This window comes from Bufo gargarizans, chromosome 6, assembly GCF_014858855.1.
Source record: "Bufo gargarizans isolate SCDJY-AF-19 chromosome 6, ASM1485885v1, whole genome shotgun sequence".
NCBI classification, from domain to species: Eukaryota; Metazoa; Chordata; class Amphibia; order Anura; family Bufonidae; genus Bufo; species Bufo gargarizans.
In genome coordinates this window covers 266,503,604-266,623,247 of record NC_058085.1, presented here as the reverse complement: position 1 = coordinate 266,623,247, position 119,644 = coordinate 266,503,604, and the positions used below count along the sequence as shown (strand labels likewise).

Genomic DNA, 119,644 nt, shown 5'->3' with positions numbered 1-119,644 from the left:
CCAAATGTTCTCTATAGGTGAAAGATCTGGACTGCAGACTGGCCATTTCAGTACCCGGATCCTTCTCCTATGCAGCCATGATGTTGTGATTGATTCAGAATGTGGTCTGGCATTATCTTGTTGAAAAATGCAGGGTCTTCCCTGAAAGAGATGATGTCTGGATAGGAGCATATGTTGTTCTAGAACCTGAATATATTTTTCTGCATTGATGGTGCCTTTCCAGACTTGCAAGCTGCCCATGCCACACGCATTCATGCAACCCCATACCATCAGAGATGCAGGCTTCTGAACTGAGCGTTGATAACAGCTTGGGTTGTCCTTGTCCTCTTTGGTCCGGATGACATGGCGTCCAGGATTTCCAAAAAAAACTTTGAATCGTGACTCGTCTGACTACAGAACAGTCTTCCATTTTGCCACACTCCATTTTAAATGATCCCTGGCCCAGTGGATCTTGCTTAGAAATGGCTTCTTCTTTGCACAGTAGCGTTTCAGCTGGCAACGGCAGATGGTACGGTGGATTGTGTTTACTGACAATGGTTTCTGGAAGTATTCCTGAGCCCATTCTGTGATTTCCTTTACAGTAGCATTTCTGTTTGTGGTGCAGTGTCGTTTAAGGGCCCGGAGATCACGGGCATCCAGTATGGTTTTACGGCCTTGACCCTTACGCACAGAGATTGTTCCAGATTCTCTGAATCTTCGGATGATGTTATGCACAGTTGATGATGATAGATGCAAAGTCTTTGCAATATTTCGCTGGGTAACACCTTTCTGATATTGCTCCACTATCTGTCTGCGCAACATTGTGGGAATTGGTGATCCTCTACCCATCTTGGCTTCTGAGAGACACTGCCACTCTGAGAAGCTCTTTTTATACCCAATCATGTTGCCAATTGACCTAACTAGTGTTAATTGATCTTCCAGCTCTTCGTTATGCTCCAATTTACTTTTTCCAGCCTCTTATTGCTACTTGTCCCAACTTTTTGGGGATTTGTTGACACCGTGAAAATTTGAATCAACGTATTTTTCCTTTAAAATGATACATTTACTCGGATTAAACGTTTGATCTGTCATCTACGTTCTATTACAAATAAAATATTGACATTTACCATCTCCACATCATTGCATTCAGTTTTTATTCACAATTTGTTTAGTGTCCCAACTTTTTGGGAATCCGGTTTGTAGATCTCTATATGCCTAAGACCCATATGATAAAGAGAGAGCCAAAGAACTTTTGGGGAAAATCAGTCTGCCTAAGTTATCAGCAGAGTCAGTATACTGCATCAATAAAGAGATAACGGACGAGGAATTAAGCTCCACAATTAAAAGTCTCTCGGACGGGAAAGCATCGTGGCCTGATGGGTTCCCGGTAGAATTTTACAAGGGACTGCTAGAAGAAATTACACCAACACTGACCTCATTATTCAATTCCATACTGAAAGGTAATGGGCCACCAGCCTCAGGTAAAATGGCTTAGATTAAGATTCTTCCTAAGCAAGGAAAAGATTTAACTCAACCAGCCAATATCCCTTATAAATCAAGATGTAAAAATATTGTCAAAGATATTGGCTAATTGACTAGCGGAGGTATTGCCAAACCTGATTGGGTCTCACCAAGTTGGTTTTATGAAAGGCTGCTCAGCGGTCACGCTGAGGTTCTGTCAACTCCGGCAGCTGCCTCTTGAGACCCACTGGCCAGCGAATGCTAATGAAGCGCTTCCATTTTGGAAAAGCTTATTAGTACCGGCGGACGAGGAAGCGGTGAACACTCTGTACTTACTGTTTCCTGGTCCTCGGCTGTTGGCTGTGTTGGGCTGCACACAGCGTGAGGCGCTTTGTGACATCACGCTGTGTGCGCCAGTTCAGAGCGCACAGCCGAGAGCCGTCATCGGGAGGAAGAAAATCGCGGGCGGCGAGAAGCAGCGGCATCCAAGAGCAGAGAGGTATGTTTTTTTTTATTTTTATAAAAAGTGAGACTGCTGGGGGCATGATGGGGGCTAATGAGGCATATGGGAGCTAATGAGAGGCATAATGTGGGCTAATGAAGCATATGGGGCTAATGAAGCACATGGGGGCTAATAAGAGGCATAATGGGGGCTAATGAAGCACATGGGGGCTAATGAGGCATAATGGGGGCTAATGAGGCATAATGGGGGCTAATGAGGCATATGGGGGCTAATGAAGCATATGGGGGCTAATGAGGAATATGGGGCTAATGAGGCATAATGGGAGGCATAATGGAGGCTAATGGCATAAAGACGCTATATATATATATATATATATATATATACACACGCACGCGGTCTGTGTGTTTGTGCTTTAGGGTGCACACCCTAATGCAATAGGCTGTGCACGCCTATGCGAATATTACACGTGTGTTAGCAGCTCAAGACGGGCAGAAGAGCAGGAATCAAAAGGACAATCCAGCACTTCTAGCAATAGACGCCGAAAAGGCCTTCAACAATGTTAGTTGGGCCTGGCTTGATGATGTCATCGATATTATGGGTTTTAGAGGCGACTTTCGCAATTACTTGATGGCTGTATATGAAAAACTCCAAGCAAAAGTATAAACTCCAGGTTTCTTATTGGACAAAATAGATCTTAAGAAGGGGACTAGAAAAGGGTGCCCATTGTCCCCTATGTTGTTTAACATGGCCCTAGAGCCTCTAGCCCAACTCTTTGTACAGACTGATGTATACGACAGGATTAAGGTGGGCAGTAGTGAAATCAAATTGGCCTGTTTTGTGGATGATCTATTGATTTATATACAGTCACCAGACAAACACTTAAAACAGATTTAAGACACTCTCCTTTACTATGGCAAGGTAACAGGTTACAAGATAAATGTGTCAAAGTCAGATTGTATTCTTTCACCCTATAAAGGCAGGAATTAGACAACAATACGAGGTAGAAGTGAGACATGACTACATCACCTACCTGGGGGTAAAGATAGGGAGGTCCTCAAATTCCCTTTATTCACTCAATTACCCCCGCTAATTCAGAAGATTGAAAGGGAGTTGGAGAAATGGAGAGATCTGCCTCTATCTTTGAATGGTAAAGCTCATCTTTTAAAAATAAGCTTTTCGAGGTTACTGTACCCCTTACAAACAATACCATTGCTATTAAAGCACTCTGACATTAGGAAAATACAATCGGCATTCACAACTTTCCTCTTCAGGTATATCAGAAGTCTCAGTACCAGAAAAAGTGCCAAACTGCGGATAGAACCCATATGCCCCCCAAAATGACGATTTATAAGTGGACTCCTGCCTACAGTTATTTATGGCAAACTGGGCCAAAGACAAAAATGAAGACCACCCCTCATGATTCTCTGAGACAAAATATCTCAAATAAGTTTCCAGATTCTGGTTAGTGCATTCGGTCTGTCTGTTCGACTGAGGATGAAAGGCCGAGGAGAAGGACAATTGTACCCCCAGGCGAGTACAGAACGCTTTCCAGAATCTGGAAACAAACTGAGTCCCCCTATCAGACACCACATCAGAGGGAATACGATGTAGCTTCAAGATGTGCGAGAGTTTTAGTATTAGGTAGACCTGATAAGGCTATAAAGTGCAACATCTTGCTGAAGCGATCAACAACCACCAGAATCGCTGTTTTTCCTGAGGAATTCTGCAAATCTGTGATAAAGTCCATGGATAAATGAGTCCAAGGTCGGGATGGGATGGACAACGGAAGTAGAGATCCTGAAGGCAGAGTATGTGTCACCTTAGCACGTGTACAAGTACCACAAGCTGACACATAGCCCTCAACACATTTACGCAACCCCGGCCACCAGAATCTATTAGAAATGAGATCGACAGTGGATCTGCTCCCAGGGTGTCCTGTAAGAACTGTACAGTGATGTTCCTCAAACACTTTGTGTCGTAACTCGGAACAAACAACTTCCCAGAGGACAGGACTCCAGTGCATCTCCCTTGGCCTCCCACACCTCTGCTTTAAGGTCGGGATAAAGGGTGAATATTACCACCCCTTCAGCCAGTATCGGACCAGGATCTCCCGAATCTCCCCCCCCCCCCCCCCTAGGAAAGCTACACGACAAAGCATCCGCCTTGACATTCTTAACCCCAGGGAGATAGTTGACAATGAAATTAAATCTGGTAATAAAACAACGACCATCTGTCCTGCCTTGGATTCAGATGTTTAGGCGACTCCAGGTAAGCCAGATATTTGTGATCGGTAATTACCGTAATAGGATGAATTGCTCCTTCCAACCAACGACGCCATTCCTCAAAAGCTAACTTAATAGCCAGCAACTCTCTATTACTACGTCATAATTTTTTTCAGCAGTTGCGAGCTTCTTACAGAAGAAAGCACATGGGCGTCTTTTACTAGGTGAATGAGGTGAATGGCCCTGCGACAAGAAGCAAAACATTCCAGACTGAGACATCCACACCCTTCCTAGTCATGTCCGTTAAAGGTTTAACCACAGTCGAGTAGTTTTATAATGAATTTGCGGTACTAGCTGCTGAACCCCAAAAACTGCATAAGCGGGTCGATCCCAGTCCAACACAGCATGGACTTTCCCTTGATCCATGCGAAAACCTGAAGATGAGAATAAGTAACCCAGGAATTGCACTTCCTGAACTGCAAATACACACTTTTCCAACTTAGCAAGCTATTTATTCTCTCTCAGGAACTGTAACACTTGTCTTACGTGATCCTGTTGTGTCTCCATGTCAGGAGAATAAATTAGAATATCATCCAGATACACCACCACAAATCTGCCCACCAGATGATGAAAGATGTCTTTGATGAAATGTTGAAAAACCACAGGGGCATTGGTTAACCCAAAAGGCATTATCATATTCTCAAAATGACCATCAGGGGTATTAAAGGCCGTTTTCCATTCGTCCTCCTCCTTGATCCTTCCCAGATTATATGCCCCCCTCAAATCCAAGTTAGAGAACACCTTGGCACCGACAATATGATTGAATAAATCCGGGATCAAAGGAACGGGATAAGGATCACGGACAGTAATGCGATTAAGCTCATGGAAGTCCAAACATGGCCTAAGAGTTCCGTCCTTTTTCATAACAAAGAAGAACCCTGCATCCACTGGGGATTTGTATGGTCTAATATGACCTTTTATCCAAACTCTCGGTGATATATTCTCGCATGGCTGCTTTTTCGGGTTCAGAAAGATTATACAACCTAGACTTTGGCAACCTAGCTCCGGGAACAAAGTTGAGGGGGCAATCATACTCCCGATGTGGAGGTAACTCCTGGTCTCCACTTTCAGAGAATACATCAGAAAAATCTGAAATAAACCAAGGTACAAATTTAGTGGTTACAATAGAAAGCAATGTGCTAAGACAGTTGTCTATGCAATAATCGCTCCAATCAAGAATCTGTCTAGCTTGCCAATCGATGGTAGGATTATGTTTGCTTAACCATGGTAAACCTAGCACCAAGGGAGCAGGCAGACCGTCCAGCACAAAACACAAAATGTATTCTTGATGAAAATCACCCACTTCTTTTAAACGAATGTCCTGCACCATTTGTGACAAACATTTCTGTGTGAGTGGAGTGGAATCAATTGCAAACACCGAAATATTTTTGTCTAATGAACTTGTTGTCATCCCATGCATATGGACAAACTGACCATCAGGTTAACACCTGCCCCACTGTCAATAAACACTTCAATTCTCACAGTTTTGGAATCTAGCGCCACCTCGGCAGACGAGATATCCGGTACTACCGGCAAATGACAAAAGTAAATTCTCAGAGTGAGATGAGGATTAAACATTTTTTTTTCTTTTTCACTTTGACGCTGATCATACATTAACAAAATGTCCCCTTTTTCCACAGAAAAAGCAGAGTCTCTTCTTAAAGGGTTCTGTACTTTGTTTGAACTGATGATCTATCCTCTGGATAGATCATCAGCATCTGATCGGCGGGGGTCCGACACCCGGGACCCCTGCCGATCAGCTGTTTGAGAAGGCAGCTGCGCTCCAGCAGCGCCGAGGCCTTCTCACTGTTTACTTCTGGCCCAGTGACGGCATGACTAGCATCAACTGGCCTGGGCGGGGCTAAGCTTTGTTCACTTGACTGGAGCTTAGCCCCGCCCAGGCCAGTTGATACTAGTTGTGACGTCACTGGGCCAGCGGTAAACAGTGAGAAGGCCTCATCGCCGCTGGAGCGCCGCTGCCTTCTCAAACAGCTGATCGGCGGGGGTCCCGGGTGTCGGACCCCCGCCAATCAGATGCTGATGATCTATCCAGAGGATAGATCATCAGTTTAAACAAACTGCAGAACCCTTTTAAGCCTAAAGTTCTTATCACCAGGTCCAAGAGTAGCTCCTCCCAGCTGCATTGGTTCATCACTAGACATGAACTCAAGTGTCTCTCTACCCAAAGTGTCGGAGGAGGCCACCATCTTATTGTCATGGAACCATGAACCAGACGTACAACAAGAGATGAGTGGAAATAAGAAGGCTTTATTGAAAATAAAGCTGTAAGGCAAAAGTCCAAACGGATGGCTAAACCGAAGCAGGGTCTTGCGAAACCAGGGATCAGGAACCAGAAGGGTAGTCAGACGAAGCCAGGATCAGGAATCAGCAGGGTAGTCAGACGAAGCCAGGATCAGGAATCAGCAGGGTAGTCAGACGAAGCCAGGATCAGGAATCAGCAGGGTAGTCAGACGAAGCCAGGATCAGGAACCAGAAGCAGCAGCAGTCTTAGAAGCATGTGAGCACAGGAGGACCAAGCAAGGAACTGAAGCCACAGACCTCCTATATATATGAGCTAGGCATCCAGCTCCTCCCAGTGGGAAGGAGGAGCCGCAGGGTGGGAGGCTACAAGAAACCCAGAAACCAAGATGGCCGCCAGCACATGTCAAACGAAGGAGGACAGCAAGGAGGTAAGACCATGACACTTATATGATAGTACGTCCTGAGAGTGAGGAACCTCAGATCTCTCCATCAGGCATCTATCAATGTGTACAGCAAGGCTCATGGCCGCTTCCAATGACTTCAATGCCAACGCATCCTTTAGGCTCTCTGATAACTCTTGACAGAATTGACTACAGAGAGCTGATCATTCCACTCCGTATCCGTAGCCCATATCCTAAATTCAGAGCAATAGGTCCTTGCAGAACCCTCTCACTGCCGTAAGCCACACAACTTAGTCTCGGCCAGGGAGATCCGATCTGGGTCATCGTAGATAACAACTAGAGCTCTGAAAAATTCATCTACTGACTGAAGGGACTGTGATCCGGTCGGCAACGAAAAAGCCCAAGAATGAGCGTCACCTTTAAGTAACAAAATGATTATACCCATTCTTTGACTCTCGTCCCCAGAAGAATAAGGACGTAGTCTAAAATATCATTTACACGACTCCCTGAATGAATAAAGTTGTCACTTCACCTGGAAAATCTGTCCGGGAGAACGACCTTAGGTTCAGGACAGGCCTGGTTCCCGCTGCCGGAACCAGCTGCCTGTGGTCTCTGGATCTGTGAGATAGTCATGCGGAGGTCAGCTACCTCCAAAGACAGCCCCTGCAGTTGTCCGAGCAGTGCAAAAATAGTATCCATCGCTGCACTGACACAAACAAAATGGCGGTTTTTCGGCAGTTGATAATGTCACATTGTAGGGGGAGCGAAGGAACACCAGAATGACAAAAGAAGGAAAATGACCAGGAACTAGGCGTCAAGGCTAGGGAAAGGGAAATGGTGACCACCTAAAGAAACCATAAACCTAGCCCTAACTCCTGTGAGTATGAATGGACCCTGAAGGTGGGAATATTCATACACCGGAAACCTAGGCCCTAGTAACCCTGAAAATCCCTAGGATATTGACAGGGTCTGAGACTACTAGTTCCTTCCCAGATGAACAAACCAGCATCTCCTTGAGGCCTAGTAAACAACGAGCAAATGGGAGCAACTAAATACCAAGAGAAGTACACTTATCTTCAATAGAAAATGGATGAGCAGGAACTCGGATGAGGACCACCAGCTCTTCCAACTCCAGGCAGAAAATATCAACCACATGGTATGAAGTGTGAGTCCAGACTAAATAGAGGAGCAGTAATGACCACAAGCTACACCTGAGACAAGATGTGTGGTCATTACCAACAACAACACTGCAAGAAGTGAAATCAGATAGGCTGTCAGGTGACCTAACGTGCAGATCTTCTAACTGGGGTTAAGCGAACCCGAACTGTAAAGTTCGGGTTCGTACCGAACTTTAGGATTTTGGACCCCCGAACCCGAACATTTCAGTAAAAGTTCAGTGTTCGGCGATTTCTTAGCGCTTTTTGAAAGTCTGCAGAGCAGCCAATCAACAAGCATTTAACTGTGTGACCTTAGAAGCCATCACAGCCATGCCTAGTAATGGCATGGCTGTGATTGGCCAGTGCAGCATGTGACCTAGTCTCTATATAAGTTGGAGTCACATAGCACTGCACGTTACTCTGCTGTGCTTAGTGTAGGGAGAGGATGATGCTGCTGCTGTGAGGGAGAGAATAGGACAGAATCTGTTATCAGAACTCCAATTGAACTCCGCAATCTACATAGATTTAGTTGTGTAGGTGCAGTGCACAATCTTTTTACCCTGCCCTGAGCCCAGTGACAGAGAAAAATAAAGTTTATCCGTCTGTTAGTTAGGTGGGCGGAGGCGGCGGCCATTTTATGCAAGCTCAGTGCACCAGCACTGCATCTGTGCTTTTGTGACATTCAAATCCAAGCTTGAAATACTGCAATAATAATCTGGCTTTGAAAAAACACCCATTTTTGGCAATATCCAACTTCTGGTGCCTTTGCAGGATTAGTCAGTGTGCAATTTAAGCTAGAAATACAGCTATAATTTTCTGGGTTTTTAAAAACACCCTTTTTGGGCAAAATACACAATTTTACAGCCCTTGCTGCAGCTGCACGTGTGAAATGCAAGGGTTATATACTGCTGTCATATTCTGTTATTAAACAAACACCCATTTTGGGCAAAAAACTTTAATTGCGGCCTAGTCTGGATCTGTACTTGTGAGATACAACCTTTACATACTGTCGTTCTATTCTGCTAATAATTAAACACCTACTTAGAGCAAGATCCTAAATTTAAGAAATATGAGGAGAGCGTCAAATAAGGGACGTGGCCCAGGTCGTGTTGCTGCTGGTGAAGCTCCTGTTGCAGGGAGAGGACCTGGTCGATCTGTGCCAGTTACACGCACAAGTGAAACCCCTTCCTCAGGTGCGAGTAGGCGATAGAACCTGCAGCGGTATTTGGTCGAGCCTAATGCGGCTCTACGAATGGTGAGGCCAGAACAAGTACAGGCGATAGTAGATTGGGTTGCTGACAGTGCCTCCAGTTTCTAAATTACTGACCTTTGAAATGCTGTCATTCCGTCTTATGGAGACGGAGAGTTTTAAAGGCCTTATGGCGGTGGCTGTCCCACAGTACGTCGTGCCAAGCCACCACTACTTTTTTAGGCGAGCCATCCCTTCCCTGCACAACCAAGTGGGGGATAAAATCAGGTGTGCACTGCGCAATGCCATCTGTGGCAAGGTGCACCTCACTATGGATACATGGACCAGTAAGCACGGTCAGGGACGTTATATCTCCATAACGGCACACTGGGTAAATGCAGTGGCGGCTGGGCCTGAGGCGGATAGCAGTTTGGCGCATGTGATTCCACCATCGAGGATTGCAGGGCACTTCAGTTTGCCTCCTGTTGCTTCCTCCTCCTACTCTGCTTCCTCATTCTCTACCGCCTCCTCATCCGGTCAGTGTAACACCTTCACCACCAACTTCAGCACAGCCAGGTGTAAACGACAGCAGGCAGTTTTAAAACGTATCTGTTTGGGGGACAATCCCCACACCACGCTGGAGCTGTGGACGGGCCTTGAACAACAGACCGATGATTGGTTGGTGCCAGTGGGCCCCTCAAGCCCGGCGTGGTGGTGTGCGATAATGGGCGAAATCTCGTAGCAGCTCTGGGACTAGCCGGTTTGACGCATCCCTTGTCTGGCGCATGTGCTGAATTTGGTGGTGCAGACATTCCTTAAAAATTACCATGATATGTCAGAGCTGCTGACGGAAAGTGCGGGCCATCTGTGCCTGCTGCTGCTCGCTTGTCAGCGCTACAACGTAACTTCGGCCTTCCCGCTCACCGCCTCATATGTGACGTGCCCACAAGGTAGAACTCCACCTTGCACATGCTGGCCAGACTGTGCGAGCAACAGCAGGCGATAGTAAAGTTTCAGCTGCAGCACGCACGGGTGAGTAGCTCTGCGGAACAACACCACTTCACCACCAATGACTGGGGCTCCATGCGAGACCTGTGTTCCTTGTTGGGCTGTTTCGAGTACTCAATCAACATGGCCAGTGCCGATAACGCAGTTCTCAGCGTTACTATCCCACTTCTATGCATCCTTGAAAAAACGGTGCTGGCAATGATGGAAGAGGATGTGGCACAGGAGGAGGAAGAGGGATAATTTCGTAGGGTTTCCGGACAGTCATTCACAAGTGGCTCCGAGGGTGGGTTCCTGCACCCATAAATGGCAGGTACACAATTGTCCAGCCAGGGCACAGTTCTGGAGGATGACGAGGTGGAGGATGAGGAGGAGGAGCCTCGTTCACAGCAGGGTGGCACCCAGACCAGCTCATAGCTATCACTGGTGCGTGGCTTGGGGGATACAGAGGACACAGACGATACACCTCCCACAGAGGACAACTTTACGTTGCCTCTGGGCAGTCTGGCACACATAAGCGATTACATGCTGCAGTGTCTCCGCAATGACCGCCGAGTTGCCCACATTCTAACCAGTACTGATTACTGGGTGGCCACCCTGCTGGATCCCCGTTACAAGGACAACGTACCGCCCTTAATTCCGTCACTGGAGCGTGATTGTAAGATGCACGAGTACAATCGCACACTGGTAGACACGCTGCTGGTGGCATTCCCATCTGACAGCGGGGGCACAGAGAAAGCACAAGGTGAAGGCAGAGGACGAGGAACAGGTCGCCAATGCAGCTGGGGCACCGCCAGCACCTCAGAAGGCAGGGTTAGCATGGCCGAAATGTGGAAAAGCTTTGTCAGCACGCCACAACAACCAGCACCACCAGCTGATATGGAACGTCTTAGCAGGAGGCAGCATTTCACCACCATGGTGGAGCAGTATGTTTGCACACGCCTACACATACTGAATGACGGGTCTGCCCCCTTCAACTTCTGGGTCTCCAAATTGGGCACATGGCCTGAGCTTGCCCTTTACACCTTGGAGGTGCTGGCCTGCCCTGCAGCCCAGGAATCCTCAAACTGCGGCCCTCCAGCTTTTGTAAAACTACAACTCCCACGATGCCCTGATGTAGGCTGATACCTGTAGGATGTTTGGGCATGCTGGGAGTTGTAGTTTTTTGTAAAAGCTGGAGAGCCGCAGTTTGAGGATGCCTGCTGCAGTAAGTGTATTATCTCAACGTGTGTTTAGCACTGCAGGGGGCGTTATTACAGACAAGCGCAGCCGACTGTCCACAGCCAATGTGGACAAGCTCACGTTCATTAAAATGAACCAGGCATGGATCCCACAGGACTTGTCCGTACCTTGTGCAGAATAGATATATATACCGGCCTTAACCAGCCATTGTTATACTACAGCGCAATTGCTCATTCTTGTATTTTGGATATTTCACACTCTTTTGGAGTGTACCATAATTTAAAAAATAAATAAAACCAAAAACCAGTGTTGGCTACCTCATCCTCCTCCACCGCTGCTTCCACCTACACTGCCAAGTCCACCGCCTCCTCAAACTCCTATTCCATGTGGACCTCCACCTCATAAAATTGTTTTGATTTGTACGTATTTAATTTTATCTCATTTCACTACTTTGTCTGTTACATTTTCGGGTGAAATTCACAAATTTTTGGGTGTGATGTACCACTGCTATACCTAGTAGACAGGTTAAAAAAATTCAAAAATTTGTCTGTTACATTTTCGGTGAAATTCACCAATTTTTGGGTGTAATATACCCCTCCTCTACCTAGTTGACAGTTTAATAAATTTCACTAATTTTTGTTTTACATTTTCGGGTGTCATAAAAAAATTATAATTCTGTCATAGACTCCTGCTCTACCAAGTAGACAGGTTAATAAATTTCACAAATTTTTCTGTTACATTCTTGGGTTGACATTTTACAATTTTGGATGTGAATAAACCCCTGCTCTGCATAGGTGAGGGAATAAAATTTCTGAAATTCTTAATTGATGCACGCCACCTACTTTCATTCAATGCTTAAAATTTAACAAGTTGTCTTACATTTGCGCTTCAATAATTTGTCCCACATTTGCGCTTCAATAATTTTCCCCACATTTGCGCTTCAATAATTTGTCCCACATTTGCGCTTCAATAATTTGTCCCACATTTCTACTCTATCATATTTAATTTGAAACAATTAATCCTCCCTTGGATGTGGTCTCTCTTTCTCACGCTCCCTCTCCGGCGTGGAACCCTGATTCGCCGATAACCATGATCAACATGGTAGGCTCAGAAAAGAACATCGAAAGTTGATAGAGAAGATATCCAAATGGATGGTGGACGTCACAGGGACGTACGATCAGTCAGAATTTATCTAGAGTCAACAAAGCGGCAGCAGGGCTCTCTGTATAACGTTTCCAAATCCAAAATACCCCAGTGACATTTCCTATAATTTTTTATTAATCATTCCAATAACAGGGCATCTTATTTTGTACCCTGTAACCTGTATTGTTATTTATCGTCACTAACTCCCCGAGTCGGGAGTGGGTAATTGCTGCGCTCCCCCTCCTTTCCTTCAATTCTTTCGTTTTAATAGCTTCTCCCACATTTCTGCTCGATTACAATTAAAGGGCTTCTGTCACCCCACTAAAGTGATTTTTTTTTTTGGGCTGGTGAAATTAGTTATATTGCGATATATCACAATATAATTGTGTCACTTACTTTGATCCAGCAGTTTCTTCAAAAAACGAAGTTTTATCATATGTAAATTCGGTCTCTAACAGCAAGTAGGGCGGCTACTTGCTGCTAGCTGCTGCAGAAATCCGCCCTCTCGTCGTGTTGATTGACAGGGCCAGCCGGGATCTCCTCCTCCGGCCAGCCCTGTCGGCATTTCAAAAATCGCGCGCCTCTGTGGATTCGGCGCAGGCGCTCTGAGATGAGGTGGCTCGTCTCCTCAGAACTCCCTCAGTGCGCCTGCGCCGATGACATCACCGAAATAGAAGACGTCATCGGCGCAGGCGCACTGAGGGAGTGCTGAGGAGACGAGCCTCCTGATCTCAGAGCGCCTGCGCCGAATCCACAGAGGCGCGCGATTTTTGAAATGCCGACAGGGCTGGCCGGAGGAGGAGATCCCGGCTGGCCCTGTCAATCAACACGACGAGAGGGCGGATTTCTGCAGCAGCTAGCAGCAAGTAGCCGCCCTACTTGCTGTTAGAGACCGAATTTACATATGATAAAACTTCGTTTTTTGAAGAAACTGCTGGATCAAAGTAAGTGACACAATTATATTGTGATATATCGCAATATAACTAATTTCACCAGCCCAAAAAAAAAAAATCACTTTAGTGGGGTGACAGAAGCCCTTTAAGTTTCATGCATTGATCTCTCTTTCTCACGCCCCCTCTCCGGGGTGGAACCCTGATTCGCCGCTAACCGTGATCAACATGGTAGGCGCATAAAAGAACATCGAAAGTGGATAGAGCAGATATCCAGTTGGATCGTGAACATCACGGGGACGTGCAACATGGTGGGGCAGTATGTTTGCACACGCCTGCAGGAACTGACTGATGGTTCTGCACCCTGCAACTTCTGGGTCTCCGAATTGGGCACATGGCCTGAGCTTGCCCTTTATGCCTTGGAGGTGCTGGCCTGCCCTGCATCCAGTGTATTGTCTGAACGTGTGTTTAGCACGACTGGAGGGGATTATCACAGGTTATATTTCCCAATGTTTTGGGGTGTACCCGAATTTAAAAAAATGTTAAATTAATTTAAAACCAAAAAGCAGTGTAGGCTACCTCCTCCACCGCCGCATCCACCTACACCGCCACATTAACCGCCTCCTCAACCTTCTACTCCATATGGACCTCTTCCTCCTAGGTCAAGATTATTATTTGTACGCATTTTATGTTATTTAAAGTCATTTACCTATCCACATTTGTTTGCAGAGCACTTGCCATGCTCTTAACCACATTTTGCTGGCATTTGCAGCCCTCTAGCCCTTTCCATGACATTTTTACAGCCATTTTAGTGCTCAAAAGTTCAGGTCCCCATTGACTTCAATGGGGTTCGGGGTCGTTCGGGTCCCGAACTGCCACAAAATGAAGAGTGAGGTATTTTGAGTAAAGGAGCGGGGTACATTTCACCAGGACCAATTATGGGAATCTTCCATGGACAGCTCTTGCTCTGCTCTCATTGCTGTCTGAAGAATTCAAGCAGATAACGAGTCACAGGGTAGGAGTATAAATGTAAGAGGGTTTTGTTAAGAAATCCAGATTCTAAGGGGAATAGAGAAATCTACAGCTCCAGATACATCATCAACTTATAGAGAAGCCACCATCTTATTCTATTACCTGCCTTCTGCACCCTGCAGTTGATCTCCTGCATATCACTCTCTCTTGCTGCTCTCCATCTTCTACTCAGTTCCACTGGAACCAATGTCCTCTCCTCTTTACAGTTTATTTTTGCACACCACTTGACTCCTGTGGTTGCCCTCATAAATGAACCATTTTTGGTCGGACTCAGCTTCTGTTCTCTTCTAGACCTGGTGTGTCCCCCTACCCCCACTGTGCAGTCTCCATTGAGGGACCAAGTGGTATAGGGCATACAAGTAGACCAGATTACGTCCAGAACGGTTGGATAGCATCTGTTTAGGAAAGTGTTGCGTTTTTGGAGCCTGTGGGAACTTCTTAAAGGGGTTCTGTGTAGCTGTTGGGTGTGTTAGGTTTAGGACAGGGGTTGCTGGGCTGGTGGACATTGGTTCTGAGGATCAGATTGGGGATGGGGCTCAACTGTGCTAGATGTTCAAAAGATTTGGCAATGAGAGAAATGTACAGCCAAATCAGTAGATAATGGGTTAATCATCTAGAAGCCAAAGTTAATTCACCAGGAAAATCAATAGAACTCGAATCAACAGACTAAGGGTTAATCCGGAAATAAGCCAAGGTCAGTTCACCAGGAGTACTAATGCTGGAATTGAGAGTAACACAATGGACAGGAGCCTGGGCATATTTGAAATCACAGGCAATGACTCAGATTTATTACCTGATTTAAATCCCCCACTCAGCCTTCTGATTGGACGTTGAGCCAAAGCACTGATTAGCTTGGCTTACCATCTCTATTAGGCTTATCAGCCAGGGTTTGACTGGTCAGCTTGGCACCCTTCCAGGCAGTGTCGGACTGGGGTACCTAGGGCCCACCAGTAAAATTTACTTGGGGGCCCACCGTGTGGATACATTCGGATATAATAAATAATTTAACACGTTTTTTACATGAACATAGGCTGGTTGAGGTGCTGTACATTGAATATATGTATGTAGTGCAGTCAATCTAGTGTTTTATGTGCCACTTGTGCAGGGGGTGGGAGACTAGGGGCCTACCTTGCTCAGGGGCCCACCGGGGGATTCCCCTGTGGGCCAGTCCAAGCCTGCTTCCAGGAATGTCCCAGCTTGTGACACGAGTTGCTCCTGATCTCTCCCATGGCCTCTTTGTACAACTGATTTGGCGGAGAGACCCTTTTACCTCACAGCAACCATCTTTTTAGGGTGGGCTACCACTTTAGGGAGGCCTACCTTAATCTAACTCCTCTCCATTAGCTTCCCTCTAACATTATCCTGCACTCATAATGCACTTCATATCTGTGCATACACAGATACTGGCTGGTGACTGACTCATGCTTCTTTATGTTTGTGCTCCCCAATTTGCTTCAACGTTTCTGGACCATTGTACAAAAAAGACACTTTTTCTACCTTTTGCTTCACTGATATATTCCCATAGATTGTACGCTCTTGTGAGCAGAGCCCCCATTGTTTGGTTTTGTTTCTTTGTAATCCCTAAAGCACAACCCCCCCCCCAAATCGATGCTACCTTGTCCCAGCCCTGCATAGGCATTTGGCCCACAGCTATCTCACGTGTCTGTCTCATGCCTTTATGTCTTTGTATCATTGTTCTGGAACTATGATACAGGGGAACAGAATAAGGACCCCTTGATACTTAGGGCCCAGAATAAGGGAAATGCTGACACTTAGGGATTCAGAAGAAGAATATGATGACATTCAGTGGGGCAAGACAAGGACACACCCTTAGGCCCCATGCCCCTCGCCCAACATCTGCAATTGAGAGTCAGGAACCCCCCTATACACATTAGTTGGTCAGCCAAAATAAGTGGGTTCAGCCGGCAAACTGATGTGTATGACCAACTTTAAGAAGCACACAGTGATCCTTGGTGCCACAGAACAAGGGCATGTTGACACTTGGGGGACCAGGGCGCTCAGGGAGATGTTTTTAAGGACACGTGAGGTATAAGGGGGGCAGTGCAGCTGAGCCTGCAACCCCATGTACCTTCGCCCCTGCTCACAGCTGATGTCTTTTTGGCATGCCTGTGTCGTCCAGCAGAGATGATCTGGTTTTCACTGGGTTCTGTGAGAGAATGTATGTGTGAAATAGGAATGTTGCACTGTGCTGCAGAGACACCTATGCTTGAGATGGCAGTGCCAAGGAGGCATCTGCTTTGCTAGGGGAAAGTACGTGATGTTTGCAACTCTCCCTAGTGCCAGTTCCCCCACCCACCACTATTACCCCTGCATGTCTGGTGCTACCCCCACCTGGTGCACTGTGCACTCTGCTAACAAACTGTGAGTTTGGCAGCAAAGGGAAGGGGGTCAGCTCTGAAAGCTAAACCAGGAATAGAAACCAAGGCATGAAGGGGGGGGGAGGCTGGTAGGGGAAGGAAGGGGGGAAACAGCCCCAGGGAGAGATAAGAAGGGGGTGGGGAGGAGGGAGAGGAAAGATATTAGTAGAAAGGTCAGAGAGGGGAAGAGAATGGGGGAAGGTAGCTGAATTAACCCTTGAACGTCCGCCAGTCACAATCACTAACCACTGTGCCTGCACAAAGATGGGGGTGTAATGCAATTAGCTGGTCTCTGTCTATGGGGGGAGGAGGGGTAAAGGGAGTGGAGGGGATTTCAGAGGAAGGACAAAAGAACAAGGCTACAGATAATATCCAGATATAGAAAGGTGAAGTAGACGGAGACAAAGGCAGGAGATACACAGACATAGTCAAGTGCTCCTGACGCCAGGACATGGTGGCTTCCAGATGCTCCAATGTGCAATTTATTTTTCTATATATCCAGCTAATATAGTCGCCATGTCTGTGCACCTGTTTAGCAGTACAGGTCGGACCACTGTAATTGTATACATATATACTGATTTATCACAGTATGCTGGAGAGTACATGTCAGGTGGGAGACCCTACATACAGCTGTGTGTATACAGTACCCTCCACCCTCCCCATATACAACATCTATACCCTTGATAACAGTATGGCTGTACAGTAGGGATTATTACTAATAATCCCACTCTTTATATATACTGTGTCCCATATATATTCCACATGACCAGATACTTCTCCATCCCTCATATACTATTCCCCCAGTTAGGTCTCGTTCACATTTCCATTTGTCACTGACGCGTGCTGTCGGCACTTTCCACAGACGGCACATGTACCCATTGAAATCAGTATTTACTGACCTTAGGTCAGTGAAAAAATTACGGAGACATGCACTTACTTTGGTCCATGATGCGGACCGTCTATGGGTCCGCGCTAAAACACATACACAACACAGAATGCATCTGTGTTCGGTCCGTTTTTCACTGATCACTAATAGGAGATGCTCTGGAAATAAATTTTGGAATACAGATGACCCTCGGAGGGAAAAAAACGGACGCGCAGTCCAAACACAGTTTCTTTGCGGATGAAGCACGGGCAGATTTTTTTTTTTCAGGGAAGTCAAACAAACACAGAATGATTGGGAGCTGTGATTATAAGCCCCAGCCTCCTTCTTTACAACGGGCCTCTAAGTCAGATTTATTTTCTATTGTGTCACAGCATGTGGAATTGCGACACCATTGAAACCGCGTAGCTGTACACGTGCAGTAAAACTGTCTTTGTTGCCCATAGCAACCAATCCGAGCTCATTTCTCCTTTCTGAAAGGGGTGGACATTTATGGCATATCCACAGGATATGTCATAAATGGCCTCTAGGTCCACAGTTGCTATCTTCACCAGTTCCTATCTCGAGAACGGGACGCCGTCACACCCTGCTATGACTGGACAGCAGGCCACGCCAGCTCGTCTCTCTTCTTACAATGCTACATTCAAAAGAAAGGGTGCTCAGCTATTTTTGGAAGTCCTATAGTAGTGAATGGAGAGAGAGAGCACTGTCTGTCACCTGTCACTCTATATATCAGGTGAATGAACATTATTGGGGTCATTTATCAAACTGGTGTAAAGTAGAACTGGCTTAGTTGCCTATAGCAACCAATCAGATTCCTCCTTTCCTTTTCTAAAGGAGCTTTCCAAAATGAAAGGCGGAATCTGATTGGCTGCTATGGGCAACTAAGCCAGTTCTACTTTACACCAGTTTGATAAATCTCCCCCATTATGTCTAACAGCGTTTCAACCCCTATATATATATATATATATAGTACTACCCTGCGGAGACTATGACTATACTAATACCCCACCGCCGCCACGACTTGTCCTTTTTGCAGCTTCCTTCTTATGCACTCAGTCTCCCCCTAAAGGGACCTTCCCAAAGTCACACGTCTATGACTGTGACGATAAGGTGTGGGGGTGGGATGAAGGTCATTTTATCATCAAAATCCCCCTCCTGCCACAGTGAAGCCATCCTTTAAACAATGTTTCCATACCCCTAGCAAATAACTGAAACCAGATCCTAGTACTTTAACCCTTTATAAGTGCAGAGAAGCACGAGAAGACAATGTTTTTTATTTTTAATTAACTTTCTTTTTTTATTGACCTCCTTTCCTGGTAATGATGGAGTTAATAGGGAAATTGTGTTCCCCTCCATCTGGTAGAGGTAAGGCCTCCCACTTCTCCTTCCAGAAGGGGGTTAGTTTCCTCTCTCCCCCACCTCTCTCTCAAGCCATCTGTCATATAGAATATCTTCTTAATCTGCCCTCATCCTGGCACCTTCTCAGTCCCTGGCGATTAACCCTTCTGTTACAGGAGGGGTAGATCCTATATTCAGAATCTTTTATTAATGTAAATCAAGGATTGCCCCAAAATACTGCATTTGTTTTTCCTGACTGAAGCGTGTACGGAAAATGAGGTCAGTCCCTTATTCCAAGTACTAGGGCTAATTTGGATAAAACGGCCATAGGCGAACAGGTCAGTGAGCCGACGCAAGCGATACTGAGCGGCACTAACATTAATCCGTGCTTCCATGGTAATAATTTCCAATCTGTTCCATTGGCTGGAAGATTTATCAGTCATATTTAAGGATCTTCTACATCTAGATGTTGGGCGACAACTGATGATGGCAGCCGTTGCGATGCTCAGAGAGCAATGTCAGTCAATTGGCCAAATACTCTAAGGATGCTACCACACATTTAGGTTTTTTAATGCAGTTTTTGAAGCCCAAATCGGAAGTGGATCATAAAAGGAGAGAAGCTATTCAGGACAGATGCAACTTCTCTTTTTTTTTAACCCATTCCTGGTTTTGGCTTCAAAAACTGCGTAAAAAACCTAAACAGGTGGCCAAACTCTTAGTAGCATTATAACAAATTAAGGGTATATACACACGGCTGTGAGTGTTTTGCAGTCCAGAAAACACAGATCCCAGCCGATTGCATGTCACTGTTTATTTTTTTTTATTTCTGTATAACTGTCCTATCCTTGTCTGCAAAACGGACAAGTTTAGAACATGTTCTATTTTTTTTTTTTTTTTTGTGGGGCCATGGAGCGGATGCGGACAGCACACGGTATACTGTCCGCATCTTTTGCCTTCCCATTGAAATGAATGGGTTCGCATCCAATCAGAAAATGTCTGATCAGTGGGGGCCCCACTGCTGAGGAACCCATCAGTATTCCGAACAGTTTTCAAACCCCCCCATTCCTCCTCACTCCCTGACCGCAGAGAGATAGAATTTGAATGGAGCTTTGTACCTGGCTGTTTCCATTAGCCCCAGCAGGGTGGTGTCACAGTGTGGGGGGAGGGGCGGAACACCAGAAAGACAACAGAAGGAAAATGACTAGGAACTAGGCCTCAAGGCTAGGGAAAGGGAAATGGTGACCACCTAAGGAAACCCTAAACCTAGCCCTGACTCCTGTCAGTATGAATAGACCCTGAAGGTGGGAATATTCATACACCATAAACCTAGGCCCTGGTAACTCTGAAAAGCCCTAGGATTAGTGACAGGGTCTGAGACTACTTGTTCCTTCTCATATATGAACGAACCAGCGTCTCCCTGAGGCCTAGTAAACAACGAGCAAATGGGAGCAACAAAATACCAAGAGAAGTACATTTAACTTCAATATAAAATGGATGAGCAGGAACTCAGATGAGGACCACACACCAGCTCTTCCAACTCCAGGCAGAGAATATCAACCACATGGTATGAAGTGTGAGTCCAGACTAAATAGAGGAGCAGTAATGACCACAAGCTACACCTGAGACAAGAGGTGTGGTCATTACCAACAACAACACTGCAAGAAGTAAATACAGATAGGCTGTCAGATGACCTAATGTGCAGCCAGTCTCTCAGATCTTCTAACCTCTGTCACGAGAGGGACCTTAACAGGTGGTTGCTAGACCACCGCTCCATTCAAACTCCTCCACACTGCAGTCATCCAGTGAGGAGGAACTGTGGGTTTAGAGCCCCTCATTCTAGTGATCAGTGGCCAGTGATGGGTAAAAACGTTGTGAGAAAACCCTTTAAAGCCAACTGCCGAATATTGTGTAGGTTCTCCTTGTGCCGCCAAAACAGTTCTGACTAGGGATGAGCGAACTTGTGTTTCAAGTTCGGTGTACAAGGTTCGGGTTCAGGTTATCTAAGAATTCTGTTATGGATTCTGCTACCACGGACCATAAGTAACGGAATTCTTAGATAACCCGAACCCAAACCTTGTACACCAAACTTGAAACACAAGTTCGCTCATCCCTAGTTCTGACCTCTCAAGGCATGGACTCCACAAGACTTCTGAAGGTGTTCTGTGGTATCTGGCAGCAATCCTATAAAATAAAAAATCTGTGGCATCATCACTCAGCAATAGGAGGAGCCAGCACGGTGAGTGGTTAGCACTGTTCCCCTCCACCACTGGGGTCCTGGGTTTGAATCTGACCAAGGGCAACATCTGCATGGAGTTTGTATATTCTCCCTTGTGTTTATGTGGGTTTCCTCCAGGTGCTCCAGCTTTTTCCCACACTCCAAAAATACTGAAAGATTAAAGGGGTTTTCAGAGGCTTTATAACTGATGGCCTATCCTCTGGATAGGTCATCAGTATCTGACCAGTGGGAGTCTGACACCAGGGACCCCCACCAATCAGCTGTTTGAGAAGGCACCAGCTCTCCTGTGAGCACCGTGGCCTTCTCACAGCTTTTCCTAAGGCAGTGATGACACTTTCATCGGTCACGTTATCTAGAAGCAGCTCAGCCCTGTAGAATTGAATGGAGCTAAGTGCGATACCAATCACAGCCACTGTAGAATGTACGGCACTGTGCTTGGTAAGCACGGAGAAGGCCGTGGCACTCACAGGAACACCAATGTATTTTCAAACAGCTAATCTGTGAGGATTCTGGGGGTCACGGACCCCCACTGATCAGATACTGAGGACCTATTCAGAGAATAGGTCATCAGTTATAATATCTTGGAAAACCCTTTTAATTTGGAATTTAGATTGTGAGCCCAATGGGGATAGATACCAATGCGAGGGAATATGGAATATGTAAGTACTATGAATAGTTTGACACATGACTGATTGCTGTCTGCAGCAGCCACATGACCTGCGTCAAACTGGATGTTGACACAGGGAGAACTGTTTCCTAGAGGGAGCAAAGGAGATGGGGGAACAGATAAGTATAAGGGCTCTTTCACACGAGCGTATGCAGTGCGGGTAATCCGTTGCGTGAAAGGGAGCTAAGCCCTGTTCCGGACAGCAGAGACACAGAGCATTAACGTGATTGATAATGCTCCGTGCCTCTCTGTGATCTCTTTACTACGAAATCACAGTGAGATAAAGTTGTCACCGTGATTTTGTAGTAAAAAGATCACGGAGAGGCACGGAGCATTATCAATCATGTTAATGCTCTGTGTCTCTTCTGTCCAGAGCGCGGCTTGGCTCTCTTTCACGCAGTGGACTACCCGCACGGCATCCACTCGTGTGAAAGAGCCCTAATTCTCACTATGGGTCTGACCTTGCTAAGGGGTCTGCAGAAAAAATCCCCAGGAGTGAACAACCCTATTAAGGTAAGTGATACATACAGGTGAAAGTCGAAAAATTTGAATATTGTGCAAAAGTTAATTTATTTCAGTAATGCAACTTAAAATTAGAATTTTGTGAAAAGGTTCAATATTCTAGGCCTAAAGTGTCGCACTCTAGCCAGCTACTTAATCCATACCCCTGAGCAAAGGGTACCTGAGATTGTGACTTTGGGGTTTTCATAAGCTGTAAGCCATAATCATCTAAATTATAACAAATTAAAGGCTTCAAATATCTTGCTTTGTATGTAATGAGTCTATCTCATATATTAGTTTCACCTTTTAAGTTGAATTAACTGAAATAAATAAACTTTGCACGATATTCAAATTTTTCGAGTTTCACCTGTATAAAGTATCCACATGGATGCCTGGACCCAAGGTTTCCAGCAGAACATTGCTCAGAGCATCACACCAGGGGCGTAACAATCGAGTCATACGTGAATACTATACTAGTAGGGCACCGTTGGGGACTGATAGATGCCAGACTGACCGCATGTGATGCTGCTGTGATGAGCGCTCTGACGAGGCCCGGCATGAGTGACAGTGCCAGGCACCATTACCTGTGAGTGAAGACCGGGGAAAAATGACTGGGGGCACTATAGGGAGATTACTGTGGGTGCTATAGAGACATTACTGTGGGTAGTGGGGGGATATTATTATTACCAGAGACCAGGGGTGTAATTGTAATCGTGGTCGCAGAGGGTGCGGTGGAGGGGGGACCTGATCCAAAGTTTGCCCTGCCTCCCATAGAACTCTAATTACGCTACTGCATCATGCCACTGCCACCAGCTTGACCTCTTTCCACAGTGCATCCTGGTGCTGGTGCCATCTTGCAGACACGTATCCGACCAGCCACATGATGTAAAATAAATCATGATTCATCAAACCAGGCTGCATTCTTACTTTGCTTCATGGTTCAGTTCTGACGCTCATGTACACACTGTAGGCGCTTTCAGTCAGCATTAGCACTCTGACTGCTCTGCAGTTCCACAGCCCCATGCTAAGGGTACTTTCACACTAGCGTTTTTCTTTTCCGGCACTTAGTTCCGTCAAAAGGGCTCAATGCCTGGAAAATAACTGATCAGGCATATCCCCATGCATTCTGAATGGAGAGCAATCCATTCAGGATGCATCAGGATGTCTTCAGTTCAGTCCTTTTGACTAATCAGACAAAAGAGAAAACCGTAGCATGCTACGGTTTTATCTCCGGCGAAAAAAACTGAAGACTTGCTTGAATGCCGGATCCGTAATTTTTTTCCAAATTCAAAATACCAACATGCCGGATCCGTCCTTCTGCGCAGACCGAAAAAAAAGGTGAAAAAAATAAATGCCGGATCCATTTTGCCGGATTACACTGGAAAGACGGATCCGGCATTTCAATGCATTTTTTTTGACTGATCAGGCTTAGGCCTCTTTCACACTTGCGTTGTCCGGATCCGGCGTGTACTCCACTTGCCGGAATTACACGCCGGATCCGGAAAAACGGAAGTGTACTGAAAGCATTTGAAATGCTTTCAGTGTTACTATTGCAGCCAGGACGCTATTAAAGTCCTGTTTGCCATAGTGGGAGCGGGGGAGAGGTATACTTACAGTCCGTGCGGCTCCCGGGGCCATGCGAACACGTCATCCATGCGCCTGGGGCGCCCTGACGTCACTCTGGAGCGCCCCGGGAGCCGCACGGATGGTAAGTATACTGCTCCCCCGCTCCCCACTACACTTTACCATGGCTGCCAGGACTTTAGCGTCCCGGCAGCCATGGTAACCATTCAGAAAAAGCTAAACGTCGGATCCGGCAATGCGCCGAAACGGCCGGATCCGGATCAATGCCTTTCAATGGGCATTAATTCCGGATCCGGAAGTCTTCAGGATTTTTGGCCGGAGCAAAAAGCGCAGCATGCTGCAGTATTTTCTCCGGCCAAAAAACGTTCCGGTCCGGAACTGAAGACATCCTGATGCATCCTGAACGGATTTCACTCCATTCAGAATGCATGGGGATAATCCTGATCAGGATTCTTCCGGCATAGAGCTCCGACGACGGAACTCTATGCCGGAAGAAAAGAACGCAGATGTGAAAGAGCCCTTAGGCTCCTGATCAGTCTTACTAATGCCATCAGTTGGCATACGTTTTGCCTTATCCGGCAGGCAGTTCCGGCGACGGAACTGCTTGCCGGATCACTCTGCCGCAAGTGTGAAAGTAGCCTAAGCGAGCTGCGATACAATAACGCTTTCAGCAATTTCTGCTACAGAAGCTTTTCTGTGGAGTCGGACCAGATGTGCTAGCCTATGCTCCCCACACTTACCAGTGAGCTTGTTGAAGGTTCGCCGGTTGTTCCTCTTTGGACCACCTTTGGTTGGTACTAACCACTACATGCTGAAAACACTCCACAAGACCGGACATTTTGGGGACAGCTTGACCGAACGATCACAATTTGGCCCTTGTGAAAGTCGCTCGGATCCTTATGCTTTGACAATTTTATTTTCCTTCTTTTGACATATCAAAACTGTGTGTGGTTTTTGTTGCATTATTTTATTTTATTTTTTAACACAGTGCTTTTTGTTGCATGTGTTTTTTTGGGTAAACGCAAGAAACCAAGGTGTATGTCTTTTAATGAGAATTCATCAACCATAGCAAAAAAACTAAAAATAAAGCATGTTAAAAATGCACAGTTTGAACGAAGCCCTAATGTTATGTATTATACACAGGTTTCTTCATTAATTGCTGCAATGTTCTCGCATTCTATTCATAGACCAGGAAGTTCAGAATGAACAGTTCTATAGGTTCTGTACGGGTACAACTACACGGCGAGGCCATACAAGCTGCAACAGGCTTCAACTAGCTAATTATGACCACGTCGTTTAGTCGGTGTACATTGTTAATGGTCGCGCATCACCTGCAATACAGCACTGTCTTTTAGGCTACTTTCACACTAGCGTTTTTAATTCCGCCATAGGATCTCAATAGCGGATGAAAAACGCTTCAGTTTTCTCCCCATTTATTGTCAATGGGGACAAAACTGAACTGAACGAAATGGAATGCTCCAGAATGCATTCCGTTTGGTTGCGCTCCCATCGCAGACAGAATAACGCTGCAAGCAGCGGTTTTTTCTGTCCGCGATGTGGTGCCGAGCAAGACGGATCCGTCCTGACACACAATGTAAGTCAATGGGGACGGATCAGTTTTCTTTGACACAATTCTGACTTTCAATGGTGTTCATGACGGATCCGTCATGGCTATATAAGACATAATAAAACCGGATCCGTTCATGACAGATGCATGCGGTTGTATTATTGTAACGGAAGAGTTTTTGCAGATCCCTGACGGATCCGTAAAAAACGCTAGTGTGAAAGTGGGTAATTTGAGCCCGCTGTGGCTCGTATGGTCATGCAGAACTTGACCACAGCTCGGCTGCATCGCAACCGCGCTCTGTGGTGGTACCCTAACACTACCAGTGTGTTTGAAACTATGCCAGAGTGCATAGTGTTGTGGTAGGACACGGAAATATGAATAGATTTTTCTATATAAAATATGATTTATTAGAAATGTTGCATTTACAAATTGAATATGGGGATGTAAACATTCTGAGTAAATTAGGGAGAAATACATATACCCAGTAACGGCCTAAGACTATAAGGAAAACGGAACAGAATACTATTTCTGGTGGGAGAGTGCAGGCCAAAAACGGCAACCTGATTAAGACAGAGGTGACGGAGAGATAAGGAGACAGAAATGAGTGAATATGAGGGACAGGTTGATAAGCCTTGTAAAGGGTTGTGTGTCCTAATGCTGGTCATATGTGCCATATTATAGTAAATCTGTTACCAGGTCACCATTCAGTGCTCCACAATGAAATGTATGGCTGCGGGGAAAAAGCATCTGGTTATCGGGATTGCCTAGAGCAGGCCAACTGCTACCAGGTAATCCTTTGTGTTATACTAGAAATAATACATCCCCCTGCGCCTTTCCTGTAAAATAAGAGAATAGTTGGCAAAAGTCCTAAATTTGCAGGGAATGTCCCTAAGTTTCAGAGACAATCCTGGGCTGTCCGAGGCTGACAATGGGGGGAGGATTATGTAAGCCCTTCCAGAAGTGGGTGCTCCTGGGTCAGTTTGGGGTGTTTAAAGGCCTCAACTATACAAACAAGAACGTTGATAAGTATGTAAAAGGGGTTTCATGACAGGGTTTTTCCTGCTTAATACACAAGTAATGTGCCATAAATGTCTGATCTTGGGGTTCTGGATAATGGCACCCAACCCTAAACAAATTTGCTTTGACTAGCTTTTTACTGTAATGGGCAGACCTTTGCTTTAGCGATCAATTTTGGTCAGGGCCTTATTTACCGTTAGGCACCCAAGGGCATGTGCCTATGGTGCTGCCAAGACGGGGAGAGGGTTGACGCTCTGCTAATGGCTGAGAGAAGAGAGAATAAAGACACAACAGCAGTGGATACCGACCAGGACCTGCTCTGAATTTTGCTACATTGCAAGAACTGAAGGATCTTTGATGATGTCACCATCATGTGATCAGTGCAGGAGGGGCGGAGCTCAGCAGTGGTGAAGAATATATAATGATGTCATATGACATAAAGGGGGCAGGGCTTTGTATGGAGAAGAAGAAAGTGGACAGCTAGAGAAATTATGGGAAGTGTCTTGCACCACCAATGCACAGTATGCATCAGGTAGTCTGAGAAGTGGAGAAACTGCAGCTAAAAAAGATGAAAATCAGGTCAACATATACGTTTTCTGTTCATGTTTGAATTATGAATATTTTTTTAACCAGAGGGTTGCTTTCTTTTTTTAATGGTATTTACTGTGCAGGATATATACATATACATTTTTAAGTTTTTTGTTTTGTTTTTAAATATTTTCCTGTTACAATAAAAAAAAATCTTTTTTTTTACTTGGAGTTTTTTCCAGTCAGGGCCTAATAATCTTCCGTGCACGGAAGCTCCCATAGCAACCCATTGTCACCCCACAATTGCATTGCAGGGGCGCCGATGACCCAACATCTAAGGGGTTACAACTGACACCCACTGATACATCACTGCTCCATACATTGACAGTGCTCGTTCATGTGTTTGAAACTGTCCACAGTACTTTTTCATCTGGTTATGGTGGTCCAGAAGTGACTCTTGATTCCTTTGAGTAACTTGTAAATCTGCAGAAAATGAATATTAATTCTTGTTCTCTCTGTATGTAAATTAACTTGCTGAAGTCAAGGAGGCCGACAGGAAGCTTTCTCCACCTGCACCCCTCCCCCTACAGCTGGGGAACGTCCCCCCCCCCCTGTTCTTATAAGATCCTGTGCAGGCTCAGTTCCCTTTTACCTCCAGCACATGCCCAGGGAATAGTGCTGTAGAACCCCTGGCTTCAACGCTTCACTGCACATGCGCCGAAGAGAGGGATTACTCTGCTCTCCACAGCTGCTGTACAGCACTATTCACTGCGCATGCGCCGAAGAGAGGGATTACTCTCCTCTCCACAGCTGCTGTACAGCAATATTTACTGCGCATGCGCCGAAAAGAGGGATTACTCTCCTCTCCACAGCTGCTGTACAGCACTATCCACTGTGCATGCACCAGCGGTAAAAGAGAACGGAGCCACCCACATGATAAGTGCATGTCACAAATCGGCAAAGTGTTAAAATCCACTTTTTAATACCATGTCAGTTTTAGGTCCAACATTCTGTGCTGATAATTCTCAACTTAATTTTTCTGATACAGAGTTCCAAATCCTCTGCATAGACATAAAGTTTGGTGACAAAATTCTGTCTGACTGCAGCCACCAGTAGAGGAAGTTTAGTTTACTGTATTTCTGTGTTCAATGTAAAATCCAGACTGCAGCAAGCTCCATAGCTCCTCCTAGTGGTGGCTAAAGAACTAGAATGTTATTGTTTATAGGGCATATGCCATGATTCATGTAAACAATTAAAATCTAACTTATGGTACATGACGCTCAAACAAAGCTAGAACCAGCCCTGTACTTCACATGGATCCAGAGCTCTGTCCGTTCATTGCTCTGCTAGATTCACTTCAGGCTGCCAGCTCAGGGGGCTTGTCCTTTTCAGTCGGTGTGTCCCTTTTGCTGCAGCTCTCTCCCTGTAAGGCCTCTTGCACACAAACATTTATATATTTTTTCGTTTACGTTCGGTTTTTTTGCATTCCGTATACGGAACCATTAATTTCAGTGGATCCGCAAAAAAAAACACAGAAGGTACTCTGTATGCCTTCCATCTCCGTATTTCTGTTTTTCTGTTCCGTTCAAAGATAGAACATGTCCTATTATTGTCTGCATAACGGACAAGGATAGTACTGTTCTATCAGGGGCCAGCTGTTCTGTTCCGCAAAAAACTGAATGCACACGGACGTCATCCGTATTTTTTTGCGGATCCATTTTGCGGACCACGAAATACTGAAAAAGCCATACGGTCGTGTGCAAGAGGCCTAACTGTCAGCTTCTAATAGTAGATATGACTGGTGGAAGTTGAGGGAACTGAGCATGTGCGACCACCTCAGTAGGTGGCGGTGCACATTACTATACAGATTAAACAGTAAAGAGAATATTTCACAAATGGAGCATTGCAGTATTATGGGCAGATGCGTCTTATAGGGCGAACAATACGGTATATTGGCTTTCCATATAGGTGAATATGACCAAGCATGAGACTGCTACAACCTCGCCCTACAGTGTACTGTTCTAAACTTTTGCACAGCACATTGGGAATAATCTGCCAGGAGTCACTTCCCCAGGTGGCAGCGCTCCCTGACAACAGACGCCCCTGTCTGCGCTGCCAGGAGCAGGATTAGCCACAGAGGGTAAACCCACTTTCCACTACAAACCTTTGCTATTTCTAGCTGAGATGATATTTTTAACTTTGGTCTGTTCCATTTTTTTTTTCAGATGTTTTTCTCTATCTTGACCTGTCTCTTCCAGCAAAGCAGGCAACACCGGAGGACTTGTGGGCGACAAAAACCAAAAACTTCTTGGATTGGACTCAAGTTAAGACTGGCCACCACTGAGCTCCATATCCATACTCCACATGGAGAACCCATGTCTACCATTACTGAAACAAAGTATCTCAACTGGTAACAAAATATCATAGGGGTTTGGTGTTTTCGGGATCCTAAGTGGCAAAAGAAAACACTTAAAGGGAACCTGTCACCGGGATTTTCTGTATAGAGCTGAGGACATTGGTTGCTAGATGACCGCTAGCACATCCGCAATACCCAGTCCCCATAGCTCTGTGTGCTTTTATTGTGAAAAAAACCCCAGATTTAATACATATGCAAATTAACCTGAGATGAGCCCTGGCTCTGACTCATCCCACGTACAGGAGTCATCTCAGGTTAATTTGCATATGTATCAAATCGGTTTTTTTACACAATAAAAGCACACAGAGCTATGGGGACTGGGTATTGCGGATGTGCTAGCAGCCATCTAGCAACCCATGTCCTCAGCTCTATACACAAAATCCCGGTGGCAGGTTCCCTTTAAAAGGGTTCAAAAGCTACATTTATCTGTACAAAAATCTGATTTACACCGCCATCAGCAATGGAAATGGCATGACTACTGCCAGGCTGCATTCCAGGCCAGCATGTATAAGTGCCACTGAGTCATTCTACTTCAGGGATCAGTAACCTACGGCACTTTGCTGTTCTTGTAACTCCCTTACTGTAGAAGTGAAATGAGGATTCTGGGAGTTGTAGTTACAGAACAGCTTCAGTGCTGGAGGTTGATGATCCCTGGTCTAGTTGCTAGGGATACAACTTGTCCGTAGCATATGCTCAAGCGAGGGCAGAGAGGCTTAAAGGGCTTCTGTCACCAGAATCATTGTAGTGGTAGTGCAATATGTGCGCAGGTCAGCAGAAGCTATCAGCCTTGTCCAAGTCTGTGCACTTCAGTACCCGACACAGGCACAGTACAAAAGAGAGGCTCGCCGACAGTTCTCCTCTGTACTGCACCTGCGCTGGGTATTAAAGTGCATGGAATAGTCAGGGCCAGGCGTGATGACGTTTAGGGTACTTTCACACTTGCGTTTTTCTTTTCCGGCATAGAGTTCCGTCCTAGGGGCTCTATACTGGAAAATAACTGATCAGTTTTATCCCCATGCATTCTGAATGGAGAGCAATCTGTTCAGGATGTCTTCAGTTTAGTCATTTTGACTGATCAGGCAAAAGTCAAAACCGCAGCATGCTACGGTTTTATCTCCGGCCAAAAAAACGGAAGACTTTCCATAGGAATGTATTCGTGCCGGATCCGTCCTTGCAATGGAAACGGATCCGTTTGTCCGTATGACAAACGGACAGATGGATCCGTTCTTGCAATGCATTTTTAAGACGGATCAATGCATTTTTAAGACGGCGACAGAACTGCTTGCCGGATCACTGTGCCGCAAGTGTGAAAGTACCCTTACACCACCTGGCCTGGTCAATCAAAGTGCAGGGGGCGAGGCATCAGCAGGGAGAACGGAGCCTCTAAGAGTAACAGCAACGCCCCCGTTGCTCCCAGAGGCTCATTTGCATATATTAAAAGTTCAGTTTTCTCAGAAATAAAGCCACAGATGGGGATGGGACCAAGACTGCTAGGTTCTGCTGACCTGCGCTTGTATCACAGATCAGCCTGGTGACAGAAGCCCTTTAAAGAGAGGTTGTCCGGGCTTTTAATATTGATGACCTATCCTCAGGATAGGTCATCAATATCAGATCAGCGGGGGCCCAGTCCGTCTCTCTTCCTGCTCACCACTGCTGTCTATGGCAAAGCAGCAGCGAACAGGAAGAGACATGGGTGACGGTACGTGCACACTGCGCTCACCGTCTCCACGTACAGCTGATCCCCCCCCCCGATGTGATATTGATGACCTATCCTGAGGATTGGTCATCAATACTAGATATAAAGCCAGGACCTTTATATCATTTTTATGGACATTCCCTATTTCTGTAAAATAAATTTAAACAAATAATTTTTTGAAAGAACACGTTCTCTGGCACACCAATGTTCGGAGCTTTCTCGTTAAAGGGAGGGTGCTTTATAGTGTATAACTGGAGATCACTGCGTGTTGAGCTGACGGCTGTCTCTCTCAATTCCCCCTCATACAAATGCATGCTCGGCCAAGTGTGCATGTGTTGAGAATGGGAAAAATCTGCCTTTGGCAGTGTCTTATCTCCCCAAGAACAGAAAGATCGTTCATGTTGAAATCTAACATGCCCAGCCCTTCTCCTCCCCATCATCTGCTGTTGGGGGAGAGTTGCTAGGCCCCCACTACATTTGGCTTACATATCCAGATGTAGTGAAAATACTATATGATCTGACTACACAAGTTCGACCGCACCCTGCTATAGGGGGCCCTTTATTACCTCCATATGTGCTATCAAGAATGGTGGCCTTTGATGGACATTATGGGGCAGTGTGACTGGCACTTATAGGGGCAATGTTGCTTTCACTGCTATGGGGTAATTATGGTTGTCACTACTGCGGATGTTTTCCTCCAGGCATTGCTGTGGGGCCCCTGAAAAGGGAGTATTTCTCCTGCGCAGAGTAAAGGAGGAGCACCCTCAATTTACAGATGTTGGTCAGTGTATAATATACATTGGGAGAGATTTATAAAAACTGGTGTAAAGGAAAACTGGCTCAGTTGCCCACAGCAACCAATCAGAGTCCACCTTTCATTTTTCAGAGCTTCTTTGGAAAATGAAAGATAGAATCTGATTGGTTGCTATGGACAACTAAGCCAGTTTTCCTTTACAGCACTTTTGATAAATTTCCCCCATTATCTGTATCTATAGGCGGTGCTGGAGTGAATACAATAATGTCAGGGAAAAAATTGACTGATGTCTTTAGGGCTAAATAGGGATTGTCCCTCAGGTAGAGGGGAATTCCACCTGTGGAATGTTTTTTTTTTTTTTCTTTAATACACAATTCTTTCAATTGGACCACAATGTATGACACACATTTCTAGGGAACTTACAGCAGAACTGCAGTACTTATAGCATTTTCCCCTTAAATCAACAAAAATCCCCACTAAATACAGTTCTTTGTTCGTCTTGCTGTGTTAAGTTGATAAAAATTCCATTCCATGTTCACTGTTTCTGGGAAAGCTGGGTGTTAATCAATATGGCTGTCATTACAGTCTCCCGTGAGTAAAGGCTCATGCACACGACCGTTCCGTGCATTGGGGACCGCAATTTGTGGTCCCCAATTCATGGGCAACATCCCTGCGAATCCGCAGACAGATCCAGACCCATTCAACTTGAAGGGGTCCGTGGTCTGTCTGAACCGCAAAAAAGTAGTGCATGCAGTACCATTTTGCGGTGTGGAGGCACGGACAGAAACCCCACAGAAGCACTCCGTGGTGCACCGGACTGCAGACCCATTCAAGCTGTTTGCGGCCGCAATACGGGCACGGCCTGGTAACGGCCGTGTGCATGAGCCCTACGGGAAATCCACCTAGACTCACAAGAACATGGGTGGGGGGGGATCACTGCCTAATCGACTTTATTTGCCATTCAGTTGTCTGGGAAAGCAGTAATGGTGACCAGTGTGGTTGTCATCCAGCTTTCCCTGAAACAGATAAACCTTTGCTTGATGAACAGCTTGGCAGGAGGCGGTGGTTTACGGCGCAGGGTTAGCCTGTCACTTTACTGCTGCCTGATCCTCATGTCAGGGCAGATCTACATACAAACATGGACATGAGCTCCTAGAGCAAGGAGGTAGGAGTCATTAAATAAAGTTCCCCTCTGGATATGAGATTTCGGGGAATAGGGAGGATCCCTGCCATCTGGCTGCGAAGTCCAAAAGAAACCACCTTTTTAATTTTGGTAATGAGGAAGCAGGCCCCCCACACCCCCACCCCTTCTTTACCTCCTGGGGACAGAAGAGGAAACTGCTGCCAGCCTGTGGGGTGGAGGGACAAGGAAGGGGGTCAGGGGGTGGAGAGTAACCTCCCCAGCGTTAATACAGGAAGAGAGAGGGGGGTGTTATCTTTTTTTTTTTGGGGGGGGGGGGGGGCTTGTATACCAGGCACAGAAGATGGAAGGCACACAGATATATAAGACACAGATAATAAACACCATACAACACAGGGTGGTCTTTCCTCTTATTACATGCCAAACCCAAAAATAGCTGTTTATCCGAATGGCCTTGGAGATGTCGGAGGGGCTGCTCTTGGCTGATTATAATAGGAGACATAGCATTGAGAGGGAGCGGATGATACTGTACTAGCAGATGATACACACAAAGCTTCCTCTTTCATACAGGCAGTGCAGCTCCTCCATTAACCCATTCGCAGCATGAAGGCCCATACTACCCCTACGGATCTCGCGTTATACCTGTGCAATCATATTACAAAGCTAGGAAGGAATAAGGGGACTGAACATATGGCTGTATTAGGGTAAGCCTGGCCAAGGTTGCAGTGTGTTGCAACCCCCCCCCCCCCCACCCCTTTAAACCCCATCCCTTCCCCCTCCTGAGGCGTCTACAGTTACAGGGCCTATGAAGGTAGCACCTGTGGGCTTAGGGCATGTTCATTGTGTATATGGGTGAGGGTATGTAGATCATGCAGTCACCTGTATACAAATGACCTGCTAATAATTTATGAGGGGTGCGAGGGAAAAAGGGAGGAGGGACTAAAGCTGACAAAATCACTAGGACTGTGTAGAAAGATGTACTGGGCAAGGTTTGAGGTTTGTCTCCTGTAGTAATTATCCATTATGGGACTCCTAAATAAATGATTTTTGTAGCTTCACCATTCAGGCTGTTGCCTAGCAACAGCGGGCGATACTGCCAGGTGACACCGCACTTTGCTATAAAAGAGTGGATGCTCATACTCATTTTTTTTTTTTTATAGTGGAAGACTTTAGAAAGGGGGGGCATATAAGATACGTGCGCAGGGGGAGTCTGTACATGTATTTAATGGTACAGTGCAGGGCAATACGCTGGCACTATATAAAGGATGCTATTAGTATTATACACACAGGTGGGTGAAAGGTGGGTATGTGTTCATCTGAAGCCGATAATTAGCCTGGCACACCCCTCCCGTCAGCCCTCTCTCCCTCCGTGCTCTGGAAAATTACAGTCGTACAGTGGCCCTCCCACAGCCCCAGGAATCCACAGTGATCCCTCCAGACTCCAAACTACCCCCCAGCTCCCACTCTGTAACCTTTCTCCCACCCCCCACCTCCCCAACAACTCCCAGGGCTGAGTTAACCCTCTGTGTTCTGTTGACGCTGCCTGGAGCAGAGGCCAAAAATACTGTAGACACACACACAGAACCTTGTTACTTGTAAGCAAATGCACACAACGACCTAAAACAACACCCTGGGTGTTACCCAGAGCCCGGGAATCCTAGACGTGATGGAAACCGCTGGTTAAGGAATATGTGTCATGACAGAGGGGTCCCATAAACCCTATAATTTTTAGTACATTCATTTCATAAACAGCTGGCTGACACGTTTCAAACTCTTAATTGTAGCGTAACAATAGTCTTCTAGTATTGAGATCCAGATACTGACATTGCTTACAGTTTAAAGGGGTTGGCCCATCTGGAATATTGATGGCGTATCGCTAGGATACACCATCAGTGTCAGATAGGTGCGGGTCCCACCTCTTGGGATACACCATCAGTGTCAGATAGGTGCGGGCCCCACCTCTTGGGATACACCATCAGTGTCAGATAGGTGCGGGTCTCACCTCTTGGGATACACCATCAGTGTCAGATAGGTGCGGGTCTCACCTCTTGGGATATGCTATCAGTGTCAGATAGGTGCAGGTCCCACCTCTTGGGATATGCCATCAGTGTCGGATAGGTGCAGGTCCCACCTTTTGAGATATGCCATCAGTGTCAGATAGGTGTGGGTCCCACCACTTGGGATATGCCATCAGTGTCAGATAGGTGCAGGTCCCACCTCTTGAGATATGCCGTCAGATAGGTGCAGGTCCCACCTCTTGGGATACACCATCAGTGTCAGATAGGTGCGAGACCCAGCTCTTGGGATACAACATCAGTGTCAGATAGGTGCGAGACCCAGCTCTTGGAATACAACATCAGTTTCAGATAGGTGCGGGTCCCACCTCTTGAGATATACCATCAGTGTCAGATAGGTGCGGGTCCCACCTCTTGGGATATGCCATCAGTGTCAGATAGGTGTGGGTCCCACCACTTGGGATACACCATCAGTGTCAGACAGGAGTGGGTCCCAGCACTTGGAATATGCCATCAGTGTCAGGTAGGAACGGGTCCCACCTCTTGAGATACACCATCACTGTCAGATAGGTGCAGGTCCCACCTCTTGAGATATGCCATCAGATAGGTGCAGGTCCCACCTCTTGGGATACACCATCGGTGTCAGACAGGAGTGGGTCCCAGCACTTGGAATATGCCATCAGTGTCAGGTAGGAACGGGTCCCACCTCTTGAGATACACCATCACTGTCAGATAGGTGTGGGTCCCACCTCTTGGGATACGCCATCAGTGTCAGATATGTGTGGTTCCCACCTCTTGGGATATGGCATCTGTGTCAGATAAGTGCAGGTCCCATCTCAGGGACCTGTTCCTATCTAGTGAACAGAGCCCCCAAAGTGAAGGAGAACACATTGTGCATGCACGACATGCTCTCCATTTATTGCTGTGGGAGTTCCGAAAATAGGCGAGTGAGCGCACTCAGACATTTTCAGAAGTCCCATAGTATTGTTTGGAGAGTGCACTGCGCAAGCGCGACCACCTCTCCAGTCAACCATATGGGACTGACGGAAATAGCTAAGCACTAGCTGTGAACGGAGGGTGGCCATGCATGCGCAGGTGCTCTCTGTTCACTTCAAGGTCCCATTCTGGAGATAGAAGAGGGTCCTAGATGTGGGACCCTCACCTGTCTGACATTGATGGCTCAGTGGTTAGCCCTGGTGCTTTACAGCTCTTGGTTCCTAGGTATGAATCTGACCAAGGACAATATCTGTATGGAGTTTGTATGTTCTTCCCGTGTTTGCGTGGGTTTCTTTTGGGTACTCTGATTCCTTCCCACACTTCAGAAACAGAGTGATAGGGAACGTACATTGTGAGCTCCACTGGGGACAATAAGTGGTAATGTCTGTAATGCGCTGTTGAACGTGTCAGTGCTATATAAGTATGTAAAATAAATAAATCAATGTCCCAGATGGGAATACTGTACCCCTTTAAAAGGGTTATCCAAGACCTGTAATGTCCCCCCTAATGCCAGGGCCCGTCATACTAGTTATACTTACCCCGCTCCCCTGCATCCGCGTCGCTCCAGATGCATGCACGCACGGCCGCCGCTGCATCTCACTATCTCACGGATCAAAACATCCGAAGACGGAGGGGTGACAGGGGGGTGCCGTGATGGGAACGAGCCTCCCTTGCGTCACCCGCGATGCTAGGTAAGCTTGTCCCCCTTGCAGCCTGCTATTGGCTGTCCATAACCCCATTAAGGACCTTTCCCGAATTGATGACATATCAAGTAGTTCTGTTCATTGAACGGGGGGTTTGTGGAAAAAGGATTCAGGATATCTTGTATTTTATTCATTTCAATTCCTGCTCATTCTGGGCTTTCAAGTCCAGGAGGCGGTCCTATCAGTGATTGCCAGCCTTCTCCCTATGACAGATAGCTGTCAATCACTGATAGGACCGCCTCCTTGACTTCAAAGCCCAGAACGAGCAGGAATTTAAATGAATGAAATACAAGTTATACTGAATCTTTTTCCACAAACCTGTATATCCGGGGTCAGCAGCCTCCGGCACCCCAGGTGTTGTCTGCAACCATGTGGCCGTTCCACAGATTATAGAACATGTCCAATTCTTGTCTGTTTTGCAGATAATAGGTATTTCTACTGATGGGAGTGAAAAAATTGTGGACTGCACAACAGCCAATATCCATATTTTTGGGATCCGCAGTTTGCAGACTGCAAAATGGATACAGTGGTGTGCATGACCAGAAAAAAACAGTCCAACATGTCCTATCGGATTTTCCACTGAACTGTCCTGTGATCAGGGTCCTGCAAATCCTGTAAAAGGTATGACCGACAGCAGAAGGGCTCCTGGCCTAGACCCTATAGTATGGCAGACGGGTTTATAGGCCCATTCAGGCACCAGATGCAGCTGCACAATTGAGATGCTGCCAGATTGAGGGGATGAGCTAGCATGTATTTGGGGTACCCCATGGGCCCTATGTTTTTATGGCCACTCACTATAAATGGCAGTTTGTTTTAGGATAGCCCCAAAACATGGGGTTGTTACATTTCAGTGCTGTCCGATTAGCAGAATTGCCCACCATGTCTGTGGGGTGTAGGGATTGATGGATGGGCCCATTCCCAGTCTCTTTGCAAATCTGCCACGTTTACAGTACGTTCGGAAAGTCTTCAGACCATATTACTTTTTTCACACTTTGTTAGGTTGGAGCCTTGTGCTAAAATAAAAAAATAAAAAAAATATAAAATCTAATTTTGCCCCATCATTCTGCCATTATTGCTCATTATGCGATTACATGCATACAACAATTAACTATTAGAGAGATACGATTATACAGTGAGCGGGGCCCGTGTAGTAGAATAGTCACTGCATGGGCCCCGCTGTCGTTATTAAAGCAGATGCGACCCCCACCCCCTGTATTGAGGGTCATTCACTACAGGGACACTTATGGAGGGGATCTGTGGATGACACATAGCATAAGATGCTATATATGTGTCATCCACAGATCCCCCCCATAACTGTCATACACAGATCCTCATCCTCATAACAGTGTCACCCACAGATCCCCCATAAGTGTCACCCACAGATCCCCCATAAGTGTCACCCACAGATCCCCCATAACAGTGCGTCACCCACAGATCCCCCATAACAGTGCGTCACCCACAGACCACAATTAGTTCCTCCTCAAAAACCTAGGTGCGTCTTATGGGCCGGTGCGTCTTATACGAAGCATTTGCATGGACATCAGTATTCAGACACTTTATTATGGCACTTAATCAGCATTGAGATGTTTCTTCACCTTGATTGGAGTCCACTTGTGATAAATTCAGTTGGTTGGACATGATTTGGAAAGATACACTCCTGTCTATATAAGTTCTCACAGCCGACAATTCATATCAGAGCAAAAACCAAACCAAGCCACGAGGAGGAAAGAACTGCCTGTAGAGCTCAGAGACACGATTGTATGGAGGTACAGATTTGGAGAAGGGTACAAAAAAAAATCTGCACTGAAAGTTCCCAAGAGCACAGTGGCCTCCAAAATTCTTAAATGGGAAAAGTTCAACCAGGACTCTTCCTAGAGCTGGCCTTGGTAAAAGAGTAGGCCAAGAACCCAATGGTCACTCTGGATGAGTTCCAGAGATCCTGTATGCAGATGGAAGAGATGTCCAGAAGGTTACATCACTGCAGCACGCAATCTGGGCTTTATAGCAGAGTCGCCAGAAAGAAGCCTTTCCTCAGTAAAAGACACATAAAAGTTTGCAAAATAGCACCTAAAGGACTCAGGAAACAAGATTCTCTTGTCTAATGAAACCAAGATTGAAATTTCTGGCCTTAATGCTAAACATTGTGTTTGGAAGAAACCAGGCACTGCCCAATATCATCCCTACAGTGAAGCAGCAGAGGCAGCTCTAGACCTTGTGAGGCCTTAGGAGAAACTCGAACATGAGGCCCCCACGAAGATTGTCGGGATGCTCGTGATCTCCCGTACGGCGCCCCGGCTCAGTCCTCAAGAAATGAGCTGTGTCAACCACCGCGCGGAGCGGTGGTGGGGTCAACACTCCCCCTCCATGTATCTCTATGGAAGACTCGGAGATACACAAGTGCTGTATCTGCGGCTCTCCCATAGATACATGGAGGGGGAGTGTTGACCACCGCTCCGGGCACAAGGAGATCCAGAATACCATACTGGAGATCGTGGGGGATCCCATCGGCTGGACCCCCCCCCCCCCCCCCCGATCAGACACTTATCTCCTATCCTTTGCATAGGGGATTTATTTTCCTATCCCAGAGTACCCCTTTAATATGCAGTGACATCACAGTAAAGGGTTAATATGCACAGTGACAACACAGTACAGGGTTTACATTCACAGTGCATATTAACACTTTGCATTAACCCTGGCCCAGTTCTCTAAATCGACCCTCCCCCCACACACCGCATTTTGCTGTACTTGGTATACAGCAGGACATACCTCTCACATCCAGGGCCACCGGGTGACGTCTACTCCGATGTAGTTCTTCTCATCATCTTCTCCATTTTGTCCGGACACTTCTCTCAGCCGCCTCGCCTCTGCAGAGTGTGACACACAGACATCTTAGTGTCCTCACTTTTCTATCATCATCCCCCAACCTGGGGTCCCCACAGTGTTATCCTACTGCTCGCTGTGCTCCCCAATACCCCCAAATACTATCCTGAAGAAATAATAGTGCCCCCATAATAATAGTGATCCTCATAGTCCCACCAATAGTAATTCCCTTCTAGAATGCTCTCATTAGTAATACTGCCCCCTACAGTGCTCCCATTATGTAATTTGCCCCCCACACTGCCCCCATTAAGTGATTTGCCCCCACACTGCCCCACGTTATGTAATTTGCCCGCTACACTGCCCCCATTAAGTTATTTGTTTGGCACACTGCCCCCCATTAGGTAATTTGCCCCCATTAAGTAATTTGCCCCCATTAAGTAATTTGTCCACCACACTGCCCCATTAAGTAATTTGCCCCCACACTTCCCCTATTAAGTAATTTGCCCCCCACATTATGTAATTTGCCCCCCACACTGCCCCATTAAGTAATTTGTCTGCAACACTGCCCCCATTAAGTAATTTGTCCGCCACACTGCCCCCCATTAAGTATTTTGACCCCCCACACTGCCTCACAAATTTGCCCACACACTGCCTCATATTATGAAATTTGCCCCCCACCTTGTACTTGTCCGCTGATCTGCTAGGCTGCTGCTCAGGCATGAGTTCAGTCACTTCAGAGCGCAACCCCAACCTCTGGCGTGTAATCCCGCGAGATCCGTGACCTCCTGCGGCAGGTCTCGCGGGATCACGCGCCGCAGGACGGGGTTGAGCTCTGAAGTGACTGAATTCATGACCGTGCGGCGCAGCAGCGTAGCAGATCAGCGGATAAGTACAAGGGGGATGAGGAATAGCATTCGGGGCACTGGCACAAGGCTGGAATGTTTTGACCTAAGGACGCTCCCACCCGACAATTTGTACTTGCGGCGGTGTCGGGTGGGAACCAGGGCGAGGCCCCCACCAGCACGAGGCCTTAGGCGGTGGCCTAATGGAAGAGCCGCCTCTGGGTGGCAGCATCATGCTTTGGGGGTGATTTTTTTTCTTCAGAGGTTGGAACAGGGAAACTGGTCAGGGTTGAGGGAAAGATGAATGGAGCAAAGTACAGAGATATTCCTAATGAAAACAGAATTAGAGTGCTCAGGACCTCAGACTGGGCTGAAGGTTCACCTTCCAACAAGACACCGACCCTAAGCACACGGCCACGACAACACAGGAGTGGGTTAGGGACAACTCTGTGAATGTCCTTGAGGGGCCCAGCCAGAGCCCTGATTTGAACCCAATCGAACATCTCTGGAGAGACCTGAAAATGGCTGTCCCCATCCAACCTGATAGAGCTTGAGAGGATTTGCAGAGAAGAATGGCAGAAAATCCCTAAATCCAGGTGTAGAAACCTTGTGGCATCATAACCAAGAAGACTGGAGGCTGTAATGGCTGCCAACGGTGCTTAAACGAAGTCCTGAGTACAGGGTCTGAATACTTGTGTCAATGCAAGATATGTTTTACCCCCAAATAAATTAGGAAAGATTTCCAACATTCTGTTTCCGCTTTCTTGTTACAAGGTATTGAGTGCAGGATGATGGGGATTTTTTTTATTTTTTATTTAGCACGAGGAAGCAACTTAACAAAATGTGAAAAGAGTGATTTTACAAATGCACCATTGGTCTGTGACGGCCACGTGCCTCATAGTGATATATTATACAGCTCCTATCTGATTGTGGATCTGTTGGACTGTACTCACATGATGATGTACACTAGATCAGCTCTTATAAAGAATGATAAGCAGCTATATAGTTTGGGGTCATCCTGTGGCACACAGATGGCACAGGTCCCTATGGCGCTGCAGTTTGGTTCAGTAGCACTGCAGGGGGCACACAGGTATAGACGCCCAGGAACAAGGTCTGCCATTTGGGGGAAATGTGCCCTTTGTGACCACCACTAAGACTTGGCTTAGATGACAACTTATGTTGTAGGTTGTTGTACTCGGGTAGGTCACTTCAGATATGCCAGCCCCTGGAAGATCCAGCTGAGGGTAACTTTTGGTTCGGTGATGACAGTCACACTTCCTAGAAATCACATCTGTTCTTGCAGGTTTACAAATGTGGCACAACTGGCAGGGAAGGTCATGAGCACAGCTTACAGGGGTATGGCACTTCTGAGCTGGTATAACGGGGCACACAATGGCCACGACTGGTGGGCGACACTGACCCTGAATGGCATTTCCTTAGTCACGTGTTCCTTAAGTCCCCCCACGTGGTCTCGATTCCCTACTCCCACCCTTTTCACAGACAGCTCCTCCTCCCAAGCGGCTGACACATGGGCGTGACTATTATAATAAACCGACCACTAGGGGTCGGCTATATGGGCGTGCCTGTGAGTAACCACCACCCTCAGCTTTAAAGCCACACCCTATTTGCCTCTTTTCGTTTAGTGGGCGGTGAATAGTAATCTTCGGCTGTCAGTGCGAAGCGTTTGTGGGCGCGGCCTCCAGATCTGTCTGACTCTGTAGACACCACGCCCCCTGCCGGCTGTGAGGAAGCTCCGCCTAGGTCACCGCCCCCAGCGCCGTCTGACAGTATCGGGAACGCGCAGTAGAGACAGACACCGACTGACCGGAGCTGGACGCAGGTACGGGGCGCAGGGCGCCAGGGCACGGCGGAGGCTGGGCTTTACCGCGGACAATTGGAGCGGCTTCCGGGAGAGCTAGTGGGAAGGGCGAGATTGCCAGGGTGGGCGCAGTGCCCGGCCGCCCGCCCGCGGTCTCTGCCGCACGTTATTAGAATATGTCTGACTGGTGGCGGCGGCCGGTTATACGGTGTACCGGGCGGGTGGTGCGCCTCCTGTCATAACGCATAGTGGTGTGAATATTGCTGTATAGATCAATGGTAAATCGCAGATCAGATCATTGGCTGCCGTAGATCCTGATCATATATCTAACGTTGTGTGTGTAACCACCTGTGCACAGTATCTATCATCCCTGGCGCTGTACTTTATGTATTGCACTGGAGGTGCCCCACACACCTGGATCATGTTATATACACACACCTGTCCTATAGGCAGTGCTGCGTTACCCAGAGAGGAGGGGTGACCCCAGTTGGTCTCAGTAGTGGTCACCATTGAGGTGGATGTCCTCCCCCGCCCCCAGTCCAGGAGGCAGGGTACATTACTCCCACCAGTTACCTGCTCCATTATTAGGGCAGGTGTCTTCTAGGGTCCTGGTATATTCCCCAGGGAAAGAGTCACTTCTGAACTTTACAATTCATAGAGTTTAATAACTATAAATGACATGTAAACATAGGTGCTGATTACATGGAAACATTAGAAAAGTGTCAGGGCACTGTGGGTGGGGGTTTTTGCCCGGCACATGGGGGTGTCCTATTTGGGTGTATGTAACCTATTTGTATCTGGGGCGGGAGGCTGTTACGTGGCTGCCGCCGGGTGGGTGTCCTGTGATGGTGTCACTGGTGGGTGTCGTGTCATTGTAAAGTCATCTTGAAGATTGGGCGGTTTGTGAAGTATTCGGGGGTGGACATGGAGTACATTTCATAGGTTACCTCTGCCTGTAATATCTGTATTACAGGACGGTATACCGACATCCGGGGAGTAGACGTATTTCTGCGCTCGCTGTCGGTCGTCCCATTGGAGTAAAGCTACACCCCAGCCTGAGGCGGCTGATAACGGGGAGCTGTAGCGTGCATTCGGCTGCACAGCAGTATACTGGTAGAATGGCTGCTACTGACCAGCGACAGGCAGGAGCAGATGGAGAGTTGGTCAGTAGTCGCCTCTCTGCCGCTTTATACTGTATTTCGAGGCGTTGCACTGTGAGCAGTTGCCTAATATACATAGATCTCTTTTATCATGGCATACTTTCAGAGGGGTACAGATTTCCTATAGTTGCACCCTTCACCCGCCTCTTCATGGGCGCTCTGATTACCACGCCACTTTCTGCTCATTATTGGCCAAGCGATGGATATATGGGGGTCATTTATCCAACTGGTGTAAAGTAGAACTGGCTTAGTTGCCCATAGCAACCAATCAGATTCCTCCTTTCCTTTTGGAAAGCTCCTTTGGAAAAGGAAAGGAGTAATCTGATTGGCTGCTATGGGCAACTAAGCCAGTTCTACTTTACACCAGTTTGATAAATGACCCTCATAGTGTTCTCATTTATGCATGGGTATACTGGGGAAATAGAGTGTGTGATGTCAGCGGGCATTGATTGGCGCAGTGGGTACCTGGGTTTCTGCAGTGATTCGGAGTCGGGCACCACCTGCAAGGCAGAACTTTGTGAGCGTCTATTTTTGGGGCGTTGAGGAAGGTGTTGCCTTCCTTGGGCAGGGCACTGAATGCTGTGCTTTGTACAGAGGTGGTTGCGTGCCAGGGACAGAACCTCCTCCCTTTTTTCTCTTCCTCCTTACCCCCACCCCCTCCCTTGCTGCCCCCCTCTTTACTTTCACCTTTTCCCTTGTTTCCTCTTTTGTCTCTGCGTCTTCCTTACCCTACCCTTCCTCCCTTCCCTCCTCCTTCCTTTAACCTCCAAAAGGGGAATCCGTGAAGCTGTGCTGCAAATACGCGCTGTCCCCCAGGGCTGCAGAGGGGGGTATGTAAGCTACAGACAGCAGCCCACGGAAACCACACAGGTGTCTATGGGGGCCGCAGGTACCAGCTTTCCATATAGGATTTATTACGCAGCAGCCCGTAAAAGGGCCTCGTAAAGTGGGCATTGAGTCTGATTTTGTACCCACTTGGTCAGGATCTATTCATCTCTGTGTTGGAGCCGAGATTCTGCCAAATTGGCCATCCTGTGCTATTTTTATTTTATTTATTTTTTCCCCGAAAATTTTCTGGAACCCAACAGAACCCATTCTAGTCTATCGAGCACTGTCTGCCGTCATGCTTGGGAGCAGATGTGAGACTGGTGCCTTACAGGGTATTACCGGTCAAAGTTCATCACAATCCCAGTACTAACTAATGGGACCTTGTTATCGGTGCTAGCGCTGCTATCTAGGACATGTCAGAAGATGACATCAGACGGCACATTGGTGGGACCCCTCCAGTGTCCAGTGCGCACGGCCGTGTCCATTTACAAATTGCAGATCTGCAAAACATGGATGCGATCCATGTATAAAAAAAATAATATTCTTGTCCGCAAAATGGTCAAGAAAAGGACAGGTTCTATTGTTTGTGGCCCGGCCACACAGGTGCGGACAGCACACAGATGACATCCACCTGCTGTCCGCAAAAAAATATGTGGATCGGATACAGACGAGTGCATGAAGCCATGGGTTGCTGTAATACTAAATAATGGGGTGCATTAATTTAGAGGTGCCATTGATTACCACGCATTGAAGTCAGTGGTGCCCCCAAAATATCAGTGTATCCAAGAGGTTTTGGTACATTATCAAATGCCTTGTGCACGTTCATTAACTCCTGCTGCTTGTCAGGGCATCCTGGGAGTTGTAGTTTTGTCCCAAGTTGTGGACCACCGACTATTTTGTTCAGTTCTTGCAAATGTTTGCACACCCTTGGTGAGGATTTGTATCCATATAAGGGTCCATTCACATATCCGCAACTGTTTTGTGGTCCGCAAATTGCGGATCCGCAAAACACAGACACTGGCCATGTGCGTTTCGCATTTTGTGGACCGCACATGGTCTGCACTATAATAGAAATGCCTTTTCTTGTCCGTGGCTGCGGACAAGAATAGGACCTGTTCTATTTTTTTGGCGGGGCCGTGGAACGGAAGTGCGGATGCCTGCAGCACACAGTGTGCTGTCGACATCTTTTGCGGCCCTATTGAAAATTAATAGGTCCCATTTTGCGGACGTGTGAATGGATCCTAATGGCTTACTTGCATTTTAGCATAATCATAAGGGCTTGTTCACGCGAACGAATGATTCCGCATCATTGATGCGGACCCATTCACTTTAATGGGTCCGCAAATCCAGAAATGCAGAACGGAAGCACGGAACGCTACAGAAGCACTACGGAGGCCTTCCATGGGGTTCCGTACCGTACTTTCATTCTGCAAAAAGATACAACTTGCTCTATCTTTTTGCTGAACGGAAGGATGCGGACCCATTCAAGTTGAATGGGTCCGGATCCGTCCCGGAGCCTGCACGAACGTTCTCCGTGCATTGGGGACCGCAAATTGCGGTGCCCAATGCACGGAACGGAACACATACGTTCGTGTGAACAAGCCCTAAGGCAGAGCAGGTGGTCACAAGAAATTAAAATGCTATCCCCACTTGTGTGTTTTGCATTATCCCCAATCCTTGTCTCGGCTAGAACTGGAAGCAGCCCTGGTATAGTGCTTTTCTGGGTATGGTGAGTGCTAGGTGCAGAACCCATAATGATTATATTCTGTGTCTTGGCATCTGTCAGCACTATGATTAGGAGTGTCCAGGAAGGACCTACTGCCCACCTGTCAGTGCTATTGGTTTGCAGTCTATGGCTCTCCACTGCTGTGAAGCTATAACCCCAGAATATTGAAGTATTATACCCTTCCCAATGTGGTGGTGACATCCCCACACCTTATCTGTGGGAGGTGAATGAGCCTGGGTGAAGAGGCATTTTTAGAATTCCACTGGATAATGCCTGACACACTTAGGCCTCCTTCACACCCGCGATACGGATAATGTCAGGGTCTGTTCAGGGAAAAATGGATGGTTTTGCACGCAAGTTCAATCACTTTTGTTTGTGACTGCGTTCAGTGTTTCAGTTTGTCAGTCGCGTTTTTCGTTTGCGTGACATATAACCCTCAACATCTCCTAGCAGCCATCAGTGAAAAACACATTGCATCTGGATACCTTCCGTTTTTCACGCAAGCCCCATTAATTTCTATAGGGCAAGTTCTTCATGAAAAATGCACAATATAGAACATGCTGCGATTCCCCCCCCCCCCCACCCGAACGCAGAGATGATCAGTGATAAACGACATACACAGAGCCATTGAAAAGAAAGGGTTAGTATTCAGTCTGGATGCTATGCGTTCGCTAAACGTATCACACCCGGACAGGAAAAAAATTATACATATGGCTTCCATTAACATATATGTTTTTTGTATACGTTAAACGGATGGCGAAACTGGGATGTGAACCCAGCCTAAGGGCTCATACACAAGACTGTATGTATTTTGCGGTCTGTAAAAAATACGAATGACGTCCATGTGCATTCCGTGTTTTACGGAACAGCTGGCCCCTAATAGAACAGTACTATCCTTGTCCGTAATGCAGACAAAGGACATACGGAGATGGAATGCAGACCGAGTAACTTCCGTTTTTATATATATATATATATATATATATATATTTATTTTATTTATTTTTTCACTTTTCATTTTGTAAATAAAGTGAAAAACAATTTTTCCAAATTTTGATCAAAATCACCAACTGGTCCAAATCCCCATCAACCATTTGTGTATACATGGTTATAATGGTTACAAACCTTTTGAGCAGAGGGTGTGGAGTAAGGTTGACCATGTTGTTTAGGCTACTCTCACACTGGCGTTTTGGCTTTCCGTTTGTGAGATCCATCATGCGCTCTCACAAGCGGTCCAAAATGGATCAGTTTTCCCTTTATGCATTCTGAATGGATAAGGATCCGCTCAGAATACATCAGTTTGCCTCCGTTCCGTCTATATTCCGCTTTTGAGGCGGACACCAAAACGCTGCTTGCAGTGTTTTGGTGTCCGTCTGACGAAACTGAGCCAAACGGATCCGCTCTGACACACAATGTAAGTCAATGGGGACGGATCCGTTTTCTATGACACAATCTGGCACAATAGAAAACGGATCCGTCCTCCATTGACTTTCATGACGGATCCGTCTTGGCTATGTTAGAGATAATACAAACGGATCCATTCTGAACGGATGCAGACGCTTGTATTATCTGAACGGATCCGTCTGTGCAGATCCATGACTGATCCGCACCAAACGTGAGTGTGAAAGCAGCCTTAGATAGTTGGCCATATATAGCTATATCTCCTGAATTCCCCCCAACCCCAGTACACACATGGTTGGACGGGCCAATTGTGCTTGTATTTTATTTTATTTTTTTCTAAAGGGAGAGTAGAGTAACACGCTGCCAGGCACCTGGTGGCAGGTCATCTCCCCCGAGGAAAACGAAGGTATCCGGCATGTTGAAATCCCACATTCCTGACCCTCTCTGACATCTGCTGTCGGGATAGTCAGGGCACCAGCATGTACATGGTCAGTCAGGTTTGGCTGACATTCATCTAATTTGTGCAGCCTCCAGGATCAGACTACACATGGGTTCTGTTTGTAGTCTGTAACCATGGAAACACGTAGGCCTGCACAGCAGCTGTAGACACGAAGTGGTAGAATGAAGACTACAGAGTTGCTTGCTTCTGTATTGGCTGTAGCTTATTAATGACATTCATTATGATGATTATTATTATTAGTATTCCTTCTGTATTATACTTGTGTGGCTTCTGCCCGCTCCTCTCTGGTCTCCATTTCCTAGTTTGCTCCGCTGTTAACCCCATCATACCCACCCTTCCTTGTTCCTCACTGCTTATCAGACTGGACCTGAGCAGAGCGTCTTATAAGGAGGGGGGCGAGCACGGGGTTTATTCTTAGAGTCAGAGGAAGGACTATTGCCATTTTATAGATCCGGAGAGCCTCGTACGAAGGATGATGGATTAAGTGAATTACGGTTTGTGTGCAAGAGGAAAGTGGGCCACCTACTCCGTGTGGGGCGGATATCTGGGGCACTTTGTTCTCTGATAGTTTCTGCGTTCCTGGAATTTTCTTGCTCTGATTCCCTGTTATTACACTATATTTGCTTAAAGGGGCAGTACACAGAGGCACGGCTTCCCTCCAGTAAAGGAGCACTCTATATCATAATGTCACAGTTTGGAGGGGTAACATGCCACTGAGGCCTGCGGATACCCTAATAACGCTGTTGGGTTGGTGCCGTTATGCTGAACAGCCCACCATAGTGCCAGTATGGGACTGGAATATAATTTGCCATATATTCCTCATGTCTTGTGAGCCTTCTCAGACACAGACCTGTAAGGGATAGCTTTTCTTCTGGCAGAGTGAACTTAAAGGGATATTCCTTTTTCAAACCTTTAAGATCTCCTTAAAAACAATGTGATATCTGACCGCTGATGGACGTATTGGTCGTCGCGTACCTTTCGTAGGGACGGAAATAACAAGGGGCTGTGCTTTCTCTCTGCTTCCACAATTAAAGGGACGCTGACCCTCCGACCTATGTTTTCTGTGGAGTTGAATGCAGCCTATTCCTCTGTCTTATCAGCCATATCAGGCTGGACACAGTTTAGTGTTCCTCAGTGATAGGAAGTGTGGAAACCTCCCTGCCCCCCATGATCACTACTTCGTGTCACATATCTCCAATGCTGAGAACCTCCAGAGACATTTACCGCCTTATATGTCACTATTAGCCGCAACCTCTTACGACGCCCCTGTGCTATGGCATGCTGCTGAGTTTAAGGTTACTGGCCCTTTAAAAGGATCATTAAAATGCATGGCATCTGCTTTCTACCTAAATGACCAGCTGCATCTAATTCTGCCAATCCTCCCATGTAGTAGGTGGTGGGGGGAGGTCGGCCGATGAGTAAAAACGTACTATGTGGGAGGATGGAGCCTCTACTCCTGTATCGGTGGGGTACATGTTTGATTCTCTACCGAGGAGATATTGTGGCGTACTCCTAAAGCGTAAATATGGCGGCAGTTATCTGCCAGATGTGGCCCATGTGTGAGATCTTCTCTCTGATCAGATGGTCCTTCTGATGATGTCACATATTAATATTTCTTCATCATTTCCAGGGATTTTCAGACCTCCCTCCCCCGGTGTTTGGGACATGATGCCAGCAGCCTCTCTGTCATTTTATCACTGTCAAGATTGCTAAGGAACCCTGAGATTATCTCTACTCTCGGTGAGTCCTTTGGGGGGGTGGGGGAGGGGGTACGTGTGGATTTATCATCCTCTCTGTCTCTGGCACCTAAAAATGTCGGAAAGTGTAGCTGCTTACAAAATGTTACCTCTTTTGGGGTGTTTTAGCGAAAACCAAATCCAGCACGCGATTCTGGCAGCGCTGCAGCGGGAGAAAAGTAATCCAAAAATTGTAGTACAAGAAGTCCCAGCAGTCGCTTGTATGCTCGAAGGTTTAGTTTAATGCATAGAAATTAGCCGGCATAGCCTGGTGGCCCATCACATCTATTATGATCTACACCAGCTGATCTCCGCTTTGGCGCAAGGTCCTGCACAGAGGCATGCGCATCTAAGGCTAGGTCTACACGACGACATTTGTCGCGCGACAGATAGGGCGCAACAGTTGTCGCGCGACATTTTGTTGCACTAATGTCGCGCAACAATTTTTATAATGGCAGTCTATTGTGTCGCACTGCAACATGCGACATGTTGCGACTGCGACGCGACAGTCGCAGAAAAATCCATCTTGAATGGATTTTCTGCGACTGTCACGTCGCAGTCGCAGCATGTCGCATGTTGCAGTGCGACACCATAGACTGCCATTATAAAAATTGTCGCGCGACATTGGTGCAACAAAATGTTGCGCGACAAATGTCGTCGTGTAGACCTAGCCTTATGCAAGGGGGGGGGGGGGGGGGGGGAGTGATTAGGACCAGCGTGTAAAACGTCGTTCTTGATAAATCCTCTTCTTGGTGGTCTGTGGCAGTGGTCTGCAACCCGTGGCCACTCAAGTGTTGTAAAACTGCAGTTCCTTGATAGCCTGCATGTTCTGCTGTAGTTCTGCATCACCCGGAGAGCCGCAGGCGCCTCTTCTGACATGTCTGTTTTAGGAACTACTTGCATTGCCCAAGTAATAACCGTTCTGGAGCATCTATTCCTATGACTCGGGGCTGTGCCATTCCTGTATTATTCCTGCTAGAAGTTTACAAATAAATTGGCAGCAGTCTGCAGTAAAGGTACTGCTGGGTGTTACTGATAGATGGTGTGTCTGAATCTGTCCAATCGGTGCTACTGGTGTGAGACTGTGCAGAGGCACACCCACAGCTGGGTAACACCCATCTGTACCTTTACTGCAGGCTGCTGAAAATTCATTCATAAACTTCTGGTAGAAAAACAGGGGAATAGCACAACATAGTCATAAGAATAGATGCTCCAGAATCGTTATTACATGCGGGATGCAAGTAGTTACTACATCAGCCATGTTAGAGGTGACAGGTCCTGTTTAACCCCTGGCATTATAAACTATTTAAATTTTTATTTTTTTTCCCTCCCCACCTTCCAAGAGTCGTTACTCATTTATTTCTCAATTCATCTAGCCGTATGAGAACTTGTTTTTTGCTGGACAAGTTGTACTTTCTAACCACTTAATATTCCAAATGATGTATCGGGAAGCTGAAAAGAAAATGATTAATTGTCAATTGGTTGAATTAGAAAAAAAAAAAAAAAACACCGTTGTGCCATTGTGTTTCGGGTTTCATTTTTATTGCGTTCACTATGCAGTAAAAATGACACATTACCTTTTTGCTCCCCCCCCCCCTTTATGGCGTTCACCGTACAGGATAAAGACTTGTATGTTAACCTCCCAAGGGGACTTGAGCGTGTGATTTAACAGGGTTATCCAACATCATACAACAGCCCCCCATGTGCCGGGCTCCTCCGTGGGAATATATTTACTCTGCTCCCCGCTCCCTGCGCCGCTCCTGGTCTCCGCACCACCGCTGCTGCTTCTCCCTGTACACGGATGAAAACATTCGGTGTCGGGGGAGGAGCAGCCAATGGCAGACGGGGACGGGCCTCCCTAGCATTGCGGGTGACGCTAGTGAGGCTCGTCCCCATACCCACCTGCCATTGGCTGCTCCCCCCGACAACAGATGTTTTCTTCTGTGTATGGGAGAAACGGCAGCGGTGGTGCGGGGACGCGGAGCGGGGTAAGTCTATTCCCTCTGAGGGGCCCGGCATATTGGGGGCTGTTGTATGATGTCGGATAACCCCCTTTAAGTTGATTATACTACAAGCTGCAAAATGTACCATAGCTGTCTGACAGTATTCTATTCCTATTAAAGGGGTTGCCCAGTCCCAACAAAGATTGTAACCAGGGCCAACAGAGTGTCTAAAGGAAAGAGAGAGAGAAGAAGCCTCATCTGTTCACCAGTGCTAAGGGTCTCCTCCCTGTTGGATTGCGACATCCTGCCCATCGTGTGCACTGCTCCAGCCATTCACTGGCCTCAGTGGTCACATGCCACATCTGGACTGGAAGTGTGACGTCCTGCCTGTCGCCATGTGCACTGCTGCAGCCATTCACTGCAGGTGCCACTTGGGGACAAGTCACAGCTGAGGCAGGCTTAATGGGAACTTTACAATGGCAGGCCTCGGAGCCTTCAGAAGGATTCCGGCTGCCATAGTAACTGGCTCCTGCAGTCTCGTTGCAGGGGACCATTTGGTTTTTGGAGGGAGCACCCTCCCTTTTAATTGACTACTGAAATGCTTCTGTCGCAATTGACATGCAAGCAGATGTCTGCTTAGCTCCTGAGTAGAGATGAGCGAAGTTTAAAAAAATTTGATTTGGCAATTCGCCGAAGTTAGCCAAGAAATTTGATTTGTTACGAATTGCTATAAATCGGCTATACCCAGGCCACTTTGCCTTATGCCCAACCTGTGGCCCTCCAGCTGTTGCAAAACTACAACTCCCAGCATGCCCAGACAGCCTACAGTTATCAGCCTACAGGAGGGCATGATGGGAGTTGTTTTACAACAGCTGGAGGGCCGCAGGTTGAGCATAGCTGCCTAAGGGTATGGCCACATGGAGCAGCCGTGCTGTAGGTGGTTTTGCGGCCATGCTGTGGTGAAGAACCGCATGGCCAATTCACCCGCCTCTGCCTTTCATTTAATAATGAAGAACACACTGTTATAGTACTTCTTCCTTGTTAATGGCCACGTGGCACCTTTAAACAGGGGCTGTTGCTGGTATGGGGTATGGCGGGTTAGGTGGGGGCACAATATGCATATTATTGCTGTTTTTGCCTGCAATCTCCTGCATGTTATTTGACAGTAAACACAGAATATTAATCAGCTCTGGCATACCCACTTCTCCAACCCCAGCGCTCTACTGCCCTACAGGTTGAAGCTCTTCTTCTGCCATCTGCTTTTCTTCCTTTTCCACATCAACTAATATCAATGAGAATTTTTTATCAGGAACATCCAGATCCTCCTCTCTCTGCATCTTGCTGACTTTTCTAGGACATGGAGACTATGCTTAGCTCATCTGCACAGGATGAGGGTTTTATAGGGCTGTGCCATCACAGGGATGACTATCTGAGGATTGACTGGCTGCACGGTATTATGGGTGATCTCGTTTTCCCCAGCTTCTTACTTTGCAACACGTGCAGCCACCATTTTAGGAAAAACGGATTAGTTACCACGTAGTGATAGAAATTCTGAATTGTTGCGAATCTAAGTTTTCCTAAACTTCGGACCGAATTCCGCTTTGAATGCTTCGCCAAACACTGCTCCTGAGCCATGTTTTAAAGACTCAACATCCGCAAAGTTGTTAGAGACACTAAACCTAAAGTCTGTGAAGCACTGGAGATATGAGACACAGATAAGTGGGCCTGGGTGGATTCCTGTTTATCCCCTACAGTGCCTGATAATTGGGGACAATAGACTGTATTGATGCCAAACTGTTGAAAACAAGACATGGTTCGCTCTTCCACATGTCATGCATTGATCTATCGCTGCCAAGCTAATTAATATACATGAACACAAGGCACTTTCTATACCTTTTGATCAGAATGCATAGCCCCACTCACCTGCAGACAGCGAGACCTAGTGGCCCAACAGCTACCCTGCTTTCAGGCTAAGCCCCCTTGGCACCAGGCCACATTAGCACATAGCAACAACTGCCACCATGCATCTTCCTATGTGGTCTCAGAAACCAGACTGAGACCAGGTAGATGTAGATTGTATTGAATTGAGAGGTGTTTTATGTAGGTATTGTTCATTATATCACGGTACTTACAAAGACTCCTGTAATGTCATGAGGTTCACCAAGAAATTACATAAACCAGAAGATGTCTCGCCAGTACCAGTGTTTGCATCTTGGCGCTCTTATGCCAGCAGAGAAACACAATGTATAGACTGACTCTAGCTATCTCGCCTAGTGCAAGTATCAGTTATACCATCAGTGCAAAGTTTTTCCACTGAAAAGCCCTGGTGCTGGTTGTGGGCTTGGTGACAACTCCATCTGTAGGATCATACCGCACTTTGTAGGAGGTGTGGAAACCACAGTTACTCATCTTGTGAATGACACCTGGACTGGTGACCAACGTGTTCTGCACACCACTAACGCTTGTGACCTCACAAGCAGCCGGTGGGTGTCTGGCAGGGGTTTTATAAATGGAAGGGGGGACGACTCAACATCGCCTTTACCAAGGTGGGCACTTGCCACCATGCCATGTCTGTGTATATCATTACACTAGACATCTACAATGTATTTGGCCCTGGGCTTCATTACTATTTTAGCTGTGAAATGCCTGGCACATGTGAACAAACTACCATCTCCCATGAGATGGCTCCTGTTGCTGAGACCCTTTTCCCCCAACATCCCGTTCTCGTGGTCACTGACTTGACATGATTAGGGAACACTCCTCGTCCTCTGTTATCTATATGTAAATTATCCTGAAACGGACATCCCCCCCCCCCCCCCCTTTAGCTATTTAAGGACGACTTTGACTCCATATTTGAGGGTGATTTCAATCTGTCAGCCTCTTCAGTCTCTTTTATCCTTTCCTTCTGTTTTCTTGGACTCGCTTCTCTCTGGTCTGGGATTGACACTAATCTGTAGGATTATTTAGACCAGGATTTCACCGCCCAAAGAAAACCCCAATAGGGTGTGGGAAGGGGGTAGTGGCATGGGGGAGGTGGAGTCACCCCTTTGATGTTCTCTAATGTGGAATGTCCTCAGATGTTGGATCCAGCCTATTCAGCTTTTTGATCTTCAAGGGGAAAGATCTCTACTTTTACACCGGAAATATCATCCCCCTGCCCTCTTTGCAGAACACCTTACCTTTTGTAATATGTTGTGTCTTTAACCTGTGACTGTCCAATACTTGATAGAGCATGCTTAGACTTGTAGTGCACTTATAAGCTACTGAGGAAAAAAAAAGACTGTTAGACTAAAATGCTGACAAAAAATGTATTTCTTTCTCTCCTTTAACAGTTTTGTGGGGGCAGTAAACCAAAGACGTCCACAAATGAATAACCGTAAAGAGGATATGGAGATCCCGTCCCACTACAGGCAGCTTCTGAACGAGCTGAATGAGCAGCGGCAACATGGAATCCTCTGCGACGCCTGCATCGTAGTAGAGGGGAAAATCTTCAAGGCGCACAAGAATGTCCTCCTGGGAAGCAGCCGGTACTTTAAGACCCTCTACTGTCAGGTACAGAAGTCGTCCGAACAGACTACAGTCACCCAACTGGATATTGTCACAGCCCAAGGATTCAAGGCCATCATAGACTTCATGTATTCAGCTCACTTGGCGCTGACCAGTAAGAATGTCATTGAGGTGATGTCTGCGGCCAGTTACCTCCAGATGACGGACATTGTCCAGGCTTGCCACAGCTTTATCAAGGCTGCCTTGGACATAAGCATCAAATCCGAGACCTCTGATGAACTTGTAGACTATGACATGGGCGCCCCTTCCAGTAGCGCTGAGGCTCTGCTTTCCGCCGTGGTGGCTGGGCGTAGTATCTCACCATGGCTGGCTAGAAGGACAAGTCCAGCCAACTCTTCGGGAGACTCTGCTATTGCTAGCTGTCATGAAGGTGGCAGCAGTTATGGCAAGGAGGACGCCGAACAGAAAGTGGACAGTCAGGATGAGGTGTCTTCTGTATGGCCGGGAGATGTGTGCTATGGACCAATGCGGATCAAGGAGGAGCAGGTCTCCCCATCTCATTTTATAGGAGCCAACAAAGGAGATCCAGAAAACATATATATAGACCAAGGGGATGGCTGGCAGCACTCGGGTCGCAGGAAGAACCGCAAGAATAAAGAGACTGTTAGACACATTACACAGCAAATGGTGGAGAACTGCAGAACTGGGTCCCCAGAGCCGTCCTTCATCTCCAGCTCGCAGTGGCAGTACAGCAACCAGGACAATTCCAGTAAGTTCTCCTTAGTCCATATGATCGTCTTTTGCCTATATAGCCAGTCTGATTTGTCTGCTTGTTGCTACTGTATTCTGTGTTGCTTGACTTGTCAAACAGTTTTAATTTCTCTCACTGGGAAAGCTGAGTGATGCGCAACATGACTGCCATTACAGCTCCCACGGAGGTTGCCACCAAGATTAGTAATCAATGTTTGATGAGGGCCCAAGTCAATGGGACAGGCTGCAGTACCAGGAATGGCCGTCTGAGCCACTGTGAAAACAGGTGCTGATCAGTGGGTTTTCAGGTCAGACCCCACCATGCAAACATTTAGGGATAGGCCGTCGATATCTCAGAGCCCCCTTTAATTGTTGTGCGATAAAAGGTTCTTTAACGTTGTAATATAATTTGTTTTCTCTTCTTCGCCATTTTCAAGATTTCTGGTTTCTTTCAGTGGATGGAAGCCTAAGGCTTAGTATTTTTTGACGGCCGTTTTCACAACCATTTTATCTATGGGGCTAATTCACATGGCTGTCTTTGACAGCCACTGAATAGCGGCTGTCAAAAAATAGTACATGTCCTATTTTTGGCTGTTTTCACCGGCAGATGGACCCTATTGAAATCAATGGGACGTTTTTAACAGCCACTTAAACAGGAGTGCATTCCTCTAATGGCCGTTAAAAACGGGCACACTAGAACAATATGGCCTGTTGGAGGTTAAAAAATAAATAAAAAAATAAATAAAAATACTCCCCACTTGCACGCACAAAGGCAGTCGCTCTTTTCTTGATTGAAAAGGACCTGCGGTGACATCATCGGCAGGTTCTTTTAAATCGGGAGAGGAGCGACTGCCTCTGCATTTCCAAGTGGATGAGGGGAGTATTTTTATTTTTAGAAAAAAAGAAACATTACAGCTGTGGGACACTATGGGGGACATTATTAATGCAGGAGTTACTATGGGGAACATTATTACAAATGAGGCCCACTATGGGGGACGCTATTATTGCTGGGGCCACTATAGGGGACATTATTACTGCTGGGGGTCATAATGTAAATGGAGGCTGAAGGCATCTGTGTTGGTCCCATGTTCATATGTGCCCGCATTGCTGAGAAAAGTGATGTTTTAATATATGCAAATGAGCATCTAGGAGCAGCGGGGGCATTACCATTACACCTAGAGGCTCTGCTCTCTCTACAACTGCTGCGCCCTCTCCACCTTGATTGAACGGCCAGGCTGGGAGAACATCATAATCCCTGGCCCTGTGAATCAAAGTGCAGAGGGTGTGGTAGTTGCAGAGAGAGCAGAGCCTCTAGGTGTAACGGCAACACCCCCGTTGCTCCTAGAGGCTAATTTGCATATTTGTAAACCTCATTTTTCTCAGCAATGTGGGCACATGTGAACATTGGACCAACACAGATGTCTTTATCTGCCAAGTGCCCATGTAACAGGTCAGCCAGTGTCATAGGTACAAATCTGCTGACAGATGCCCTTTAAGGCGAATGTTATCAGAATTAATTAGCGTTGACTGATTAGCGCTCTCCTTATCTGTCCTATTGCGCTGTGGGAGCGTCTGACCACATTCGCTCACACCATGGCTGGTATATTTCCCATTGTTGCCTAGTTATCCGGGTACGTCGTCTTTGCCAGGCAGCCGCTCATTAGTAACTGTTACTAAGTATTTCTGGACTCCGTCAGTATCCGCTTGTGGACAGCGTTCAGCCCCGGGTCACAGCGACCTTACATCTCTCGGCCTGGTGGTTTCCATGGAGATCCAGAAGCCTCGGCCGGTGTGTTCGGCTTCTGATGTTACAAGATGTATCCGCCGGGCTAGTTTGTAAAGTTCCTCTTTGGGATCTCATTAGGATAATGCACTGAAATCCCTGGATTATGCTGCTAACCAGGGCTGAGGACGGGCAGAGACGCTGAAAGATTGGGTGCCCTCTACGCCCGCCACACATCGCCCGACCTCCCTCACTCTCATTATACCAAACAAAGAAGAGTAAATGAGACATATGTGTCTGGAGACTGATCCGTCCCCAATTACTGCCAGTCAAGGCGCTCGGCTCCAGTCCCTAATCCCTTTACATATGTGCCTCTCGGTCCAGGCTTATCAGTGATCTTCTGGTGATTGGCGTGCTGCCCTAACAAGTCTGGTCTCACCCCACCAGACTGGAGAAGGTCATTTACTCCTACACCTTGGGTGGGCAAGAGCGGCCAGCAACCAGGATCGACCACTAGAGACTATGCTTGGGAGATGCTTTCCTGGTTCCTGACCCTTAAAGTTGGACAGTCTCTTTCGTATTGCAGAGACCCCTCTGGTGACGAGCTGAGGGCAATTGTTTCCCATCCCCCTCTCCTTTATTGCTGGCGGAGACTTTAGGTACTTTCACACTTGCGTTAAAGATTTCCATCACAGGGGCTCAATACCGGAAAAAAACGCTTCTGTTTTTATCCTAATGCATTCTGAATGGAAAGCATTATGTTCAGTATGCATCAGGATGTCTTCAGTTCAGTATTTTCTCCGGGCAAAATTCCGGATCCGGCATTAATTTCCATTGAAATGTATTAATGCCGAATCAGTTGCCAAGTGTTCCATAAAACTGGATCCGGTTTCCCGGTCTGCGCATGCGCAAACCTTTAAAAATGCGCAAAAATAAATACCGGATCGTTTTTTTCCGGATGACACCGGAGAGACTGATCCGGTGTTTCAATGCAATTCGCATCCGGATCAGGAAACAAATGTTATCCGTTTGCATATGGATTTCCGTATCTGCCTGCCGGAATCCAACAACGCAAGTTACTGTGGATAGGTTGGATCAGGTTTTGCAGCTTAGTCGCATTGAGGTGAATTGGGCTGAGTTGCAGTACCACACAAATCCTATGGACAGGGGTGGTGCTGTTTCTTATGGAAAGCAGCCATTTGTTCCTAATCCTGTACAACCCCTTTAAGCATTGCACGGTTCCCTGAGAAGACCATAGGCAGCCACTGCTTTAACAGGGTGTTTGCTAATAGAGGACATTCGATTTTTTTTTATTTTATTTTTTTATTGAACTGCCCATTAATTCTTAAATGGTGGAAGTGACCACCCCAAATCATTTCACTACACTGCTCTAGAAGAGCAAGAGCATATGTACTATAGAGGTAGCTGCCATAGGGTTCAGGGAGGGATTGTGCTGGTGTCAAGCAGAGGCTGAAAAGGGCCTAGTTTTTATTTTTACTTGGCCCTGTTGGGGGGCATTCACACGACCATATTTTCAGTCCACTTCCGATCTGCATTTTTTGCGTATTCATTTCAATAGGGCCACATAAGTTGCAGACAGCACACCGTGTACGCTCCTTGTCCATATGTTCGTTCCACACCCCCAAAAAAAAAAAGATAGAACATGTCCTGCACTTGTCTGTTTTGCAGAGAAAAATGGGCAGAACTCATACTGCCGGTATCTGTGTTTTTCAGACATGTAATTTGCGAACCGCAAAACTGATACGGTTGTGTGAATGCCCCTCTAAGCGTGTTTATTTCTATGCACTGGGGGGAGATTTATCAAGGTGGACATTTTTAAAGTCTGTTTTGCCAAGGGGTTATGCGCCGCGAGCGATCTTTTCTACAGAACCCCCCCCCCCACCCCCACCCCCACCCCCAGTGTGGCTGGACCTGAAATGGGAATGCTTACCAATGACTTACCATGCGTCATGTCACAGGTGGGATTGCACCATTACAGAAACCAAGTCAGTCCTCTAGAATTTCATCTGTGTTCCTCTTTCAAAATAGTCACTCATACATATTCATACATTATTCATCATCCCCATCTGACCCCGTGGACTACGTAATTGAGCTGAGAAATAGTAAACGTGATTGGTCAGAATCCTTACTGAGCATGCCCACAAATTCCACCCCATAGACTTGCCTAGAAACAGGAACAAACTGCAGACTTGTTTATTCCCTTAAACATGGCGCCCAAAAAGTAAGTGAAGTCAAGGGATTATATTCTAGACTGCCTTCCCTATCAATTATAATAATGATTTATACCACAGGGAGACGGGGGCTTCTGTACCTTTAACAAGGAAGGATACAGTTTCTCTCGGGACTTTAGACCCTTTTTAGAAAATCATTAAAAAGTCATCGAGTTGGAGGCTGAGCCTATTAAATCTAGTTAGATTAGAGGAACTGTCTGGCCTAAGGCTTTTTACGTTTCACTACCTCCAGCAAATCCTCCCGGCAACTGGTTTGTGAGCAATTATCCGGTGTGTGGGAGGTGGGAGCTGATGTGACTCGTCCAGTGGTGTTGGGGTGGAGTTTGTTTGTTTTTCTTGGTTTCTAGTAATTACTTTGTATGTTTTGAGACGTTGTTGGCTCCGCTTCCCTCCTTAAAGTTCAGGGCTGTTCATAGAGGCCCCCATAGAAGAAAGTATAATGAGGGCCCATGGCATACAGCAACTGTTTAGCTGAGCACAATTGGTGTTTTAAATGGAGAGGGGGGGGGGGAGGGGGTGTTGGCAGTGGGGTGAGACTTTGCTGTACTGGACAGTCTCATATAAATATATGGAGCAGTGGTCACAGAGGTGTACCTTTTTGGGTCAGTTGTGGCCCCCAGCAGTCAGACCCCCAATGACACAACCCCTTTTAATCAGTTGGTCAAATAATCAGTTATCCCCAGGGGCTTCATGGACTTGTAGCCCACCTCAGTCCACCATGGACATGTATCCTAATACTGGTGCCAGGGCGGAAGCTGCACAGAATTGTAATGTGAGGCGCTGACCTTCTGCAGTACCATCTCCAGCGTGTCCTTATTACAGAGCCAAGTGACCCATCGCCTACTGGTCAGAGAGGCAGGAACCCTGGCACCACAGCGGTCTGCAAGGTTGTAGGTGACCCATGCATGGCGATTGTGTATGAGACAGCGGTTCCCTGCCCGTGACAGCCAGGCCCCTCCAATATGACTGTTATTGTGGATTCAGAGACTGTCATGGGGAGCTCTGTCGCCTTACTATGACGTAGTATGTTAACCCCTGTAATGCTGTGTGCACCCTGGAGATAAGTGGCGCCAGTAGCCTCTGAAAGAATCTTATCTCCACGTCCTATTGATGGGCGCGCTCAGTTGGTGCACAGTCATTTTCACAGGCAGCGCCAGAGGTGCGTCACCAGCTGCAGAAGGGATACGCTACAGTTTTTGCTCCCAATCTGAGGTATCTGTTACAAATGGCCAATGCGTTTCAGGATCAAGCCATCTTCTATCTCGGCGGTGCCGTGGACCCACCTCCTGCAGCACTCTGAGGCAGATGTAGGAAATTTGAGGGTTTAGTTCTGTTTTCCTATCCCCACCCTACATTCCTATTTCCCCAGGCTCCAGAACTGCCCCCCCCCCCCAATCTCTCTCCTCACCCCCCTCCCTCGTTTCCCTATGGTAACAGCAGTTTCTGCTTCAGCTGCTTTAACCCTTCCATGTCCCTCTTGCCACACACCTGTCATATTCCAGCTGCAGAGCAATACCCCCATACTGAATTGTGAGCTCCTCGGTCAGCAGTGCATCAGATCTGCATGTAAAATACCATTATTAGCACAAGGACATATCATCCTAATATGACATACGAAAGCGTGGTCCAGTATAAGGGCTCAGGCCCATGGGCATAAGAGTTTCGCGGTCCACGAATCATGGATCCAGGCCTTGTGCATGCTGCCATTTTCTTTTTCACTTCCATAGAAATGTCCGATCCTTTTCCGCAAAACGGAGAAGAGTAGGACATGTTCTATCTTTTCTTTGGGGTCGCGGATCAGACGTGCACTGTGTGAAGTTAATGGGTCCACATCCAGTCTGACTGTGAAGCGCCATAAATACAGTACCTTAGTTGCTACAGCAGTAGTTGCACGCCATAGATCTGTGGTCGCTTTCCAACTGTTGCAAAACTGACACTCTAAAAAAAAAAAAATTGGCATGCTGGGAGTTGTAGTTTTACACCAGCTTTGGAACCACTGCTGGAGGTTGCAATTAACCACAATGATTATACAACTCATGGTTGTGCAACATGCGTAATTTTTAGATTGCAGACCCAAGGGGTAAGCGGGTGTGCCAGAGCAAAGGAGAGGCATTGTACGGGTCTGCTGTGAAGATGGTGTCTGACACAACCCGGACCACAGACTGAGCCAGCTCCAATCTTCCACCTCTGCCCCCCCTTTTAACTAGATCAACCCAACCAAACCTCACCCTTCATCCCTCCAGTCTGAGCTGAGAGGATGGGTGATGACACCGAAGACCAGTGTCAGGCTGGTAACCAGGGCGCAGGTCCTCTGTGTGTGCCCAAGCACAATGCCCAAGGCAGCCCCTCCTTACCAGGTTCCTGGTGATGTATTCACACTGTGGGAGATCTTCTCTGAAGGCCAGGGTGTATCTGCCAGATCCTGTATCCCACTGATAACCCTGTGCTCCTGATCAGCCCTGCCCTGTAGTTTCTGTATAGTACAGATTCTCCATGTCCAGCCATTAATGGCCGCCTTCACTGTGCCAACAGGGTTCTGCATTCGACCATAAATGTCCTAGAAGTCCGTGCAGACTCGGGTTGCTCAACTACTCCCTCTTTTTTTATTTCACAGCCCAGCTTTTCTGTCAGTCTTTACCATACATCTGCTGTTCTGTTTGTGAACCAGGAAGGTCAGGATGAGCATATACTGGTCTGCTGAAGTATCACAGCCACTTGACAGAGGAGGACACGCTCCCCAGTCATTACACAGTTGGGAAGGGGGGGGGGGGGGGCAATATTCTAGGGTGACTGTCTAAACAACCACATATTTCCCACCCCCTTCCGGGCCTTTGCTTTAAGGTAAGGGCCATAGAACAGCACTGATCCTAAAAAATGATAAACATCAACCCCACATTCCTGACCCTGAGAAATCCTCCCTTCCCACAGACTCGCCAACTCCAGTTTCATTCTGTCCCCCCCCACCACCACCAGTACTCCCACAGACTGTTCTCACATTCCCACTGAAGCACTGAATGCCCTCTGCTAAATCATCTTTCACCTGCTCATCTTCCCTCATTTATATTTAATTCATGGTTGACGACTACCCAGAATACCCCCTCTGATGGGCAACTATAGCAAAATATCCGATCAGATGTTTTTGAGTTTTCTGTTTCTGGGAAAGCTGGGTAAGTCTTGAATAACACCTTGTTACACAGATGGCCACAAGTTTGCCAGTCTGGAGTCTAGAAAAGCGGAGTGTGGGAAGGGGGCACGTGTGGCGCGTGTGGGAAGGGGGCACGTATGGTGCATGTCGGAGGGGGTGCATGTGAGGGGGGGCACGTATGGCTAGTGTGGCATGGGGGCAAGTATGGTGTGTGTGCGAGGGGGTGCATGTGGCAGGGAGGCACGTATGGTCAGAGGCTCAGTCATCCTCTGGCTTCCTGCGCTCACCTCCTGTCATTTGAATATGTCAGAACTGATGCAAATAGATTTATAGATGGATCTGAATAGTAAAATGTCTTTTGGTGAAAGGTCACAACTTGCGATGTGCAGATGTCACATATGTAATTACCACTATACCCCAAAACACCCCACACTAAAGGACCCCCATACACAGTGGTTAATAGTCTGTGTATGGGGAGCTCCCGACTCTCCCCCTACAGATATTAGAGGAGAGGAATGGGACGGCTAATTTTGCCCAATCCTTTTGTTCTGGGAGATGAGCCTTCACCAGAGGTGTCTGATAGCGGTTTTCTCCCCTCTGCCCATTGAGTACACATGAAAAGATGGAGTGGTTAGCTATGTTACTGTTTCACTCCAGATTTATCATAAAAAAAAAAAAAAGTCTCAGACACTCCAGTTAAGGGGGTGGTGTAGAAAAACTTTGGTGCAAAGTACACCAACGTCGGCTCAAGGAGAATTGACTTAAAAAATGACCCATCTTTAACCTCTGGTCCCGTCCTTGGCCGGGGTCCACCTCCTTGGCGCTGTCACCTAAGTAGAATCGTTAATGACCCCTGTTCCCCAACTGTAACTCGGCCGTCCCCTGCCCCTTTACCCTATCTGTAAACCTGACTCCCATCTTTACACACATGCCCCAACTCTAACACTCAATGGGGGAGATTTCTCAAAACTGGGGTAAAGGAAAACTGGTTTAGTTGCCCATAGCAACCAATCAGATTCCACCTTTTATTTTTCCAGAGCTCCTTTGAAAAATGAAAGTCTGAATCTGGTTGCTCTGGACAACTGAGCCAGTTCTACTTTATACCAGTTTTGATAAATCTCCCTCAATCTTTTCTCTGTTCTCTACTTGTCTCCTTTATCCCAACTGTAAGGGCTCATGCACACGACAGTATGGCTTTTTCAGTGTTTTGCTGTCCGTTTTTTACAGATCCGTTTGTTTCCGTTTCCTTTCCATTTTCCCATATGGCATATACAGTATACAGTAATTACATAGAAAAAATTGGGCTGGGCATAACATTTTCAATAGATGGTTCAGCAAAAACGGAACGGATACGGAAGACATATGGATTCATTTCCGTATGTGTTCCGTTTTTTTTGCGGACCCATTGACTTGAATGGAGCCAAGCACTGTGATTTGCGGACAAGAATAGGACATGTTCTATCTTTTCATGGTACCGGAAATATGGAAATACTGAAACGGAATGCACACGGAGACACCTCAGTTTATTTTTATTTTTTTTAATTAATGGTTCAGTATATGTTCCGCATACTGAACAAAAAAAACGGCCAGTATGCTGAACGCAAAATACTGTCGTGTGCATATGCCCTAACCCTCAGCTTTGTCTTTACTCCAGATTTAACCCCCAGCCCCCTCTACCACTGCGCTTCATATGTAACCCCTGCCCCCCTCCCCTTCACCTCTCCCCTGCCTTCCAGCTTCTTTCAACAGTCACCATTGTGACCTCGTATACTAAAACCTGTTGGAGTAGAAGTATTCAGTGATGTGGCACTCCCCAACTTCTCCACCCCCCTGGTAAATCCGGTTAATCCCTAATTGCCCCCTTTCCTTTACTCTGCAAGTCGCTCACACCCAGTTTCTGCTTCTCACCTAGCACTCGCTTTTCCACTGGAGGCTTTACCTCTGAGGCGTCTGCGCAGCCCTGTTTCCTCCTACTATATATACAACCTCCGTGAACATCCCGAGCCCCTAGGGGGGTAACGCCCACCAGTGGTTACAACCGTCCTAATTATAAATTTAGACTCATTACAGAACCCAAATGTTTAAAAAGTTCTACTTCATTAAACATCTCTACAGGGCTAATTGGCTTCAATGCGTATTACACGGATACGGTTTATTATGTATCATTGTATTGTAACGTTGTTTTATGAAACAACACTGTTATGTCCAACACTTTCAGTTGTTTAGATTTTTATGCCCAGTAAGATTCTTTCCATTTTGATAATCCACAAAATCTGATAATCCGGGCCTTGTTTCCAGCACAAGACTACAGTATAATGTGGAATTTCACAAGAACTGAAGCAGGCGACTGAGCATATAGAATTAATTAGGAGACTCCTGATGGTTCTTTGTCCTTCGCATACTTCCATTTATCCAGAATATCTGGAAATGCAGGTGCCTAGTAATTCCCATTGATGCTGGATTAGGCCTCTTTCACACAAACGTGTGCGCTCTGTGGCCGTATGGCAGACCCGCAATACACGGGCACCGTTCCGGATGCGGACCCATTCACTTTAATGGGTCCGCAAATCCGGAGATGCGGAAAGGAACCCTACGGAAGCACTATGGAGTGCTTCCGTGGGGTTTCGTCCAGTACTTCCGTTCTGCAAAAAGATAGAACATGTCCTATCTTTTTGCGGAATTGCCGGATCGCGGACCCATTAAAGTAAGTGGGTCTGCGATCTGCTGCTGCTGCCCCACGGTGGGTGTTCGTGTGCAAGAGGCCTTAGAGGAATTTTACTGCATATTTATTTATTTTATACATCGGTCTGATTTATCTCTGAACAGTACCAATCCAATAGATTCATCTGTTCCAAGGCACAACATGGCCCACGCCTCGCTGTCAACTCCATTGAATAAATTGTCTCAAATTATCATATCTGCACCATGTGGAGGTGGTGACTGGTTCCTTTCATCCCCACGGAGTCCAGTGGAGGCCTCCGTTGGGAAGAAGGCGGCTCGCGATTTTTCAATCTAACATGAGGATGAGTGGCCCCCTTGTTTGCTATCTCTGCCATGTATCATGTACCTCGAGCTCACTGCATTAATGGTCTCGACTGTTCTATAATTCATGGCTGAACTAATCTGACCAGCGCTATCTCTGGTTAACCGTTGCCTTCCTGACCGTAAAAGGAGCCTGGCCCTCGTCATTCTCCAAAACGTAGTACTTTTTGTGTTACATTTCATTTACGTTTCCGGCAGCACGCGTTGTAGACGAGGCTGTGACAAGTCCAACTTGGGCACAGATAGATGATATAATAAGATGATGCCATTGGATACAATATAATAGGGTGGCACATGTATCAAGATGCCAACATAATGTTTATTGAGGGAGTTGATTGATATAGAATCTACCGCCCCCCAAATGCGGTAATCAATCTTCAGGGTATGAGATTTGTCTACAGTGGAAATGATTTTCCTATAAAAATCCTGAACCTAGCAATGACCATTTCCATGGAACATCACCATCACTCCCAGTAGGAAGTGCGCGGCCCATCACTATATCCGCAGCTGGTTTTAGACAAATGTCATCGTGCAGGTAATGGTAAGAACTGGGTTCTGTTCCACTATGGAAAATGTACTCTCTCCTTCCACCCTTCACTGAGTGGGCTTGGCTAATGCTGACTCAAACTGTTCTGGGCACAAGCAGATCACATGCGTAGAGCAGTGTTTCTCAACTCGTCCTCGGGGGCCCCCCACCCTAAGGAAATCCTGAAAACATGACCGGCTGGTGGGCCCTGAGGACTGGAGTTAAAGAACACTGGCATAGACTACACCTCGATGCAGCACGCTAGCACCCCATGGTATTGTAAGCAGAGGTACATTTAAGGCCCTTTTATATGGGCTGATTATTGGAAATGAACGTTTGGATGATAATTGGCCAGAGCAAATATTTGGGTGAAAGTATTGTTTCGGGGCAGCAGACCATCCTGGGTAAACAGCCATCTGCTGCCCAGAAACAATGCATCTGTAAGAGGATGAGTGATCGCAGAAGCCATAGCTCGTCCCCACCACACAGCAGAGGGGAATACACTCGCGAACAAACGATTAGTTCTTGAGAATTGCCATTGACTGTGTAATGGAGCCTTCATACTGTAAGCTCTTTGTCACAAGAAGCATCTGTGTTGGTCCCATGTTCATATGTGCCTGCGTTTCTGAGAAAAATGTTGTTTTAATATATGCAAATAAGCCTCTAGGAGCAACGGGGGCGTTACCGTTACACCTAGAGGCTCTGCTCTCTCGGCAACTGCCGGACCCTCTCCACTTTGACAGAAAACATCATTACACCTTCCAGGCCTTATCAAAGTGCACAGGGTGTAGTAGTTCCAGAGAAAGCAGAGCCTCTAGGTGTAATGGTAACGCCCCCGTTGCTCCTAGAGGCACATTTGCATTGAGTAAAACATAATTTTTCTCCGTAATACGGGCACATATGAATATGGGACCAACACAGATGCCTTCAGCTGCCAAGAGCACATGTAACAGGTCAGCCAGTGTCATGGGTACAAATCTGCTGAATCTGATGCTCTTTAAAGTGGGAAAGGCTGACGTTGCCCTGAGAATACTGAGCTAATGGATGGCAATTAGAGCACCAAAATAATTGAGTACTATATTTAAATGCACTGGTCCTCTACTCAAGTCCAGTCCTTGTATGGGGAACTGGTGACCAGGAAGCTCTTGTCCATGAGGGCCGGCCAACACATTTATCTTCTGAAACTCATTGATATAGTGCAGTTCTACCCAGTATGGTGTCTTCCTTTCTAGATCTCAACCATTTTAAACTCTTCTTGTCCCCCCCCCCCTCTCTCAGGTGATGACGTGACCGTGATAGAGCCAGGCAGCTCTGACAGTCGGGAGGAACGTATAGACCTGTACTCACAAGGTGAAGAGTCCTTACAAGGCGGGGAGCCCAATTACTTACCTCACACACTGAGTCTGGAGAAAGATGACAATCGCCAACAGGTCTCCAACGTATCCAACCTGCGCAGCGCCCTCCTGAGTAAAAACAGCCTGCTGTCCCTCAAGGCTGACGTACTGGGAGAGGAGAGTTCTTTGCTCTTTGAATACCTGCCCAAAGGTACCCACTCGCTCTCTCGTAAGTTCCTCTCTTCTTTGTATGTCCTTCTCGTCTTTCCTAAATCGGTGGTGTGATGGCCAATGCTTTAAGGGTTGATGCCACCAAGAACAGTCAATTACAGGAGTTCTAGCAGTGAAACTCCCCTTCCAATACTAGACAGGTGCTGGAGGACCTCTGTAAGGAACCAGCACCTTCAAATGTAAACCCATCGGTGACATTCAAAGCCTGGAATAATCCATCACTGAACCAAACGGAGAGCCGATAAGATGGCCATAATTCAACACTTTTCTGAAATTGTGTTTGGGTGAAAATAACCTTTTATAAAGAGTGACCATTGAATCCATTATTGTTAAACCTCTACAGATTCCTGTCTAGTATTCCTGTCTGGGAGATGTGACTTTTTCTTGAGCTTCTACTGTGCTCTTATTTCTATATCCTGACATTTTGTCGTTGAATTTATTACCCAGGATATAAAAAACATGGCTTCTTCTTAAAGAAAAAAACAGCACCAACTGGTTCACAGGTAGTGTGTGGTAGTGCAGCCAGTCCCCATTCACTTGCCATACGCAGCCCGTAGACAGGTGTTGTGCTGTTTTTGGAAAAGAGCGGCCATGTTTAATGTTTTTAATGAACATGAATGCAGCACATAACTGATAACACAAATCTGATTATGTTTTATATAAAATGTGAAGAACTTTTTAATACGGCTGAGTTGGGGTACTTTCACACTTGCGGCAGAGTGATCCGGCAAGCTGCAAACGGACAGCATTTGTAGACTAATGCGGATCTGTCTCACAAATGCATTGCAAGAACGGATCCGTCTGTCCGTTTGTCATACGGACAAACTAATCCGTTTCATTTTTTGTTGTTGTTTTTTCTTTTTTTAATGCCGGATCTGGCACTTATACATTCCTATGGGGGAAAAAAATGCCGGATCCAGCATTCAGGTAAGTGTTCAGTTTTTTGGGACGGAGAGAAAACTGCAGCATGCTGCGGTATTTTCTCCGTCCTAAAACGCCAAAAAGACTGAACTAAAGACATCCTGATGCATCCTGAACGGATTGCTTCTCCATTCAGAATGCATGGGGATAAAACTGATCAGTTCTTTTCCAGTATAGAGCCCCTAGGACAGAACTCTGTGCCGGAAAAGAAAAACGCTAGTGCTAGTGTATCAGTGCTTGAGAGTTAGGCTGGGTTCAGACCTGAGTGTTCTACAGCGCGTTCCTACGCGGTGTAAAACGCTCAACAGGCAAGAACCAATGATTCCCTATGGGAATGGTTCTCACCTGAGCGTTTTACAGCGCGTACGATCGCGCTGTAAAACGCCCCAAGAAGTACAGGAGTTTCTTTGGGGCGTCTTGTCGCGCGTTCACGTACATAGACTTCAATGGAAACGCGCGACAATGGGCGTTCGCTTATCTCTGTATGCGCGATTGCAAACGCTCGTACAATCGCGCATACAGAGCGTACGTTCAAGTACGCTCAGGTCTGAACCCATTCTTACTGCTGTGGGACTTCCGAAAGTAGCTCAGCTACTTTTGGAATTTCAATTGTGGTGAATGAAGGGTGGCCGAGCATGCGCAATGTGCACTCTTTTCACTTTGAGGTCCATTCTGGAGAAAGGACTGGGTCCCCAGAAGGAAGCCGAATCTATCTTTGCAATTATGTCATATGTCATATATGTTTGAGGTCCTCATGACTGCATCTCCTCTACTCTTGTGTCCCTATGACAACACTCCTCGTCTTTGATCTGATTGTTCAGTTATATTATTAATATCAATTACCACCCATATCTCTTTCCACACATGTACTGACTCAAGTGTCTCTATACAAGCAAGCTAGGGTATGATATGGATGGTCAGTTGGACAGGGCCAGAATAAAACCAAGCGTGGAATAACATGCACCATATAAAATTCTGTTAGTTGTTGGTGACTTGGCTTTTTCCTCTGATCTGCATTAATAACATGTGTGAGGTGTAAAGTTTGTGCCTCCCCTCCCATCATTTACTCTGTGGTTCTGCCTGACACCACCCAGTTTTTACAGTCCGTCCTGCTTTGATGTTGGCCTCTCCACTGGTGACGTCACCAGTCCAGTAATTCACCCATCAGTCATGTACATAAACAGTCTATTCATCATTCTTTTCCTGGAGTAGAAGGGGTTAAACGTGTCACCAGCTCGGAAAAATGGCCGCTTCTACTTTGCTTTTCCGAATTTAGCAGGGTTGGTTCATTCTGAAAATGGCTGCCGTTGTAACCCGAAAAATGAAGAAAACTCCTTTACATAAGTGACTGCTGGAACAAAGACCTCGCAAAACCATATATTGTATGTGCAATGATATAACACAAAAAAATGGCCACGTGCCGGAAGGTGGTGCACAGTGGCCCCTCTCATTCGGTTGCCTGCAGTGAGGCAGTAGTCGGTGGCCCCCTGGGCTCGCTCTTTGCATTGAAGGCGTCCTGTACGGTTATCTGAGGACACCGATTACATGGCGTGGTGTGTGATGTCAGATATGGCACTGGGCAGGACGAGATGGGAGGGGGAGAGAATGTCTTGATGTATTGCTGGAAACAGCTAAGACAATGCGTATTAAAGGGTCAGCCTATACACACGGGCCAGGTCTTCTCAGCAGTGATACACCCCCTAAGCCCTCCATGAAATGATGCATTTTGTATGTGGTTATTGCTGTAAATCCTGAGCTGTTCTCCTTCTCTCCTGCAGTCAATGAATTCACGGTTATCCGAAAGAAGTTCAAGTGTCCGTACTGCAGCTTCTCCGCCATGCACCAGTGTATCCTGAAGAGGCACATGCGGTCACACACTGGGGAGCGGCCATATCCCTGCGAGATCTGCGGCAAGAAGTTTACAAGGAGGGAACACATGAAGCGCCACACATTGGTAAGAGATGGGACTGAGCAGCAGCCGGTTCTCCCTGATACAATGTAATGAATTGGGTAGGGGGAACATTACATTGAACTCAGTGTAAGGCCATTCAGAACACCCTGTACAATGCTTAATATGAGTTCTCACTATTATATTCTATGCTGAAAGCGCAGCTCATCCATACGAAAATATACATGCATGTTCTTGTCCATTAGGGGCAGACTAATAGTAACTATATTCTTGTATAGGGGACAGTAATATAGTAGTTATATTCCTGTACTTAGGAGGCAGTATTATAGTAGTTATATTCTTGTACATAGGGGCAGTATTATAGTAGTCATATTCTTGTACATAGGGGCAGTATTATAGTAGTTATATTCTTGGACATAAGGGCAGTATTATAGTAGTTATATTGTTGTACTTAGGGGGCAGTATTATAGTAGATTTTTTTGCACATAGGAGGCAGTTTTATAGTAGATATTTTCTTGTACATAGGAGGCAGTATTATAGTAGTTATATTCTTGGACATAGGAGGCAGTATTATAGTAGTTATATTCTTGTACATAGGAGCAGTATTATAGTAGTTATATTCTTGTACTTAGGAGGCAGTATTATAGTAGTTATATTGTTGTACTTAGGGGGCAGTATTATAGTAGATTTTTTTGCACATAGGAGGCAGTTTTATAGTAGATATTTTCTTGTACATAGGAGGCAGTATTATGGTAGTTATATTCTTGGACATAGGAGGCAGTATTATAGTAGTTATATTCTTGTACATAGGAGGCAGTATTATAGTAGTTATATTCTTGGACATAGGAGGCAGTATTATAGTAGTTATATTCTTGTACATAGGAGCAGTATTATAGTAGTTATATTCTTGTACTTAGGAGGCAGTATTATAGTAGTTATATTGTTGTACTTAGGGGGCAGTATTATAGTAGATTTTTTTGCACATAGGAGGCAGTTTTATAGTAGATATTTTCTTGTACATAGGAGGCAGTATTATGGTAGTTATATTCTTGGACATAGGAGGCAGTATTATAGTAGTTATATTCTTGTACATCGAAGACACTATTGTAGTTATGTTCTTGACAATAAAGGGCAGTATTATGGTAGTTTTATATTTTTTATATAAATTCTTTTTTTGAGCCAAAGCCTTCTCTTGGCAGGTAATATACAGTGGGGGGGGGGGGGGGGGGGGGTGACAACAAGGATAGGACAAAATTCTTATTGTAAATTGAAGATACCATCGTTGTGACTGAAATGTAAGCGTATGACAGCAGTCTCGGGACATTTTAAAGGAAATGTGTCACCCAAAATTTTATTTGCCAGTTAAAACCAGATAGTAACACATCTCCTTTTTTCTAATCTGTTTCTATTTTCTGGTTGTAGATTTTTCTTTAATTTTATTTCCTGAACATTATTATGGGGGGCGGCCATCTTGCCTGTTCTTAACAGTATTTACAAAGCATAAAAAAATTGCATTATGGCAGCCCCATGGGCCATAGACACTGGTCAGAAGGGGAACCTATTGACTTCTATGGGAGAGTTTTCTGGGCATGCTCTGTGCCCTGTGCAGAGGTCATTGTACAAGGAAGGAATAGATGAGCTTTGACAATCGCCTACTGTGAATGGTGGATCCTGTCTTATCTGTACACAGAGGTGATGTCATTACAGTCAGGATTAGAATGAGTCAAGTGAAGTAATCTGTACAAACCAAGAAGTGGCGCCAAATATTAGACATAGTGGCCAGTGGAAAAACAGTAGGATTTTTGCTTTTAGCTTAAATATAAAAAGTGACATTAAAAATAACATTAAAAATTATTTAAAAATATATGTGCAATTTACGGACAGCACATGGCACTATGATAGAGATACCTATTTTTGTCCGCAATTGCAGACAAGACTAGGGCACGTGCTGTTTTGCGGGGCCGAGTAATGGAACAACGGATGTGGACCGTATCTTTTGTGCCTCATTGAAATGAATGGGTCCACACCTGTTCATATAGTCGTGTGAATGAGCGGTAAAGGTGCTGTATACAGCTGACCAACACGGCCTACTCCCAGCCTTCTGCAGATTTGAGGTCACTGTGAGGAAATGGTGAGACCCATCTAGCCTCATAGAGGGATTGTCAGTAAGAGTCTTCATTACCTTGCTGCTGTCAGCCATTGTTCCCTGGAGCTTTGCAGCCATCTATACCTCCCTGCAATCAGTTTTTTTTTTTTTTTTCTTCTGCTGCAATTCCTATTTCTGCCTTTTGCACAAGTATTTGCACGCAGGGACTCTGTCGCTGTCATTCACACCCGTGACCCTTAAAATTAATCTTTCATTTCCATGACAACGAAACAGTTAAGATTTTATCATTTACTATGGTCATATGGTCACACACATTAAAAATCATGGCTGGCTTTTACAAAATCCCTATATTGTGGAGAAGGCTGGGGACAGGCGAGGTTTTCTCTACATCATTACAAGCCAAGATCATCTGTGCCACTATATCCCTAAGCTTACAGGGATCCCCCTGGGACAAATCGGGATAATAAGAATCTAGGGCAGTGGCCCCCAACCTTTTTTGCACTTAGGACCAGTTTCATGCAAGACAGCTTGACCGGGGGAGGTGGGGTACACTGCATGTCACACTGAAGGAAACCCAAATGTTAACTTCTATCGCATTGGCTGGTCAAATCCTTGCTCCCCTGCACTGCTGCCACCCCTGTGTCACACTGTACATGAGCCAGTAGACTTCCTCATAGCGTACCCACTGTGCCAGCACTGCATGATTCCATGGAGTGCCACACACACTCCTGCAACCTGTGGGCACTACAAGTTGCAGCCTGCCCTATCACATCACGGTGATACACGTACAAACTGAAGTGTGTTACTTAAACCTGGGCGAGTCCTTTAGCTACTCTTCATAATCCACCGTCACCTTCATGTCCCCGGCCTGTCTCTCCTCGAGGTAGGAACAGGCACGTGGGCCAAGCAAGATCTGTGTGCAGAGCCGGACAGGAAGAAGGTAATGGTGTCTGCTATGTGGCGCTTCTGCACATGTTCCCTGCAGTCAGCGCCTCCGGATCTCCCCCCCCCCCCCCTACAATGGGTATGGTTCCTGTCCCTCCGGTCGCCCCTGCCGCCTTGTATCAAATTATCCATGGCCCGGTACTGATCCGTTGCCTGGTGGTTGGGGGTCACTCATATAGGATATCTATTCTATGGACCCAGCTCATCTGTCAGGGTTTCTGTAGTAACAGACATGTAAGGGGTCAGGTGCAAACTGCACCCTGTTATAGAGGCCAATATAATACATAGGACGCACTCCACCTTCTTATCCAGCATTATACAGAGGGTGATACGTCTGAATCTACTGGATTATACTATAAAATCCTGACCCAGAATAACTCTCACATCCCCCCATGTTACACTGTGGACAATGCATCGCAAATACAGGATCCTTTCTGGGTCATTGTTTCGTTGAGGCTTCCTGTTCCCTTTTTATAAGTAGAGGTCATTTCTGTATGAAACACCCCCCCTTGGTTACAGATCAGCAGTGCTGAACCGGTTGCCGGGATGGTCAGACTATTTCCTCCTCGCTGATCTAAAAGCTGCCGTGTCCGAGGGCTGGAAATGGGTCACTGCTGGGCGGCTGCTTCCTGTGTAGCAGATGGGTCACATGGAGACGGCCCCGTATCCTGTGCACTGCATGGGGCTTTGTAGCTTGCCCACAATGCAGGAAGCCCAACTCCATTTTTACTCCTGTATTTGTGACTGCTGAGGACATACCCGCTTATCGTGTGCCCTGAATTGTGTATGTAGAGGGAGTATCAAGATAATCCGAGGCAGTTCCTGTAGAGGAAATTTGTATATATGTAACAGTATCTGACCATTTCGAAACAGGGCGTTTCCATAAAGAAACCCCATTATAGTAGTACAGTTCATTTTAAAGGGGTTTTCCTGGATCGGCATATGGATGGCCCATCATCCTATTTAGTAGCATGGGCGCGTGGTAAGATGTAGGGCGTGCAGTCATACAGACCAAGGGAAACAATAAAAAGGCTGCAGCACTCACATTGCTGACAGTCGGACCCCCACCATTCTGATACTGATGGGCATTCCTAACAATAGGCCATCAATATGATCAGCCAGGAAAAACCGGAAGAGAAGACAAGTTCTGAAAAGGAATCTTATTCTTGGGAATACGAGGAGAGAATGTGACCTAGTAACACCATTCTAAACTAGACATTTCCCAGACTGGACAGGGCATTGATATTCATGTAGCCGGAGTCCTCTGATTCATGTTGGACATTTTATAAAATTATTCTTGAGATGAAGCACAAATTCCTTATTCTGCTTAGGCTAGTTTCAGACAAGCGTGTTCAGTCCGTAACCAATGATCCGTGCGACGGCTGCATTTTCCGGACTGACCGCAGCTCGGCTGACCCAAACTCACTTTATCATAGTGGTCTTTGATGCTGTTCCAGCCTGACCGCGGGTCTACTGTACCATACTCACAGCATTTTACATCACTGTAATACAGTTAGTCAGCTTAGCTGCAGTCGGTCCAGGAAATGAGTCTCGCACATTTTGTGGACCGAACATGCTCATCTCTTGCCCTCGGAGGAACGCCTTTGTTGTGTGACCCCCTCCTGAGTTGCCAAGTGGAGTGGGGGAAAGGAAATGACTGCTGCACAGGATTGTCACTTTTTAAGCCTCCAATGTACAAGAATATAACTACTATAATACTGCCTCCTATGTATAAGAACATAACTACTATAATACTGCCTCCTATGTATAAGAATATAACGACTATAATAATGTCCCTATGTGCAAGAATATGACTACTATAATACTGTCCCTCTGTGCAAGAATATGACTACTATAATACTGTCCCTATGTGCAAGAATATAACTACTATGATACTGCCTCCTATGTATAAGAATGCAACTACTATAATACTGTCCCCATGTAAAAGATGGCTTCTTTTATACTGCCTCTTATAGACTAGAATAATACTAATACTATAATACTGCTCCCTATGTACAAAAAATACAATTACTGTAATGCTGCCCCCTTTGTACAAGAGTATGGATGTGAGTACATAGAATATTTATCTATCAGGAGTAACTTCTAGTTCTCCTGTTATTAGGCTATGGTTTATCAGTATCATACAGATGTCTATGGGTCTTCCTGCTGACAGCTCTCGCCACTCTATACGGTCCCATTAAATTTGCATCACAGAGCGGGGAATTAGGGTTTGTGCTGCTTTATGTCTTTAATATAGATTATTTATAATCTGACTAAATTAATGTTAAGATTTTTCAAAATACATAACAGGTTCACTTAAAACACCGCCCCTCTCAAGCCCCTAAACTTGAGCTGGTTCCTCAGAATGTGGAAATATTGTTGGATAAGGGACATAAGAGGAGCGCCATGGAGCACACATATAGGAGGCTTAGCTGTGCCAGTTCTGCCACAGTTGTTTCTAAGGAATAATATTTGGTTGGACACTTAGCAAAAAAAAAAAATCATCAGGGATTGATAAACTCAGCAGATTTTATGACTTAATTCACAGAGAAATGAGGCAGGAATTAAATGACACTTCCCCCTTAAGACAAACTAGTGAAGAATAAAAGTATTTCAGAAATGTATGGGTCAATCATTTATGCGCTGGGTGGAGATGGCCACCATAACAACAGAGTCTGGAAGACGTAGAAGATCTGAGGGACGAGTTAATGATCAATCTGCCACAGTGACTCCCTGAGGTATATAGAGGCGGACACACCTTAGTGACTGCCGAAAAGAAATGGTCTGCCCTCTGCTGGTGATAGTGTGCTACACCAGGAAAAATTGGTTTCACCCTTGGCAACAAGTTAGACAAAAATACTTTTTCATGACACCTGAAAATTTAGGTTTGCACACAATTCATCCAAATCCTCCTGTCTCATACAGGGATCCAGAAGGCTCGGGTAACAAGTGCTGTTTGTAGAATCTTCCATCTTTGGAAGATTGTGATGTTCCAGCACTGGTGTGCATAGAAGCGAAAGGGAGCCTCAGCATCCACAGGGATTGGGGGTACTGAGCAGTGATGGAGTTGTTAGGTTTTGGGTGGAGGTGTGAATGTCTATGCAGCCTGTAGCCCTTGTTATTAGCCAGCTGTGACTGTAGTGCTCTTCAATGGGGATGTGAGCCGAATCATGGTCCCTGGTTTACATGTCCATCTATAGGTGCTCTTTGGTAAGATCTTACAGTCCACATCTATGAACATCAGGGCGCTATGTTAATTTTAGGGTCTTGGCATTAGTATGGTAAATCGCCGTATTCAGACATGTCTCATTTACTCCCATTTCGAGGAAGGCAGGTGACAACCTCTTGGGAGCACCTTAAATTGGTTCCGATACTGGTTGTCGATTGTAGACAGTGCCTGAGGACAATTCTGGTGGTTCCCCCATCTTCAGGTCCTTCAGTTTGCTATGACGCCGTTATCTGAGGTAGTTGCATGTCTGATTTTGAGCTCCTGTTCCTGCTGTAGACGGCTCTGTGTCTGCCGGTGTTAACCCTCCCCTGCTCAAGTCTCAGGGACATGGCCCCAGTACTTCTCCAGACTCATTACAGAGCGCTGTCTCACGGTTGCTATGACAGCAGTGTCGGCTCCTTCTTAGAGTGTCCTCTGCTGTCATATAATTGAACAACCATCTGTCTCCTCATTAGACTGGGCCACGTCTTGTTCTCGTGTAACCAGAGCCAGCCCGGGGGACAGTCTCACTGGCGCTCTTCCTCAAGGGGCACACACCCATCTGTCTGTATGAGGGCACACCGAGCGTAAATAAGCACAACTATATTAACAGGAATTGCGTTCTAAGTGTCTCTAAACTTCTATATCTTTATATCTCCAGGTCCACAGTAAAGACAAGAAATACGTATGTAAGGTGTGCAACCGGGTCTTTATGTCTGCAGCCAGTGTGGGCATCAAGCATGGCTCTCGAAGACACGGAGTGTGCGTGGACTGTGCAGGCCGTGGAATGGCCCGGGGGAGCCACTCCCCAGACGCCATGTACGCAGGAGAAGGCCACTATCTGGAAGATGTGGACGAACTGAAGGTGGATGAAGACATGGGTGGGGAAGAAGAGGAAGATATCAAGTGGAAAGATGAGGCGGAGACCTCACAAGATGATGTCATACTAGAGGATGATGAGATTGAGGACTGCACGCCAGATGTCAGCCGGGGACCAATTAAGGAATTTACTTGGATAGCATAGGTTTTAGAGTGGGCAAGAGACAGGAGCCCCTAGGAAATATTTTATGGGGGGTGTGAATGGAGTAAGTTTAGTCTCATGGGGGAAGGGGGATGATGGAACCCACTCCCCTTTACACCAATGTGATATCACTGGAGAGGGGCTGGTCATGTGCTCTTTATGGGTCCGTGTGTCCTATGAAGACAGTATCTAGGCGTACTTTTTATTTTTTGGGGGCAGGAAACTGTTAAAGTAGAAGCCCTGCCGTCCTCAGTGGAATACAGGAAAGGTGATTAACTCGCCCTTCCCCTCGTGTTATCCACAATGTACAAAGTCTCATCTCCTCCGCTCCATGACACGGGCCTCCAGTGGTGGCAGAGGGAGCAGCGGGAGACATTCCCAGCAAGAGGACTTTTTTTTAAAATTAATTTCACCCCTGCATCCCAAATACTACCCCCACTCCACCCGGCATCACCTTCTCTGCATGCACCCGGCTCCCGCTGGTGGTTATAAAAGTACACATATTTTCTTTTTTCCCCCCAAAACTGAGGTTTTTAAGATTTTGTAATTGCTGAACACAATCAGTTGTATGAGGTGCCCCCAATCCCAATACTTAAGACCGGATGCCACCACCCATTAGCACTTTGGCTCACATTCTGGATTAACAGGCGCTTCATTTGGACTTATCAAGAAGAAGATAATTTGTGTGTCAGAGCCATGGCCTGCCTGTATCATCCCCATATATCCCATTCATAGTATGGATGTGCAGCTCTGTTCTTCTACCCCCTTACCAAGGATCCAGTGTGCAGCAGACGAGGGCAGGGCGTTCAGCCTGGTAGAATGAGCTCCCTGTGGGTACAGCACATGTCATAATAACACAGGAAAGGAACCAAAAATCACCGCCCTGGGGAGTTGGCTCTCACAGCCCTTCCCCCATAATTACATAATAATTATATTACCAACGCCATGTTAGCTGCAGCTGGCTGACCACGTGCTGAAGATTTAAGGAAGATCAAATGGGGGCTAAGAGAGGGGGAGGGGCGCCCAAGATGGCCACAGCCTCTGTATCTGCTGTTCTGAGTCTATTTATAACCATTTCCCCTTTTGCATATTTTTTTTCTGTAGCCAGTAAACCCCCCACCCCCTTCCTGTGCTCCCCCAGACAGCAAGGGGGAGGAAGGACGTGAGTCTGCTAATGAGAGGTTCCTGAAAACCCAGAGCCAGGCTTCCTGCAATGCTGGGATTTGTGGTGCAGTCATGGGTTGATATGACTCCAGAACCAAAGTTAACCCTTGGAGTCCTGGGGGGAGGGGGAACAGTATACCATTTCATAAACCATGCATAAACTGGAAGCAATTTTAAATTACATTTTTATATTTTTTTTTTAAAGGGGGGGGGTTTCCTTCCAGGATCTATAAATATTATTTGAATATTATATTTGGGGGAGAGGGGTTGCTATGAGTGCTGCGTGTATGCTTTTCATATATATTATACATATATTATTTATTTTACCACCCCTCCCTTTTCACACACATTTCCAAAAATTGAAAACTAAAAAAAAAAACTTTTGCAAGACTGTGCAATGTTGATTTATAATTATTTTTTGTTGGAATATACTATATTATATTGACTTTAAGAATTATTATTATTATAAACTTGTGTTTGTGACATTGGAGATGTTTTAATATTTGGGTCGGTGGGATTCGGAAGGGGGGGCAGGGCAGGTTTTGCACTTAACGTGCACATCATTCCTGGTCTCGGTCGTGAAAGGGTTAAGCTGGCCGAGTTAGATTTAGATATAATCGCAAATCAATCAGTCTAAATAAAAATACAAAACTGCTGCTACCTCGGCCTGTGCTGTGTGTGAGTTTCTGGGGAGGAGAGTACCTTACGGGGATAATATTTACTTACCGCACCTGTGCCCTACAGCGAAAGATCCTCAGTTCCCGCCACCTGCATGGCTGGCCCAGGGAGGGCAGTGCCAATCGGCAATGTCTGACCAGAGTTCCTTCAAAATACTAGTACCCATAGACTGCAGATTTATAAGTATGTATGGGGTTGGCTGGTTTCCTGTATTGATGACCTACCCACAGGATATCGGATTGCGGCGGTCCCACTGCCAGCATTCTGAAGATAGGTCATCATTATAGGAAACCAGCCAACCCCTTCAAATAAAGGGGGTTCTCTCTCCCCACCTTACAATTGTACGCAAACAAAGCATCACCATTGTAGAATGAAATGTTCTGCAACTTTCTAAGATTCTTTGGTTTAGAGCCAAACTATTATCAAGACCTCTGCTTACTATAAATAATGGAAACATTCTTGTTTACAGCTAGAGGCTGAAACATGGTCCTCATCGTGTCCAACTGACACGGCAATACCCAAATCATTACAAGAGAAATCTCTTGGATACACTGCAACAAGTCCTGCAGCTGTGTAAGGGTATGATCACACTGGGTGACAAGAACTGAGGTTTAAAGAGGGTCGTGTCATCTCAGACTTCGATGGCAGACCATTCGGATATGCCATAAAAGTCAGATACGTGCAGGTCCCGCCTCTGAGACCCACTCTTTTCTCCAGAAGGTGAGAGCTCGGTAAGCTCTGTTAATTTCTATGGGCTATTTTCAGCAGTCCCACAGAAATGGCGGGTGGACACGCATTTTCGCTCACTCCGGGGTCCCATTTCCTAGCGATATGCCACTAATATGTAAAATGAGACAACCCCTTTAAACCTCTGGCGCTATATATATATATATATATATATATATATATATATAGAAAAACAAAGAAATCCAGCGGGAGCATCAACCTAGGTGTGGGTGCACTATCCGGTATAAGGTGGCGGCAATACCTCAATTGTTATAGTAGCAGGAAAGTCCAGAATGCACTCCAAGATAAAAGTGAAAAAAAGTGATTTATTCACCCATAACAGGCATAACTCGCGAGTTATGCCTGTTATGGGTGAATAAATCACTTTTTTTCACTTTTATCTTGGAGTGCATTCTGGACTTTCCTGCTACACTATATATATATATATATATATATATATATATATATATATATATCAAGAATATTTTTATTCACTGATGGCAAGCAGAGATCTTTAAAACAATTGGTCTATTCATTATTTTGTACAACTTTTCATTGGATATAAATCCAGCCTCTGTTCACATCAGTCCAATGTGTGTGCTTACACTTTGTAATATGTTCTGTGGCAGTGCATGATCTCCCCCCAACATCCGCTGCCACGCCATTTGCACCCTATATGTCTGTGGAGGGGTAGCCGTGCGTCTTCTAATCTGTTACAGACAGCCGTTTGGTTATTTGACGAGGTGGAATGGAATTCACCATCACTTTGGGTTAGGAAGACTTAGGCCTCTTTCACACGGGCGTTGCGGGGAAAATGCGCGGGTGCGTTTCAGGAACACACGTGATTTTTGCGCGCAAGTGCAAAAAATCGTGCATGTTTGGTACCCAAACCCGAACTTCTTCACAGAAGTTCGGGCTTGGGATCGGTGTTCTGTAGATTGTATTATTTTCCCTTATAACATGGTTATAAGGGAAAATAATAGCATTCTGAATACAGAATGCATAGTAAAATTGCGCTGAGGGGTTAAAAATAAAATAAAAAATATTTTAACTCGCCTTAATCCACTTGATTGCGCAGCCTGGCATCTCTTCTGTGCTGTGGAACAGGACCTGTGGTGACGTCACTCCGGTCATCACATGATCCATCACCATGGTAAAAGATCATGTGATGACCGGAGTGATGTCACCACAGGTCCTGTTGCTGCACAGAAGACAGACAGAAGGAGATGTCGGCTACGCGATCAAGTGGATTAAGGTGAGTTAAATTATTATTTATTTTTAACCCCTCCAGCGCAATTTTACTATGCATTCTGTATTCAGAATGCTAATATTTTCCCTTATAACCATGTTACAAGGGAAAATAATAATGATCGGGTCTCCATCCCGATCGTCTTCTAGCAACCGTGCATGAAAATCGCACCGCATCCGCACTTGCTTGCGATTTTCACTCAACCCCATTCATTTCTATGGGGCCTGCGTTACGTGAAAAACGTACAAAATAGAGCTTGCTGCGATTTTCACGCAACACACAAGTGATGCGTGAAAATCGCCGCTCATGTGAACAGAACAGCCCCATAGAAATAAATGGGTCGGTATTTAGTGCGGGTGCAATGCGTTCAACTCGTGCATCGCAGCCGTGCGGAATACTCGCCCCATGTGAAAGGGGCCTTAATGTCCAAGGGTGCATTTACACCAACAGATTATCTGACCAATTTCTGTCCAATCAGACCAATAGTTGATATGAATAGCAAAAGATCTGTGTGTGTAAATGGCCATCTGACCAATGATTGGTCAGATAATCTGTAGGTGTAAATGTCCCCTTAGACAGTAGACACACCAGAGAAATATTTCACCAATGAATGAGTTGACCCCCAAAACCATTTTTCTACAAATCTATAGACTTAGGAGAAAAGGATCACAAATCCCCCTTCCATCCAAGTGCTACAGTGATTCATCGAACGTGACGATGGGCACAATGCGTCCTTTCTCCAAGCTTGTGGCCGACTTCTCCCTGCACGATGCAGCCTGAAACATGGAGAACAGCACAGTAAGTTCTTGACATTTAAATCCAAAAGCCAATAAGAACTCTGAACCGAAAACCAAAACATTACCCATCATGCCTTAGTCTTCTGATCCTGCTACATCACCGCCAAAGAGGTCATCTGGGCGTTCCGAGTAACTAGCAAGTCCTTTGTATGCAGACATGTTCTGCTAGGATGTTATCCAGGAAAAAAAATGCGTCTGGGTTGACTTTTTTTTTTTGCACATATTTTATCAAACCATGTCCAAAATTCTGTATCTCTATGTTGGCTACCTGCTAAAATTTTGCCTATAGCTGCCACAGAGAGCTATATGGTAGATAGTAAAGTACCTATCCTGATCAACTGGAGAAGTATTTACAATTGGCTCCACCTAGTGGTGGCTGCAGGAAGAATGTTATCATGAAACGGTCCAGACAGAGAATGTCGCTCTGTATCACAAATATGGCATTTTGACTGCTATAAGCATATTCTATAATTAATTACCACAGAATTTTGAACTCGAAAAATGTGATTACAGAACGACAGATTAAGGGGGAAAAAAGTGAAAAACCTCTAGGACTTAGTTACTGTTCTGAAATATTCAAGTAAGTTACTGGACATATTCATAGAATATATTTGATGATGCTGAGAGTCTGTATCTGGAAGGAAACACAGAAAACCAGTAAGTACAAAAAAAGAAAAATCTTTAATTTCTTTTTTTTTTTCCACCAGGATAACTGACAAAAAGTTTTAGCTCTGTGCTTGGCACATTAGTCTCCATGAGGTGGTGCTGTGTGTATACTGTCAGACAGTCACAGCTGTGCATATGGAAGAAACAGTTGCACAGCCTGCACCCTTCCACTACATTTCACACGTACAGTTTCCCCTCTCCCACAGGACGCTATGCAGGCAGTACTACAACCCCCCTCCTCCTGTGCACACAGCGCATGGTGCCCCTCCTGCAGGCCACAATATCATCCTTAGTGCACGAGAGACTCTAGCTCCCCCCATACCTATCTATGGCATGTTTTTCCAGGCCAAACTTAGTGCAAATTTTTTTTTTCTTATAAAATAAAGCTTATTCATTACTTTTTGCTTCATGTAACTTTGGAATGTGCCTCGGACGCTGCCTGGTGCTCTACCCCTCTCTGTGCAATATCTGCTATGCTGCCAAGCAGCTCTCTCACACAATAGCCCACATCACACATGGCATGATGGCACTGTACATCTCCTGTGAATCATACAGACAACACTGCCCCCGTCAGTCTTGTTTTGGCATGACGACCAAAAAATAAAAAAAGGAAGGTTAAAAAAAAGAATAGAACCCACTGCAGTGCAATGTATGTCTGCTGCCATAAGTAGTAGATATACTGGACACATACAAGATAAAGGGGGCTTAAAGTGGTCACATTAGATGGGAGCTGGATGTGATGAAATATCTAGCTACATCTCTCCATATGCATGCAGCTTCTATGGGGTGAAAAGCTGACCATACACATTAGACTGCTGTCAGCCAAGCATGCATGTATTCTGAATGAGAAGAGTGCAGCGGGCCGCTGCTAGACACCCGAGGGATCAGCAACGGACATGTTGAACCCCGACTGCCTGATATCTTTTTTTTTTTCTCTCCCACATCGGTGGGAGAATCAAAAGGCCCCATACAGGTTAGATGTTCCCGACAAAAATCGGCAGGTTTATCAGGTGTATGGTCAGCTAAAGAGCAAACTGTGTGACATGGCAGCGGCTGCAGATTGGGTGGTGATCCTCTAATGGCAATGGCTGGGTAGAATGCATATAACAGGCTAAGTCACTCTACTACATTCCATCCTCTATACATAGCACTGCCAACACCGCCATCTACTGACTGTTAGCAGGTACTGCTCATTGAATGAAATTTCTGCAAGAATTTTCCCCTGTGAACACTTATTGTATGTCAGTGTCCTCAATATAAAAACCAGGGAGCCAATGCAAACAGAGGACAAGGAAGTTATACTGGGGTGAGCCTTCTGGGATTACAAAAACATTGCAAGAGCTGGACTAGCTGTCAGAAGACTCATAATCCAGGATCAATCAGCTTAGACCCCCCCCCCCCCCCCCAAAACACTGTTTCATCCAGCAAAGCAGAGGCCAACAGCTTGACCTTAAAACTGTAATAAAGAATCTGCCCTTCTCCCATCATAAGTGCTGCAACTGATCTTTACAGACCCCCCTCCCAAATAGTTTGGCATTTACCAAATCTAACTTCTTCCAAAGGGTCTCAATTTTAAAAGACATAGCATTGGGTTAAAAAAATATATATCTATATCAACCCAAAACAAAAGAAACATTCCAAAATTCCCAGCCTGTGCAAAGGTGGTGGCTAAGAGAATGCCACCCGCTCCCCTGGGACGAGTCACATGATCGAGTGCAAATTGTATTCTGTAGCTGCACACTTCGACTTTCCCCTTAGGTTGTCGTTGTGTCAAACTGCCCCCTCATGGCAAGAGGCGGTATTGCACTGTCCAGATCAAACCACGATCTGCATACATCTCTGTGCTTGTGCCCTGAGCCGTCTAGTCTTAGAAGAGCCCAGCATTACAAGTGCAAAAATCTTCGTTAGTCCTTCTGCACACGAACGTGTGTACTCCGTGGCCGTGCTGCGGGCCGCAATGCACGAACACTGTCCGTGGGGCAGCCGCAGCTGATCACGGACCCATTCACTTTAATGGGTCCGCGATCCAGCCGTTCTGCAAAAAGTTAGAACATGTCCTATCTTTTTGCAGAACGGAAGTACGGGACGAAACCCCACCATAGAGCTTCCATTCCGCATCTCCGGATTTGCGGACCCATTGAAGTGAATGGGTCCGCATTTGTGATGCAGAATGCGGAATGGTGCCCGTGTATTGCGGGTCCGCAATACGGCCACGGAGCGCACCGTGTGCAGGAGGCCTTAAAGGGGAACTCCACTGTAAACCGTTATACAAAAACAAAGTTATCCCTCTATATACTGGAATCAATCTTTGACATCTGCTGCAGCCTTGGGATGTCCCTCAGCTGGGGTACAAGCTATTGCATCCAGGAATGACTGCACATGCGGTCTATGATGCGGCAGTGGTGCATTTTTTTTTTTCCAAAGGAACAGACATCTTAAAGAAATATATCCCTAGAATGGTTTCCTATTGAAAGATCTAAGTGGTACAACACATAGGACACACAGTCACATGATCCCTCCCTCACCCAGTATATAGGGGCTCTGGGTCGAACAGATAACTAGCGGACTCTCTACCATGAAAGCAAACCAGTACATGATGATCTGTTGCCATGACTACAGACAATGCTTACTTTGGGGTTACCAATAAGAACTGTGCGACAGATTGGCATACAAGCAGGGAATAGTATAAAATAAAAAAAACATTGAAGGGGTTCTCTGGTAATTACATTTTAACAAGTGCCAGCAGCCGCCCCATTGATCTAAAGCTTCATACTTACCTGCTTTCCCCCACTCTGGTCCTCCAAGCTGCCTCCAGTGTCTCCATCTTCCGGACTCTGCACCATTTACATCTGGTGCAGCATGGTCATAACCATCACGTCACCGCTGCAGCCAGTCATTGCCCAGGCTGCACCGGATGTAAACACTGTAGGTACTGGAAAATGGAGACACCGGAGGCAGCTGGCACTTAGTAAAATGTAGAATGATGCACATGACATCTTGGCTACAGGATCAGCAGAGACCACCGACGTGACAGTGCTGGACTGAACGGGTAAACAGGTTATTTATTTTATTCCATTCTCAGCTTGTATGCAAATAAAAAAAAAAAGGAAAATCCTGGCAACCCCTTTAAAGGCATTGTGGAGCCTGTTTGTATTAATGACTTATCCTCAGGATAGGTCATCAGTATCTGATTGGTGGTCCGACACCCCCGTCGATCAGCTGTTTGAAGAGAAGGCGCTCCATGCGAGCGCAGCTTCTCCTTCATTACACTGCCCGTTGTCTCGGAAGTGCAGTTTAACTGCAAGTACCAATACACCACCGTTACAGGGGAGACGACGTGTAGTGTAATGAAGAGGAAGCAACGCTCGCATGGAGTGCCTCCTCTTAAAACAGCTGATCGGCACGGGTGCTGGCTGTTGGACCCCCTCTACCGATCAGATATTGATAACCTATCCTGAGGATAGGTCATCAGTACAAACAGGCTGCACAACCCCTTTAACACAGCCATGGAGTTAAATACAATTCTGCCAGCCTATAGTCCCCACTCGGGATGGGGAAGCTCGCTCAATACAGTCAATAAAAATTTCTTCTTCAGCAACTTCACCCCTAATGGTGGCTCAATTTCAAAAGTTGATCAGCACAGAATTTTGGACCTATGGACAGCTGCCTCACACAGATTTCCCTATAGACCTCAGTATCAAGATGTGCATGTTACAAATGTGCTGACATTTAAAATGATCCTCGTCCCTTGTGCTTCGTATTCCTAGGATCAGGGGAATTTCGGCCCTGGCACAATACTCCATACCCCTTGCAATTCCTAAGATGGTACAGCAGGGGGCAGTGAAATGTATGACACTATTCGGGCCCATTCACATGTCCGCAACTGTTTTGCGGTCTGAAAATTACGAATCCGCAAAACACAGACACCGGCCATGCGTGTTCCGCATTTTTAGCGGACTGCACTATGATAGAAATGCCTATTCTTGTCGCTGCGGGCAACAATAGGACGTGTTCTATTTTTTTGCGGGGCTGCGGAACGGAAGTGCGGATGCGGCTGCCCCATTTTTGCGGACGTGTGAATGGACCCTTATACTGCACTGGGCATTCCTCTAAAGGTAGGGGAGAAATATTCCAGCCACCTATACATTATACATGTATTATAGGGAGACATTAAAAACATGTTCAATTCAATAAAACTAAATAAGAAACTTCTCACAGCAGAGAACAGCTCAGTGCATACGTGGAATGGACACGTATGAACACTGCTGGGAGTGGACGCAGAGGAGGACTTTAGCTTGCAGTCCCTGGAGAAGAGACAGCTGTCATCTTTGCTGTCCAGGACTGATAAAAAGGGCCGCTTTTATTACAGAAAAGTGCCACTCTCACCCACTGGTTGTGCCTGGTACTGCAGCCACTGCTCCTCTTCTTTTAAGTGAATGGGGGATCAGCGGCAATACCACCCACAAGCTGTACGCAATAGAGGGACTGCATCTGAAATAAAAGCAGACCCATCTTTCCGAGTTGGGTCACCCCTTTAATCCAGTGTGCAGGATGATTGCATTACATACAATCCTATTAACAACTGGCTGCAAAAGAGATTATAACTCATAAATGGAAATGTCTAACGCTTCTTCTTAAGAAGAAGCAAAAGTATAGTGGGGGCAACCATTTTGTGGGCAGAACCAAATAATTAAGAAGCGATTTTTCAGATATTCCATTTTGTCAGTGAAAGGTGATCATAAAAGTTTTTGGGGTCTAGCTGAGTTCCCCCTTCAAATCCAGTATTTCTCCCCTACCTCTAAGTTTAAGAGCCATAAATCTGCTATTCCCCCATGTCCACAGTGCCTTCAAAAGTGCAAAGCATAGTGCAGCAAGAATTTACGTAAGACCACCCTAAGGAAGTGGGGGAAAACAAAGAAAAAACAAAAAAACACATCAACCCCTCTCCAGCACCCAAATAACCCGGCTCCTTTTATCTCACAATATCAAAAATAAATCTGGTCTTCTCTCCCTCGCAGTCCACGAAAAGGAATCTCCGAAATTGGCAGAGCGTTACCTGAGAAGAATCTCCTCATGGCCATCTAGGTAGGGTCCAGCCCACAAGGGGGCAGCTCCAGACCATACAAAAGAAATGCAATCCATGTATAAAAATATTGGATGTATAACAATAGTCCTGAATCATCGGGCTCGTTCACAAAAGGCTGGGAATAAAACTTGAGTTTTAGGGGGGGAATAAAAATGAAATAAAAGCTCAGTTGCGCCCCCTAGGGGCATTTGAGGTTGAACGGCTGCAGCACTCAGTCTATGAACCTCTGACAGGCCTTCTTCCAGCGGCAGGCTGTGCACCACATGTCTTTACGTTCCATCCCGTATACCTTTCGGCATTTCTTGGCTTCCCCGCGGGGCTTCCTGGGAAAAGGTAAAGAAGACGTGGCCTGGATCAGAGGTGGACCTCTGATACCTGCTGAACACTTAAAGCGTGATTTTTAATGACAGGTCACATGACATAATTATTAGCCCCTGTCCCAGGCACACCAATATGCACATTACAGAGACACAGACTGAGGAGACTCTGCTCACCGAGTCCCGGGCGCTTGCTTTGAATTTGGAGGAGCGGTCAGGATCTGCGGCCTTTTCTCACTTATATTCAGTGTGGGGCGAACCTACAGCAGGAAAATCACACTCAGCGTAATTAAAAGCTACGGGGATCCTTTAGGTCTCTCTACATCCTGCTGCTAAGCCTTTACTGCCACTGTACCGGGAGATCACTGCACACAGTATTTTGTGAAAGTGATGACGGACACTGCTGATGGCTGTGTGCAGTGATCGCCCCACACAGCAGCACTAGGTACATAGTACTAGCAGGGAGCATGCATGCACATATCTGAAAACAATGGAGCACATTTATTAAGACCAGAGTTTTAGACACCAGTCTTAATAAAGCCCCATATCTGGCGGAGGATCCTCCGAAGTGATGAAGAGGCAGCAGCCTCTCCATAACGTTGGCGCATCCAGCGCCAGTTCTAGATGTAAGACAGCTTCTGAGCGTGTCTAAAACAAGCGTATAAAATGGTAAATGAGACCTGCCGGCCAATCTCCTTCCACAATGTTAAATCTGGCGTGAGCGGGGCCAAGTAACAGATACAGGCACAACTAGCTGCACCACCTGCACCTAAAATACGCCTAATTTAGGCATATTTCAGCTTAGTAAATGACCCCCAATGTGCTTCAAGTCAATTTCTCGGCATTAAAAAAGTTGCAAATTATGACAACTATTGTTGAGTGAAGAGAGCTTTGAAAGCTTCATCCGAAGTCACTTTGTTCAAAACTTCGGAATAATACTGTACGGAGATCCGTCTCCATACAGTAATAGAATGTATGGGCTCCAATGAGCCAAAATTAGTTATTTGCGTTATTTGAAGTCATGTGTGACTTCGCTGAATAACTTCAGTAGTTGATTTTTAAAGTGTAAAACCACTTTAAAACTTGAAACCGAACTCGGCTTCAGTTCCAACTAGTACCTATGAACCGAAGCAGAGTTTCGGTTTTAAGTTTTAACCCCTTAAGGACCCTGAGATTTTCCATTTTTGCGTTTTCGTTTTTCACTCCCCGCCTTCCCATGGTCCTAACTTTTTTATTTTTCCATTCACATAGCCTTATGAGGTCTTTTTTGTGGGACAAGTTGTACTTTCTAATGGCACAATTAACGGTTGCATACCATGTAGTAGGGAGCGGGAAACAAATTCCAAATGGGGTAAAATTGGGAAAAAACGCTATTCTGATAAAGTTTTTTTTATTTTTATACTGTACACTATGCGGTAAAATTGACCTGTTATCTTCATTCTCCAGGTCAGTACGGTTCCAACGATACCACACTTGTATAATTTTTCTTGCGTTTTAATACTGAAAAAATAATTAAAACCTTTGAGGGAAAAAAATATTTTTTTTCATAACCATATTCTGAACCCTATCATTTTTTTGTAGCAATGTGTACGGGGCTGTGTGAGGGCTCATTTTTTGTGGGATGATCTGTTCTGTTCAGTGATACCAATTTTAAGTGTGTGCAACTTTTTGATCACTTTATATTAAAAAATTTAAAGTTTTTATTTTTTTTCCCACTACGTCATTTGCCGTATGCCATTGATATTGTAATAGTATGGGCATATGCCCATGATGTTAATTTTTGTTTAGTTTTATTTTAAGGAAAGGGGGGGGGGGGTGATTTGAACTTTTAGGTTTTCTAATTATTTTTTTATATTTGTAAAAACTTTTTTTTTAACTTTAATTCACCTTGGGTGACAATAACTGGCAATCGTTCGACTGCTCATAGTATTCAGTGATGGCTAAATAGCCATCATTGAAGACTTAATTTGCACTATATCAATACAAGGCTGCCACCCAGTGGCCTGTATTGATATATACATCTAATTGACTTTGAAGCCGGCTTGAGGCTTCGGTCAATTAGATTGAGGTAACAGGTCCCCCGATCTCAGCCGGGAAAGGCTGTTACCGGAGCGGAAGCGCGCTACTTCCGGTCTGCGCAGATGCCGTGGTCACATTTGACCACGGCATCTGAAAGGTAAGATGTATGCGATCAGCCTTATGGCTGACCGCATACATGTGCCGCTGGTCTCTGCTATTCAAAATAGCAGAGACCCCGCGGCTAAGGCACCCGCTGCATACGCGGGCGGGCGCCATGTTTAGGGATCGGACCCATGACGTACAGCTACGTCATGGGTCCTTAAGGGGTTAAAGTGGTGTTCCACTTTAAAAATCAACTAGTGAAGTTATTCAACTAAGTCACGTGCGACTTCGCGAATAACTTCGGCTCATCGGAGCCCATACATTCTAATACTAATACGGAGTATTATTCCGAAGTTTTGAACAAAGCGACTTCAGATGAAGCATCCGAAGCTCGCTTCACTTAACACTAATGGCAACCTTTCACTGTTCTTGCCACTTCTGAAAACAGGCAAGAGAAAATGGGAGAGGTTTAGGGCCCACCGCATTTACTATAATTTACACCAGAAACGGTGCAAAATTAAGCCAGTTCTTGAATTTCTGGTTCACACACTGTTATCAGACGACTGATAACTTTTTGTGCCTCCTAATAAATTTCCCACATTTTATACCATTGAATTTTATACTAACACTGGTGTATGTAACACCAGTCTTAGTATATTTGCCCCAGTGACTTACGTAGATGCAGAGTCGTCCGCCTTTAAAGGGACTCTCCATACAAAACGGGTACACTGTTCTGTCAACTGCAAGTCCTGAGAGACCGAATCATGACCCAGGTTCTTACAGAACATAAGTGAATACTGTGTCATGCTCCACCTCTTCAGGACCTGCAATGGGTGGATAAGTTTTGCTTGGAGGGTTCATTAAGGAACAGCAATCCATGCGTTTAACTCCGGGAGAACCCCTTTAAAAGTCAAGGACGGGATGGTACTTACTGGGGGAGCTTTGATAAGCAGGGGCGGAGGAGACTGCCAGAAGCCGACCTTAGATGCGATGGACACGCTGATGGGAGAAGGAGCCTGTGGACATGGAAAGTGACGAGTTGTTTATCTGTCATCTATTGATACTACATGCAACGTATGTGCCATAAGTCAGTTTCCTTTATACCGCTACTTCTGGCAGATGTCATTGATCATTACAGCGATAGACAGATGTACTCACTTGATAAGCGTGGTCGGTGTGCACGTGGCAGAGAGTGCTGGGAGCCGACAAGCTGAGAGGGGATACCAGAGGCAGCTCTGTGCTATTGGCTGCTCCAAGGGATCCCGCACAAATGAACGGAGGGGGTCCAGTGGTGGTAGGAGAGGTGGGAGTCAGGCTGGACAGCCCATCTGTCAGTGTGTCCACATTCACATCCATTTCTGTGTAGTAGAAATCTTCTTCACCGTCATTGTGCTCTGGTCCTGCACAGGGTCTGCAGTACATAAACTAGAGGTGAGTAGACCGGTAGGTTATGTAATGTATGTACGTAATTTGCAGAAGTATTCAACCCTCTTTAAAGGGCACTGACAGAATTTTTATATTGATGGTCTACCCTTAGGATAGTTTCTCAATATAAGAATGGCTAAGGTCTGACTCCCAGAACCCCGGCCAATCAACTGCTCTGCGGTAGCACCACAAGCAAGCTCAAGCAAGCGCTGCTGTAACCTGGTCCATCCACTACACAGTACACTGCGCTGTGTAGTTCCTGCGCTGGAGCGGAACAGTTGATCGGGAGTTGGACCCCCGCCGATCTGATTTTGATGACCTACTCTAAGGATAGGTCATCAATATAAAAATCCCAGAGTACAAATGACACAGTTGGAGCTTCCACAATAAAGGGGTTGAATACTTCCATAAGCATTTTACAGCTTTTAATTTTATTTTACAAAAAAAAATTGGAACAAATAACAGATTGAGTTTGAAAAAATACTTTAGGAACATACAGGCTTATACAGACTGCGTAATGTTTAGTAGTAACCCAAACAAATGTATTTTAGGAAGGTTGAATATTTTTGCAAGGCACTGTATTTAACGCCTTCCTGCATCACTTTGCCATAAGCTGTGTCTGCATCATCTGAGGCGGCTATCAGCTGTAACGTACAGCTGATGCCCTGCTACAGCGACCAACACTGACCCTGGTTATTTAATCCCTCCGACGCAGCAGTCAATGCTGACTGCAGTACCTATATGGCTCTACAGAGGGGTGAGCTTAGTCTGTAAACCCGTGCGATGACACAGTAGTACTGCTGTAATCAAGCTCACCCAAAAAATAAAAGAAAACAAGTAATTTACACAAAATGATAAACACAAAAAAAATAAAAAAGTGCTCATACTTCTACGAGGACCTAACATTACACTGCACCCTCAATGTCACACTCACCCCAAATGTGCTGTACGGATATGCTTCTGTATTGCGGCAGACGTGCTGAGGACTTTCCCGCAGTTCTTCCACAGGCAGCGGAACATTAGTCGCCCCGAGTTCTGTAGGAATACAATGGTCTACATCAATCCATCAATACAAATCAACAAAGGGGAGGGAGGGAAATGTAAGCGCCCCCACCTTCCTCTTCCGGGGAACAGGTTCACCAAACAGGAAGTGAGTGGTGTCAGAGTCCTCTAGGCCAGCGTCGGCATATGCCAAGCAGGGGGCAGACTGCAGGGGAGGAGACGGCGTGGAGGGGATGGACGTGTAGAGCTCACAGCTGTTAGACCCGCTTGAGCTTGATGAAATGATGGAATTCTCAGGGCACGATTCACTGAGACATCCTGTGAACACACCAGGACGCACCGGTCACTAATAAGACATTTTTAGCACATAAAAGGGGGAGATTTTGCAAAACTGGTGTAAAAGAAAACTGGCTTAGTTGCCCATTGCAACCAATCAAATTCTACCTTAAATTTTTCAGAGCCCCTTTGGAAAATGTTAGGTGGAATCTGATTAGCTGCTATGGGTAATTAAGCCAGAAGTGTTCCTTTTCACCAGTTTTAATAAATCTCCCCTATGTCTGCTCTGCATCAGCCATGCAGTTAAACACAATCTACTGCTCACTTTTGGTCATTTTTACATGAACTGTATACAGATACCTTTTCCTGCTCCCAATACCAAAGGTCCCGAGGACAAGCTGGTCAGAGCGGCCGCTGCTATTGCCTCGTCGAGCCTGGAGAGAAGACACCAATGTGTGATCAACAATCAATTTTTCATCTCACTGGTGACATTTATGGTACAGCCACATGTGGCATAAGCGCTGGGGGATTCTCTGCAGTGGAAATGCATGTGGATTTGCAGCGTTTTACAGCAGTAGCAAAGTGGATAACATTTTGTAAAATCTCATCCGCACGCTGCAGACATTTTCTACTTGAAAACACGCCCATCACTTAACATGCGGTGCGGATTTTATATCTGGCGCATGTCAATTTATGTTGCAGCATTTCTGCACCGGCGTGGATTTCGGCCAGATATGCTGGAGCAGACTGGGAACTTAAAGTGGCCCTGGAAAACAAACAAAAAATAGCCTCATGTTGTAGGTGGGTCCAAACTGACAGAAGGCAGGGGGCAACAGAAGTAGGGGCCAGCAACAAAATACCAGCCCAGCAGAACCAAATACCAGAGTACAAAACACTGCCGCCCTGCAGCAGCATTCGACTGTATCGCAATCCTGAGGATGCTGAATTCAGGAAGGCAACTTCTGGCGCCAGCCAGTCCATAAGAACCAGATATTTCTAGCATTAATTAATGCTGAGAGCATCAGGCTGTTATCTAGCTGGCTGGCGGCCATGAGGAGGGCTCGGGTCAGCCCCTCCTATCGGGTCCATGGCCAGTCCCTGGCTGCAGATACCTTTATGGTCCCTCGGGGCCTGCGGTAAACACTAAAGGCTTAAAGAGTAACTACCGTAAACCTTTGCATCAAATTTTAATATGATGTCCCTAATGCCATAAAAAAAACTTTCAAGTGGTTTCCATAAAATCAAATGTGAAAGTAAGTCAACTAAGTCACAAGCGACTTTGCGAATAACTTACTTCGGCTCATCGGAGCCCATACAGTTTAATAGTGTACAGAGACGAACCTCCATACAGTATTAATCCGAAGCTTTGAACGAAGCGACTTCGGCTCTAACATCAGAAGCTCGCTTCGCTCATCACTATTTATTTATTTTTTCAATTTCCATGTTAATATATAAATTTAAACAAAAACCATAAAATCTGGCAGTTTCCGCCCTGGTCACTGAGCCTAATAATAGGTGTCACTTCTTAGTCTGTACAGATCACTTTACTGCAGTTACCTGCTTATCTGTCATTGTAATCCTGCCTGCAATGATATCACCTATATGTATAGATAACACAGGATCCATCATTCACCATAGACGATTGTCAGAGCTCATCTATTATTTCCTTGTACAATGACCTCTGCACAGATCACAGAGCTGCCTAGAAAACTCTCCCACAGAATTCACTAAGGCCTCCTCCTAACCATTGTGTCTATGGCCCACTGGGCTGCTGTAAAGCAATTTACTTAATGCTGTTTAGAAGAGGCAAGATGGCCGCCGCATAATCATGTTCATCAGAAAATAAAAACAGATTAGAAAAAGGGATATACACGACAATGAAAAAAAATGCTTAAAGGGATTGTCCAGGATTTTGACACTGATGGCCTAGCCTCAGGATAGGCCACCAACATCCGATTGGAGGGGGTACAAGCCTCCACTCTGATGAGCTGTTTCGTTGTAGCTGCAGCGCAGAAACTAGAGGACAGAGCTGCGCACTGGGTGCAGTGCGGCAGTTACCAGCTGTGTAGATACAGCACCGGAGGCACAAAGAAACATCTGGGTGCGGAGTCTTGGACCCCCACCGATCTGATAACGAGGACAGAAAATCAACATTAAAATCTCCAACAACCCCTTTAACATTCAAAATACATGAGGCATTAGAGGGATAAAGGAAAAGAGTACAATGTAGTGGTGTCCCATTCCTGACCTGTGTTTGGGGACGGGAATAACAGTGGACAGCACTGGATGGGTTCGGCTTTGCACAGGCTGACAGCTTGACATTGCCGCTCTTGGGTGCTGCAGGGCTCCATAGAAACTGTCCTGATACTGCCCGGGCTGTACGTCCAGCATCTTGCCAATGTGAAATGATGTTCTGGCGTTGCTGAAGAACAGAGAGACCTGAAGATAAGAGATTGGAAAAAGGGTCATGTACCAGACTCAGGGGTGCAACATTACAAGCTCAGTCTGGGGGTGCCAAGCACTCAGAGAAGGTGGAGTACCCACCAGATGCCCCATACTGTGTCATATGCAATGTTATAATAGAAAATGACAGGAAGATAATGAAACTTTATAGGTTTATAGGTTTCAACCACTGTCATACTGCTCTGCTGCCCTCTGGTGACCAAAGCAGGTTATGACGGGTGGTGGTTAGTAAATAGAGGGGCAGAAATAATAATCCACTCTACTGTTTAGATCGTTAGGGTCTGTTCACACAACCCAACTCAGGGTCATAATACGCCCATCACCATTTAGAACCAGACGACTGGCACACATTTAAAAGGCCTTTACACTGGCTGAAGGAAAGGGCATGGGGGTTGAACAAAGCAGGTTTTTATTATGTTGGCAACACGTCCTCTGGGAAGATATGCCGCCGACCAGTGCGCAATTTCATGATCTGATCAGCTGAAAAATTAGCTCGGATGATCGCCGGCGCATCAAGAATACGGCTACATGGCGACATGTGTCACCGTACCCTGGGTGACCACACACAGAATCAGCAGGAGTCCACAGCTTCTGGGCCATACTGCCAGGTAACTTCTCTGAACGGACAGTTGGATGGGAGGACAAGTTTTTGGAACTCAGCAACCGATGTGCAAGTGGAGTTCTACAACTTTCTTATGTGCTTGGTGATTCAAATCCTCCCCATCTCTGCTTGCTGGCAGTGAATGAGAACATCCTCGTTTGAAAATGGAGCCTGAAAACCCTGCCCTAATGCATCAGACTGCTGAGAGTCTGTTACCACAGCATCAGTGCAGGTAATATGTATTTCATATCTTTTCACTTCACTGACTGCAAGCAGAGAGTCTGAAAAATTTGAGGAATTTAAACAAAAACGGGGAGTTTATTAAACAGGGTTAATCTGTGCCTTCTTCTAACCTGTGCAAGACATAGTTTAGTTCGTACTTACCCGCACGTTGCTCCGCAGGCTGAGGGCGCTTCCGCTCGCTCCTGACTGGATGCCCTTTTTTCTCGTCCTGTTCGGCTGCATTTACTATTACGCACATGAACAGGAAAAGATGTGTACCGATCCGGTCGTGACCCAAGCAGAAGAGCCCGCAGCCTGTGTGAGTGCACTAACTAAACTGTCTTTCTTCCAAGTGCCAGTCCTCGATGCTTTGCCCCTGCCCAGGCCACAGAAAAGAGTGGAGCTTGGGTGCAATAAGAGCAACGGCAACGTCACCATTGCACCAAAAGCCTAATTTGCATATTAAGAAAACGGAGCCTAGGATCAACAAAAGAAAAACAGAGTTTTAATCGGGTGAACTATGGCTACGTGTCTGTGCAACGGCTGGTGAATGATATTGTAAATCTGTTGGTCCACAAAGGCCCCGCCCAACTTATTTTTTTTTTTAAGGTGACAAAAACTGTGGAAAAAACTAATTTTTTTTGCTAAAAACATGACTTCTCAAAATGTTTAACTTTTGCATGACAGCAGACCTCCACAATCTATTAGAAATTTCTCTAATCTGTCCATTATACGAGGATTACACTTCAGACGTGAAGACAGATGCAGCTGACAGCGGCTGTAGAGGGTTCGGTTCAGCGCTCGGTACATAGCCATCATGGACTTGTTTACAAGTGGCTCTTGAAGGATCTCATGGACTCTGGAGTGCGCTGGGGTTCCTGTACGAAGAGCACTGGAGACCCCTGGAACTACTGCATGAGGATACAGGACACGACATAGGACGAGGGGCGGCTGCTCTTCTCCTGGACTCGGCGCTGTTGATCCTGTCGACCGTGACAGTTGGAATATGAAGCCACAGCAGGCACGGTCCCCAGGAGCTTACAATCTAGACCTTCACACACTGGGACCAGAGAACTTGTCAGCATGTTTTGCCACAAAACCGTGTACACTAAAGAAATCCCGTAATATGGTGCCCCACATGATCAGACATGTCGGGTGATGAGGGTGTAGCATTGGGAGTGATAGTCCATTACTCGAGGGGCTGTGTAATTGGGAGTAACTGAGGATATAGTAAGAGATTCTGGGGCAGGAAAGACCCTGTGATGGAAGGAGGTGTAGTCGCTATTTCAAGTGTCCCTCTGAGGTGGGTGCAGCAGCTGCCAGGTATCACCCTTAGGGGTGTAGCACCAAAGTGTCACTGTGTTGGGGGTGCAGCTTGTAGCTCTGGGGTCCCACTGTGTAATTGGTTGCGTATGTCCCGGGTGTCAGTGTGAGGGAGGGGGGGGGTTTGGGTCAGGGGTTGTGTATGTCCCGATTGTCAGTGTCAGGGGGGGGGGGGGGGGGGAGCATCTCCAGGGTTTCAGTGTGAGGGGTGGGGGTCAGGGGGGGGTGTATCTCCCGAGTGTCAGTGTGAGGGGGGGAGGGGTCAGCGTTTGTGCATCTTCCGGGCGTCAGTGTGGGGGGGGGGGGGGGTGTCAGGGTGTGTGTATGTCCCGGCTGTCAGTATGAGGGGGGGGATTGTCCCGGCTGTCAGTGTGAGGGGGGGGGGGTGTATGTCCCGGCTGTCAGTGTGAGGGGGGGGGGGGGGGGGTGTCAGGGGGTGTGTATGTCCCGGCTGTCAGTGTGAGGGGGGGGGGGGGGGGGGTCAGGGGGTGTGTATGTCCCGGCTGTCAGTGTGAGGGGGGGGGGGGGGGGTCAGGGTGTGTGTATGTCCCGGCTGTCAGTGTGAGGGGGAGGGTCAGGGGGTGTGTATGTCCCGGCTGTCAGTGTGAGGGGGTGTCAGGGTGTGTGTATGTCCCGGCTGTCAGTATGAGGGGGGGGATTGTCCCGGCTGTCAGTGTGAGGGGGGGGGGGGGGTGTATGTCCCGGCTGTCAGTGTGAGGGGGGGGGGGGGGGGGGGTCAGGGGGTGTGTATGTCCCGGCTGTCAGTGTGAGGGGGGGGGGGGTGTCAGGGGGTGTGTATGTCCCGGCTGTCAGTGTGAGGGGGGGGGGGGGGGGTGTCAGGGGGTGTGTATGTCCCGGCTGTCAGAGTGAGGGGGGGGGGGGGGGTCAGGGGGTGTGTATCTCCTGGGTGTCAGTGTGAGGGGTGTGTATGTCCCGGCTGTCAGTATGAGGGGGGGGGGGGGGTGTATGTCCCGGCTGTCAGTGTGAGGGGGGGGGGGGGGGGGTCAGGGGGTGTGTATGTCCCGGCTGTCAGTGTGAGGGGGGGGGGGGGGTTTCAGGGGGTGTGTATGTCCCGGCTGTCAGTGTGAGGGGGGGGGGGGGTGTCAGGGGGTGTGTATGTCCCGGCTGTCAGAGTGAGGGGGGGGGGGGGGGGGGTCAGGGGGTGTGTATCTCCCGGGTGTCAGTGTGAGGGGTGTGTATGTCCCGGCTGTCAGTATGAGGGGGGGGGGGGGTGTATGTCCCGGCTGTCAGTGTGAGGGGGGGGGGGGGTCAGGGGGTGTGTATGTCCCGGCTGTCAGTGTGAGGGAGGGGGGGGGGGGGGGTCAGGGGGTGTGTATGTCCCGGCTGTCAGTGTGAGGGAGGGGGGGGGGGGGGTCAGGAGGTGTGTATGTCCCGGCTGTCAGTGTGAGGGGGGGGGGGGGGGGGGTCAGGGGGTGTGTATGTCCCGGCTGTCAGTGTGAGGGGGGGGGGGGGGGGCGGGGGTCAGGGGGTGTGTATGTCCCGGCTGTCAGTGTGAGGGGGGGGGGGTGTGTATGTCCCGGCTGTCAGTGTGAGGGGGGGGGGGCGGGGGTCAGGGGGTGTGTATGTCCCGGCTGTCAGTGTGAGGGGGGGTCAGGGGGTGTGTATCTCCCGGGTGTCAGTGTGAGGGGGGTGTATCTCCCGGGGGTGTCAGTGTGAGGGGGAAAGCTGGGGGTGTGTATGTCCCGGTTGTCAGTGTGAGGGGGGGGGTTAGAGGGTGTGCATCTCCCGGGTGTCAATGTGAGGGGGGGAGCTGGGGGTGTGTACCTCCCGGGTGTCAGTGTGAGGGGGGGGGGGGGTCAGGGTGTGTGTGTGTGTGTGTGTGTGTGCGCGTGCGCATCTCCCGGGTGCCAGTGTGAGGGGGGGGTGCATCTCCCAGGTGCCAGTGTGAGTGGGGGGTGCATCTCCCAGGTGCCAGTGTGAGTGGGGGGTGCATCTCCCAGGTGCCAGTGTGAGGGGGGGTGCATCTCCCAGGTGCCAGTGTGAGGGGGGGTGCATCTCCCAGGTGCCAGTGTGAGGGGGGTGCATCTCCCAGGTGTATGTCCCGGTTGTCAGTGTGAGGGGAGGTCAGGGGGTGTGTATCTCCCGGGTATCAGTAAAAGGGGGAAAGCTGGGGGTGTGTACCTCCCGGGTGTCAGTGTGAGGGAGAGGGAGGGGGAGGGGTGTGTGTGTATCTCCCGGGTGTCAGTGTCAGTGTGAGAGGGGGGGGGGGGGTGTGTGTGTGTGTGTGTGTGTGTGTGTGTGTATCTCCCGGGTGTCAGGGTGTGTGTATCTCCCGGGTGCCAGTGTGAGGGGTGGGGCATCTCCCGGGTGTATGTCCCGGTTGTCAGTGTGAGGGGGGGGTCAGGGGGTGTGTATGTCCCAGTTGTCAGTGTGAGGGGGGGGGTCAGGGGGTGTGTATCTCCCGGTGTCAGTGTGTGCGTGCGTGCGTGCGTATCTCCCCGGTGTCAGTGTGAGTGGGGGGGAGGGAGCGCTGGGGGTGTGTATCACCCGGGTGTCAGTGTGAGGGGGGGGGGGGGGGGGGGGTGTGCATCTCCCGGGTGTCAGGGTGTGTGTATCTCCCAGGTGCCAGTGTGAGGGGGGGTGCATCTCTCGGGTGTATGTCCCGGTTGTCAGTGTGAGGGGGGGGGGGGGGGGGGGGGTCAGGGGGTGTGTATGTCCCGGCTGTCAGTGTGAGGGGGGGGGGGTCAGGGGGTGTGTATCTCCCGGGTGTCAGTGTGAGGGGGGTGTATCTCCCGGGGGTGTCAGTGTGAGGGGGAAAGCTGGGGTGTGTATGTCCCGGTTGTCAGTGTGAGGGGGGGGGTTAGAGGGTGTGCATCTCCCGTGTGTCAATGTGAGGGAGGGAGCTGGGGGTGTGTACCTCCCGGGTGTCAGTGTGAGGGGGGGGGGGGGGGGGGGGTCAGGGTGTGTGTGTGTGTGTGCGTGCGCATCTCCCGGGTGCCAGTGTGAGGGGGGTGCATCTCCCAGGTGCCAGTGTGAGGGGGGGTGCATCTCCCAGGTGCCAGTGTGAGGGGGGGTGCATCTCCCAGGTGCCAGTGTGAGGGGGGGTGCATCTCCCAGGTGCCAGTGTGAGGGGGGTGCATCTCCCAGGTGTATGTCCCGGTTGTCAGTGTGAGGGGAGGTCAGGGGGTGTGTATCTCCCGGGTATCAGTAAAAGGGGGAAAGCTGGGGGTGTGTACCTCCCGGGTGTCAGTGTGAGGGAGAGGGAGGGGGAGGGGGAGGGGTGTGTGTGTGTGTGTATCTCCCGGGTGTCAGTGTCAGTGTGAGAGGGGGGGGTGTGTGTGTGTGTGTGTGTGTGTGTGTGTGTGTGTGTGTGTGTGTGTGTGTGTGTGTGTGTGTGTGTGTGTGTGTGTGTGTGTGCGTATCTCCCGGGTGTCAGGGTGTGTGTATCTCCCGGGTGCCAGTGTGAGGGGTGGGGCATCTCCCGGGTGTATGTCCCGGTTGTCAGTGTGAGGGGGGGGGTCAGGGGGTGTGTATGTCCCAGTTGTCAGTGTGAGGGGGGGGTCAGGGGGTGTGTAGCGCTGGGGGTGTGTATCACCCGGGTGTCAGTGTGAGGGGGGGGGGGGGTGTGCATCTCCCAGGTGCCAGTGTGAGGGGGGGTGCATCTCTCGGGTGTATGTCCCGGTTGTCAGTGTGAGGGGAGGTCAGGGGGTGTGTATCTCCCGGTTGTCAGTGTGAGGGGGAAAGCTGGGGGTGTGTACGTCCCGGTTGTCAGTTTGAGGGGGGGGAGTGTACCTCCCGGGTGTCAGTGTGAGGGGGGGAGCTGGGGGGGTGTACCTCTCCGGGTGTCAGTGTGAGGGGGGGGGGGGGGAGCTGGGTGTGTGTGTGTGTGTGTATGTCCCAGTTGTCAGTGTGAGGGGGGGGTCTAGGGGATGTGTATCTCCCGGGTGTCAGTGTGAGGGGGGGAGCTGGCGGTGTGTACCTCCCGGGTGTCAGTGTGAGGGGGGGGGGGGGTCAGGGTGTGTGTGTGTGTGTGTGTGTGTGTGTGTGTGTGTGTGTGTGTGTGTGTGTGTGTGTGTGTGTGTGTGTGTGTATATATATATATCTCCCGGGTGTACGTCCCGGTTGTCAGTTTGAGGGGGGGAGCTGGGGGGGGGTGTACCTCCCGGGTGTCAGTGTGAGGGGGGGAGCTGGGGGTGTGTACCTCCCGGGTGTCAGTGTGAGGGGGGGGGGGGGGTCAGGGGGTGTGTATGTCCCGGCTGTCAGTGTGAGGGGGGGGGGGGGTCAGGGGGTGTGTATGTCCCAGCTGTCAGTGTGAGGGGGGGGGGGGGTCAGGGGGTGTGTATGTCCCGGCTGTCAGTGTGAGGGGGGGGGGGGGGGGTCAGGGGGTGTGTATGTCCCGGCTGTCAGTGTGAGGGGGGGGGGGGGGGTCAGGGGGTGTGTATGTCCCGGCTGTCAGTGTGAGGGGGGGGGGGGGGTGTCAGGGGGTGTGTATCTCCCGGGTGTCAGTGTGAGGGGGGTGTATCTCCCGGGGGTGTCAGTGTGAGGGGGAAAGCTGGGGGTGTGTATGTCCCGGTTGTCAGTGTGAGGGGCGGGGGGGGGTTAGAGGGTGTGCATCTCCCGGGTGTCAATGTGAGGGGGGGAGCTGGGGGTGTGTACCTCCCGGGTGTCAGTGAGGGGGGGGGGGGTCAGGGTGTGTGTGTGTGTGTGTGTGTGTGTGCGCGCGCATCTCCCGGGTGCCAGTGTGAGGGGGTGCATCTCCCAGGTGCCAGAGTGAGGGGGGTGCATCTCCTAGGTGTATGTCCCGGTTGTCAGTGTGAGGGGAGGTCAGGGGGTGTGTATCTCCCGGGTATCAGTGAGAGGGGGAAAGCTGGGGGTGTGTACCTCCCAGGTGTCAGTGTGAGGGGGGGGGGGGGGGGGGGTCAGGGGGTGTGTATGTCCCAGTTGTCAGTGTGAGGGGGATTCACCTGGGAGGTACACTCCCGGGTGTCTGTGTGTGTCTGTGTGTGTGTGTGTGTGTGTGTGTGTGTATCTCCCCGGTGTCAGTGTGAGTTGGGGGGAGGGAGCGCTGGGGGTGTGTATCTCCCGGGTGTCAGTGTGAGGGGGGGCAGGGGGTGTGTACCTCCCAGGTGTCAGTGTGAGGGGGGGGCAGGGGTTGTGTATCTCCCGGGTATCAGTGTGGGGGGGCGGCAGGGGGTGTGTACCTCCCGGGTGTAAGTGTGAGGGGGGGCGGCAGGGTGTGTGTACCTCCCGGGTGTAAGTGTGAGGGGGGGCGGCAGGGTGTGTGTACCTCCCGGGTGTAAGTGTGAGGGGGGGGGGGGGGAGTAGCGCCTAGGTGTCAGCAGGGGGAATAAGATACTAGCCCCGGGTGCATTATAACATAGAAAGAGGGTGTAGCTGGTGGGTGTCATTGTGAGGGGGGGGGGGGGGGGGTCAGGGGGGGTGTACCTCCCAGGTGTCAGTGTGAGGGGGGGGGGGGTCAGGGGGGGTGTACCTCCCAGGTGTCAGTGTGGGGGGGGGGGGGTGTATCTCCCGGGTGTCAGTGTGAGGGGGGGAGCTGGGGGTGTGTACCTCCCGGGTGTCAGTGTGAGGGGGGAGCTGGGGGTGAGGGGGGAGCTGGGGGTGTGTACCTCCCAGGTGTCAGTGTGAGGGGGGGGAGCTGGGGGTGTGTACCTCCCAGGTGTCAGTGTGAGGGGGGGAGCTGGGGGTGTGTATCTCCCGGGTGTCAGTGTGAGGGGGGGGCAGGGGGTGTGTACCTCCCAGGTGTCAGTGTGAGGGGGGGGCAGGGGGTGTGTACCTCCCAGGTGTCAGTGTGAGGGGGGGGGTCAGGGGTTGTGTACCTCCCGGGTGTCAGTGTGAGGAGGGGGGGGGGGGGGTCAGGGGGTGTGTATCTCCCCTGTATCAGTGTGAGGAGGGGGGGGGGCAGGGGGTGTGTACCTCCCGGGTGTAAGTGTGAGGGGGGGCAGGGGGTGTGTACCTCCCGGGTGTCAGTGTGAGGGGGGGGAGGGGCAGGGGGTGTGTATCTCCCGGGTGTCAGTGTGGGGGGGGGGCAGGGGGTGTGTACCTCCCAGCTGTCAGTGTGAGTGGGGGGGCAGGGTGTGTGTATCTCCCGGGTGTCAGTGTGAGGGGGGGGCAGGGTGTGTGTATCTCCCGGGTGTCAGTGTGAGGGGGGGGGGGGGGGCAGGGGGTGTGTATCTCCCGGGTGTCAGTGTGAGGGGGGGGGGGGGGGGCAGGGGGTGTGTATCTCCCGGGTGTCAGTGTGAGGGGGGGGGGGGGCAGGGGGTGTGTATCTCCCGGGTGTCAGTGTGAGGGGGGGGGGGGGCAGGGGGTGTGTATCTCCCGGGTGTCAGTGTGAGGGGGGGGGGGGGGGCAGGGGGTGTGTATCTCCCGGGTGTCAGTGTGAGGGGGGGGGGGGGCAGGGGGTGTGTATCTCCCGGGTGTCAGTGTGAGGAGGGGGGGGGGGGTGTATCTCCCGGGTGTCAGTGTGAGGGGGGGGAGCTGGGTGGTGTAGCGCCTAGGTGTCAGCAGGGGGATACGATATGAGCCCCGGGTGCATTATAACATGGAAAGGGGGTGTAGCTGGCGGGTGTCAGTGTGAGGAGGGGGTGTGTGCTGTGTAGCGGAGCAGCTCTGCCCCTCCCCCCATACCTCAGCTCTCTCCCCGCGGGCTCCTAGGTTCTGCGGCGACTTTTCATCAATACGGGCGGTAGAAGTTGCTGGTTGGTGAAGGCGGAGTTGAACCCCGGTGCTCCCGGCCGCTCTGTCAAGGGCTCCGGTGCTCAACGTCGCCATCTTCCCGAGGAGAAGGAGGGAGGAGCAGGAGAGAGAACCGACCAACGGAGAGCGCGCACCGGGACCCCGCCCACACTGCCGCCTTCCCCACCAGACCCGCCTTCCTCCGCCTCCAGAACTCATCTTACTACTTTTATTGGCTGCCGCAGGACACCAATAAGACCACGCCCACCATACTCTCTGGCACGTGGCCAGGCCTTGGTCTCTCATTGGTTGCTCCTTGTTGTTGTTCGACAGGCTGGGTCACGTGCTGAGGATAGGGGCGTGGTGGGCACCCCGCCCCCAGAGAATTCTTAACTCTTTCGTGGTATGAGGGGGGCGTGGTCCGGCCGCTTGTCTGTGTGTTCGTTGTTGACATTGTAGCTCGCCGTCACCTGTCGATACAGGACTGAGCGTGCTGCCTCCGCCGCTTACCGGGGCAGTCCTGTCCTCTGCCTACACGTGCGCGGCTGGTGACAACCCTTGTGCGAGCTGTACTGGAGGGCGTGTTCTGATCGCTTGATGCATACGTGATATCTGCTCTTTAACTTGTTCACAGCCAGACACAATAGCCTCATTTACACGTGTTTATGCAAAGACGTATCTCCCAAGAGAGAGAACCAACTCACTAGCGCCACCTCTGGGAAGTGGCTCCCTCTGAGGCAAGATCCCGACCCTCCAACCAGCCTTGGGATTAACAAGGGAATGTAGCCAAGCCAGATATCATGCGCACGAATGTATATATTTAGTGATCCACAAAAAAACGGATGACTTCCGTGCAATGTCTGTGATGCATCCGTTTTTTTATTTATTTTTTTGCAGCTCCATTGTAACAATGCCTAGAATAGGACATGTTCTACTTTATCTTAATTTTTTTGCGGAACTGACGTGGACATACGGACACAGAATGCACACAGTGACGTTTCCGTTTTTTCAAGCCCCATTGAAGTGAATGGTTCTGCATACAGACCTGTAAAAAAAAAACGTATGTCAGATCTTGACTCATAGGGGCCTCTTCCGATAGGTGAGATGGTTCTTTTTCTTGGGGGATACCCCTTTGCCTAATCATTTCCCATGGAGCATTGCCAATAACGCTCCATATGCTGGAGTACTTCCAGTTTCCCCTTTCCTCCTTTGGCAGCACATCATGGGTTAATAGTGTGTCCTCTTCTTTCTAGGACCGCCCACTTAGCAAAAAACAAGTAATCAATTTAGGCTACTTTCACACTAGCGTTCGGGTTTCCGTTCGTGAGCTCCGTTTGAAGGAGCTCACGAGCGGACCTGAACGCCTCCGTCCAGCCCTGATGCAGTCTGAATGGAGCGGATCCGCTCAGACTGCATCAGTCTGGCGGGGTTCAGCCTCCGCTCCGCTCGCCTCCGCACGGCCAGGCGGACAGCTGAACGCTGCTTGCAGCGTTCAGCTGTCCGCCTGGCCGTGCGGAGGCGAGCGGATCCGTTCAGACTTACAATGTAAGTCAATGGGAACGGATCCGCTTGAAGATGACACCATATGGCTCAATCTTCAAGCGGATCCGTCCCCCATTGACTTTACATTGAAAGTCTGAACGGATTCGCTCAGGCATCTTGCGCACTTAGAAATTTTTCTAAGTTATTAATAAAGACGGATCCGTACTGAACGGAGCCTCCGTCTGCATTAATATGATCGGATCCGTTCAGAACGGATCCGATCAAGCGCTAGTGTGAAAGTAGCCTAATTAATTAAATTAATAGCCTCCCCTATAAGGGTCACCTCCCACAATGCCTGGGCGTATTTTTTTTATTGTCCTCTCCAACATAGGATGTGGCCCACCTAAGTAGATTACTGCTTGGCCGCATACCTTGACATGGTTTAAAGGGGTTGTCCGGGTTCAGAGCTGAACCTGGACATACCCTTATTTTCACCCCGGCAGCCCCCCTGAGCCTAGCATCGGAGCATCTCATGCTCCGATGCGCTCCCGTGCCCTGCGCTAGATCGCGCAGGGCACAGGCTCTTGTGTTTTCAATAACACACTGCCGGGCAGTAACTTCCGCCCAGCGGTGTGTTCAGTGACGTCACCGGCTCTGAGGGGCGGGCTTTAGCTCTGCCCTAGCCGTTTTACTGGCTAGGGCAGAGCCAAATCCCGCCCATCAGTGCCGGTGACGTCACCGGAGTTCCTGTCAGCCCCATGGAGAGCCCCGGTACGTCACCGGAACTCAGAAAAATGCCTTTGCCCTGTGCAATTTAGCGCAGGGCAAAGGAGAGCATCGGAGCATGAACTGCTCCGATGCTCATGTCAGGGGGGCTGCCGGGGTGAAAATGGAGGTATGTCCAGGTTCAGCTCTGAACCTGGACAACCCCTTTAAGGCCTGGGAGTGGGAATAGCCATGGTGTTTCCTGGCTCCACTCCCGTCCGCTCCAGCGCCATCCCTGAAGTCCCTGGGTTCTTCGGTAGCGGGGCTTGGATCTCCGGTTACAGCGCGATCTTCATACCGGAAGTCAAGTGCCGAACTTCCGGTTTTCGCGTGTGGAACGCATTGTGACACGCAGGCGCTTCCAGATGACGTCACAGGCGCGCCTCCAGCCCCGTTTGAGTGCCAAATTCAAATTGCTTAAGGTATTTAAGAGCGGATTTAGCTGGAGCTCGGTGCCCTTTGTACCAGGCAGCAGAGCGCCAGCATTTAGAGGTATTTTTTAGGATCTCTTCACTCTGTTAGGAGAATTTCTTCCTCATGATTTATTTTACCTCCCTTAAATTTCAGATGTCCAGCGCATCAAGCAGGGGGGTAAAGAGATCCAGGAAGAGCAGACACAGGATGTGTCAGGCCTGTGAGCAACCGCTCCCTGATGATTTCCTGCAGGATCTATGTGTCAGGTGTCACCGTGATACGCAAGATTCCTCGCCATCCAAAAGAAACAGAAATCTCAGTCATCCCTCTGTATTTCGTGTCTTCACCAGTTACCCGCGGATCATTCCTCCAATATTTGTGAGGATTGTACTCAGCCAGATAATCCGTCAGATGCTGAAACAGAGAAAATTATGTCTCTGTTCAAAGCGTTCCTCAAACAATCTAAGAAGAAGGGGTCAAAGAAGCCGTGCTTATCCCCATCATCTTCTGAGGAGTCTCTTCGTTCGGAAGGCGAGATTTCTTCTGAGTCAGATACGCACTTCATAGAAGATAATTTTTTGTTTAATAAAAAAGATGCAAACCGATTAATAAAAGAAGTAAAAAATATCATGGAGGCCAGTAAGGAGAAATCCGGTACTCGTGAGCCTAAGGCCCCTTTCACACGGGCGAGTTTTCCGTGTGGGTGCAATCCGTGAGGTGCACCTGCACTGAATCCAGACCCATTCATTTTGTGTGGGGCTGTGCACATGAGCGGTGATTTTCACGCATCACTTGTGCGTTGCGTGAAAAAATCGCAGCATGCTTTATATTGTGCGTTTTTCAGGCAATGCAGGCCCCATAGAAGTGAATGGGGCTGCGTGAAAATCGCAAGCAAGTGCGGATGCGGTGCAATTTTCACGCATGGTTGCTAGGAGACTATCGGGATGGGGGCCCGATCTTTATTACCGTATTTTTCGCCCTATAAGATGCACCGGCCCATAAAGACGCACCTAGGTTTTTGACGGGGAAAATAAGAAAAAAAATATTTTGAACCAAAAGGTGTGCTTTTGGTGGGTTTTGAACTAATTGTGGTCTGTGGGTGACACTTATGGGGGATCTGGATGGCACTGTTTTGAGGATCTGTGTATGACAGTTATGGGGGGGATCTGTGGATGACACATATATAGCATCTTATGTTATGCGTCATCCACAGATCCCCTCCATAAGTGTCCCTGTAGTGAATGACCCTCAATACACGGGGTGGAGGTCGCATCTGCATTTATAATGACAGCGGGGCCCGTGCAGTGACTGTATTCTACTACACCGGCCCCGCTCACTGTATAATCGTATCTCTAATAGTTAATTGTTATGTATATAATCGCATAATGAGCGCTGTGTATTACTTACAACTACAAGCGCTCGCCGCTCGGTAGGTAGCAGAGGAGGCAGGCCGGGAGGACGGGCACTGGCAGCGTGAGTCATACGTCATGCGCCCACGCCGCCTGCTTCATTTATAAAGTGGGCGGCGCAGGCGCGTGACGTATGACTCGCACTGCCAGCGCCCGTCCTCCCAGCCTGCCTCCTCCCTCCTCTGCTACCTACCGAGCGGCGAGCGCTTGTAGTTGTAAGTACCGTAATACACAGCGCTCATTATGCGATTATATACATAACAATTAACTATTAGAGATACGATTATACAGTGAGTGGGGCCCGTGTAGTAGAATACAGTCACTGCACGGGCCCCGCTGTCGTTATAAAAGCAGATGCGACCCCCACCCCCGTGTATTGAGGGTCATTCATTACAGGGACACTTATGGAGGGGATCTGGCCGTATGAATGCCAAGTGCAGTGTCCCACTACGTGATCGTGGGCACCGCAAACGTGTTTTACTCATGTATTAATGTTATGTAATATGCCTGCATTTTTTTTATTTTATCTCCTGTCATATTCTCCCATGTCACAATGGGATTCTACATGCAAAATATCCTTTACACAGGCCTAGTCAGGGTGCAGTACACTTGTTTCTCCACAAGATGGAGCAGTGTCAGTGTGTATATAGCTTAGCTCAGACCTAAGTAAGGGCTCTTTCACACCTGCGTTCTTGTCTTCCGGCATAGAGTTCTGTCATCGGGGCTCTATGCCGGAAGAATCCTGATCAGTTTTATCCTAATGCATTCTGAATGGAGTGAAATCCGTTCAGGATGCATCAGGATGTCTTCAGTTCCGGAACGGAACGTTTTTTGGCCGGAGAAAATACCACAGCATGCTGCGCTTTTTGCTCCGGCCAAAAATCCTGAAGACTTGCCGGATCCGGAATTAATGCCCATTGAAAGGCATTGATCCGGATCCGGCCTTAAGCTAAACGTTGTTTCGGCGCATTGCCGGATCAGACGTTTAGCTTTTTCTCAATGGTTACCATGGCTGCCGGGACGCTAAAGTCCTGGCAGCCATGGTAAAGTGTAGCGGGGGAGCAGCATACTTACCGTCCGTGCGGCTCCCGGGGCGCTGCAGAGTGACGTCAGGGCGCCCCACGCGCATGGATGACGTGATCGCATGGCACGTCATCCATGCGCATGGGGCGCTCTGACGTCACTCTGGAGCGCCCCGGGAGCCGCGCGGACTGTAAGTATACCGCTCCACCGCTCCCCGCTCCTACTATGGCAACCAGGACTTTAATAGCGTCCTGGCTGCCATAGTAACACTGAACGCATTTTGAAGACGGATCCATCTTCAAATGCTTTCAGTACACTTGCGTTTTTCCGGATCCGGCGTGTAATTCTGGTAAGTGAAGTACACGCCGGATCCGGACAACGCAAGTGTGAAAGAGGCCTTAGGCAGTTCAAACCAGTTGGTTGTTCAGTTGAGCTCAGGTCAATCCAGTTGAGAGTTCAGTTCAGTCCAGTTCTCTCCTGAGCTTAGTCAGAAAGCAGCAGCAATGTAGCTGAATAGCTGGAGGCCTATTCACAGCCTCTCTGCTCTGTCCCTGTCGGCTTCACAGTCCAGGGTTAAAGCCTCAAATGGCGGCTCACCTGGGAGACTCCTCTAGGATCACCCAAATCCAAGGAGCAACAAAATAATTGTTGAGGGGCACTCAAATATCTGGGAGCCCTGGACAACAGTGTCTGTCTTAACTTGTAATGCACCTCTATATTATAGCCACAGTGGATGGCTGAAATGTCCCAATGGAGCAGACAGTCGTCCACTAGAAAAACAGCAAACCGTGCCACCTGCTCAAGGGACGCTGAAAACAAATGTCCCATATAGGAGTAGATCTGTAGTTGTAAGAATGGAGCAAAATAATGTCCACTAGAGAACAGCAAAAACGTGCCACCTGTTCAGGGGACGTGTCACCTGTTCAAATGTCCCATATAGGAGTGGATCTGTTAGACAGATATGTCCATATCCTAAGTGCCTCAATCATATACAGGGAGTGCAGAATTATTAGGCAAGTTGTATTTTTGAGGATTAATTTTATTATTGAACAACAACCATGTTCTCAATGAACCCAAAAAACTCATTAATATCAAAGCTGAATATTTTTGGAAGTAGTTTTTAGTTTGTTTTTAGTTTTAGCTATGGGATATCTGTGCAGGTGAATATTACTGTACATAATTATTAGGCAACTTAACAAAAAACAAATATATACCCATTTCAATTATTTATTTTTACCAGTGAAACCAATATAACATCTCAACATTCACAAATATACATTTCTGACATTCAAAAACAAAACAAAAACAAGTCAGTGACCAATATAGCCACCTTTCTTTGCAAGGACACTCAAAAGCCTGCCATCCATGGATTCTGTCAGTGTTTTGATCTGTTCACCATCAACATTGCGTGCAGCAGCAACCACAGCCTCCCAGACACTGTTCAGAGAGGTGTACTGTTTTCCCTCCTTGTAAATCTCACATTTGATGATGGACCACAGGTTCTCAATGGGGTTCAGATCAGGTGAACAAGGAGGCCATGTCATTAGATTTTCTTCTTTTATACCCTTTCTTGCCAGCCACGCTGTGGAGTACTTGGACGCGTGTGATGGAGCATTGTCCTGCATGAAAATCATGTTTTTCTTGAAGGATGCAGACTTCTTCCTGTACCACTGCTTGAAGAAGGTGTCTTCCAGAAACTGGCAGTAGGACTGGGAGTTGAGCTTGACTCCATCCTCAACCCGAAAAGGCCCCACAAGCTCATCTTTGATGATACCAGCCCAAACCAGTACTCCACCTCCACCTTGCTGGCGTCTGAGTCGGACTGGAGCTCTCTGCCCTTTACCAATCCAGCCATGGGCCCATCCATCTGGCCCATCAAGACTCACTCTCATTTCATCAGTCCATAAAACCTTAGAAAAATCAGTCTTGAGATATTTCTTGGCCCAGTCTTGACGTTTCAGCTTGTGTGTCTTGTTCAGTGGTGGTCGTCTTTCAGCCTTTCTTACCTTGGCCATGTCTCTGAGTATTGCACACCTTGTGCTTTTGGGCACTCCAGTGATGTTGCAGCTCTGAAATATGGCCAAACTGGTGGCATCTTGGCAGCTGCACGCTTGACTTTTCTCAGTTCATGGGCAGTTATTTTGCGCCTTGGTTTTTCCACACGCTTCTTGCGACCCTGTTGACTATTTTGAATGAAACGCTTGATTGTTCGATGATCACGCTTCAGAAGCTTTGCAATTTTAAGAGTGCTGCATCCCTCTGCAAGATATCTCACTATTTTTGACTTTTCTGAGCCTGTCAAGTCCTTCTTTTGACCCATTTTGCCAAAGGAAAGGAAGTTGCCTAATAATTATGCACACCTGATATAGGGTGTTGATGTCATTAGACCACACCCCTTCTCATTACAGAGATGCACATCACCTAATATGCTTAAAGGGTTTCTACCACTTGCATATCACATATTTGGTGATCAGACACTAGCGATCCGCTAGTGTCTGATGTAGCTTACAAGCTAATTATTACCTTAATCCGTTCGGCCCATACCTCAAAAAAAGCACTTATATCTTTATGCAAATGAGCCTCTAGGTGCTATGCAGGCGTTTTTCCAGCACCTAGAGGCTCCGTCTACCTTGCAGTTTGCCGCCCATCGCCTCGCTCCAGCACGCCCATCTTCAACTTTATTCGATCCTCCCCCTGCTTCTGCCTTCCGAAATCTCGCGCCTGCGCCGTTCGTCGCGGCATTCGGCGCAGGCGCAGTCAATGTCTGACCGCTCCGTGCTCAGACATTTCCACTGCGCCTGCGCCGATGACATCGGCGCAGGCGCAGTGGAAATGTCTGAGCACGGAGCGGTCAGACATTGACTGCGCCTGCGCCGAATGCCTCCGAATGCCGCGACGAACGGCGCAGGCGCGGGATTTCTGAAGGCTGAAGCAGGGGGAGGATCGAATACAGTAAGAGATGGGCGTGCTGGAGCGAGGCGATGGGCGGCAAACTGCAAGGTAGACGGAGCCTCTAGGTGCTGGAAAAACGCCTGCATAGCACCTAGAGGCTCATTTGCATAAAGATATAAGTGCTTTTTTTGAGGTATGGGCCGAACGGATTAAGGTAATAATTAGCTTGTAAGCTACATCAGACACTAGCGGATCGCTAGTGTCGGATCACCAAATATGTGATATGCAAGTGGTAGAAACCCTTTAATTGGTAGTAGGCTTTCGAGCCTATACAGCTTGGAGTAAGACAACATACATAAAGAGGATGATGTGGTCAAAATACTCATTTGCCTAATAATTCTGCACTCCCTGTAATATCAATAGTAGCAACGCTGTAGGCGTCATACATTACCACCGGACTTGTAGACACTTGCAGGATGTCTTCTTTCCCCGCTGCCTAGACTCACTGAGGTGTCCCGTGTGGTCTCGCGGTCGTAGCGCGGCATCCCACGTGACCTGGCGGTATCTTGCATGACTTTAGATGTACCCACGTGACCGTGAAATGTGCGCTGGGGGGAGTTAGATCTTCGGTTCTATGTTTCCAATGGAAGTCCGTACACAGGACCTCCATTTGCTCCTGGATTGCAGATGGAAAGATTCTATTTGGCTTAGGCCTCATGCACACGACCGTGCCGTTTTTTGCGGTCCGCAGATCCGCAAAAAAACGGAAGCTGCCCTTGTTGCCGTCTGCAATTTGCGGAACGGAACGGGCGCCGGCAATATAAATGCCTATTCTTGTCCGCAAAGCGCGGACAAGAATAGGACATGTTATATTTTTTTTTTTTGCGGGCCCGCAGAACGGAGTGCTGTCCGCATCTTTTGCGGCCCCATTGAAGTGAATGGGTCCGCATCCGAGCCACCAAACCGCGGCTCGGATGCAGACCCAAACAACGGTCGTGTGCATGAGGCCTTATAGTGAACCACATGTGGTTGAGTCCTTATTAGTATAGTGCTTGCTGGGCCACTCCGACCATACGCGTTTCGGGGTACCTCCCCTTCCTCAGTGGTAGTGTTAGCAAGCAGAAAGTGTGTCCTAGTTATACTCCAATCTGAGTTGAATAGAATAATGGGATACTGGTATATCATAAATCCTGGCATGGAGTGGTAAAAACCTTATAAAAAAAAACGCATTGCGTTTTTGATGCGTTTTACATGAAAACGCATTGGACTTTTATATTATCATATTCTGCACAGGTTTTATACAAGGACAAAACAAAAAATAAAAAAGGTGTATTCATATTGCTGGAAAAACTGCTGAATAGATAGTCAATACAGTGGGGAGAGGTGGAAGTGTTGGAGTGTGAGGGGCTGCAAGCTGAGGAGGGGGGATCCAAGTGCTGGAAAAACAGCTGGACTTGGATTCCACGTCCCCACCAGACAGCCCCCAGTTAAAGGAATCCAAACAGTTCCATCTCTGCGTTGTGTCCCTTGGGCATAAGAGTATCAAACGTTTTGCAGGGTTAACGGGAACCTGTCATGTGGATATTTGATTATAATCTAACTAATTATATACAATCATTAACTACTAAAAAGTACCTTTAGATGTATTCACTTACTGGTGTGACAGATGGTTACCTCATAATATACACACAAAGATGGCGCATGCCGCATGCTAATGAGCTGATTTGAGTCCAGCGTGATGTCATTGAGTCCAGCGTATATTTAATTCAGAGCTATAGCCACTCCCCTGCCCACCTGCTGCTGATTCATATGGAAAATAACTGTCACTCAGCAGCAGGTAGGCGGGGAGAGTCAGGAGCTCATGAATATTCAGGACTCATCATTATCAGCTGGAGTTTGTCAATACAAGATGTTGGCATTTTGACTGGGTCAATTAAAGAAAGTGACCCAGCATTTTGCTAAGAGAATCAGTCACTTATTTATGTTGCCCTTAGTTAGGACATCATAAAACTCGTGACAGGTTCCCTTTAAAGCCTGCAATTATTCTACCTAGAGGTGAGCAATCCACTCCTATAGATCGCTCCTCCGGAGCGACCAATGTCTAAACTGTATGCAGCAGAGTCTATAAGGAATTATCACGTTTATGCAAGACAAAGGATTAGCAAGATGGTCATTACCTGAGGACTTATTAGGCACCTTTGTAGTAGGTGTAGGAGATAGCTTGAAGCATCTACATCTCCAGTTTAAATCCTGAGGACAGTCAGGCCAACTGTCAGAACAACATTGGAATAGAAGTTCAAGGATTTAGAAAAGCACCTTCAACCAAGGTTAGAATAAGGCTGGAGTTTTGACCAGTGTAAGGCTACTTTCACAGTTGCGTTCGGAGCGGATCCGTCTGGTGTCTGCACAGACGGATCCGCTCCTATAATGCAAACAATGGTATCCGTTCAGAACGGATCCGTCTGCATTATATTTTAGAAAAAAGTCTAAGTCTAATTGTTAGTCGTTTGATGTTGACACAATATGGTGCAATTTCAAACAGATCCGTCCCCATTGACTTACATTGTAAGTCTAGACGGATCCGTTTGGCTCCTCACGGCCAGGCGGACACCCGAACGCTGGAAGCAGAGCCATACTGATGCATTCTGAGCGGATCCACATCCACTCAGAATGCTTTGGAGCTGTACGGATCCGTTCGGGGCCGCTTGTGAGAGCCTTCAAACGGAACCTAAGTAGCCTAAGGCTTTCATAATATTACCAGCCTAGTCTGAGCAGTAGCTTTCTTATGTATCACAAGAGCCTGCACTTCATTGAGGATTTGCATTTCCCTTTCCACATATGTATGAGAGATTGTGCTTAATGCCGGATTGTATCAAGAGACTGTTTTAATGCCATTGGATGTATTGTTATCAAGGGTCATCTTCAGTAAAGTGCCATTTTGAGTTTCATCCTGCTTGCCTCAGACTCAAGTTCCTCTATTAATACAACAGTAAATGGTTGTACCTCCATATAAAAGGTACTGGCGTCACTACTACAGGGGACCTTGCCACTGGCACATTAATACAGACCACCAAGGGCACCTCAAACCACCATCTGGCCAGTGTCCCTTACACCAGATTGTGCCCCAGAGAATCCTTGTGCCATTTCCTTTTTACTTATGCGAGCCTGCCCAGGGACGACATAACCGTGAGTAACCAGAACTGTATTTACCTCGGCCCACCTATTGCTCACACTGTGACCTCACACATAATTCCCCTGCAAGGTCTGGCATACCGCATAAGTAAATTAGGGATGGAGGGGTTAAAAAATAAACATTAAACTCACCTCATCCACTTGTTTGCGCAGCCCGGCTTGTCTTCTTTCTTCAGGACCTGGGAGAAAAGGTGACGGACCATGTGATGAGCGCAGTGACGTCACCAAAGGTCCTTTTCTCCCAGGTCCTCGAAGAAGAAGAAGACGACAAGCCAGGCTACGTGAACAAGTGGATGAGGTGAGTTTAATTTTATTTATTTTTTTAACCCCTTCATCAGGCATTTTCCCAAGACGCACCCGCATCCTATCTGGTCCTCACACACGACGCCCATGTAAAAGAGGCCCAAGTCTCCATACATGACTGGCCTCTTTAAAGGGGTTCTCCAGGAAATAAGAAAATGAAAATATGTAAATATTACTTTATTATAAAGATATTCTCAAATACCTTTTATTAGCTATAATGGCTAATTTTGTCTAGGGAGCAATCATCAGGAGAAATAAAATGGCCGCCGTCCTATGAGTACACACAGAACCTGTCCTAATAACACAGGAGGACAAGTTGCATCACAACACTGAGGTAAAGAGCTGCCTCATCCTCCTCTCCTACTTGTTAGGAATTATGATGCTGAATACAGATGATAAGACCTTCAGCTGAATCTCTGTGTGAATGGAGTTCATGAGGAGACATGAACTACAAAGGGGGCAGACTGTGGTAATGGAGACTGTAGACAAGTGCTGCTGCTCATCAGCCACATCCCCTCCTCCTCTCTGTACTTCATGTCTCCTCATGAACTCCATTGCTACAGATTCAGATAAAGATCTTATCAGCTGTATTCAGGATCATAATCCCTGACGAGCAGAGGGGAGGATGAGGCAGCTCTTTAGCTCAGTGTTGTGAACTTGTTCTCCTGTGTGATTAGGAGAGTTTTTGTGTGTACTAATGGGACAGCGGCCATTTTGTTTTTCCTAATGATTGCTCCCTAGACAAAATGAGCCAATATAACTAATGTAAGGTATTTGGGAATATATTTATAATAAAGTAATATTTAAGTATTTTCATTTTCTTAATTCCTGGAGAACCCCTGCAAGGAAATTCAGCACCCTGCCTAAGAAATATGTTAGTTGAAAGGAATTGTCCGCAATAGTCACAGGACTAAGCGACTACCTGGTCCAGCGTGGACTGTAAGCCGCCAGTAACAAGGCAGCGGTGTGGACAGGCAAAGTTTTTTTTTTTTTTTTATTACTATTTTTCTATTAAAAGGGAACCTGTTATCTCAAAAATACACCATAAACCGCAAGCATTACCTTATGGATATTGTCATATTTTAGATGTCCAATGCATATGATTGCTGAATAAGGACTTTTATTCCCCCGCAGGTCGTATGTACATGAGGTTCTTGAAGTCAAGGAGGCAGCGGCTTTCTTGCTTGAAGTCAAGCTTGCGGCGCCCTCTTTCTCTTCCTTTGCATTTAACTAATAGCCCTTGGTATACTTTTAGACGCAATTCTATCTTCAGATCATATGATTGTGTTTCCGGCACTGGCGCATTGATCCCTGCTGCAGTGTACTTGGCTTCAGCGGGTCAACAGAGACGCAGACTCACATGCGTGAGAGCACCATGGAACATTGCTGCACATATATGTCACTCACAGGACCAGGACTGCGCCAAGTATAGTGCAGTATGGGATCAATGCAATGGTGCCGGAAACCCAATCATACGGTGTATGAACGAGATTGGAGAATGGAATTGGGCCTGAAAGTATACCAAAGGCCGTCAATCAAATGTACAGGGGTGAGAAGGGGGCGCGGCGAGCTAGTCTTTAAGGCCTCCATTTACATACGGCCTGTGGGGGAATCATTTCCTTTTCAGAGATCATGCGCATCAGACATCTAACATCTTTAGGGCTCCTGCACACGGCGGTTGCCTGTTCTGCGGACTGGAAATTGCGGATTCAAAAAACACGGAACGGCAACTAATAGAACGGTCCTATCCTTGTCTGTAACACAGACAAGAATAGGACATATCTGTATTTTGCAGATGGCATGGAACGGACGTGCAGATGCGGATAGCACACATGCGAAGTGCTGTCCGCATCTTTTGCAGCCCCAATTAAGTGAATGGGTCTGCATCCGACCCGCAAAAAATACAGGTCGGATGTGGACCCAAACCACAGTGGTGGGCATGAGCCCTTAGAAACATGACATCTGTAAGGTAACGTTTGCTGTTTATGGTGCAGTGGGGCACAGTTTAGGACAATTCAGGTTGTTGGCCAGATAATCCCTTTAAATGGCTATAACCTTTGTATAGCAGATTTCCTTTCATATTATTTTTATGCTTTTTTTCTACAATTTTTAGGCTTATAAATTGAAAACTTCATAACAAATTTTAATGTTTAGGTTAATTATATTAACCTAAAATAAGGTAATAACTGTTCATTATTGTCTTTTGTAAATTTTGATATATTAGATGTCTAGTGTTGGATAACCGTGTCCTTGGTTACTGGTATGAAAACGATTTACATAGGGGACTATTTTGATGTAGGTCATTAAGAACGGTTATCCAACACTGGACGGTTATCGTTTTTTTTCTGTCTTCTCTCCCCCAGCAGTCGTTGATAGCAGAGGAAACCCGCCATAAATACACTATTGTGTGGGTTCCTGGACCACCCACCATAAATATACAGTGGGCAGTCTTTAAATGGGTAAGACTTTGAGAAAGCTGGGTGACAACCCTTGTAGGAGCAGGAATGGGGACTGTATTTGTGGTCGCTCACCTTTCCCAGAAACAGATAAGGAGTGGAGCAGGATTAGCAGGAAGAAACTGGACAAAAAAAAACAAATGCAGACACAAGATGGCGGCTGCTGGCCATAGCAGCCAATCTGATCTCTGCTCTCATCCTCTAACCACCTGTGGAGAAATGAAAGCTGGAATCTTATTGGTTACTAGGGGCAACTCCTCCATTTTCTGCCTGCGCTAGGAGGGAGCAAGAACCTACACAACGAGACATAAATCCCGATGACATATATGTCTATAGAAAAGTAAGAAGGGAAATTTTCACCTTTAAAGGGCACCTGTCAGCAGATCTGTACCCTTGAAACTGTCTGACCTGTTAAATGTGCAATTGGCAGCTGAAGGCATCTGTGTTGGTCCCATCTTCATATGTGCCCGCATTGCTGAGAAAAATGATGTTTTATTATATACAAATGAGCAACAGAGGCGTTACCATTACACCTAGAGGCTCTGCTTTCTATGCAACTGCCGCTCCCTCTCCACTTTGATTGACAGGACCACCAGGGGGGTCTGTGGCTGGCATGACACTGCTATAGGGGGGAATCTGTGGATGACACATATATAGCATTCTATGTGTCATCCACAGATCCCCCTCCCCATAAGTGTCCCTGTGTAGTGAATGA

General features: G+C 47.4%; 2 protein-coding genes across 5 annotated transcripts; one reads left to right on the top strand and one right to left on the bottom strand.

Moving 5' to 3' along the window:
* The first annotated feature begins 42,286 nt into the window (after positions 1 to 42,286).
* ZBTB46 (zinc finger and BTB domain containing 46) lies at positions 42,287 to 80,047 on the top strand. 4 transcript variants are annotated; one of them, XM_044297551.1, is made up of 6 exons: positions 42,287 to 42,372; positions 49,554 to 49,663; positions 54,935 to 55,878; positions 67,826 to 68,092; positions 70,812 to 70,987; positions 77,864 to 80,047. In XM_044297551.1, the coding sequence occupies exons 3-6, from the start codon at positions 54,969 to 54,971 to the stop codon at positions 78,224 to 78,226; spliced, it is 1,716 nt and encodes a 571-aa protein (XP_044153486.1). In that variant the 5' UTR covers positions 42,287 to 42,372; positions 49,554 to 49,663; positions 54,935 to 54,968; the 3' UTR covers positions 78,227 to 80,047. The 4 variants fall into 4 exon arrangements, with proteins under 4 accessions (XP_044153486.1, XP_044153483.1, XP_044153485.1 ...); XM_044297548.1 differs by having other exon boundaries at positions 67,826 to 68,110; XM_044297549.1 differs by lacking the exon at positions 42,287 to 42,372 and adding an exon at positions 44,257 to 44,400 and having other exon boundaries at positions 67,826 to 68,110.
* A 6,731-nt stretch (positions 80,048 to 86,778) lies between these two features.
* Positions 86,779 to 105,357, bottom strand: SLC2A4RG (SLC2A4 regulator). The gene is made up of 9 exons (XM_044297417.1): positions 104,946 to 105,357; positions 95,979 to 96,169; positions 94,091 to 94,164; positions 93,567 to 93,772; positions 93,387 to 93,487; positions 92,186 to 92,438; positions 91,960 to 92,043; positions 89,084 to 89,166; positions 86,779 to 88,912 (listed from the first exon to the last, which is right to left on the bottom strand). The coding sequence occupies exons 1-9, from the start codon at positions 105,297 to 105,299 to the stop codon at positions 88,801 to 88,803; spliced, it is 1,458 nt and encodes a 485-aa protein (XP_044153352.1). The 5' UTR covers positions 105,300 to 105,357; the 3' UTR covers positions 86,779 to 88,800.
* Positions 105,358 to 119,644: the final 14,287 nt, after the last annotated feature.

Excerpts from the sequence above, each read along its gene's own strand:
- ZBTB46 (XM_044297548.1), top strand. The coding sequence starts at position 54,969 with ATGAATAACCGTAAAGAGGATATGGAGATCCCGTCCCACTACAGGCAG. Across the intron at positions 55,879-67,825 it reads CAGCAACCAGGACAATTCCA|GTGATGACGTGACCGTGATA; the intron begins GTAAGTTCTCCT and ends CCCCTCTCTCAG. Across the intron at positions 68,111-70,811 it reads AGGTACCCACTCGCTCTCTC|TCAATGAATTCACGGTTATC; the intron begins GTAAGTTCCTCT and ends TCTCTCCTGCAG.
- SLC2A4RG (XM_044297417.1), bottom strand. The coding sequence starts at position 105,299 with ATGAGAGACCAAGGCCTGGCCACGTGCCAGAGAGTATGGTGGGCGTGG. Across the intron at positions 94,165-95,978 it reads ATTCCCGTCCCCAAACACAG|GCTCGACGAGGCAATAGCAG; the intron begins GTCAGGAATGGG and ends TCTTCTCTCCAG. Across the intron at positions 93,488-93,566 it reads CTGTTCCCCGGAAGAGGAAG|AACTCGGGGCGACTAATGTT; the intron begins GTGGGGGCGCTT and ends GTATTCCTACAG.